At 42.7% G+C, this 144179-nt stretch overlaps 3 protein-coding genes and 1 pseudogene across 7 annotated transcripts in view; all 4 read right to left on the reverse strand.

Moving 5' to 3' along the window:
* Window positions 1-12761: 12761 nt before the first annotated feature.
* LOC138767605 (acetylserotonin O-methyltransferase-like) lies at window positions 12762-61260 on the reverse strand. Of its 4 annotated transcripts, none has more exons than XM_069945219.1 (8): window positions 61141-61260; window positions 29907-30081; window positions 27415-27544; window positions 21900-21968; window positions 17744-17862; window positions 16697-16837; window positions 15227-15349; window positions 12762-13252 (listed from the first exon to the last, which is right to left on the reverse strand). In XM_069945219.1, exons 1-8 carry the CDS (start codon window positions 61159-61161, stop codon window positions 13041-13043), a joined length of 990 nt encoding a protein of 329 aa, XP_069801320.1. In that variant the 5' UTR covers window positions 61162-61260; the 3' UTR covers window positions 12762-13040. The 4 variants fall into 4 exon arrangements, with proteins under 4 accessions (XP_069801320.1, XP_069801322.1, XP_069801321.1 ...); XM_069945221.1 differs by lacking the exon at window positions 61141-61260 and adding an exon at window positions 47387-47439; XM_069945220.1 differs by lacking the exon at window positions 61141-61260 and adding an exon at window positions 36043-36164.
* Window positions 17596-17731, reverse strand: LOC138768240 (U2 spliceosomal RNA; annotated as a pseudogene).
* A 21475-nt stretch (window positions 61261-82735) lies between the features above and the next one.
* LOC138767606 (acetylserotonin O-methyltransferase-like) lies at window positions 82736-103818 on the reverse strand. Of its 2 annotated transcripts, XM_069945223.1 has the most exons (8): window positions 103660-103818; window positions 102743-102917; window positions 100698-100827; window positions 96164-96232; window positions 87491-87609; window positions 86420-86560; window positions 84775-84897; window positions 82736-84571 (listed from the first exon to the last, which is right to left on the reverse strand). In XM_069945223.1, exons 1-8 carry the CDS (start codon window positions 103729-103731, stop codon window positions 84360-84362), a joined length of 1041 nt encoding a protein of 346 aa, XP_069801324.1. In that variant the 5' UTR covers window positions 103732-103818; the 3' UTR covers window positions 82736-84359. The 2 variants fall into 2 exon arrangements, with proteins under 2 accessions (XP_069801324.1, XP_069801325.1); XM_069945224.1 differs by lacking the exon at window positions 100698-100827 and having other exon boundaries at window positions 96157-96232.
* Window positions 103819-141250: 37432 nt separating this feature from the next.
* Window positions 141251-144179, reverse strand: part of LOC138767381 (acetylserotonin O-methyltransferase-like) — an 11692-nt gene continuing 8763 nt past the window's right edge. Inside the window, exons 6-8 of the mRNA XM_069944883.1 lie at window positions 144123-144179; window positions 141713-141835; window positions 141251-141574 (exon numbers count right to left, since the gene is read on the reverse strand). The exon at window positions 144123-144179 is cut by the window's right edge and continues 84 nt beyond it. Of these exons, the coding sequence (XP_069800984.1) occupies window positions 141363-141574; window positions 141713-141835; window positions 144123-144179 (392 nt within the window). The 3' untranslated portion in view covers window positions 141251-141362. The remainder of the gene's footprint in view (window positions 141575-141712; window positions 141836-144122) is intronic.

Genomic DNA, 144179 nt, shown 5'->3' on the forward strand with positions numbered 1-144179 from the left:
GCTATAGAAGAGTTAGATGGCAATACACTATTTCTGACCTTGAAATGTAAATATTTAAAGCAGCCTGTTTCATCTCAGATCTAATCTGATGAATCAAATCTTACAGCAAAGAATGTGCTATTTTTTTGTCTTTATATTACCAGCCTTAGTAAATCAAACGCTTAGATTAACCTGTTCCTAAATTACATTTGCTGCAGTGCTGCAGATGAGATTTCTGGTGCCTTTGCCAGTGACATGAATAGTTTCTATTGTATCACCTCTGCCGGTGTGAGTTAGAAGAATATATAGTTGTATGTGTTTAATGCAAATGTACCATTAGTATAGCTTATTAATAGAACGGCGTCGGCGTGGGGAAGCCGATGCCAAGATCCCTTTCTTGAACCTCGTCCTGGTTCCTGCGCACAGCGCTGGTCTGTTCCCGAGCACTGCCTAGGCTGAAGCACTGGAGGCGGGCCGGCCCTCCCCCAGTGGAAGGAAACCCCCGCCCTTCTGTGACGTGGCTCCATTAGAATCAGTGGAGCCGCATCACAGAGGGGCAGGGTTTCCTCCCACTGCCTAGTAATAGACCGGAGCCGTGTGCGGGAATAAGGCCCGGTTTTAAAAGAAGGGCTGCGGCACCGGCTTCCCCGCGACAGTGCTGTTTTATTGATATGCTACACTTAAAGGGAATGTACCTAATGGTACATTTGCTTTAATTGCTTCCTGCTATAAAAGAAAATGACAGAAGACTAATTCGTCATCTAAACATTAAAAAAAAAAAATAGTGTGTTCCTTCCACAGAAATCAGTCCAAAGCAAATCTGATATTTCTGTAAGGCAAATGAGAATGCACTGGGCTGGATTCTTGTTTTGGAAGTTCAAATATGAAAACAAATGACTCAACTATTTTATAGGTACTATTCTAACACAAAATTCTAAGAAAAATTCTTGACCTCTATATACTGTAAGTCAAATATATTAAAAATAATGTTGGTATGTACACCATGGGGGCATATATCAAGTGGCACACAGGGCATTTTCTGGTGCAGAGAGCCCACTCGTACATAAATGTATTTGCAAACGCTTGTTTTGTGAATAATGTATTTGCAAGAGGGCTCTCTGCGCCACTTGCGCCAGAGGGGGGGGGGGGAGAGGGCGTAACCGGGGGTGTGGCAGCATGCAGAGGGGGCAGTTTGCACAGGATTTATGTAGAGGCAGTGGACCTCTACATACATCTACAGAGCTCCGGCGCTGCAGGGACATCTTTAACGTTTCAATATTATTTATTGACAGGTTTTTTCAAATATTTTACAAACAGGTTGATGCAAGATAATAATGAGCAATAAGCATGGGTCACAGTAGCAATATCATTACAGCAACACAACAAAGATGCATTACGTAGTTTCAAATCCTGTAGTCGCTGGTATATAATAATAGAAAACATATGCTTGTCCAAAGTGGTATGTTATGGAAAGTCAAACCACTCAGAACAAAGACACAAACAAATGGACAGACAAATAATAACACAACATATGGGTTATGGCCTCTGAGCTGCATACTAAAGGGTGAAAAGCTGTTGTCAAGGTACAGTATATGCAATGCTGAGTAGACAGCATGTAATAAAGTAGAGAGATAGTAAAATCCAAGATACAATAACAAACAAATACTGAATCATGACTCCAGCCAGGAAGTTTGCCCAAAATATAATACCAATGTAGTATGAAAATACGTTGGCTCTAGAGGCAAAGTTTATAGAGAGGGAAAATGTAAGAAGTTACAGAGTCGCGTCTACAGCGCTAAAATTCAAATGTAACGATAAGCTGCGGGTGGTACATCATGCTGACCACCCCGCTATATATACTAGCAATGAGGGCATTTAGTCCAGTTTAGACTGAGGATGAAAGGTTGTGCATGTGAAAGCTAAAGTCCACCGAGATAAGTCTGCACAGTCTGCATTCAAAAGCAAAGTCCACGGGTGGAAGAAGATTAATAAGCCATTACGCCATTTCGGGGTGGCAGCATATCACCAAAGTTATTGTGCGGGATCTGGGCAATGTCCCAATTCTGTAGGAGCTGAAAGTCAGCTTCTACATCAGGAAGTGTAACCGATCTGGAGCCGTCCAGTGCGGTTGTCCTCCCCCATCTGTACGAAATGCCTTGTTTCCTCAGAGCTGAGGTGACCGGGGCGAAAGACCTTCGAGCATTCAGCGTAGTCGTTGAGAGATCGGGGAAGACTGAAATTTTTGCATACATAGGGGAGGTTGCACAACGCTGTCTGGTAGCTGTAAGAAAGGCTCTCTTCACATGTAAATGTCGGAACCGTATTATGGTGTCCCTGGGAGTGTCCGGTGAGATATGGGCAGGTTTGGGTAGGCGGCGTGCCCAGTCTATGCTAATCTCTTCTTGATGGAGATCTGGCACCATTTCCTTAACGAAGCCTTAGGTGAAATGGGGTAGATCCGAGAGGAGAACTGTCTCGGGGACGCCTCGTAATTTGAGGTTGTGACCCCAGGAGCGGTCATCAACTGCTGCTAAAGTAAACTTTAATCGCCATACTTCTTGCTCTAGCTGTCGGTGGGAGGCCAGTAAGGTATTATGCTCGGTAATGACTGTAAACATTGAGTTCTCCAAACGCTGCGCTCTAGCTATGACTGTGTCCACCGATCCTTGAATAGCAGAAATAATGCGATGCAATTCAGCCCATATAGAGTCTCTAAGGGGAAGTAACATTTTTCTGAGTAGCAGCAAAGTGAGGGGAGAGTCAGCATTAAGTTGGTCATCTAAGGAGTCTTGAATGGCAGAGAGTGGCAGTTTCACATCTGGAGGAATTTGAGTGGAGTGGGACGACTGCATGGCTTCAGATGAGATAGCTTCAGAAGGAGAATCCAGTGCAGGGTCAGAGGGAACGGATATGCCATCAGAAAATAGCTCAGGAAGGCGCAGGTCTGAACAGGAGCGCTGGATCAGAGAGGAGAGGAGGGCGAGAGAACTGGGGAGGGAACAGCCGAGGAGGAAAGAGAATGCTGCTGTTCCTCCGTGCTGGCCGACGGGGGCTTGTGGTAGCGTTCCTGCTCCTCCGGTTCCTCCTTTTTGCCGATTGAGAGAGCTGCTGCTCACCTGCAGAGCTCTCCTGCTGCCGTGCTGCTGAGCAGGATGCCAGGGGGGCCTCCCACGCCTCCCCGACATCGAAGAAGAGACGGTTCAGACAGTACTCACTGAGGGAGCAAGCGCCATCTTGATTTGACTTAGCCGAGGGGAAAGCGAACTGTGTCCTTCTCCATGCAGCTGCAGATGCCTTCTTTGAGGTGGTCCACATCTCGGGAGAACGACTGAAGCAGTAGGAGACCCCAAAGTACAATATGAATAAAATCTGAACAGTGGAAAAGCTGAAAAGTCGCTGGGTATGCAGGAGATCGGTTGATGTGCGTCTTGTCTCCTCAGTAGCAAACCACGCCCCCCTCAGGGACATTTTTAAGCTCAGTGCAAAAAATGCCAGACCTAAAGCGATAGTGTAATCACTATCTAACTCCCCCAAATCGCCTGTACAGTCAGATAGCTGCTTTTAATCCAAAATCTGTCCTGGGGTCTGTTCGGCAGGTAATGCAGTTATTGTCCTAAAAAAACTTTTAAACTTGCAGCCCTGGGTCAAATTGGCGTGGCCTAGAGTACCCATGCCCTAGGATTGCAAAGCCCATCAATGCCTCCTCCCTACCCTCTTCATCATTTCTCCTATTCATCACCTGTGTGAACATGGCACATGAGCTGCATCGATAAGTCCAAACTACGGAAATCACATGGATAACTAGCAGCGGATTCTGTCGTTCATCTCTGTCATAGAGCTCTGTTAGAGCTCTGTCATAACTCCATTTAAAATGGCACCATTAAAACACTATCCTTCTTTCCCTTAAATTTGCCAAAAATAAAGAACATGTTTAATTTAGCGGCTGAAATTATGGTAGTTATTTTACCATTTTGATGGTTTTCTATGCATTACTTTATGAAAACCAATTTATTATCTGTAAACATGTCATTTTATGGTTTAAGGCTACGTTCACACAGAGCAAAAGGAGCGGATTACGCAAGGAAATATTTCCGCCTGAAATCAACTCACGCTGAATTCCGAGCAGAATATAAGCAGAATGTAAGCAGAATCCCTGCGTATTCTGCTAGGAAAGTGTTCAGCTCGTAATCAGCTCTTGACAAATTCAGCGCGGAATACTCGAGGAATCCGCGCTGAATCCGCATGCATTCAGCGCTGAAATTCAGCGAGTATTTGGCGAGTAAACTAGACTATACCAGAACATATACTAGAATCCTCCTCCCCCCCCTTTTCCCCATTTCCGCGCTGATTCAGCGAGTAATTTCCGCTTGTATTACGCTTGTATTCCGCGCTGAATCCGCGCTGAATCCGCGCTGAAACAGAAAATCAGAGCCCCATTGATTTGTATAGGCTTCCGCTAGCGGAAGAATGAACATGTTCATTCTTCTGGCAGAAAGCGGATTAGTTCAGTGTGGAAATTCCACTGTGTGAACTGCAGAGCAGAATTTCCATTCAACACAATGGAAGTTAGCTCTGCACCTATTTTAACGGCTGAAATTTCAGCGCTGATTCAGCGCAGAAATTCAGCTGCTTTTGCTCAGTGGGAACGAGCCCTAAAAAAGGCCAATTTTAATTTGTGTGAACATGATCTTACCGACCAATCAGAAGCCAGCTTTTATGAGCAGGTTAGTTAAATCAGTGATCTGATTATTTGCTGTGATTAACAGTGATATTTTATATTACAATGGGTTATATGTGAATTCCATTGCTTTTGATACTGCACACAGCAGCTGCTGTAAAGCTGTAGGCACAGATAGCAAGCGTCTGATAAGAAGACATCACACACTTTATTTCCTATTTATCTAATTAAATTATTTTTTCTTTGAAATAGTCTAAAATGAATCTGGTAGTAAATATTTATCACCATTATCTGTCTCTTTTTGTGTCGCTTTCAATCAACAGCAGAGCATGCTGGAATCGGAAAAGTGGAAGTGAGCTTACTTGACAGGTGACAGAGGAAAATGTCACAGCTGATACATTTTATTTATAGTACACAGTTCATTGCTTTAGTATTTTCAGGCGTACAATGTATAGCAACTGCACTTATTTTTCTGGTTGCTATTGGAAACATTGGAAATTCCTAGAGCGTGTAAACTTAGAATAGACAGTCCGAGAAGGCACTAAATTTTAAAGCGGCTCAGGCTATTTGATATATCTGGCACAGCTTTAGATTGTCTAGTCTAAGGTTATACTGACTAATGGTTGACTTAAAGGGAATGTATCACCTTTTTTTTTTCTGGTAAAAGCTGCATCCAGTCCAGGGAAACTTCTCCCAGTTTCCCAGTACTGGATCTATCTTTTCCCAGAAGTTGTTGAGGAGCGACATGGAGCGGAGCAGACTTTAAAGCCTGCAGCCTGATGAGCAGAATGCAGATAGTAATGAAGTGCTTTGCTTCTTTCCTACTGTAAATTCGCTCATTTCTACTTGGCATTGTTCTTGGGAAAGCACGCCCAGGGGTACCTGCGGTGGCTCATTACAACTGTGTGAAAGACTAAAGGCTCTATTCCACAGAACGATTATCGGCCGTTACGGCCAATTATCGGCCCGTGGAATAGAAGGCAACGATCAGCCGACATATTGTTGCCGGCTGATCGTTGCAGTCGGTTGTTTTTCAACATGTTGAAAAACAAGCGACTGATATAGCAGTGATCTGCTGTCGTCGCTCTGTGGAATAGGAGCGGCGGCAGCAGCAGCAGACTGCCATTATCCTCTATGGGCTATGGTACTTTCAAGTAGCCCAATACTCGCTAGTAAACAACCTATCAGTTCTGCGATAGTCCTGGTCGGGTTAGATGGCCAAGGCCATAACAGTTTAGCTCTTATGATCATGGGGGGGCTCTGCACTTAACCCCTTGCGATCCATAAACAGGGTCCCGGCTCATTCTCCTGATTGATGTGGTCAATCGGGTTACCTTTGTCAAAAGTTGTTTTTATGATAGAGGCCATTTAATTTTTGGCTCAAAAGTTCTCATTTTTACAAGGAATGTAAGGGGATAAGCACTAGGCTTGATCAAACATCAGGAAAAGCTAGGTTCGATCGAACTCGAACCTAGCCGGACCTTCCGCACTTGATTGCTGATGTCTTCATGGTTCGTGCAGAAGGAGGAGACATCCCGGGGACCGCTTGGAATCCTGGGATTCAGCCTAGGTAATAGGCTGTATCCCGGGATTCCACGCCGCCCCCAGAATGTCTCCTCCTTCCACACGGACAATGAGGGTATCAGCAATTAAATGTGGAAGGTCCGGCTAGGTTCGAGTTCGATCAAACCTAGCTATTCCCAATGTTTGATCAAGCCTAATAAGCACCCCAACATTTGTTAGAGAATTCCATCTGAGTATGGCAGCACAACATGAGGTCCTAAACTGCTGTCTAACCATCTCTCTCTCCCTCTCTCTCTCTCAGCATTCACAACGTTATTGATCACCGACTGTGTAGTAAATCTGGGCAGAGAGACTGTTTATGATAAATTGCAGAAAAAAACTCATAATTTGACCTTTTCATGGCACAATAAATGTGCTCCGGCTAATGACATGTTTCCTAACAATAATAGGACTTGTCACATAACGCAGAGTCATAAGACTTTAATGTCATAACTGTCAGACTTCTTTGAGATAAATAGAATAACTTTTCAATTTAGAAGGATGTTTAGACTGTAATTTGAGATGATTGTATAATGTGTTCGAGAAAATCACTGTAAGCAGGACAAGAATAACAAAAGAAGAAACATTGTGATAATAAATTCTCCTAATCACTCAGATTAAAGGCTTTCACTGGGATCACACTTAAGCACTGTCTATATATATAATATTTTATATTATTTTACAGGATATTTTATCAGGTTATGACATCCTCTGTTATTCCTCCTGGAAATATACTTAGTTTGACAACTTGGTGTCACTATTCTCCTTGTTTGTAAACAATCTGACATTGTTAGCGCTGATTTGGCAATGTAAGTGTGTCAAGGGAAAATGGGAAAATGGTATTTCATAGTTGTCAAATTATTAATTTTTTTCCCCAGCAACGGGGTTATTACAAAAACAATCTGACAGTTTCAGAATTGTGTGGGTGAACTGGACCAGGTCAATGCTCAATATACAGCAAGGAAAATGTTTCAGTATAGGTAGTTGACCGTAAGCACAACAAGCTCTCAAAGTTGTCAGCTGAATGTGATAGACAAAGGATTAAAGCTGTGTTTACACTACGTTTTTTGCAATCTGTTTTTTTTTATCTGCGTTTTTGCAAAAAATGGATGAAGAACGGGTAAAAAAAAAACGAATGCCTTTGTGTGCATCCATTCTTCCATTGACTACCATTATAAAAAAACGGACACAAAAAATGAGGTAGACTACGTTTTTGTGTATGTTAAAAAACCGGATGCGTTTTTTTTTTTTTTTAACAATGAAAGTCAATGAAAAAAATGGATCAAAACGGATGCACACAAATGCATCAGTTTTTTTATGTTTTTTATCCGTTTTTTTTTTTTTTTTTTGCAAAAATGGATGAAAAAAATGGATTGCAAAAACGTAGTGTAAACCCAGTCTAACAAATTGTCAATGGGACCCATAGGGAGATCATTATCATATGTGATATGGCTCATATGTGAGATAGTGAAACAACCAGAAAGATGTACAGTAACTGTGTATAATAGTATGATATGCTGTATGGTTTTAAACTGACATTCTGCACGGTACGGTATATGGGGGATAGTGTCAGTTCATTAGAGGCATGGTGACACAGTATATCGGGGTACAGTGGCACAGTTCATTAGGGCACAGTAGCACAGCTTTATGGAACAGCAGCAGACTTGATGAGGGAAAAGTGGAAAAGTTCAAGAAGAACAAAAAGGGGGGATTAACTACAGATGGAGCAGGGGCGTAGCTAGGGGTTAAGCCTAGGGGGGGCGAGTGAGTCTCAGTGGGCCCCCAACCAATTATGTTACCCATAGGGAACCTCAGTAGATGACAATGCTTTCCGAATAATAAAGGGTATTTTCTACTACATTATTCATAGTGCACAGGGACTGAGAACAGTGGAAAATACTTTCTACATTTCACATACTGTATATAACCATGTAAAAATTTAAGGGGTTATCCAGCATTGCAAAAACATAGCAGCCTTTTTCCAGAAACAGTGCCACTCTCCCCCAAAGCTTGGATGTGGTAGTGCAGCTCAGTTCCAGTAAAAGAGAATGGAACCAAGTTGTAATACCACAAACAACATAGAGGAAGTTATGGCGCTGTATCCGTTTTCTAATTGACCATCCATCCATTCTTCTATCTCTTTATCTCATATCTATCTTTATCAGGCAATCCCCCTGGACTGTACCTCCAAATTAGGTACCCCTATTCAGTTAGGCAGCACATCCCATACCCCAACCCCTATAGATAACATCCTTCCCAGGAGTTAGCCATCCATCCACATAGGTCTCCTCCTCTATAACTAAGGAAACAAAAGCCATACTTACCTGCTGTGCGGTTGCAGTACTGTAGTCTTTTCATGTCAACTCTCTCCCCACTCTGTGAGCGCATGAGTGACATCACTCATGTCCAAAAGCTCTAAGGGAGGGAACAGCCTCTTGTGGCCACAACAGTGATTGGCAGGGTGGAGAGCCTATTCAATCACTGTGCCACATTCAACCGTATGTTCTCGCATCAAGCACAGCATTTGCTAGCCATGTAGAAGCACGTAGTGCTGGCCAGGGGCCACCTACAGCCAATAGACATTTGTTAAGTCTGTTAACTGGTGAAATCTTCAGTGGGCCCCCTGCCTGTGTGGGCCCGGGAGCATCCGCCCCCTCTGCCCCCACCAAATTACGCTACTGAGATGGAGGCATTATGAGAGTTTGTAGAGTGGAGAGTTTACATACAGATAGGGTAGGTGCTGGAAAAATAAAGTGCCTAAAGGTGCCCCATATACTTTTAATAACAGTAATCTCTCCTGCCCATCACCCCATAAACAGGAATGTTCAGCACAGACAAACGTTCCTGTGCTCTCTATGGGGAGGGGAGAGGTTACCTGCAGCGGAGTCAGATGGTAATTTTCCATAACACCTGACCCCTATCATCACCAACATTATCTGTGGGTGGTTGCTCGGGAAAGTCCCATACACCATAGGTTGACCGCCAAATCTCCCAAGAGTGGTGGGTTCAGCCAACAAAAGTATAAGGTGTATGGGGTCCAGCAGATTCTGCAGAGATGAGTCATGGCCTGTGACAGATAAACCATGGATTGCTCCTGGCTGTGGTCAGCAATGGAAGGTTATAGAATCAATACAATGTGATAGCACTTTTTATACAGAGGTTATTGTCTAAACACCTTTAGGGCAGTATTTCTCAACTGCATTTCTCAAGTAACCCCAACAAGCCATGTTTTCAGGATTTACTTAGTATTTCACAGGTGCTATTAATATAGTCAGTGCATTAGATATTCTTGGTAGAGGATTTCCTCAAATTATAACCAAAAGCGAAAAACATAATACTGAACAAAACACGATGTATGAACAAAACCTTACAATGCAGCTCTTCTGGTTTGTAGCTTTAACATCTAAAATATTGCGATTTAATGTCATCCCCCTGTTTCAAGGACAGACATCTTTGCTGGCTCAACATTCTGACACATATGAAACGCCCAATCTGGGATGTCTGTAGGTCATTCAGGTAAAAAGCGCCCAGGAGGTAGATGGGCATTTGGGAATTAATTTAAATTGTGAGGATGAATGAAAAGCAATATAGAATTAATTTGCATAAAGATGGATCTGGGGGTGGACGAATACAAGTAATGGAAATTGTCCTTGTAAATGAGTCCAAACTGGTTAAAGTCAATGTGCCTAATGTGGTTAAACTTACTGCATCCACACAAATATAGAAGAGAAGAAATCAGTGTTTTCCATTAATACAAAGAACCATGTAGAAACAATGAGATTAGTATTTTATAAATGGATTCCAGGTCACGAACAACAGAAGACACGAACAACAGAAGATCAATTCCATGACTGTTTTTGGAACAACTCACCTCAAACCCATGGATAGTAATTGGCGCATGGGGCTCTAATATGAAGGACACCTCTCAAATTTTCCCTGTTTTAGAGGTCGTGAAGCAATGAAGTGAAAAAATAGCAGGAGTGGTAAGCTCACCTGTAATGTGAATGGTACATGGCAATACAATATGGGGAGGCAAAGTGGTACAGTATATTGTGAATAGAAAAATCTTTTTAAAAACACATTGATCTATATATGTTTTCATGATGTAAACCTCCATAACTTTTCTTATTCTTGCCTCAACTTGATACTTTTTTTTTCAAAAGGGGGCCTGTCACTATGGAAATGCTATCTAATCTATTGGCATCTTGTTATAGAGCAGGAAGAATTGAGCAGATTGATATATATTGTTGTGGTACACGTACAGTACACCTACTAACCTGGCTCATTTAGAGTTAAAGGGTGTCTACAGACAGCACTTCCGGAAGAATTCCGTCTCCGGCACATGCCTGAACTGACAGCATACAGGCAGGATTTTTACAGCATACCCTGCTGCCAGCATGAAATGATCGGTACCCTTTAACCCTTTGAGGACCAGGCCCAAAATGACCCAGTGGACCGCGCAAATTTTGATCTTAGTGTTTTCGTTTTTCCCTCCTCCCCTTCTAAGAGCTCTAGCACTCTCAGTTTTCTATCTACAAGGCCATGTAATGGCTTATTTGTTACAGGAATAGTTGTACTGTGTAATGGCGTCATTCATTTTACCATAACATGTATGATGGAATTCCAAATATATTATTTATGAAGATATAAAATAGGTGAAATCGTAAAAAAGAATGCAATATGGTGTTTGGGGGGTTCCTGTGTCTACGTAATGCACTATATGGTAACAGCGACATGACACTATTATTCTATAGGTCAGTCCAAACACAACCATATGCAGGTTACACAGATTCTCTAATGTTATATATGTATTTTTTTTATGAAATCCTTTTTTTTTTGGCAATTAAATATTAATAAAATGGGCCTATTGTGACGCTTATAACGGTTTTATTTTTTCACCTACGGGGCTGTATGGGGTGTCATTTTTTCCGCTATGATCTCTAGTTTTTATTAATACCATATTTGTGAAGATCGGACGTTTTGATCACTTTTTATTGATTTTTTTAAATATATAATGTAACATAAAATCGATAATCTACGCACTTTTTCCCCTCTTTTCGTGTACGCCGTTTACCGATCACAATGACGCTTGTTATGTTTTAATATATCGGACAATTACGCACGCTATGGTATATTATATGTTTATCTATTTATTTATTTTTATATGTTTTATTTATATAATGGGAAAGGGGGGTGATTTCAACTTTTATTGGGGGAGGGGGTTTGGGGTAGTTTGTTAGTGTTTTTAACTTTTTTTTTTTTACACTTTTGAAGTCCCTTTGGGGGACTTCTACATACACTACTCTGATTTCTACACTGATGATTGCTATGCCATAGGCACAGCATTGATCAGTGTTATCGGCGATCTGCTCATTGAGCCTGACTGTGCAGGCTTAGTGTAGCAGATCGCCGATCGGACCGCACGGAGGCAGGTGAGAGACCTCCGGCAGTCCGTTTTACCGATCGGGACCCCCGCAGTCACACTGCGGGGGTCCCGATCGGTAAGTGACAGGGGACTCCCCCTGTCACTTACACTTAAACTCCGCGGTCGCATCGCGATCCCGGCGTTTAAGGGGTTAATGACACACGGCAGCGCGATTGCTGCAGCGTGTCATTACCGGTGAGGTCCCGGCTGCTGATTGCAGCCGGCCCCCACCTCCTATGAAGCGCGCTCCGGAGCGCGCTTCATCGTCTGGGGACAGACTTCCATGACGTAACCCTACGTCCAGGGTCGTCTAGGGGTTAAGGAGATATGAGATATGATCACTCAGTCTCAGCGGACCCCTAAAACATGTAATTTCAATTAATAAATGACAAGTTATGCTAGATTTTTCCAGACAAAAAAGTATATATCTGCTCCATTCCTGCTCTGTAACACGACGCCAATAAATTAGATAGCATTTCCATGGTGACAGGTGATGCTTTTTCAGTGCAGTTTAGCAGTTTTCAGTGCATTTGCAGTTTTTTGTTTTAATTGTGTTTTTCCATGATAGATTTCTACAGGGGGGGGTAAAATTTTTTTTTTTTTTTTTATCATGTCTGTATGCAGCTCTATGTTTTTCCACTAATTTTGACGGAAACTCTGTCGCGGAGTTCTCAGCTCTCCGCCCGTGTCATAGACTCCATTCTATGCACAGGCAGATTCCGCCTTCCGTCCAAAGAATGAACTTGATCATTCTTTGGATGGATGAAAGAATCCGCCTGTGCATAGAATGGAGTCTATGACACGGGCGGAGAGCTGAGAATTTCCGTCAAAATTACTCAGTGTGCACATACCCTTCTTTTGTAGAAATCATATGATAAAGAAATCACATGAAAAAAACAACAACAACAAAGAGAATAAAATAGAGGAAAAAAATACACCTATAGTAATTTAAATCAAAATAAGAAAATGCAAGAAAAGCAGCAAAAAAAAACTGCTGGCAGTTTTTGGGGCATCTTTTTTTGTGGGAACCCTTATGGATAAAAAAAAAAATAATAAAAAAAAAACAAAAAACAAAAAAAAACACTTATAAACAATTCTTTCAGAATGCACATTTATTGAGAGATAATATCAACACAATTTAGCATACATGTGCTAACAGATTCTAGGCCTACAGTAATGGTTATTGGTTATTGTGACATGTACCAAACAATATCTTCTGTAAATGTACATTTGTTTTATTGCTATACACGCTACAATGTCTAATATGTATTTCTAAGGCTTAAACATGAGGAGGAATAAAATGTTACAACTTGTAATATTCATGGAGCATTAGCACAATAAACCTCTCATCTGTAATAAACTGCAGTCAGTTCCATAAGAAAATTACACTTGACCCTACTTCCTTCCCATTACTGCATCGTATATCTTTCCCGTTACTTTGCATTCTATGTCCCTGAAGCCAGAGTCTGTAAGGAGCTTGGTGTATTCGGATGGGGTCCGTTCCTTGCCTTCTGCCAAGACCAACATTTTCAGTGACCATATCTGGGAGCTCAGCGGACCGCTTTTGTCTTCATTCAAAAGGACTTCAACTAACAGCACTCCCCCTCCTTAGCATTACCAAGAGAAAGACAGTGTCAGGTCTAAGAAATCTGTGGCATTCGTGATTACACTATCAGTTTCAATGTATCAATCTGTATATGCATACATGTATTCTAAACAGCTGAAGTTGATGGTACAGTACAGCTACCAAAAAAAAAATAATAATAATAATTTGAGGCATTATGGGGGAATTTATTAAAGGGGTACTAAATTGAAAATATTTTTCTTTCAAATCAACTGGTTTTAGTAAGATAAATAGATTTGTAATTTACTTCTATTTAAAAATCTCAAGTCTTCACATATGTATCAGCTGCTGTATGTCCTGCAGGAAATGTTGTTTTCTTTTCAGTCTCACACAGTGCTCTTTGCTGCCACCTCTGTCACAGGCAGGAACTGTCCATATAAAATTCCCATAGAAAACTTCTCCTGTTCTGAACAGTTCCTGTCTCGGACAGAAATGTCAGCGGAGAGCACGGTGTCAGTCTAATGGGAAGACTGGAGATTAAATAGAAGTAAATGACAAATCTTTATAACTTTCTGAAACCAGTTGATTTGGAAGAAAAAGATTTTCGCTGAATAACCCCTTCAAGACTGGTATTTTATATGCCACTCTTATCTAAAATTTCCCCATCATACTCCACTGGATAGATTAAGAGGCACATGCCATGAAGCTATGCCTACCCTCACACAATGTAGTGCCCCCTACCCATTAAGTTGGCAAGTGGAGTACAAACTAGTGAAAAGTCACTTAGGCTAGGTTGCCACTGTGTTTTTGCAATCAGTTTTTTTTCATCCATTTTTTTTTTTTAAACGGATGCATTTGTGTGCATCCGTTTTGATCAGTTTTTCCATTGACTTCCATTGTAAAAAAAAACGGATCTGTTTTTTTTTGATGGGCACAAAAACGTAGCCGACACTACTTTTGTGTCCGTCAAAAAAAACGGATCCGTTTTTTTTTTTTTTTACAGTGGAAGTCAATGGAACAACGGATCAAAACGGATGCATTTTGTTTTTGTTTTTTTTCATCCATTTTTCATCATTTTTTGCAAAAAACGGATGAGAAAAACGGATTGCAAAAACGCAGTGTGAACCCAGCCTAAGTCTGCCTTGTGTGTTTTGAAGAGGCTTTTTTTTGTTGTTGCTAATAGATAATGTGGTGTAGGGGACAGAGAGACGGCTCACAGTTTACTACACTCTGGCCGAATGTGGCTTAATGGCTGAGACCAGGCCGAGTCTCTCAGGTAATGCCTTCAATGTAATAATGCTCTCCATTGGAAATCCTCTCTCAATGGGAAATTGGCCTGCAATAAATACACCATGTAGAATAACCATTGTAATTGATCATGTCAAAATATTGAATATGCTCATTAAAAAAATATACGGGCCATGTAAAGAGACATGGGAGGAGATTTATTAAACTGGTGTGAAGTAGAGCTGGCTCAGTTTCCCCTAGCAACCAATTAGATTCCACTTTTCTTACCTCACAGATTCTTTGGAAAATGAAAGGTGGAATCTGATTGGTTGCTAGGGGCAACTGAGCCAATTCTACTTTACACCATTTTGATAAATCTCCCCCTATGTGTTTCATTTTCCTACACATATACAAGCTGAGGAATTCAGGCTCTTTGCGATAGTCCACACTGTCCCCCAGAGATTCCACACTGTACCTAAAGAGTAAATCAAGGCTTTTCTCTTACATCTTACCACCTGTACAGTCCTAGGCTGCTGTCTCCTGCTGTGTTACTACTTGTGTTTCTTCTATGTTCCCCATACCATCTCCTGAGTGTAATCCCTTTTCTTCCCATTCTTTTAGTCATCATTATCCTCAGCAGCAATACATTGCTATGATCAGGCAATTCTACTTTACACCAGTTTGATAAATCTCCCCCATGGACTGTATACCTGTGGATTGTATACCTGTATGTCTTTTTGTAACTATTTCACAAAGATTTGTATTCCGATATACTGTATTATAAGCTCACCAGGTCTACAAGACTGGTAAATCTTCCTCAGCAGGCCAAGGCATTTTTCTTCTGTCCAGTCATGAATAATCCTGGCCATAATATACAGGTCGGCCTCAGGAATTGGATCATTGAAGAAGTCTCCTTTAATACAAAAGCAAAGACACGGTCAATCTAAAAAAAAAAAAACAAAAAAAAAAACATAGACAATTCCACTAAGTAAAAACCTGCTTCCTTCACATGCTTAGGTAAAGGGGCAATGTTTGGGCACCAGTGTCAGAGAAACATCACTACCTGTTTGCTGTTTTTATATAGCAAATAAACAAAATGAAGGAATAAATTGTGTGAGCGATATTTCTGCTCCTACTGCATCCAAGTCACCAAAATCAGCAAAAATGTGCAGCGCATTCTACAGAATCTGATCTTATATTACTGTATATCTCCGCTACTTTTCTTTTTATGCATATACAGGGCTAGTAAAATGAAAAATTAAAGAGAATTTGAAGTCTAAGCATTTTATGTGCCCACATTATAGCCTTCACAGATGCATGGGCGATCAGCCGGTATTTCTTAAAGGGGTTATCCAGCGCTACAAAAACATGGCCACTTTTCCCCTACTCTTGTCTCCAGGTCAGGTGTGGTTTGCAATTACGCTCCATTTACTTCAATGGAACTGAGTTTTCAAACCCCACCCAAACTGGAGACAGGAGTGGGCCAAAAGTGGCCATGTTTTTGTAGCGCTGGATAACCCCTTTAATAGCATGGCCTCTTCACTCTCCCAATCTCACCATTTTTGGTTATGGGGTTTCTTGAAGCACACAGACCAGATTTTGAATGTAAAAATGCACTCCATTGAAGTTAGTTCAGTGCACACACAGTATAGAATAGCGTTTTTAATTGATTACGACAATAATTTTTGATTGATCATATCAAAATAATGAACATACTTATTATTTAGGACCTGCTTATGCAAAAAAAAGCTGTCTTTTTAACATGTTCACACATTGTTTTATTTTTGGCCAAAATTACGACTATTTTTTTTTTTAGCCATTAGGTCCTGCAAAGTTGCTTTTTAGAGCCCAATAATTTCTATTGGGCCTTTCACACATCCAAGTTTTTGAAGATCCACAATTTGTTCTGCTAAAAAATAGGACATTTCCTAGTGCGAAGCGTGATTGTGGCACTGATTCACTAATAGAAGTCTATGGGATCAATTATTTCTGTGACAAAACACAAATGTGATGTTCTATCTAAGCTAGTTCTATATTGTTGTAAACAATTTAGCTTTACTATAAATAGCACTGTACAATTTTGAATGAAAAAAAAAAAAAGGATCGCAGAGCTAGATAGCAGAGAACCCGCGGAGCTTAAAATATCACGGGTGATCATGAATGTGTAAATGAGGCCTTAATGTAGTAATAGTAAAAAATTTACACACATTAAATATTCCTTGCAGATGTTTCTTTTAAAACTGAGTTTTATATACTGCACCTTCAAGGAAGTGTATCTTTTGCTCCGTATCTTTTACGAAATGTTTCTTTGCTGTTTGCACAACCTTTGGCAGGTCCATAATGGTGACTGTAGACTCCTTATATGTAGATACTAATTGTTTTGCAAGATTCCCCGAGCATCCTACAAGAGAAAAAGATTTGTTCTTCTGTGTAAAGTGCTGGAGAAATATGAATAATAGAATTTTTTTTTTCACACATTCACATTGGCCACGTTCACATTACATATTTTTACATTAAACAACGTCTGCTGTTGCATGTTGCGACAATGGCCGTTGTTCAATGACTGTGTACAATTACATTACACTGTATGGAATCACGGACGTAGTGTATACACTCTGTGTACACTACGACCATGGTTCTCTGCGTCCTCAAAAAATAATTGACAGGGCTATTTTGTGCGGCCAATATTCAGTGAATAGCGTCTGCCAAGATAACCTGTACTCACAATGTAAAGTACGGCGCCTGGCTATACTTTACATTGTTCTCTATGGCAAATTGGAGTGTGGGCGCACCCGAATGTGCCAACATTCCGATTAAAACAAAGTGATGTTCACCCGGTTGATACTGCAGTATCGGCAGGGTAAACATCTGAGACATCGGCCATTGTTTGACACGTCAAACACCGGCTGTGTCAAACAATGACCGGTGTTCATACAGTATGTGAACATGTCCTTAATCTGTCATTATAACTTTTACAATCTACTGTCAAACTGTTGACTTAGATTTTGAAAGTTACAGTATAACGACAGGTACACTTTAAACCTATTTTGTGATGCTTACACATTACAGCAAATTTCTACAGCTGAATCACAATCTGAAGTGTCAAAGGGCAAATTATATTGACCTATCTTATAAAAATATTATACATATATATGTATTTTTTTGTGCACTGAACCTGGAAGCACTGCAATACCAGGTCAATGCCTAGAGAGGACAGAGCAAGCTCTTTTTCCATCTCCCTATTCTAAAAATACAGATACTACACTTGATCTTAGCCAAAAAGCAATATAAAGATTGTTTCTATTACCTCCAAGATCGCAGACTGTGTGGAACATTGAAAGATCAAAAGCTCGGATCACATCTTTTCCACATATGTTCCATATTGAATCCATATAATTAATAAAAGCCAAAAGCGACTCCTCTGATCTAATATCATACAATAACAAACACAATGGTTACATGAAAAAATGTAAGAAAAAGGAAGTTTCTTATACCTCACAATATAAATAGAGATGAGCGAACCGGCCGAGTTTCGGGTTCATATGAACCTGAACCCTCGGCTTCTGATTTCCGCTGTCTGCCCACTCCGTGGAGAGGGTGGATACAGCCTGAGGACCACCTGGAAAACTGGGATACAGGCCATGGCTATGGCTGTATCCCAGTTTCCCAGACAGCCTTCCGGCTGTATCCACCCTCTCCACGAAGGCTGCAGACAGCGGGAATCAGAAGCCGAAAGTTCAGGTTCATAAGAACCCGAACCTCAGCCGGTTCGCTCATCTCTAAATTTAAACAGGAAATACGCATAGGATAAGTTCAGACTATGTAAAAAATGATGTCTGCCTTTCATAACAGAGGCCGTCAGCGCAAATATCGGCCCTCATTTTTAAATAACAGACGTTATTTGCACACCAACGGCCGTTGTTACGAAAGACAGCAGTCGTTTTTACATAGGGCAAATGTCAAAGCTCAGTTGACAATATATTCCTCTCACTGAGCTTTAACATTTGTGATTGCACTGGATGTACTGTGACCAGTAAGGTGGTTGCCATTTTCAAAGTTCCATAAAATGTACAGTATATGCATATTTTAAAGCTAGTTCTAACCAGACTGAGAATCTGTTGTTTCCAGGCAGATCTGTCTGTGTAACTGGGCTGGTCTGGGTGATTGTAAAAGGGACATAGCAAATACAAAGGCCAACTCAGTTGCTAGCCATGACTCCATGACTTCTTAAAGGGAACTGGTCACATTCCTGGTGGGGTATAAAAAACTCCAAGGCAGCTCTTCCAGGAGTGTGAACCAGTCCCAGTACCTCAGTGCCCTATTACATGGAGTGATAATCTATCGAATCAGGCTGAAGAATATCTCTCCATATAATAAAGACAACGATCAGCCAATTAAATGATTTCAACAACAATGTGTGGCTGAAACACTGTATACATACCTGTCTACTCTCCCTAATATTCTGCTAGTTCCTATCCGCTCCCTGCAGCCACCACTGGAGCATGTGAGCCGGTCTCTGAAGTGATAGGCCACTTGGCCAATCACTGGCTGCAGTACAGTCCTGACTCAAAAGGAAGTAGGCAGAAGCGAGAAGAACACTGGGGAGGGTGGACAGGTATGGGTTAGTATGTTTGGGTAAGTATGTAACAAGTTTATTTTACACTTAAAGCAACGGCTGCATTGACATCGTGTAATAGGCTCAGTAAGTGAGCACTGATCTAGAAGATCAGCTCTCGCTTACAGTATTGATCGGGCCATGTAGTATGGCCCTTATAGCTGCTGCGCACAGCTCTCCAACACTGTGACCGACAGTGACAGGCTATGTTCACATTACGTATCAGACCGGCCGTTCCGTGACCCCACCGGTGTAATATACTTGGATCTTGATCATCACCTCAAGTAATATGTATGATTTTATTAATGATAATTATTTTAATTTTGGGTTGTATACTTTTTGTTTAGACAATAACACCATGAATTAATTGTACTGAGATGTAGGGTCAAAGATGAATTACAATGTACAGAAGTGATGGTAAAAACAATTGTGGGTTCTATTGGACTATTACGAATTACCACGTTTACTATGTATGAGGGAGAATACATGAAATGTCTGTCTGCATAATGGTCCATTCACACTACTGAATCAGAGTTAAAATTCCATGCGGAACCTCCGCCTGCTGAATCGGTGCCGAATCCTGCCTGCTATGTGTGTGCAATAGGAGGACTCGCGTGCCTCTGCTTTCCACTCAAAGAAGTGACATTTCAATTCTTGAAGCAGAGAGGCGCAGAGAGCGGAGGTGTGTGAGACATCCCATTGAAACACATAGCAGGAAGAATTTAGTGCTGATTCCGCGGGCGGGTTTCTACAAGGAATTTTGGTACCGATTCTGTAGTGTGAACAGACCCTTACATTTTAGTGGTAAAACAGGCAACCATAGTATGTATTCAATCCACAGTCTCATACAGTGGCCCTCTTCCCATTTTCCTTTGTCTCTTACCTCCTCCATGGCTTTACCTGTTCATTTGTTGCAAAATACTTATATCACATTTTCAGTCATTTTGTTACATTTATATCTACTGAATTTGTATTAAAATGTATGAAATAATAAATGGCAATAAAAAATGATATAAAAAAAATCTAATAATCCAGAAGGCTTTTCATGTGATCCCCCATACATATTTTATTTAGTTACTTTATGCAATATACTGTATATGATAGAAAGATATGAAAAGTCTGTCTACGTCAATAACTGCATCACCTGCCGAACGGACCCCAGGACAGATCTTGGATTAAAAGCAGCTATCTGCAGGTACAAGCAGTTTAGGGGGGGTCAGATTGTGGGTACAGAGTCACTTTAAGTCCCTGAGAATAAAAACACTGGTTCAAGAACGGCCAGCTTCAACTCCTTAGTATACAATGTGTTAATGATTACAACCTTTTCTCTCCCATCCTAAGCATGACTGACAACACAGATATAATTAACCTATTCAAGACCAGGCTAATTTTGGCCTTAAACGGAACCTGTCAGACCCCGGACCTTACAGGAGGTGCTGACAGTGTGCATTAAGTGTCAGTTCCCTAGTTAGAAGGTTACCTTTGCCTAATGTGTCAGTGGAAGTGATGCTGCACCATATAAATGTGCAGCCATTTCTGTCTTTTTGGCTTGTCCATATAAATTCTCCTACTGTAATGAAGAGTAAAAGAGGAGTTGTGGAGTCACTCTGCCATGCCTCATTACACCTTCCTCCTCCCTCTTCTCCATGAATATTATTTTTAGTTGTTAACACACTTTTTTTTTAATAGTCCTTTCACTATCTTTGCTATTAAATTTTATGGACCTTCAAAAAAGAACATCATTTGGTACTCAAAACAAAATGATGGACATCATTTTAAAAAATAAAAAGCATAAAAAACCCTCATGTGAATGTAAAAGATGGACCAGTACCAAGGAGGTGAATCCACTGGATCACTAAGGAGTGCTATGACAACCTTGGCTTTCACAAGAGCCCACCATAAGGCGGGATGGGCTTCACTGTGTGAAACTCCCTGCTTGCTACCCTCAGAGAAGGTCCCTGGTGACCAACGACTGTGTGGTAGTGAAGAAATACAGGAGCCCTGAACTAGATGTTCTTCTTCTGGGGTCACACTTCAAAATATGAGAAGGCGCTGTTCATACCGGAGATGAGCCAAGAATTACAAATGGAACAAGATCCAATGGCTAGAAGGATGCTAGGAAGCGAGAAAGTGGCAAATAGCCAGAGAGCAACGTCATAGTTTGCTGACTGGAACACATCAACAACTTAGCAGAGAGGTGTGAAATGGCTACATATACCCTCAGCTAAACAGCCTAAAATTCTCCAGAACCTGTTGGCTGAGTTATAAACAGAGGTGAACAGGCGCATGCCTGCCACTAGAGTGAGCCCAATTCTCCAGGAGGCCAGCTCAGAACAGGAGAAGCTGCAGGTATAGGCATGCTAAGGAAAAGCAGATGACCACAGGACAGAGCGACCTGCAGCAGATAGGGGATAACAAACATGACCGTGTGCTGTTACAGTCAACATAGCCTTTCACTGATAGACATAGCAGATCAGACTCTGCCTTAGGGGTTGTCAAAGCTACCATCCCCCTGGCTGCCATAACAACTGCTTGATCTCTTATGCTGGCCACTATTGGTGGATGTCAGTTGCAGATCAGAACCTGAGTCTGCTCCATACTTACCTGTACTTCACATTTTTGGAAGTGGTTAATAATGTATTTACTTTTTTTAAAAAAAATTTACTATTGTTTTAAGCTTCTATTGTACATTTTAAAATGTTATAGATATTTATATAGCAAAACCATGTTTTTTCTGCGTCTATGCCCTAGGCAATATTGAGACATATAGAATGGGCATAGACCTTCATATTATTGGCATAATCTTATTGTGAACAGTGATTGTTGTAGAGATATGTGCACAGTTTACCTGTACATCGTCTCAAATATTCCTTTTGAAGGTATCCCCAAAGCTCTTTCATACTGACATTTTCCTTCTCTGAAATATGAAAAGGATTATTTGGTGAGATTTATTTTTACCAAACATTATATATATTTTTTTTATATTTTTTCACATCATTTGGAATGTTCATTTACAAATCACTTTCTTCATTGTGGGTAAAAGTTATTTCTTGATAATGTAGTTTCAAACATCAAAGTTGTTTTTATTCTTACTACTCCCATTTTTATAGCGACTCTGTACCCACAATCTGACCTCCCCAAATCTCTTGTACCTTCAGATAGCTGCTTTTAATCCAAGATCTGTCCTGTGGTCTGCTCGGCAGGTGATGCAGTTATTGTCCTAAAAAACAACTTTTAAACTGGCAGCTTAGGCTGGCACAACCTCTCTGTCCCTCCTCCCTGCCCTCCTCATCATTAGGAATGCTCCAGGCGTATTGTCTCCTATTCATCAGCTGTGTGAATACTGAACATGTACTGGATCGTTAAGGCACTTGTGCAATGCTCAGACAGGAAAAAAATGTTCCAGTGGCATTCCTAATGATGAAGAGGATGGGGAGGAGGGAAGGAGGGGTGGTGCAAAGTTAGGGCACAGATACTCTAAGCCCAGGCCGTTGGGCATGGGGCTGCAAGTTCAAAAGTAGTTTTTTAAGGTCAATAACTGCATCACCTGCCGAACAGACCCCAGGACAGATCTTGGATTAAAAGCAGCTATCCGAAGGTACAAGTAGTTTGAGGGAGGGGGTCAGATTGTGGGTACAGAGTCACTTTAACTCCCATAGATGGATTTTAACACCATATAGGGATCTCTGATCAAAAAAGATAATAGGTTGTAAAATGTGGTGGAATATGTTTGTGCTACAGTATACACCGTATTTTCCGGGGTATAAGACGACCCCCCAACTTTTCCAGTTAAAATATAGAGTTTGGGATATACTCACTGTATAAGACTACCCCTCTTCCAACGCACACCAAATAAAAAATAATAAACATCAGACAGCAGTGAGATCTGAGAGGCAGAGAAGCAGGCACACTAATACCGGTAGGATACAAGGGTGGGCCAGACCCTCAACGCCACTCTACCGTAACTCTTTTTTTCCATACCCTGGACACCTGCTGCTTGCTCTGCCCTTCATATGGTTACTGCATATAGCGGGGATGCGGCTGTTTTTGAGCTCTCCCCACCATATGCGTCGAACGCAGATTCTCCAGTACGGTTTCAAAGTTTTTCAGCACCCACCCAATAGGACGACACCTGGCGTATAAGATGACCCCTGACTTCTGAGAAGATTTTCCTGGGTTAAGGAGTAGTCTTATACGCAGGAAAATACTGTAAATAATTTTGTTTGTCATTACATTGTCTCTAGGGCAGTGGCACGGGTTAGGCCCGGGGTATGGCAAGAGTCTGCAGTAATAGTAAATAGTGAAAGGCATTCAGAGAATTTTAATAATCCAATGTACACTTAGGGGGACATTTATTAAGTCTGGCGTTTTTTACGCCGGACTTATAAATGTCCCCGCATCTCTGGCGCTACGGGGATTTATGTAGAGGCGGACTGCCTCTACATAAATCCTGTGCGCTCTGGTGCGCACCGCCGAAAACCTACGCCAGCTGAGGACTGGAGTAGGTTTTCGGCGTATCTTTTGGCGGAACGGATGGTGAATCGCGCGGACTCCGAGTCCGCGCCCTCCGTTCCGCCCCCTTCACACCCCCTCCCCGCCCCCCGGCGTACTCGGCGTAAAGTGCCGATTTGCGAATATTTTATTCGCAAATCGGCCATTTGCGAATAAAAAAATACGCAAATCGTCACTTTCCGCCGAAAATCATCTGTACGCCGGATGATACATGTCGCCCTTAGTGTATGAGCTTTATCTTTAGCAAGCCTCCACCCCACCGCTAAAATATACTTGGATCTTGATCATCACCTCAAGTAGTATGTATAATTTTAATAATGATAATTATTTTAATTTTGGGTAGTATATTTTTTGTTTCGAGAATGACTCTATAAATTAAAGGGGTATTCCCCCCAAAAATATTTTTGCATTAATACGTTGCTCACCCATAGCTTTCCATCTTTCCAATATAAAGTTATTATGGATTCTGCACAGTTTTGCTGTTATCTAGATGTATTCACCCCCACTGAACCACATGGAATCATGAAATCTCAGTCCAACCCGACACCACTCCCTGCTCCTTGCCCCCACCCTCGGAGTCGGGATCATGTGTCCTCCCTCTCTTCAATAGGCTGGGTAAGCGCTTCTAACCCGACTCCGACGGGACGTGAAGGAGGACAATAAAGACAGTGACAGCTGCTGCTGATCACTGTCTCCCTCTAAAAGCAGCCCCCTTCACAGTGTGCTCCCCCTCGGTGGGCCACGGCACCCCCCCCCCACCCCCCGCACATTAGCTGCTGCCCGGCCGCCCGAGTCACTATCCCCCCAGTTTCCCCACGCATATCAGCTGCTGCCCAGCTGTCCACCCCCCCACCACACATCATCTGCTGCCCGGTCGCCTGCGGCACCCACCCCTGTACATCAGCTGCTGCCCGCGCACTAACCCCCCCATGCACATCTGCTGCTGTCCGGCCCGCGGCACAACCCCCGCACATCAGCTGCTGCCCGGTCACCCGCGGCACTAGCTCCCCCCACGCACATCAGCTGCTACCCGGCCACCCGTGGCACTATTCTCCCACACACATCAGCTGCTGCCCGGCCACCCACGGCACCCCCCCTCCCGCACATGAGCTGCTGCCCGGCCGCCCGCGGCACTAGTACCCCCAAACCACGCCACCTCCCCGCACATCAGCTGCTGCCCATGTGCCACCAGCATCCCTCGATCTCCCCCTCTCCATCACTGGCTACCATCATCCCCCCCCTTCGGTCACCAGCATGGGCTCTGCTACAACATCATCAGCTCTGCTACAACATCAGCTCATCAGGGAGAAGTAATGCATGATGGGAAATGTGGTTTCCCTTCCAGCACCTTTAGAAAAACTTTAACTCAGGAAGAAACTTTAACTCAGCTAGAAAGACGGGAGGTGGTTTAAAATACTCAGGGGGACTTGGAGAGTGAGACCAGCTAGGTTTGGGGGCATATTATTTTTTTAGCTCTTGGGGGGAATATCCCTTTAAATGTACAGAGATGTAGGGTTTAAGTTGAATTTCAATGTACAAAAGTGATGGTAAAAACAATTGTGGATCCTATTGGACTATTATGAATTACCATGTTTACTATGTATGAGGTAGAATACATTAAAAATGTCTGTCTGCATAAGGGTCCGTTCACATTACTGAATCAGTGTCAAAATTCCGTGCGGAACCTCCACCCGCTGAATCGGCACTTAATCCTGCCAGCTGTGTGTGTGCAATGGGAGGTCTCGCGTGCCTCCGCTTTCCACTCAAAGAATTGACATTTTAATTCTTAAAGTGATGAGGTGTGGAGAGTGGAGGTGCGTGAGACCTCAAATTGAAACACATAACAGGCAGAATTTGGCGCTGATTCCACGGGCAGGGGTTCCACACGGAATTTTGGTGCCGATTCTGTAGTGTGAACAGACCCTTACATTTTAGTAGTAGAGCAGGCCCATCCTGAAATTCATTATAATACATGCTGTGGCTCCCTAATTTATTATAAAATACACAATGTCCCTTAATATAAATTACATAGTCACATGTAAAATTGTGCTATGTATACTGCCCCCTTTTGTACCTCATGTAAATCTGTGTCAATAAAAGGAGTACTCTCAATGAATAGGGACCAATATACAATGCTTCCACATCACAGGCAGCAATAGCCATTTACCTTCAAGAACAGATGGTAGCTCCCAGGGAGTCATGATGTAGGCTTGATCAAACAGTGGAAAAAGCTAGGTTAGATCGAACTCAAACCTAGCCTAACCTTCTGCATTTGATTCCTGATGCAGTCACAGTCCGTGTGGAAAGAGGAGACATCCCGGGGACCGCTTGGAATTCCAGGATTCAGACTAGGTAATAGGCTGTATCCCGGAATTCCAGGCGGTCCCCGGGATGTCTCCTCCTTCCTCACGGACCGTGAAGGCATCAGGAATCAAATGCGGAAGGTCAGACTAGGTTTGAGTTCGATCGAACCTCGCTTTTTCTGCTGTTCGATCAAGCCTAGTCAGGAGCAAGGAGGGCAGAGTCTGGGAGACTTGGAGGCTGTGCTGCCATTCAGAGCTACGGTGGCCCCATCCAGCCCATGTCTTTGCAGGGGAGCATGAGGAGAAGTAGGTGGAGACAACAGTGCCACCTCTACTTCCTGGCCGAGCAGTATGACACCCCAAGCTGGCTGACATGATGGCATCATCCCATCACACCAGTCAGGCTAGGCTGCTGATCAGAAGATCCCTGTGGCCTATGCTGGGAATAATGGTATGCAAAGAGGGAACCTATTGTGCTTCCATGCAAACACCAAATACATACAAGCTGGTCATGATATGCTGGACACACAGTGAGCTTTACATCCTTACATCCTTACTTTTGCACCTGGGGGGACCACCCGCATGTAGCCTTGGATCCTTCAAAGGCCTTATTCCAGCAATGGAGGGGGTAAATAAAAACAACATTAACGTTTTTCTTTATTGATCACAGGGCCTCTTTAAAGGGGTCTCCACAAAAGAGATGTGGATAAGATATGAGTATCTGGTTGGTATGTTTGTTTGTATATATGTATGTATGCATGCATGCATGCATGTATGTATGTATGTATGTATGTGTGTGTGTGTGTGTGGTAGTGGTGGTGGGGGGTCTAATGTCTTAGGCTTATAGATATGAGAAAAGGGGTCCAGTATTGGTGCACAGAGCAGTGATCAGTCATACATGCTGCTACTCCATTTAATTCTGTGGGCTGAAAGACAATAGCCAAGTACAGAGCTAGGCTATCTTCATGTGGACAATAAAGTTGAATGAAGTGCGCATGTCCAACTGATGATCCTTTTAACCATAGAAGATTTTGGATTTCCATTGTCAAGATGAGTGAGGGTACCAGTGGTTAGATCCTAACTGATCAGATGGTCATCCCCTCTCCTTCAAATAGGAGAGTGTATTTTATGGGCAAACCCCTTTAACATGGCTATCCTGTGGCCTAATTTGCAATAGATCAATGGATCGATAAATCGAAAGGGTTATATGGGTTAAATATATAAATAAAGTGGCTGGTCTGGGGTCTGCATAAATGACAAGTTTGGGGTCTGGAAATTCGGACATCTGTTCTGAGGTCTATAGAAGCTGATGGGCCTGATCTGGGGTCTGTATGATTTGGGGTTGTTATAAGTGCAGGACAATATTTATTTAAGGCATCAAAGTCTATATCTGATCCGTATTTATTTAGCATGTGTGGAGTCGAATTATTATTATTTGTATAGATGCATTTGATTTTCCGTGGAGTTTACGTAAACCAACAAAGGAACATTATGACTCCTGTGCTTTTTTTTTTTTAATTATCTCCTATACATATGAACACACAGTACCTTACAGCTTGTGGTAAGAAGTAACAGCACATATACATCACATTAGAGTGGAACATCATTGTGTGATACAGCGTCCTAGGGCTGGATTTAACCAAGTACAGAGAGGAAACTTCAGTATTGGAATAATAACCTAAAAAGAAATAAAATATCCAGAGGACAATATATATATATATATATATGTATATATCAATTTTGACAATTATTAGATCACATTTTAAAAATAAAGATGTATTCTTAATTAGAACCCAATTCACAGTACAGAATTTTTTCTACTGACAGAATGTAGGATTAAAGATTTGATGTGTAACTTAAAGTTCTATTCCATAAAATAAAAAAATGAATAGGAATTAAATTCTGGAGTAATACATACCATTATCCCAAAACTATCCATGCAAAAAACAGCTGATCTCTTAGAATTGATTGCAGACAGAATATGTGGATGTGTGAATGAAGCCTAAAGGCCGTAATACATGGGAAGATAATGAGGGGGAAGCGAGCACCAACCTGTCCGTTCAGCACTCGATTCCCGCTTGTTCCCTGCTCACTGCTTGTGCTATTAAACACACAGACAGTAAGTGAGGAGCAGGCCATACAATCCTTAGATTGTTTGGGCTGCCCATTGAAGTCAGTGGTTATCTACTGCTACTGCTCATGTTGCACAGGGTGATGAGCAGCAGACCGTTGCTGTTATGATTGTGCTGTTTCAACATGTTTAAAGACCATGATCAGCTGAAATTGTGCATGTTGGCTGATGATGGTCATGACCTATTACAACAAACGATCATAGGGCCATAATGGCCGGTAATCAGCCAAGTGCGGCTGATAATAGTTTTGTGCAATAGGGCCTTTACTCATGGCTAAAAATGCTTTGTCACATTCTAATTCTACATGCCTTCTGGGTTTGACTCCTACCCCTCTTTATTTACACAGATGTGAAACACATATCAAAATCATTACCATAATCTACATCTATTGTAACGACATCTCAATAATGTAGTATTAAAGCTGTTCACCCTCTTCACCCTCCATGTAATTTCAGTCTCACCATGTCCTTGGTGTACATTACGAAAGTGTCTAGACACATTAGAAATATTTACGTTGATATTTTTAGCATCTGATGGATTCTTTTCTATAGTTTGTGTTGGGTACCAACAATATACAATAAATTACACTTTTTACAATCAATATGGGTAACCACATGTTTGAATTACAATTTAAGAAATCTCTGACATGAGCTTTATTATTTATTTTATCCATTACATGGTCTCTTCTGATATTTTTTTCTAATAATTTTTTTTTGTTTACCTTATTGAGAAAATGCACTTTGTCTAACGTTGGAGCTTTTTAGTAGAAAATTTGCACCGGTATCCTAATATAACCTTCAAATCCACAACCAAATGTAGGAGGTAAGTCTTTCTTACACTTAAGCTGTTATAAGATAGGTGACACTCTCCTATTGATGTTTTCTTAAGGCCCTATTACATGGACCATTTATTTCCTAAATCAGGGAGATACCACCCCATGTGACAGGGACAGCCGATCAACAAGAAAATGCTTGATTATTGGCTGATGGCTCACTCTACCATCGGCCACACATCTTCCTGTGTAATAAGAGATGTGCAGCTAACATCAGATTAATGTTAGGGCCAAATTAACAATATAGTGTTTGTTTGTGTGGCCATGGTCGCATGATTATGGAACCATATAAAAAGTTCTGTAAACAAGCGCTGATCACCCTATGTGTCCTCCATAGTCATAGTGAAACCTTGGATTTGGTTTGGGAGTGTTTTGCAAGACAAGCTAATAGTTTTAGAAAACTGTTACTTGGTAAACCAGCGAGATTTGGACCTCTGTAACGCTACTGATCTCCATATTGGGCTCCGACTTCTGTGCAATGAATAGAGCCATGGGTACGGCACGTGATCTATATAACTCTGATCCATACTGAAATTTCTTCAACCCTTGTTAATACTCCCACCTGTTTGTGCAGTGTATAGTGGGTGACACGATTTTGCTGATAATATTGTATTGCCTACACTTGATTTACAATAATTCCTGGTAATAATTGCATAAGTCTACTCCTCTATCCACACAAAGACTCTGTCTACACAAATACACGCATTTTCTTATTGTTACTGACTAGTGTTAAGCGAGCATAGAACTTGATCGAGCATTGGGGTGCTTAGTCAAGCTCAATGCTCAACCGTAAACCTTTAATAACTGGCAGCTGAACAATTGTTTGGCCATCAGTTATATTTCTCACCCACCGCAGCAAGGTATTTCATTTTTTCTTTGTCATTTTTGTATATTTTGTTAAAAATTTTAACAAAAAAGTAGGAACATCTGGTCCAAGGCACCACTGTATATGTCAACAGTGTCTGATTATGGTCTAGTTGTGGAACACGGAACAATGGAATGTTCTACTTGTAATCATAATAAGTTCAACTACTTGTGTCCTATATTATAAACATTTTAGTTCTTGGAATTGTTACCTTCATTGTTTTTCATGTCAACTTTCAAAAGCCCCAGTCCAACACAGACGCCAAGGAGCGACGCCATTCCATCTACATTGGTATTCAAGCGAGAAGCGATTGTTGCTGTTGATATTGGTTCCTGTACTTCATGTAGTAAGTCAAAGACTCCCAAGTCACATGCTGTAAACATGGCCTGCAAGGAAAAAGTGAAAAACTACTTAGAATCTTTACCATTTGATAGTACCAGCATTACTATAACATATTAGGATTTGTCATTACTTTATGTTGGTGGGCATGTGACCACAACCAATAGTGGATACTTTTGCTGTGTCCCCTTAACCCCTTAAGGACAGAGCCCAAAATGGCCTTAAGGAGCAGGACAATATTAAATTTTGCATTAACTGTTTTATTTTTTCAGCTACTGGGCCCTGTAAGGACTTGTTTTATCAGGAACAGTTTCACTTTCAGTTTTCTTGTCGGCACTTCTCAATCTACTATAACATGTATGATGGAACCCCCCAAATATTATTTATGGGGGGAAATTGGGGAAAAATACAATTCTGCAAATTTTGGGAGGGTTCCATGTTTACGTAATGCACTTTACAGTAAAACTGAATTGATTTCTTTATTCTATAGGTCAGTCTGAATACAGGGATATGCAGTTTATATAGCTTTTCTAATGTTTTACTATTTTTTTTTATAGTATATACTTTTTTTTGCAAAAAGGTATGATTACAATGGCCCTATTGTGACTCTGATCTCTAGTTTTTATTATTATCAGATTTGTGTACATTAGATGTATTGATCAATTTTGATCAATCTTGGCATTTTAACTGCTTTTTGTTTACACGGTTCACTGTGCAGGGACAATATTGTTTTACTTTAATAGATCGGACAATTACACACACAATGGTAAATATTATGTTTATTTTTTTTATTTGTATGTGTTTTATTTATAAAATGGGAAAGTTGAGTGATTTAAATTTTATTGGGGGAGGGGCTGTCATATTTTTTAAAACTTTTTTTTTTTTATGTATTTTACACCTGTTCAGTGCCCCTACATTTTTAAATTAGATCAGTAACACTGATCATTGCTATGCCATAGCATAGCATTGATCAGTGTGATCTGCAATCATTGCATAGAGCCTGCCTATGGCAGACTCTATGCACTGATCACCAATCTGACTGCTGGGAGGAAGGTAAGGGACCTTTGGAAGTCAGTTACAAAGATTAGAACCCCCTGCAGTCACACTGCAGAGGTCCTGATCGGAGAGTGACAGGAACTCAGTGGTGGCCAGTCATTAACAGTGAGAACCCGTCTGCTGAAAATTTTTTGTTGTTCCAAAGATTATAAAATTAAACATTACCCAACTTTGCAAATAGATGTCCTGTACTGCTGTGTGTCTAGTATCTGCTCCCTACAGTACAGTGTGATACTACATGTCCTGTACTGCTGTGTGTTTAGTATCTCCTCCCTACAGTACAGTGTGATACTACATGTCCTGTACTGCTGTGTGTTTAGTATCTCCTCCCTACAGTACAGTGTGATAATACATGTCCTGTACTGCTGTGTGTTTAGTATCTCCTCTCTATAGTGTGATACTACATGTCCTATACTGCTGTGTGTTTAGTATCTCCTCTCTACAGTACAGTGTGATACTAGTACTACATGTCCTATACTGCTGTGTGTTTAGTATCTCCTCCCTACAGTACAGTGTGATACTAGATGTCCTGTACTGCTGTGTGTCTAGTATCTTCTCCCTACAGTACAGTGTGATACTACATGTCCTGTACTGCTGTGTGTCTAGTATCTGCTCCCTACAGTACAGTGTGATACTACATGTCCTGTACTGCTGTGTGTTTAGTATCTCCTCCCTACAGTACAGTGTGATACTACATGTCCTGTATTGCTGTGTGTTTAGTATCTCCTCCCTACAGTACAGTGTGATAAAACATGTCCTGTACTGCTGTGTGTTTAGTATCTCCTCTCTACAGTGTGATACTACATGTCCTGTACTGCTGTGTGTTTAGTATCTCCTCTCTACAGTACAGTGTAATACTAGTACTACATGTCCTATACTGCTGTGTGTGTTTAGTATCTCCTCCCTACAGTACAGTGTGATACTACATGTCCTGTATTGCTGTGTGTCTAGCAGTAGCGGATTATAATAGGTTCTTTTAGGGCCCATAGCCACACAAGGAGACTTATACGGCCCTATTTTGTGATACCATGTCCTGTACTGCTGTGTGTGTCTAGTATCTCCTTTCTACAGTACAGTGTGATACTACATGTCCTGTACTGCTGTGTGTGTCTAGTATTTCCTCCCTACAGTATATTGTGAAACTACATGTCCTGTACTGCTGTGTGTGTAGTTTCTCCTCTCTACAGTACAGTGTGATACACAGCAGTACAGGACATGTAGTATGTCTAGTATCTCCTTTCTACGGTACAGCGTGATACTACACGTCCTGTACTGCTGTGTGTGTGTGTAGTATCTCCTCCCTACAGTACATTGTGATATTACATGTCCTGCACTGCTGTGTGTGTAGTATCTCCTCTCTACAGTACAGTGTGATACTACATGTCCTGTACAGCTGTGTGTCTGGTATCTCTTCTCTACAGTACAGTGTGATACTACATGTCCTGTACTGCTGTGTGTCTGGTATCTCCGCCCTACAGTACAGTGTGATACTACATGTCCTGTACTGCTGTGTGTCTGGTATCTCCGCCCTACAGTACAGTGTGATACTACATGTCCTGTACTGCTGTGTGTCTGGTTCTCCGCCCTACAGTACAGTGTGATACTACATGTCCTGTGCGTCTCTCTCTCTCTCTCTCTCTCTCTCTCTCTGTGCCAGGAGGAGTTGCAACTTTGGGCACCAGGTGAGTGTGGCTCATTTTATATTTCTAGGACCCTGTGTGATTTGTACAGGACCCTGAAAATGCTCCAGTCCTCTACACAGAAAGTAATTTACAGTTTCCAGTAGTTAATCCAGACTGTTGTATGTAAGGACTTGCTTTATCTATTTTAGTTATCTGCTTATTTTTCTTTATATTTAATTTCTTTTTCTCATTTTGGCATGATATTATGGGGGCTTCAGAACCAAATACCAGTTTTCCATAGAGTTTTGGTCTCAACATACAATGGTCGTATTAGAGCCAATTAATGTATATATATATATATATATATATATATATATATATATATATATATTTAATTTTTTTAAAATGTTAATAAAACTTCTATTTCTATGCTATTTGACAATGACAGGCTTCATTTATACCCTTATCCCACAAAGCAATGCATTAGTGTTGCATTAATGGATGTTGTTTTAAAATATCGGTCATTATTTTCCATTAAATAACGGCCATCCACTTAATTTCAACAGTGAGTGAACATAGCCTTTCTGTGGTTTCAATCCACTCCCAGGTTTTGGTTGCAAAATACTGAGCAAAGATACAGTGTGGGAACATAGCCTAAAAGTGTCCAAAGACAAATGCTTAAAATTGTTGTTGCTTGAAATTAAATAATTTACATTTGTAAAAATGCAATTGAATTCTTACCTTTGAAATTAAAAATCCATCAGAATAGTCAAGAAGTTTCTGTGGATATTCAAGTTCTTCTGAGGAGCTCATATTGGTGTGATATGCTATAGGACAGTCACTTTCCAACTAAGGATGACTTATTCCAGAGAAGTTAACAAGGTTCAAACATACTGTATGCTTTGTCATCTGACCTATTTAGGAGGTAACTAGGAGGAATTTATATACTTTTATGGCTTAAAAATCCCACCCCTTAGAGGGTGCTTACCTTAAAAGGCTATGTTCACACAAACACAGAAACTGTTCAGATCTTTCCATTATAATTTTACCCTGTCAGTTCCACTCCTGATTTTGGTTGAAAAAAGACTGACCAAAATACCGGGAGGACCGCCTGGAAAAATGGTCCAGCGGGAGGACCAGCGGGAGGACCGCCTGGAAAAATGGGATACAGCCATAGCCATAGGCTGTATCCTATTTTTCCAGACGGTCTTCCTGCTGGATCCGCCCGCTGCACGGAGCGAGCAGACAGCGGGAATCCGATGCCGAGCGTTTGGGTTCATCCGAACCCAAACCTCGGCGGGTTCGGACCATCCCTAGCGCCCAATTTATCATTTGCGACTTTTTAAAAAGGCGCAGGCTTAGGTCTGGTCAGTACCAGTTGAATAAAACTGCGCCATTTTTTCATAGTTGCGCCTTTTTTGCACCTTTTTAATTAGATACATTTACTATGGCAGTGCTACATTTTTATGAATCTCCATTAGAATAGTTGCACATATTAGAGTCCTTAGTAAATGTCCCCCATGTGTTTCATTTTCCTACACATATGCAAGCTGAGACAGTCAGGCTCCTCTCGAGAGTACACACTTTGCCCCAGAGAGTCTGCACTGTACCTAAAGGGTAAATCAAGGCTTTCCTCTTATATCTTACCACCTATACAATCCTAGGCTGCTGTCTTCTGCTTGTGTTTCTTCAATGTACACCATGCCATCTCCTGAGTGTAATCCCTTCTCTTCCCATTTTTTAGTGATCATTATCATCATCAGCAATTTATTGCTATGATCAGGACAGCTTTTGTGATTCTTTCTGCTCACACAGCACCTATGATCCTTTCTGCTCACATGATCCTTATGATCCTTTCTGCCCACATAGCAATTTGCCAGGGCATCAACATACGCCACTCATTGCAGTCTTTTGTCTTTCAACATTGTTGAAAGACAAACGACTCATACAGCAACGATCTGCTGCCGTCGCTCCGTGGAATAGGTGCTCTTACTCACTAAGTCCCTGAGTATTTTGAGCTGTCTCCTGTCTTTCTAGCTGCTGCCATCCCTGAGTTACGAGTTTTTCTAAATGCCGATCTATAACCAAGATAGGAAACTACATTTCCCATCATGCATCTCCCTGTTTAATCCATTTGTGTACTCTCCCCCTTAGCCTTTTTTCCTTCCCACTGCGGTCATTATTATTGGGGCCCGTTCACACTAAGGAATCCACGTGGATAACCTCCAGTGGATTCCGTTCACTCGTGTCCTTCCCGCGCTCCAGTTTAAAGATCTGGCTGTCCCATAGGCTCCATTCTATTCAGGCAGATGCTGCCGTCTGCCCAAAAAAGAATTGACATGTCAATTCTTTGGGCAGACGGCGGAATCTACCGGGACATAGAATGAAGCCTATGGGACGACCAGGTGTTCAAGCAGGAGCGCACACGCAATCCGCTGGAGGTTATCCATGCAGATTCCATAGTGTGAACGGCCCCTTGCACAATAAACACAGGACTGTTTTTTTTTCCAGATTTTGCATCATATCACCCCAATATGTATGTGGCGGGTATAGCGTAGGTTTAAATCTCTGTTTGCTGACTCTGGAAACACTCTAGTTCCATCAAGATTCTAAGAACACACAGAGCTGAGACACAAAGACAGGTACATGTGCCTGCATTCACTAACAGCTAGAAGAGATAGAATTATAACTTTTCATATTACAGAAACCTAGGCTCAGGGACACATGTAAGTCTATGGAAGCAGCACAGGTGCATGGAGATGATGCAGAAAATGTCTCCTGGGGGTCGGGTTACCAAGTCAATAGACAGCTAACTCGTCCCCCAGAGAGGAAGTCACATGTCCTATGACTACAAAAGGAGGGGGGGGGGGGGGAGAGGGAGGTGAGCACAGTCAGAGCGGACCCAGAGTAGAAGATTTTATATATCAAGAGTGGATAAGAATGAGAAATAAAAAACAGGCAAAGGGTGCAAGACAGGTTATACTATACTATATATACTATATTATACTATATTAGACATAGAGTGGTATTGGAAATGGGAATTGTTTAGAATATTGTTTTTGTTACCTGGATAACCCCTTTAACTCTATGGGAGGAATTGGTCTTAAATAAATCCCCACTCCTATGCCCCACATAGGATTTACAAAAAAGGAACATACACAGCAGGCAAAAAAATCTACGACTGCACCTGAGCAAAAGTAGATTTCTGCTTTCAATCAGTCCTTAAGGGGTTAACACAGCAAAGACATTGTTAATTTCAAAATACCAACAAAATAGTTCTAAACAATTTATGACAAAAGGAGTTATCTCGGAATAAAAAAAAAGTCTGACCTGCTCTTTTCCCCAGTATTCACTTCAATTATCGTCCCATCTTAGCCGTATACCTTCTGAGAGAGAGGGGGTGAGTGCCTGTGGCAATCATCCCATGCTCCATTCAGCCCTGCTGTGGCTAAACACTACACGTACCAAGTAAATTTTAATTTTGTCGGTTAGTAATAAATCATTTTGTTATATGGAAACTTCATTGCAAAATGGGTGAAATGCCAGGATCAGGGGGTGGTGTAATTAGAAGCTTCATAAGTCCACCCCCCGTACATGATTCATGCCCCCTCAGGCTTCTACTTACATCCTCCTGTGCCTGGCATTCACATCCTAATTGACAGTAAACTTTACTTTGCTCTATAGACTATTCAGTAAAACATATCAGAGACAAACACATAGTAAAAGCCCTTTATCTTGGGAACGCGAGTGGGAGAGATATGCTTTTCAAAGCTATTTAAAATGGGTTATCCATTTTTTTTAAACTTTTTTTATTTTTTTACTTTTCTTTACATCATTTAAGCCCCTCTATGGGACTATTACAAGCAATCATCAATTCTAAGGGATAAGTATTAGACCTCTGCCAGTCAGGGATTGAGACCCACGCAGTGCGACCATTCATTCTGATCAGTCAGGGACAGGTGGCAGCATTTAAGGGGTTAATGGTGGGCATGTTGCCCTCCATTGACTATGAGTACTTGGCTGCTAAAAGCAGCCTGTCCTCACCTGCTATGCAGCCACCTCCGTCCCTGAACTCGCTTCATAGAGCTGCTGTGCATTATAGTGTGCCAGTATAACATGATGTGGGAAATCCCTGCCTATCATGGCGTACCAGCATGTCATATGTCATTAAAGGGTTAAAATGTATAGGACACACTGTCCAAAATTATCCACAGTGTGAATAGAATATTTTTCTGTTTGACACCTTCTACAACTACCTAATACTACTCGTAGTACTCTCAACCCTACTGCTACTACTACTCCCAACCCTACTACTACCCTCAGCCTTACTGCTACCACTACAGTACAGTTTTTTTCTATAGGGTCCCATGGATCCTAGTTTCACCCCTGATATAGGGATTTACTATTTGGTTACTATCTGTACTTTTTGTTAAATAGTCTGATAGTAACTGCACTGCAAAATGGGTGGAATGCCAGCATCACCAGGGGGCAGGGGCATTGGGATTAGGCACTTCATAAGCACACAACATGATTCATGTCCCCACAGGCCCCTACTCACATCCTCCTGTGTCTGACATTCACATCCTCCTGGGTCTGACATTCACATCCCATTTGGCAATAAATTCACTTTGTTCTATTGACTATTCAATGAAAAGTATACATAGAAAAACACATAGTAAAATCTCTGTATCTTGGGAACTGGGGTGGGGGTGTTTTAGAATTGGGACATACAAGTCCACAGAAAATTACTCCCAGTTTCCTGCTTATCATCACAGCCAGGAATACATTGAATGGTAACACCAGTAAATAGATAAGATGGGATCAGGTAATTCACAATAGGTAATGGACATAGCTCCCCTCCCTCCTCTCCGTGCACACAGGGTATCACAGAGCATGCTTAGAAACCTAAATAAAAATAATTGGGCCTCTTTTAGCCTAGGCAAGAGGGCCACTCCTATTATATTGTACTTAAAATTAAAACGTAAAGTTAAAAGATTTATAAATAATATAGAAACTGAATATGTGATGGTCAACTGGGTGATGTTAGTACTGGTGGTTGTGTCAGCTCAGTCGAAGGTGTTATGTTGTGATGCCAGTGCTTGTCCAGCACACTGGTGTGATGTTGGTATCTGTTTTTTGTATGGCTAGTGGTGTTCTCCAAAAGGTTGGTAACCTGCCGGATTGTAGTGTGTCCCTTGGGCTCTTGTCAAGGTAGTCCTGAGTGGCAACGGACCCACCCAGACTATCGGTACAACCAACCAACCAAAGAAAGGGGAAAATAAACCAAGTTGTGCAGTGCTGTGTGTATAGGTGCTGGTGCATACAAAACATATTTGCCCCAGTGATGTAAATATATATAGAATATATATGTCCCAGTGATGTAAATAGACCAGCTTTACTGTCAAGTTCTTCAATATAACACTTTCACAGAACAGATACATTTTCACATAAACTTTAGTGCTTGACTTTGTTGTGCTTAAGGAGGTACTTGAGAGTAAAGGAAAGGTAGTTGTATCAATGCTTGAAAAGTAGAGGAGAGGATTGAGTCAAAGGAGCCCCAACCCAATGCAGCTGTGTTTACTTGTAGTTGTGTTTAGACTTTGGTCTGACCACCTATTGCCCTACAGTCTCGAGCTACTCATCCTGTTAGGGTACTACAAGTCCCAGTTGTGGTTATTTGGGCCTAGCAAAGTGTCCGGGGGTGTCTCAGTTACCTGCACTGTGCAATAGGATACATAGACTTTTTTTACGGTAACTTTGTCCTATAGAGGCTAGTTCCTCTTGCTTCTGGATACTGCCCTGCTCCTTTTAGACATGTTCTCGGCGTGGGTTAGGGTGTTCCTCGGTGACCTCTCCCTTTAAAGTGCTTAGCACTGCATAGTAGATAGAGTAGCAATCGTGAAAGAACTGTTGGTCTCTTGCTGCATCTATACACTTAGAAGACTAGACTCAACTAACTGACTTACTTCCTCCGACACGGAGCTAACTAACTCCTATTTCCCCCCTCCGTGATGCGCCATCCTCAGCCTGCACTGGCACACCTCCTATTTTAATTGCGCTCAAGTCCCGGCGTGAGTACGCTGTGGCCGAGCAGGAGACAGGAGGCGGGGCTCTGCAGCAGGTGTTCCTGTATTAGAATAACAGTCGTGCCAGTGTAGGCTGAGGACAACGCATCAAGGAGGGGGGGGGGGGGGGGGGGCGGAGAGAAACTTGAATCTCAACAAAGCAAAGTCCACAACAGCAAAAACCAAAAATAGAATAGGGCGGGTTCCCGTCTCACCACTCCAGCCCGGGGGTGGCAGCAAGATCCAAAAATGAGATGAGAGACAGCACGTCCAAAGAATAAAGTGGTATTTTAATGACACACCAGTGCGCGAAATTTTGGCTATATAAGCCGAGAAAGGCTTACATAGCCGTAACGTCGCGCACTGGTGTGTCATTAAAATACCACTTTATTCTTTGGACGTGCTGTCTCTCATCTCGTTTTTGAAACTTGAATCTCAGGAGCCGGGCCGGCCCCCAGTTCTGCAACACGGCTACTTAGCATATCAATAGATTGGCGAATATAAAGGGAACTGGGCGGCAGATTGGGAGAAGCTCCACAGGACAGCACTGTACACTACAGCGCAGACAGGGCTAAATGTATACAGTAGCTCATTATTATTCTACTGATGGTACATTCTCTTTAAGCCCCTATTACACAGGGCAACTGAGGGTCCTATTCCACTGCTCGATCAATAATGTAAACTTGTACCTTCAGATAGCTGCTTTTAATCCAAGATCAGTCCTGCGGTCTGCTCAGCAGGCGATGCAGTTATTTTCCTAAAAAGTTAATTTTAAAATTGCAGCCCCGTGCCCTACGGGCGTATCTGTGGCCTAACTTTGCACCACCCCTCTGTCCCTCCTCCCCGCCCTCCTCATCATTAGGAATGCTCTAGGCAGATTGCCTCCTATTCACCACCTGTGTTACCACAGCACATGGGCTGGATCATTAAGACACCTGTGCAATGTTCAAACAGAAGTAAATGTTCCAGTGGCATTCCTAATGATGAAGAGGGTGGGGAGGAGGGACGGAGGGGGTGGTGCAAAGTTAGGGCACAGATACGCCCATAGGGCACGGGGCTGCAATTTTAAGATTAATTTTTTATGACAATAACTGCATCACCTGCCAAACGGACCGCAGGACAGATCTTGGATTAAAAGCAGCTATCCGAAGGTACAAGTGGTTTGGAGGGGTAAGATTGTGGGTACAGAGTCGCTTTAAATCGTCGGTCGCCCGCAGCACACTGATATTCCACATAGCGATGCGCGGTCGGTGCCCGATGATTTTACGTTTGCACCTAAATGAACGATCTGCCGATGACACGATCATCAGCTGATCGTTGTCTCTATTCCACAGAGCGATAATTGGCCGAATCAGGCCGATTATGGCTCCATGGAATAGGCCCCTGAGAGTGGCAAATGAGCGCTGTCAGAGCTCGCTTGCTCCTTGTTCCCCGCTTGCTGCCACCACTATTGCACGCGTTGGCAGCGAGCGGGTGAGTACACTTATATGATATGACCAGCAATTTGGCATTTGGTATTATTTTTTCGTTTACTCAAATCACCTTGTGGGATTAGTAACATTTTATTTTAACCCCTACCCCTACAGTAAGGGTAAGGGGGTATAGACAGGTCTCATAACTTTAACCCCCTCTGTTGCTGATGGTCGGGGCTAATAGTCAGAATAGAGCGATCTCTGTTGCTGGCTACTATAACTGTTTAATGCCTGTCAGAGGTTGTTCAGTGGCTGGATCAGCTTCCTGTAATGTGATCATGGGAAGCCAATCCATTGTAAAGGCAGCCTGAGGCAGGCTGTAATAATCGAGTGTAGATTCAATGGATCAATGTAGTACAGTGATCTCTACAAGAAATCAAGGTATAGAACATAGAAGTTACCTACTGGGACTACAAAAGTAAAATATTTTTTTAAAACATATTTGGTATTGCTGTATGCAGAATCACCCGACCTAATAAATTATCACATTCCTGATCTCACAGATTAGGTGGCATAAGCGTAAAAACATGCCAAAGTGCAAAATAGCTGATTTTTGGTCACATCACATCCCACAAAATACAATAAAAAGTTATCAAAAAGTCACATATACACAAATGTGGTACAGACAACTACATATAATGGCACAAAAAATGAACTCTCAGATAGCGCTACAGACTGGAAGATAAAAAAGTTATAGGAATAGGACTAGAGTAGGGATGGTCCGAACCTGCCGGAGTTAGGGTTTGTACGAACCCGGACTCTCGGCAATGATCCCCGCTGTCTTAAACCTCCGTGCAGATGGTGGATACAGCGGGAGGACCGCCTGGAAAACCAGGATGCAGCCATAGCCATAGGCTGTATCCCAGCTTTCCAGGCGGTCCTCCCGCTTTATCCACTCTCTCCACGGAGGTTTAAGACAGCGGGAATCATTGCCGAGAGTCCGGGTTCTTACGAACCTGAACCTTGGCAGGTTCGGACCATCCCTAGACTAGAGCAATTTTAAGTACATTTATTTATTTTTTAAATGTTTAAAACATTTTTGGAATAGTAAATTAAAATAAAAATTGTATAAATTACATTATGTATTAATGTAATTATTCTCACTTGAGGAATATAGAAAACATGTCAGATTCCCCAAATGGTGAACGGTGTAAACTTGAAATTCAAAAAAATTCCCCCCCCCCCCCCCCCCCCTAAATTGCACCTCCCAAATATATTTTTTTAAGTGTCAGGTACAATTTGTGTTGGAAAAATAAATAAAAAAAACAGATAAAAAACAACCTAATATGGGTCTCTAGATGGGGGGAGAGTTATAGCTTTTTAAACAGAGGGAGGAAAAAATAAAGGGGTTAACATTTTAGACAGTTATGCACATGCTGATACCATACAGTATATGTTTGTGTCGATACTGCAGTGGAGAGGTCTTTGCATGTCCCAGTGCACATTAAGTAGTGACACAACCATTTTGTGTGAGAAATTATAATACCTAGGTAGATTAACAGAGCAACAGTACCTGGAGCTCTACGAATAGACTCTCCTGAATTGTTAAAGTGTCACTGTCGTTTATTTTATTTTTCCAGAAATCAATAGCACAGTTGATTTTAAGAAACTTTGTAATTGGGTTTATTAGCTGAAAAATGCATTTTTAGGCTATGTTCACACTGCGTATGTTTCCGGCCGTAGTGCGAACCGCATTATACACACATAGTTTTGAGGTTGATGCGTTCGCTTGAAAGTATACGATATACACCCCCGCACAATGCACACTACGTATGAGCTTACGGCCGGATCGTATACGGCGCCGTGAAAAATGAACAAGACCATTGTTTGAGGACGGAAATGTTGAAACTCACGGCCGTGGATTTCCATGCGGTCCCATACGAAGTACTTATTTCAGCCAATCTGAACTTGATTTTTTGATCCAAAGGGTTCTGTGAGTTTTATTGGGCTGGGCGAAGATTTCCAAGTAAATGACCTGTTTTAGATCGCTACGAAACAAGCTAGGAAGCATAACTGTACTACGGGCGTATGTTCGCGGTTTGTACGCATCCGGCTGCATGTCGATTTTTCCCACGCCCGTAGTTTAAGCCGCACATGTACGGAGGCATACGAACTATGGCCGGACTCATACGCATTGTGAACATAGCCTTATCATGAAAAAGCAGTTTGAAGCTCTTCCCCCCTGTTTTCATGGTTGTCTAAGGAGAGGGGAGGGGTGGAGGGAGATGAGGCACCAAAACAGGACAACAAAAAGTTAATTTACGGGTACAAACCCACTTGACGTATTTGCTGCGTGAATCAGTCTTAAAAACAAGCAGGCAAAACGCAGGTTGGCTTTATACAATTGTTCTGCGTTAAAATACGCAATTGCGTATTTTTGAAGCGTGAAGCTACATGAGTTTTTCGCACAGGTTGTTAACAACTAATGCTTTGCTAACAACAAGCTTCACGCTTCAAAAATACGCAATTGCGTATTTTAACGCAGAACAATCGTATAAAGCCAACCTGCGTTTTGCCTGCTTATTTTTAAGACTGATTCACGCAGCAAATACGTCAAGTGGGTTTGTACCCTACAGCTAAATCACCGTCTCTCTCCTCTGAAGTCAGTACTGTACCCTATGATCTCTGAATACCGGCTTTCATGCAGCTCCCGCTGTGTAATCCTTTGTTCTCTGCTCTCTGCTGCAACTAATCTCCCCCCTCCCCTCTCCCCTCTTTATAGAACAGACAGAGCCCGACTGATGTAAAACAGTTGAGATTTCCTGATAATGAGCAGTGGATGAGAGAGGTGGGAGGGGGGGACCTGGGGAAAGGCTTTTTGAATGCAGATAATGTCATACCTGCCTAATAAACCCAATTACAAAGTTTCTTAAAATCGTCTGTACTACTGATTTCTGCAAAAAAACAAAACAAAAAAACAAACAAACAAATGACAGTGAATTAAAGTTTTGTTAAAATTCTTGCCATGTCTTTACCTTGATCACTAAGGGTGTAAGAAGGGGGCACGGCTATGGACAGAGTAACTGCGAGTTAGTGTACAGTTCACTGAAAGTACATGAGCAGATCAGATATGCCTGGATTTATGTAACCGCCGCCTATGCACTAGCAGGTATAACACGTCGATCCCCTCCTGTAATAAATTGTAATACCAGATTCATCCAAGGCATGATGTTGAACCTGGGTTCCAAGGCTCCATCAATCAGATGATTGGTGGGGGTGGTGAGACTTAGACCCCCTACAATCTAATATTAATGGCTAATAGGATAAGCCCTTTAAAATCCGGAAAACCTCTTTTTCGCCTTTGCCATGTACTGTACTTTAGGGTATAAACCCACACACCGTATATGCAGCGTATTTACTGCTGCGATACGCAGCAAACTCGCAGCAAATTTGCAGCAGATTAGATCTAAATAACTGAACACAGCATCAAATCTGTACCAACAAATCTGCTGCGTATTTGTTGCGTATCTGCTGCATATACGGCGTGTGGGTTTATACCCTTAAACTCACAAAGTAGCAAAAACAACAAAATAATAAAGACAAAAATAGCTCTTAAAATGTGTATCCACTATGTCTTTCATTTACGTATGTGCAGATTGGAAATGAAGTATATTAAATTAAGTTTAGATGAAAATGTCTGTGTAATTTGATTTCCTATGGGACCCACAAAGCAGATGCTTGCTGCTAAATGAAAGATTTAAAAATGGAAAAAAATCAAATATGATGATCAAATGCTTTTTTTTTTTTTTTTTTTTTTGCTAAACGTGTTATTAAATGCAAGACTTATTTAATGGAATTTAATCTGGGTTTAATTAGTTTTATTTTTATCCTCTCAGGCTGTACTGTACGGTGTATAAAATGTGTTCACACAGCACAGTTTGGTGCATTTGTGGGTCCTTCAGCCCTTATCAGGAGTGTAACCCAGAGAAGAGTACAAATTAAGGGTATAAACACACACCGTATACGCAGCGTATTTACTGCTGCAATACGCAGCAAATACGCAGTAGATTAGATCGAAATAACTGAACACAGCATCAAATCTGCACCATCAAATCTGCTGCAGATCTGCTGCGTATTTTCTGCGTATCTGCTGCATATACGGTGTGTGTTTGTTTGTACCCTTAGACATCAAACCTCTGTTTTTTTTCATTGATTTTGTATTCTGATTTAGCCAAACAAATCGCAAATGAATTGTAAGTTTGGCTGAAATTTTACATTGTGTCTAATACAAGGTTTTTCCTGAAATACTTATTTAGGATGCGTTCACACGTACAGGATCTGCAGCAGATTTGATGGCACAGATTTGAAGCTCAAGATTAAAAGCAAAGCATAGCTTCAAACCAGCGCCATCAAATCTAAAAGTGTATGTGTCAGGACCAGTCACACCAAACACACAGAGACAGTGAGCCCTGAGCTCAGCCCCTCCCACTGTCCCTACCTAATTGCCGCAATCTGCCCTAAAATGGCAGCGGACAACTTGGCGGCGATCCCTGGCCTGGATACGTGAAACAATAGACAAGACAAAACGAACAAACACAATAAGAATAGTCAGCAATCCGGGTCACAACAGTCTGGCAGCAAAAGTACAAAATCGGATCCAAAAGCGTAGTCAGAAAACAGGCAATATGATCAGGGGCAGGCAGCAAGCAAGGGAGGTCAGAGATACAAAGCAGGAATCAGGAAAAGCACAGAAACAGAACCACAAGCAGGCAGAGACAAGTCAATAACCGGCAAGGCACAGGCAGAAGCTGCAATCTTAAATAGGAGACCAGGAACCAAGTCCAGAAGATGATAGGGGGGACCAGCTGTCAATCACTGAGGCAAAGGCAGGTTAACTGTTACATGACCAGAGCAAACTGAGAAGCACAGACACGGGTGGGGCAGGGAAAACAATTAGCAGACCAGAAGGAATAAGACACAGTTCAGACAGGGTAAAAACAAAGGCAAACACAACACAGAATAAATGGAATATTATGGCCAAAATCGCAGTCTTTGGCGCAGAGGTCTAATCTTCACAGCAGAGAGTGGCACTGATGCCTTTTCAGGCGCGATCATGACAGTATGGCATTCTTATTTTTTACGGACCTCACGGATGTGACATCTGTGACGTTCGTAAAAGACACAGATCAAATCTATGCAAACTTGAACTGTTCCCATTTTAAGGAAACAGATGCAATTACGGATGCAAATATAGATGATTTTTCACAGATCACAGAAAAAAATAGAGGGAGACTTGGCGGACCTGAAAAAACACTGAACATGTGAATGAGGCCTTAAAGGGAACCTGTCACAGGGGACGCGGGCACAGAGCCCGCCCGACCCCCCGGTGCAGCCCCCGGATACTTACCCTTTCCGATGAGTCCCGTTCCTCGAGCGGCTCCCGGGACGAAGATATCAGCACCCCAAGCCGTGCGCCCGCCACTGAGGTGAGTCCGACGCCCATAGAGAATCAATGGAGCCGTCATTCTCTATGGCCATCGGACACATCTCAGCGGCGCGCGCACATGGCTTCCGGTGCTGATATCTTCGTCCCGGGACCGTCTCCAGGAACGGAAAGGGTAAGTATCCGGGGGGTCGGGCGGGCTCTGTGCCTGCGTCCCCGGTGACAGGGGTAAGAGGTAATCCAGGGCCCTAAAACGGATGGCCTATTATTATCAGGATAGGCCACCAATACTGGATTGTAGGGGACTGTCTCTAGGCACCCTTGCCAAAGAAAATTATGTCCTGATTGACCCCTTTAAGCAAACTGTCAAGTTATTGAGAGGTCCATGTAAAATATATATTTGCTTAAAATGTTAATGCACACTGACATCTATTTCTTGAATAAAGCTATGTTGCTTATTTAGAAACACATTCTAATACGTGTGCTCTAATGCTTATCTGTCTTCACAGTGATTTCATTACCATAAAATGTGATGGCAAATTGATTTCTTTTAAACAGGTGAGTGGAAGGGAAAGTCAGCTGTCACTTCAAGGTCAAAGTTTGAGATTGTGTGTATTTTCATGAAATTCTATTTCAGTCATGGTTTTAGCTAAATGATGAGGTGGGGAGTATCAGTCCTGGAAATTGGTGACTGTGACAAGCAGGTTTGTTTAATAAAGTGGTACAGATTGGATGTTACCTGCAGCAACCAATGAGATAGGAGCTTTGCATGCCCGGGGGAATATACTTAATTGCATCATTTATATGCTGTGATATGGATCACTATTTACTGATTAAGAACGATGTACAGTAAAAATATAGCGTAGTATTGTGTATCCAGAAAAACCTTTGTGTCATAAAAAAAAGCAAGTGGTATAGGAGCAGTACCTTCCTTGACTAACCAGAAGGAATCTTTTTGCAATTTTTTAAATGTACAGAAAGACGTGATTGTTTAAAGTAAACGTACAGATACAGTGAAATGAATAGAAAAACGCAGTGCGCGACTATCTCTCGGCCGTGTTTGTTAAAATTTATATGAAAACTCTAATAAAAATTTTAAATAAAAAAGAAAAATGTCTATGGAAACAACGGCCATTAGTTCACACAATGCATTGAATAACAGCTGCTGTTCGCAGCGACCGTCAAATTGAATGTTCAGGACATTTATTCGCATCACTATTTAGCAAACAGTGGGACTGTTATTTTACGTTGTTCACACATAGAGTTTTTTTCACCATCCTTTCACCGTCTTATCAATTAAAGAAAAAATAATATTCTAAGCTATCCTCCTTCCCAATACCACCCTATGTTTAATATGCATGTATAACCTATCTTGCATCCTTTCCCTGGGAGGGGCAAAGAGGGAGTTGAGCGTGGTCAGAGTGGACCCAGAGTAGAGGATTTTAGATATCCAAACAATGGGAAAAATTAGCCCCACTTAAAAGGGCCATCATTCAACTTAAACCCATAACAATGGCAATCATTGCAATGACAGTTGCCAAAGTATGGTATACCATGCCAGTTAATTGATACTCAAAACAATGACAGTTGAACCTTAGCCTTAAAGGGATACTCCGACAAAAATCTTTTCCCCAATAATTACAAAGTTATATAACTTTGCAATATGCTTCAATCACCTATATGCCCCTATGCCCCCCTTCCCTAATCCCCCCCCCTCAACCCCCTTCCAGGAAGTGAAGTAAACTCATTCTTACCTAATGACTGTTAACCCCAGGCTGCTCTGTGGCAGCCATTTTGTGACAATGACATCATCAAGAGGGAAACTGGTCTAAGCCCTGTTAGGCCAGCCTCCCTTTGTCAGATGACTCAGGTTGCTCAGCTCTGATTGGCTAGGCAAGCTGTAAGCCATCTAACAGTTCTACAGAGTCAGTTAGACATCACAGGAGACAAAGTGTATCTTGGGAAACCCCAAACCAGGAAGTGAAGAAAAAATGAAGACACCAGCTCTGTGGCTATGTTCCTTGACTTGTAATATAGGTTCTGAGTCCGTCCAGTGAACTATCTGAAAGATAGGAATGGGGCAATTCATACTTAATACAGCCAGTTAAGGAAGTACCCAGACTTCAGGAATGCTTTCAGATCACTTAACAAGCTGCTGCTGCTCATTCAAGATTACATCAAAGGTTTGAATACATGCTTTCACCAATGTGTATCTCCAGAGAAACGGCTTGTGATATATGTGAGGTATAGACTGCTTTCAGCAAAAATAGATCTATAAGATGAAACGTGGAAATGAGTAAAGAAATGCTTCAGCACAACATCACTTTAAGACTCGGAGTTCTAGAATAATAGTAGCAATTTAAAGTCAATCATAAGCAATCAGGCCGCCAAAAACATGAGTGCCTGTGAAATAGCCAGTACTTCCAGATGGTATCAGAGGCTATTCAAAATTTTCAGCATGAAAGCAATGACATTGCCTGCTGCTGTTTTGCGTTTGTTTCTGAGGGAAGTGAACAAAGGAATAAAGGGTGGAAATTAAAGAAAATTATATCATTGTTTGTTTACAAGTGTGAATACACTTTGGAATGGTAAAATCCTTTTAGTTCTTTTCCCCCTCCCTTTGAGATATAGTATGCATTGTGTGCTTCTGCTTCAATTATCTATCTAAGCAACCATAAGCATATTTTAATTTTTAATGTTCTTTTAAGTTTTATCCAACTATGTGTTTTTTTTATTTCAGATTTTGAACAGTCATTTGTAAAATCAACAATACTAAATCGTCAATTGTTATGAGATTCATTTATAGGTTATTTAACACCATTATAAGGGATTTTGGAATATGCTAAAACTTCTCGATCTGTAAGAAAGGACTCCTAGATCCAAAATCCCCAGGAAAGGGGGGGCTAAAGGCCCTATTACATGAGCCGATCTGGAGGAGCAAGTGAGCGATCAGTGTTAGTTTGCTCCTCATTCCCCGCTCGCTGCTGGCGGTTTAAGACGCGTTGACAGCAAGCAGGTAAGAGTGGAGGGACCACAGGGAGCTATGGCAGGGGCTCCCCAGGCTCTTTTTTTTTAGATCCTATAGGAGATGATGGTGGTCTGCCACCGCCACTCTTATTGCCAGCAGACTGCCAATATCGTTCTAAAGGAGAATCAGCTGACATAATTCATGTCAGCTTATCGTTGCCTTTTAACAGGAGCTATTATATCAAGCAATTATCAGCTGATAATCATCCAAGATTGTCCGATAATCACTTGGTGTAATAGGGCCTTTAGTGCTTTTTGGGTGTAATAGGACCTTCAGTGATTTTTGGGTGTGGCATGTCTTTCACAATTATTCTCTGCATAGTGTCAATCCTTTACTGTCCATCTCAATGGAGATCAAAATCCTACCAATCCTAAGGCTGCATTCCCACGTTCCGTGATCCTGATGGATCACGGACGTGGAATGCATGTACCAGAGTCCCCCTGCGCCCGGACAGCATCTGTAATTAGATGCTGGGAGCGGCGGAGATTGTATTCATAAGCGCCGCGCTGTAATGAATCAGCCGTGTGGTGCTGTTACTACAGCGCGGCGCTTATGAATACAGTCTCCCCCGCTCTCAGCATCTAATTACAGATGCTGTCCGGGCGCGGGGAGACTCCGGTACATGCATTCCACATCCGTGATCCGTCAGGATCATGGAACGTGGGAATGCAGCCTGATACTATGGCATATAATTAATGTGCATGAGCATCTGTACTCAGTGGCTTAGCTATAGCAATCGCAAGGATCACGACTTTTTACCAAGCCACCAAATCAGGGGGCCAGAGACCTCTCACTACATTAAAGTTCACTGCTTATGCCTGACCTGCTAAACTCATCTTCAATGCTTAAAGCGACTCTGTACCCACAATCTGCCCACCCCAAACCACTTGTACCTTCAGATAGCTGTTTTTAATCCAAGATCTGTCCTGGGGTCCGTTCAGCAGGTGATGCAGTTATTGTCCTAAAAACAACTTTTAAACTTGTAGCCCTGTGCCAAATGGCCTAGATTGTGTATGCATTAGGCTGGCACAACCTCTCTGTCCCTCCTCCCCGCCCTTTTCATCATTAGGAATGCTCAAGCCAGGTATTCTCCTATTCATCACCTGTGAGAATACTGCACATGGGCTGGATTGTTAAGGCACCTGTGCAGTGTTCACTGCAGAGTTATAGATAAAATCCTGCCAGTGGCATTCCTAATGATGAAGAGGGTGGGGAGGAGGGATGGAGGGTGTGGTGCAAAGTTAGGGCACAGATACTCTAGCCACGGCCATTGGGCACAGGGCTGCTAGTTTAAAAGTTGTTTTTTAGGACAATAGCTGCATAACCTGCCGAACGGACCCCAGGACAGATCTTGGATTAAAAGCAGCTATCCGAAGGTACAAGTGATTTGGGGTGGGCAGATTGTGGGTACAGAGTTGCTTTAACAGTATATGGAGCTCTTTGCAACAGCACTGATTCAAAGAGGAATGAGGAGTGTAGATCCTCTCATTCCAATTCGTCATGATACAATATGTGGCTTCCACCTATCTACCTATCTGCCTATGTGTCCAACAAAACAATAATAAATTTTTAATTCTGCAAGTTGCACATAATAAACGTGTCTGAATATTCACTGCAATTAAATCATGAACTCTTTTATACTGATCCCAAACTTCTTTGTCAGAAGAGGTGCAAAATTGATTAAAATATGGAATACTGAGCTGGTCTGTTAACTAGAGGTATAACCAGTAGGAAGAGGGAGATTGTGATCCCGCTGTATAGAGCTCTGGTGAGGCCACTTCTGGAATATTGTGTCCAGTTCTGGAGACCTCATCTACAAAAGGATATTGATAAAATAGAACAGGTCCAAAGACGGGCTAGAAAAATGCTGGCAGGTGGTGGGTGTCAGGCATAAAACATATCAGAAAAGACTTAAGGATATAAATCTGTATAGTCTAGAGGAAAAAAGGGAAAAGGGGGACATAATGAAAAGACATCCAAACACCTCCCCAGTTCCAGTGGCGGGTCCCGCATTGTGGCGCTCCGGTGCCGTTCCCGGCCCCTTCCGGGTGTCTGACGCGGGCCCGAGACGATACGTCTCAGGTCCGCTCAGCCACTCAGTGACAGAGGAGGGATCTGAGCGGACTTGAAACGGATCTTGCTTCCTTCACTGAGTGGCTGAGCGGACCTGAGACGTCACGTCTCGGGCCCGCGTCAGACACTCGGAAGGTGACTCAGCCGCTGGAACTGGGGAGGTGAGTGGACGTATTTTCCCTCGGCCACCTCCTCTCCGGTCCTAGCAAAATAGTGCCCCCCCGCTGGAGTACCCCTTTAAGGATTTATATATGCAATGCTCTGATTGCATATACTAATCTATGCTATGCCATAGCATAGCATTCATCAGTATTATTGGCGATCTGTAAATAGAGTCTGACTAAGAGCAGACTCTACAGATCGGAGATCTGACAGGACCGAGGTAAGTGGCTTACCCTCGGCCTGCCAGTACAAGTGATCAGGACCATGCTGCAGGGGTCCCGATCAGTCAGTGACATGTGCTTGTCCTGTCACTTACTACCTTAAATACTGCAATTACCATGCATTGCAGCATTTAAGGGGTTTAATGACAGGCAGATGCATGACTGTGGCTGCCTGTCATTGGCTACGGCGCCGGTCGCACTGCTGCATGCGGAACCTCTCACATTGGAGCGGTCCAACACACATTTAAAGCCCCATTCAGTACAGGAACGTATATATACATTCCTACTGCACGGAGCATGTGCGGTAGGAATGTGTATATATATATATATATATATATATATATATATATATATATATATATATATGTGTTTTGTGGACATGAAGGGGTTAAGGACTATGAGCCATTTTTGTGTGTACATTTAGCTGGGGTAAATTGTGTTCTCCAGAGAATAGAAATGTGTCCGTGTGGCTGATGACTAAAATTTTGAGATATGTTTCCATCATCATCGAAAACTAGTTCAACGTCTTCTCCGAGCAGCCAAACTGGATATAATACTGCTGTAGTTAGGCAACAGTGCTAGAGGTTACATCTCAATAAATAAAATATAGAGAGATTTAAAACAGATGCCTCTAGATGGGGGTGAAGTCCTCTGATACTTGTTTCAATTGTCAATCTGATGTTGGGACTTTCCTCCACGCTGTGTGGGACTGCTCAAAGTTCAGCCCTTCTGACGCTCAGTCCTCCAATTCCTGTCCGACCCCTTTGATTTCCCATATTTTTTATACCCCTTCTGTTTGCTTGCTATGTATTATAAATGAGGTTACACACCACACATTACAGATTATTTATAAGATTCCTTTTATTCTGCCCCGAAAAAATTATTGCAATTGAATGGAAATGTACAGAAATACCTCCACTGGAAACAGCTTGTCAATAAATACGTCCCCCTGTACCAGGTCCTTTATGAAAACCGTAACTGCCCTCAAAAATGTAAGAAAATTTTGACACATTGGCTCATGCTTGAGGAAATGGAAGATGCTTGATTTAATCTGGGGTTCGGGAGGGGGGGGGGGGGGGGTACTGCTACGCCTCTGTGTGTGAATGTCAATGTTGTTTGTCTTGTCTCTGTGACCCACCCCTTTAACTTGCATACTGAAGTCTGCAACTCTCTTCCTCGGACCACTCCTGTTGTTACGCATTCTGAGGCTTATATTGTTTATTTTGGCTCCTGTCTTTATTATTTATGCTTGGGGTTGGGTCCTCTTTTTATTTTCTCGGGCGTATTGTGCCTGTTCTTTATTATGTTTGTATCTCATGCAAAAAAAGTTTAAATAAATTCTTTAAAAAAAAACAAAAAAAAAAACAAGATGCCTCTAGGCTTGTTTGCTCACAAGCCAGACTTTATGGGTGGGTCCACACTGTGTCGGAGGCTCTCCATTTGGAGGCAATAATAATAAAAGGTTTAGATACTCCATTACTGTAAACTGGAATTAAAATGTCACTTATGTCTCCATAAATGTGGAGACATATGTGACCACAAATTAAATATATTGCATGTGTAAAACTGCAATCTTCTGTGGGAAAAAATACATTGTTGTTATATGGTTCCCTGCACACTAAAAAAAAGATCACATACTCACCTTCAGTAATCCCCCCCCCCCACACACAATTTCTCTGTCTTGTCACTTTTTCCCACTGTGTGTCCTTTTCCTCCTTCTTCTGACAACATTTTGTGCTGTTAAAAACTGCTTGCACAGCCCAGTGATTGGCCGGTCGGGTGTGAAATATCATCTGAAGGGGATAGAAGAGGATGCCTTTGGTTATGACCCACCTTTGGTCATCCAGTAAGGCGGGTTACTTAGCGCTACCATCAGTCTTGTCTCATGCCAACTGTAAAGCATCCTGAAACCATTCATGTGTGGGGTTGCTTCTCAGCCAAGGGGAATCGGCTCTCTCACAGTCTTGCCTAAAAACACAGCCATGATTAAAGAATGGTACCAGAATATTCTCCAAGAGCAACTTCTCTCAACTGTCCAAAAGCAGTTTGGCGATCAACAATGCCTTTTCCAGCATGATGGAGCACCTTGCGATAAAGCAAAGGTGATAACTAAATGGCTCAGGGAACAAAACATAGAGATTTTGGTTCCATGGCCTGGAAACTCACCATATCTTAATCCCATTGAGAACTTGTGGTAAATCATCAAGAGACGGGTGGACAAACAAAAACCAACAAATTCTGACAAAATGCAAGCATTCATTGTGCAAAAATGGACTGCTATCAGTCAGGATTCGGTCCAGAAGTTGATTGAGAGCATGCCAGAGAGAATTGCAGAGGTCCTGAAGAAGAAGGGTCAACACTGCAAATATTGACTTGCTGCATTAACTCATTCTGTCAATATAAGCTTTTGTTACTCATAATATCATTGCAATTATATTTCTCTATGTGATAAAAACATCTGACAAACACACATGAAAAACAGAGGGCATCAGATCATGTGAAAATATAATATTTGTGTCATTCTCAAAACTTTTGGCCATGACTGTATAAGTAAAATCCAAAGAACAGTACGCAAATCCCTACCACATATTTAACATTTCCTGTTGTACAAATGAGTGCAGCAGTATGGCAGTGAAGTGTAAACACAGGGAGAATGCAATATGGGTAGACGGCACAAAGTAAAAAAAAAAAACTCTATAAGATGGATGAGGATAAAGACAAGACGTGATAGTAAATGGTGAAAAAAAATAAATAAACAAAAAACAGGGTACTTCTTACTCAGCGCTGCCAAGGAAGACATCCAAGAGTTGCCAGATAGAATAAAGTTGCAATTTATTCATGAAAAGCACAGAAATTGACGCGTTTCGGGAACAAGCAGGTCCCCTTTCTCAAAAGAAGGTGCATAGCATTGACAATAAAAGAGCAGGTATAAATACACATAAAAAGGGCGCCAGTCCCGACACCTAATTAGCATATTTATCTATAAAACATGATAGAATATAAAAACACATAGAATATAACAGTACCGATAATAATAAATGTAAATGAAAGAATTCTCATATGATTCAAATGAGAATTGGCATTTAGAAAGTCTATGGACAATGTAAACAAAAATGACAGCTGCAAGGAGGAATCCCCATCATGCTGTGGTGTAGTACAGCCAGTGTTAGGAGATGCAGGAAGAGCCGTGCTGCTGTTTACAAGGCTCAGGAGTCACAGAGGATGGCATCTGTTTACATGTATTTTCTATGTTTTGTAAGTTAAGATGTTCTTATGTGAAACTATGTTATGTATTCTCTAGACCAGTGTAACTGGCAGCCCGCAAATGGGTTACATTGCCTCACAATACACACGACACTACAACAGTGACACCCTCAGTCTTAAGTGGGAACTGCTTTAGGAAGTGTAGAAGTTTCCAGCTATTTCTAGAACCTGCTAGAAGGTGGGTGGTGTATGCCAATATGGTCCACATAAAAGGCCTGCAGATACAGGAATTAGCTGAGACAAGTTGAGGAGCTGTCCATGAGACTAGACAAGCTAAAAACAAGCAGAGAAGCTGTCAATACACTAGAGAAGAAAAGCCGCTGAAAGAGGGAACAAAGAGTTAACAGCTGGAGTACAAGCTGATGAGCAGTTAGAAAGGGGCCCTTGGCTTAACATGAAACTGTAACAAGTCAGTGAGTAAGGCTGCGACGCACCTCAAGGCCCAGCCATCCCGCATATAACAGCATCACTCTCACTCTACATCATCCTGTCCCCTAACCCTCTCACTCTCTTTCACACCCTGTCTTGCTGCACTAGAGCTACATCTAACCACTGCAGCTGGGGGGGGGGGGGTCAAATGCCCAGCGTTCCAGTTTGAAACACATCGCCTAACCCAAACAGACTCTCCGCTCAACACTCAACACCTAAAGTGTCCATTTGCTGTCTACGGTAGTGAATCCTAGTATCCTTGTATTGCATCTGTATTAATAAACAGCATTACAAATTATGACAAAGTTCTCCTTCTCACTTCAAGGACAAGAACATGAATAAATACAATAAAAATTGCTTATATTGAAAAGTCTCCCTGTAGGGATTTCTACATAAACAGATTCCTTTATCATTTCAATGCTTTTTGGGACAATTTAAAAATAAGTGTTTAAGAGTAACTGCTTAACGCCAGCTTCCTGCTAGGGTGAATTGCATAGGATTCAATGTTAAAAACACCAGACAATATCAGAACACAGCAATAAGCTAGAACAGTGAGTATGTGCTACAGAAGATGTATTTTTGCTCTTCTCTATTCTTATTCACCAATTACCTCCCCTATAAATTAATCACCTGTGCTGACATTCCCTGTTGGAGCCTTTGCATGTTTCCATAGTGTGTGCTCCCAGCTCTCTGTGATTACTGCCCGTGGTTTCTGCTATTCCTGGTTACAGATATGCACGCTTCCTGCCTGTGACTGCCAACCTGGTTCCTGCCAGGAGTCCTGCTTTGTTCCATCATGCCTGTTTTGGAGTTACGCCTCGCCTGCCACCACTAGCAAGCCAAGCCAAGGGTACGACCTGGGGATCGCCTGCCGCAGCAAGTCTCTCCTGCCTGGCAGTGGCCACTGGTGAAGACCAGCGGCCCCTTAGACTTCGCTCCCTGGAGTGGCTTACGTCATCGCTAGTGGTGATACAGCGGATAACATATAGGCGCTTGAGACTCAAACTGCACATTTGTCAAAAAGTTTTTAACACCTGGTTTAAGTCACTCATTAAAGCGTAACTGTCATTTCAGGGTCATTTTTCTGAAAACATTAAATATCAACAGTACAAGCGATTTTAAGAAACTCTGTAATAGGTTTTATGTACTAAAAGAGTTTCCTTCTGTACTAAAAAAGCAATCTCCCAGCCTCCCCCCTCACATCAAATGAAGCAGGATTTCTGTCTCCATTATGTGGCTATGGAGAGGGGAGGGGCTGTTAGGAGTGACTGAGCACGGAGCAGTCCTGCAAAGCACAACACCCTGCAATCTTCTCTCAGTAAGTTCATAGATAAGCACTGACCTTTCTGACCCCAGAATCCTGCGGTTTAGGTGCCCAGAGAGTCTACAAACAGCTGACCTTCATGTCACCTCTTCCTGCTCCCTCATCTCCCTCAGCCCCTCCCCCTTCATAGGCTTACAATGGAGAGAGCAGAGCCCGTCTTCACTGGCTTCTCTGTAATGAAGATGTGTTTGCATGATAATGCACAGATAAGAAGTCAGGGGGGGGGGGGGGGGCTGGGAGATTGCTTCTTGAGTACAGAAGGAGGCTTTTTTGGCTGATGAAACCTATTACAGAGTTTCTTAAAATCGCTTATACTGCTGATTTCTGCAATAAAAAAAAAACATGACAGTTACGCTTTAACCCAAGAGCAGATTGTACAAAGCTAACAGCGTAGATACAAGTTTTATTGATAAAGTCTTAGGTGTAAGGTGCCTATACACCTAGAATACCTGATGACCAAACAATTCTTAGGCCGAAAGTTGTCTCTTCTGTCCTTCCCATACACATAAGTACTGTATAGGTATACAACAGTTCCAGTGGATTGCAATTGGATTTAATTGTAACTCAAAGGTATATGACTGTGCTTAAATATTTAGTCCACCCAATATATCACACAAAGCGATCTATCTAAAGCAGGGGTGTCAAACTCAAATACACAGTGGGCCAAAATTAAAGAATTGGACAAAGTCGTGGGCCAACCTTGATAATTATTGAAGCGCGAATGCGGCGGTCCTGGCAGTGACGTGTGCATTTCCCTCCACTGTGCACTATGATAAATTACATGATAAATTGCTATGATATGATTAAACCCCAACCCATGAAATAGCCAACCTCCCCCAATATTGCCCTATGGTGTAGCCAACCCAACCAAAATTGCTCAACATAGTAGCCAGCCCTCCCAGTAGTGCCCAAATAGAAGCCAGCCCCTCAAGTGTCCTATATAGTAGCCAGCCCCTCAAGTGTCCTATATAGTAGCCAGCCCCTCAAGTGTCCTATATAGTAGCCAGACCCCCAAGTGTCCCATATAGTAGCCAGCCTCCCAAAATAGTCTCCTATAGTAGCCAGCCCTCTCCCATAGTCTTATATAGTAGCCAGCCCTCCCCTGTAGTCTCATATAGTAGCCAGCCCTTCCCAATAGTCTCATATAGTAGTCATCCCTCCCCCATAGTCTCTTATATAGTAGCCAGCTCTCCCCAGTAGTCTCTTATATAGTAGCCAGTCCCCCCATAGTCTCTTATATAGTAGCCAGCCCTCCAAATAGTGTCTTATAGAGTAGCCAGCCCTCCGCCATAGTCTTGTATATAGTAGCCAGCCCTCCCCCATAGTTTCTTATATAGTAGCCATGGCGGGCCAGATGTATTTCAAACTCTGAATTGCCTGGCGGGCCAAAAATAATGGCACCGCAGGCCAGAGTTCGAAATGACAGATCTAAAGCGTTTACACCAACAGAATTCCCAGATCATGGCCAAAAATTATATACAATATACACTTTTATTGAAATCCATAAAATACATAAAACCCGAAGGAAAAAGTTCTCCAGTACTGAATCGTATAACTTGTGTTATGGGTATACTGTATATATCAGACATGTATCATCAATATTGCTAAATTTTATACGGAGCACTAAGTAATCAATTATAGCAAAGAGAAGGGGGATATATGTATATCGCAGAGGGAAAAGCACCTATCATAAAAACAGTATAAGGTTTAATATCAGTATCCTGTATATGTGCTATTTCCATTTTGTAAACGCAGGAGACCCCAACGCACGTTTCATACCTTCATCAGGGGGCGCTGTCTGTATACCTAATGAGGGCTCTTTTTATATGGTGAGATCTGTCATAGCTTCTCCCAACCTCCGTAACGCCTGCGCATGGGCCATGCGGGAATCACATCTGACCCCCTATGGCTGCTAGCTGAGGCACATCCTCCAGTCAGAAGACAATCCTCTGTTCATGCACACACAGCGCAAAGCGCCGAGAGGGAGAGATGCCCATTCTCACACAACGCACATGCACACTCCAAAAGCGAGGACGAAAACAGGTGTTGGACATTTTATAACAGAACAAACGGATGGATTGGATATCTCTCTATATTATTATAGGGTAAAAGTCCTGACTTGCTTAGATTATAATCAAAGTACGTTATATAAGATAAGCTGACTAAAGTGACGGTGCCATAACATCAGCACGGCTGTAGGGGTCCCGATCACTCGGTGACAGATGCTTGTCACTGAGTACCTTAAACGCCGCGATTGCTGTTGATCGCGGCTTTTAAGGGGTTAATGAGAGTTGGGTGCGGGATGAAAGCGGGATCGGTATCCCTGCAGCGCTCCCGTTCTTATCAATAACTCTGTCAGTAACAGGAACGTATATATATTATATATACATTCCTACTGCACAGGGTATGTGCAGTAGGAACGTACTGTATATATACATGTTACTGATGCGAAGGGGTTAATCATGGACTATGGTCTTGGAAAATCATGATAGGAATTAAAGAGTAGGAAGGAAGGGGGAAAAAAGAAGAAAAGAAAAAAAATTAAGTTTTTTTTTGTTTTTTGTGCGTTTTGCATGCGTTTATTTTTTTAAACAATGATTGCATTATGGTGGTAATTATACAAGTGTTAATCACCTGCATTAATCATATGGCACTTTAGCACTTTATTTGATTCAATTTAATTTTTGATATATTGTAAAATTCATCATTATATGTTATTAATATTTTGCACCACCTTTATGAAATGTAAATATATATAATTTTTGTCACTTAAGCACCTTAACTGATCTTATGGCACCGTCACTTTAGTCAGCTTATCTTATATAATGCACTTTAATTATAAGCAACCTAATTATAACCTAAGCAAGTCAGGACTTTTACCTTATAACAATATAAAGACATCCATTCCATATCTTTTGAACATTGAACGGAATGTTTGTTTTGTAATAAAATGTCAAACCCCTGTTTTCGTCCTCGCTTTTGGAGTGTGCATGTGCGTTGTGTGAGTGTGGGCGTCTCTCCCTCTTGGCGCTTTGTGCTGTGTGTGCATGAACGGAGGATTGTCTTCCGACTGGGGGATGTGCCTCAGCTAGCAGCCATAGGGGTCAGATGTGATTCCTGCATGCGCAGGCGTTACGGAGGTTGGGAGACGCTATGACAGATCTCACCAGATAAAAAGAGCCCTAAATAGGTATACAGACAGCACCCCTAGAGGAACATACGAAAGGTACGTTGGGGTCTCTCGCATTTACAAAATGGGTATGGTGCAATACTGAGCATATTGGATGTGAGTTGCTATTGGTTAGTAGCAGGGCCGATTCTGGGGTCCGTGCCGCCTGAGGCAAATCTCAGGCCGCCGTGGGTCTTAGCGCTGTTCACTGATACAAGTCGATTAATGATGAACAGAAATTATGCCCACAAACCATGTTAGTGCACTATGCATCAGCCACTTTGTCACCAGACAAGCCTGTGGTGGTGGTGTCACAGTGTGGGCAGCAGTGGTGGATTAAATGTATCCTGGGCCCCGGGCTGTCCGCCCAACCTGCCCCCCCCCCTTCCGCTCCGTGCACAACCGACCCCAACTAGAAGAAAAATACACAAATTTCTTTATAGTAAACTATTAACTTTTATTGTCATCCAAGTAAGTGCTGCTATACTGTGCCCACATGTCCTGCTCCTTCCTTCATGCTCCCTGCAGTCTCTGTCCGCCCTTGTGTTTCCCATCCTCTCCATTACTGTACAGTAACTTATATTATCACATATTCTGCTGTTTCTGAATGTTTCATCTCTTCTACATGTTATTCAGAATAATAAATCATTATTTTAGGGGTGTGGAGCCAATTGTCTATCATTTCTATGATTTCTTATGGGAAAATTCGCTTTGGTTTAAGAGTGGATTTGTATTACAAGCATGGTCCTGAAACGAATTATGCTTGTAATCCAAGGCACCACTGTATATATGGCTGTTGCCCTCCCCCCCTCCCATACACATATACACTGGTCCCTTGCTGTTGCCCTACTCTCCCCCCCATACACATATATCCTGGTCCCATGCTGTTGCCCTACTCTCCCTCCCATACACATATACACTGGTCCCTTGCTGTTGCCCTACTCTCCCTCCCATACACATATACACTGGTCCCTTGCTGTTGCCCTACTCTCCCCTCCCATACACATATTACCTGGTCCCTTGCTGTTGCCCTACTCCACCCCCCCATACACATATACACTGGTCCCTTGCTGTTGCCCTACTCTCCCCTCCCATACACATATTACCTGGTCCCTTGCTGTTGCCCTACTCCACCCCCCCATACACATATACACTGGTCCCTTGCTGTTGCCCTACTCTCCCCTCCCATACACATATTACCTGGTCCCTTGCTGTTGCCCTACTCCCCCCCCCCCCATACACATATTACCTGGTCCCTTGCTGTTGCCCTACTCCACCCCCCCCCCCATACACATATTACCTGGTCCCTTGCTGTTGCCCTACTCCCCCCCCCCCATACACATATTACCTGGTCCCTTGCTGTTGCCCTACTCCCCTCCCATACACATATTACCTGGTCCCTTGCTGTTGCCCTACTCTCCCTCCCATACACATATACACTGGTCCCTTGCTGTTGCCCTACTCCCCCCCCATACACATATTACCTGGTCCCTTGCTGTTGCCCTACTCTCCTCTCCCATATACATATTACCTGGTCCCTTGCTGTTGCCCTACTCCCCCCCCCCCATACACATATTGCCTGGTCCCTTGCTGTTGCCCTACTCTCCCCTCCCATACACATATTACCTGGTCCCTTGCTGTTGCCCTACTCCCCCCACATACACATATTACCTGGTCCCTTGCTGTTGCCCTCCCCTCCTCCCCCTCCCATACACATATTACCTGGTCCCTTGCTGCCTGTTGTCCGATCCCACTGACAGCCCCCTCTCCTCCCAGCCCTTAATGGTCCATGCTCAGGTCCCGGACTCCCGGTATACCCATTGCTTTAGAAAACTTACATGTCTCACAGGACAAGACATGTCTCCTCTGGACCGGAGGCGGCCGCTGCTGCTGTTGCTGTGTTCTGGGCAGCCGCGACGGAGGGGGAGTAAAAAGGACCTGCTGACATCTGCTGACTGTAAAAGGACCTGCTGACATCTCAAGGTCACATGACTTCCTCAAGTCACGTGACTGTACAGCAGGCGTGGCTTATTCAGTTTAGCCTGTAGTTCAGCCACCAAGGAATCTGGGAGGCCGACTCCAGGGACAGCACGCCACAACAGCACATCACTCAGGGGCCCCCTGGGCCCCGAAAGTGATGTTCTGCTATGTAACATGATGCATACTAATATTGTGGGCGGCAGCTGCATTGGCCCCGGGCGGCCGCCCAGACCGCCCACATTATACTCCGCCACTGGTGGGCAGGTGTGTCTAGTCAATACAGAACTGCCCTACACTTTCTGAATGGTACAATGACAAGCCTATACTTAAAGAGAACAGACCCGGCACTATTCATTGTGAAACAGTTGGCAAGAAGGACTGCAGTATGGACAACAGCACGTCCAGCTGATGTTGCAGTCAGGTTCCAGAGCCAGTTAGAGTAGTACAATTCCATGTAGTAGAGTAGTACAATTCCATGTAGTAGAGTAGTACAATTCCATGTAGTAGAGTAGTACAATTCCATGTAGTAGAGTAGTACAATTCCATGGCCGTGTAAGGCACTTGTGGTCCTGTGCACAGAGCAGCAGTGTTAATGGGGGGGGGGGGGGAGCACAAGCTGTGAATTTGGTCCTGCGTAAACGTGTCAGCAAGGCTGCATGTGGGCTACTAGCATATTATGTAAGTAAGATAAAGGGGTAAAATACTACTTAGGGTGATCTCAACTTACACAGTTTTAAATGTTCACAAACAATTCTTAGAAGCACACTTTTTTTTCAAGTTGGCATTTGTTTTACTTTATCCTTGGAAAAACCTCAAATGATGATTTCCTGGAAATGATGGTGGGCAAAAAAACAAACAAAAAGAAAGCAAATTGTATAACAGTGTAAGTAGGATATGAGGCCAACAATGTAAGGAATCAAACATATTTTACTGATCATAAACCATTAGAAACATGTGGACAGAACTGGTTGTAAAGGATTTATAATCTGGTTGTAAAGGATGATTCTGTTTTGACACAAATAATATGAGCTAATGTAGTGAACTTGAGCTTATTACTAATTATAATTATTTTAATGTTGATGTTTTTTAGGCTTTATCCTTGAAAGACCTCAAAAGAAGACTGAACTAATTTAACTTCTTTTTCTTAAAATGTAGCATTCAAAAGTATTTCTTAATATGCATTGCCATGTTTTGCAATATATTTGATCCCGTTGTAATTGTGAAGAGAACCAGCAAACTAAAAAAAAAATGCAATTTAAATGCAGACTGTTATAGTGTTAGAGCATCAGACTAGAATATCTACTCTAGATGGTTTTCTTTTTCAAGCAAACGTAGCAAACAAATTTTTGTTCAATGCTCACAACCCTGGAAAGTAGTGATGAGCGAATACAATTCGATCGAATAGATATTTGATCGAATAGTAAGGTATTCCATCTATTGAATATAGATGGAATACCTGGACAGCGCCCCTGCAGCTCCCCCTGCACTTACTCGCTCGCTGCTGATACGTCTAATAGCGCCGGGAAATGAGGAACATATGAGCGCTGACAGAACTTGTTTGCTCCTCTCCATCGCCCCATGTAATAGAGCCTTTAGTGTGCATACACTGCTTTTCAGGATAATGTTGACCTCTTTAACCCCTTAAGGACCGGGCCTAAAATGGCCTTAAGGACCGGAGCAAATTTTATGAATATGACCTGTGTCACTTTATTCATTAATAACTTCGGGATGCTTTTACCTATCCAGCTGATTCTGAGATTGTTTTCTCGTGACATATTGTACTTCACATTTCTTGTAAATTGGAGTCGATACTTATAACGAATCTTTATGAAAAAAACCAAAATAACGTGAAATTGTAAAAAAATGCATTTTTCCAACTTTAAACCTTTTCTGCTTATACAGAAAATGGTTATGCCACATAAATGATATATTAAATAGCATTAGCAACATGTCTACTTTATTGTGGCGGCATTTATTAAACTATATTTCATTTTTTTTAGACAATAAAAAGCGTAAAACATTAGCAGCAAATTTCCAAATTTTCAGTAAAATTTCAAAATCAGATATTTTTAGGGACCTGTTCAGGTATAAAAGTGTATTTGAGGGGCCTGTATGTTAGAAAGCCCCACAAAGCACCCCATTTCAGAAACTGCACCCCCCAATCTCTGCAAAAGCAGATCCAGAAAGTTCTTTAACCCTTTAGGGGAGTCACAGAAATAAAAGCTAAGTGTGTAAGAAATTTGAAAATTTTAATTTTCTGTGCAGAGATTTTATTGTAATCCAATATTTTTCATAATTATAAACTTATTACCAGAGAAATGCACCCCAATATTTATTGCCCCGTTTCTGCAGTTTATAGAAATACCCCATATGTGACCCTATTGCGCTATTTGACGCAACCACAAGCCTCAGATATAAGGGAGCGCCTAGTGCATTTCAATGGCTCCGTTATATTTGGTCATTTCTGACTGTATCACTTCAGCTTGGCAGAGGCTCTGGGGTGCCAAAACCTAAAAAACACCACTAAAGGGACACCATTCAGAAAACTACACCCCTCAAGGAATGTAACAAGGGGTGCGGTGAGCATTTGGACCCCACAGGTGCTTCACAGATTTTCCCAACAATATGGCGTGAAAAAAGACAAAAGTATTTTTTACAATAAAACGTTGTTCTAGACTTCAATTTTTCATTTTCACAAAGGGATAAAAGGAAAAAAAAAACACAAAACATGTAGCGCAGTTTCTCCCGAGTACGGAAATACCCCACATGTGGACATAAAGTGCCAAGCGGGCGCACGACGAGCCTCCAAAGGGAAGGAGCGCCAATTGGCTTTTGGAAGCTGGATTTCACTGGAATGGATTTCAAGGGCCACGTCGCATTTACAGAGCCCACGTGCTGCCAAAACACTGGAAACCCCCCACAAGTGACCCCATTCTGTAAACTACATCCCTCAAGGAATCTAACAAGGGGTGCAGTGAGCATATGGACCCCACTGGTGACGGGCACAAATGTGGAACAATGTGACGTGAAAGTGAAAAATTTCATTTTTTCACTTTCACGGCAAAAATGTGCCCGTCATCAAGGGGTCCATATCCTCACTACACCCCTTGTTAGATTCCTTGAGGGGTGTAGTTTCCAGAATGGGGTCACTTGTGGGGGGTTTCCACTGTCTTGGCAGCACAAGGGCTCTATAAATGCGACATGGCCTTCATCATCCATTCTAGCCAAATCCAACCTCCAAAATCCAAATGGCGCTCCTTCCCTTCGGAGGCTTGCCCTGCGCCCACATGGCGCTTTATGTCCACATGTGGGGTATTTACGGACTCGGGGGAAATTGCTCTAAACATTTTGTGTGTTTTTTTCTCTTTTAACCCCTTGTGAAAATAATAAATTCAAGGCTAGACCAACATTATAGTGTAAAAAATGTAATATTTCATTTTCACACCACATTGTTCCATATTTGTGCCCGTCACCAGTGGGGTCCATATGCTTACTACACCCCTTGTTACATTCCTTGAGGGGTGTAGTTTCCATAATGGGGTCACTTGTGGGGGGTTTCAACTGTCTTGGCAACACAGGGGCCTTTTAAATGCAACATGGCCCCTCGAAATTCATTCCAGCCAAATCCAGCCTCAAAAAACCAAATGGCGCTCCTTCCCTTTGGAGGCTTACCCTGCACCCGCATGGCGCTTTATGTCCACATGTGGGGTATTTCCGTACTCAGGGGAAATTGCTCTACAAATTTTGTGTTTTTTTTATTTTTTAGCCCCTTGTGAAAATGAAAAAATCAAGACAAGATTAATGATTTAGAGTAAAAATTTAAAACAAATTACACCAAATGTTGGTCTAGCCTTGATTTTTTTCCATTTCCACAAGGGGTTAAAAAAGAAAATAAACGCAAAGCGTGTAGGGTAATTTCCCCTGACTACGAAAATACCCCACATGTGGACATAATGTGCCATATGGGCACAGGGCAAGCCACCAAAGGGACAGAGCGCCATTTAGAGGCTGGAATGGAGGATGGAGGCCATGTCGCAATTACAAAGCTCCTGTGCTGCCAGGACAGTAGAAACCCCCCACAAGTGACCCCATTCTGGAAACTACACCCCATAAGGAATCTAACAAGGGGTATAGTGAGCATATGGACCCCACTGGTAACAGGCACATATGTAGAACATGTGCCGTGAAAATAAAAAATACAATTTTTTTCATTTTCACGTCCCAAATGTGGCCGTCACCGGGGGCCATATCCCCGCTGCCCCCCTTGTTAGATTCCTTATGGGGTGTAGTTTCCAGAATGGGGTCACTTGTGGGGGGTTTCTACTGCCCTGGCCGCACAGAGGCTCTGTAATTGCATCATGGCATCCTCTAATGGGAATGGCGGCCATACCTATTTAGCTGGGGAAAAGGGACAATTCTAATTTATTTGGGGGTATTAGGCCAATTATTAGTTTATAAGGTTGAAAATGACAGGTGTCCATCAAATTCAACCTGTGTTGATCCAGAGGAAGGCAAAAAACCCTCGTAAGGCAGACGACAGTAGCCTCATCACAGGGAAAAAATTCCTTCCTGACTCCATAATGGCGATCAGAATAATCCCTGGATCAACGTGACCCCTGAAATAGGAATAAGGGACAGAATTTAGATAATGTAGAACCCCAATGACGTGTGGTACGCCTTGAAGCGATCCAGTATGCAGAAGCCGGGGTGATCAGGACAGGTGTCACACTGGTAAATGTTGTCCTTCCTGATCCCCCTGTTACCCCACACTCTGCACTTCTTCTGGGGTCTCCTGTTTTCCAGTATGGGGGACGTCACCTTGAAAATGTTGTCCTGGTGCGCTACGGGGTCCTTTATATCCAGAAGCGCTGGGCCCGCTCCATGGCTGCTAAATATTAGGGCTCTATTACTACTTCTGATATGTTCGGATCGTGCCGCAAGCTACAGGGCAGCGAGGGACCGGAAGAGGGGGCGCTGGTATAAAAGTTATCCCTATACAGGTGGTAACCTTTATCCAGCAGTGGGAAGATCAGTTCCCGGACGATCTCCCCACTAACTCAGAGGATGGGGGGGGGGCATCTGGGGCTGGATTCGGGTGTCCCTTCCTTCATACACTCTAAGTGCACGTGCACACTGCGGAATGGCGAAGGATAACCCTTTGTGCATTCCGCAGCTGGCACCCACCGGCAGACTGATGCGGGCGCGCGTCTCCGTCCGTGTCATAGACTCCATTCTATGCACGGGCGGATTCCGCTCTCCGTCAAATGTGTTCATTCTTTGGACGGACGATGGAATCCGCCCAAGCATAACATGGAGTCTATGACACGGGTGGAAAGGCGCGCCTGCATCAGTCCGCCGGCGGGTGCCAGCTGCGGAATGCACAAAGGGTTATCCTTCGCCATTCCGCAGTGTGCACGTACCCTAAATCTGTAAGTGTACCCTGAGGTACTCTCACAGAGTTTGTAGAATTTCACGCCATACCGTGATCTCTTATTGGGACGGTACTGGCGGAAAAGACGTGTCTGGGGGGCAGCGTACGCTACGCTACCCCCAGATACGTCATTGGATGATGAGGATGAGGATGAATGGAGGAACAAAGGACCCCCCCATTCATCCTCACTGGCTGTTTCGGTGTCGGAGGCAATAATAGCGTATGCGTCCGACACCGAAAACACCCTGGGGGTCATCTTTATACGGGGATTGGTATATGGGGTATGTAGTGGTGTAGTGTAAAACTTTATTCCGTGTAGTGTAATGGTGTTTTTTACATGTTTTTTTAACATTAAGTATAAAAAAAAAAACTGCGCCAAGAAAGGAGTTGCTGATAAATGCCGCACTTATGTGCGGCACTTATAAGCAGACCGTGGCTGTAGGATAAAGGAAAAAAACACTCTACGCCAAAAAGGAGGAGTTGCTGATCAGCGGCGCACTTACGTGCGATGCTGATCAGCACTCAGCGGCGATAGGGTGCGGAAAATAGCAAAAAAAAAAATTGGGAAAAAAGAAAAAAAAAAAAAAAAATTTCTTCAACCCTATAGCTACTGATATGTGTATTATATACACTTATCAGCCGCTAGGGGGCAGTAGAACGCCAATTCCGGAAAAAGCCGAAGTTTGACGACGCTGGAGCCGATGATTACCGATGGGGACCGCCGGAAAAAGACGAAGACGCCGACGAAGACGATGACGCATTCGGAACCCGGAAGTCACATTTGGAACCCGGAAGACGCGATCGGGACGCTGGATCCGGTGAGTATGGGTCAATACCTGCTCTGGACACCTCAGCTACCTAGCTGAGGTGTCCACAGCAGGTATTTAACCCTTTCATGGGGTACTTATATCGCCGTGAGCGGCCGGCCGGTCCCGGCGATCGGGACGTGGCACCGTGGCCACCGTTACTTTTAACAGTAATGGCGGTCGGTGTCGTCCTCGGACAGCACTGACCGCCATTGCTTTCCGGGCCATCGGGTCACCGGTGACCCGGAAAGCTGCAGATCGCCGCCATATGCTGATCTGAATTGATCAGCCAATAGCGGCGATCGTCAGCACGGGAGGGGTTAATCACCCCCCGTGCCGACAAGCAGGGATGGCCTGCTATACATTATAGCAGGCCATCTTCCTCGATCGCTGCGTGTGTACACGCAGCGATCGGGGAAACCGCGGGCGTAAATGTACGCCCGTTTGCGTTAAGGCACGGGTTTTGGGGGCGTACACTTACGCCCGCGGTCGTTAAGGGGTTAAACGAACCTCTTAGTTAAAAAAAAAAACAAAAAAACTAACCCTTGACATGTTAAGCATGTCAAAAGTTTTAATTGGTCAGAGTCTGAATGTTCATACCTCCATTGATTGCTACAATGAGAGGCTTGGGGCTTAGTGCCTTTAACTAAGACTTATAGTACATTGAAATTCCATTTAGATTACATGGCACATAGCCAGGAGAGACTCTTGCTTCTGGCTTTTAACCCCCCGATCAAAACATTTTTTTTTTTTGTCGCATGGCCCATTTAACTACATTGTACAGTAGATTGATGGCCCGACATTTGAATTTTATTCCTAGAAATTTGAACATACTGTATGTTCTCATCCTGGTGTTTGAAAACATAAGGTCAGCAGATCAGCCCATACTATCTGCAGTTCATAGCTAAAACAAACAAAGCCTTTAAGTGTAACCTAATTGTAAAAGAACTTCAAACATGTCATCGTAACATAGAAGTTGGGATTTGTAGAGTCCAGGTCCGAAGTCCACCACTGAGTTCTTGAACAAAGTGGCCAAAGCAATTTGTAGACTGCAGCGACTTTTTGATTAGGCTCCATTCTTTGGAAACCAATTCCTTTGTGTAAGGATTCACTGAAAGTGTATGAGACACTGTCCATGCACAACACACTCACCTTATTACGATATTACAGCGTACAGTATGCTGTTAGAATTCAAGAAACATTATCAGCACATATCTGAGAGAACAAACTTAGGCCAGTCATGTCTCTCTTCCCGAAAATATCTCCAAAACTAAAAAACACAACTCCTATAACAACAAACAACTGTTCTGCGCCCAGGGAGCTTTACAGATACTTTATTATATAGGTATGCCTAGGTATCACATACGCTTCTATCCAAGTGTAGGGCAGTCTTTTCTAATAAAGTCATCCATCCTGTCCATGTCTCATTTTTATTTATTTTTTTGCTTTAAATATTTTTATTGATAGCTACAGAACTAAGCGCAAAGGTTTGGCACGCAGACCCATAGAATACTAATATTTAATCAACAAACCAATTATAGTTTTTTTTTTAACGTCCAAGTAATCAGAAAATATATCTAGCATAGCTAAAGGGGAACTCCAGGTAGAGGTTAAAAAAATGAAACTTCTGCAGAAGCATATAGCATTACTTACCTGTCTATCCCAGTTTTGAAACTACCAAAAATCCATTTGTTTGGGGGGTTTTGGTCTGTTTTGTGTTTCTGTCCTTCCTGGTTTAGCATTTTCCAGAATGCAATGCTTTCCCTCATGTGATCATCACAGACCCTCATGTGACCCATTACAATTAGTAAAATTAGTGCAGCAGCTGCTACTGGCTGGAAAGAGATGGTGAATCACTCAGGGGATTGGGGGATCCAGCCAAGCCCCCTGTGACATCACACCCTGCTCCCTGTCTGCATCATCAGCAAACACACACAATGTGAGACAGAGGCATGGAAGATTTGTCTCCTAGGGGGGGAGAGCAGAAGGAGCAGGAGACAATGTGAATTGGCACGGAGGCCATTTTTTTTCCCACTTACTGAATTTCTGTCAGCTACCAGTGTGGCAGAACTGTACAGATACAGTAATACATTGTATAGACACATCTATATAACTTTTAATGTACTTTTAATTGAAAACAAGTTTTTCTTATCCGTTCCCTTTTAAAGCATCTGACATGCAAAAATGGTAGCACAATGGCTATGTTCACACAACGTTTTTTTCAGCTCCGTTTAAAATGACGTCTGTTATTTTGAGTCTAAAATAACGGACATTATTTAGCTGTCTGGTCTCCCCTTAAATCGCAGCAAAAATGGACATTATTTTAAATTTTAAAATCGTCCGCCTTTTCTTTTTGAAACAAACAAAAAAATAAAGTAATAAGGCAAAGCGCCTCAAAGGGTGATAAGCTTCAATACCCCACAAAGGTAATATTCCAAGAGACTGCTCACCTGGGTAGGTTGTGTGTAGCCACAACAACCATTAATAGCATAAATCCGTAGTAACCAGACGCAGCAGAAGTATGACACCGCACACTACTCGAGGGTCCGGGATAAATAGCCAAAAGGATGGAGAAAGAAAGGGTCCTTCTGCGCAGGCCGTTATTTATGCACACTTTATTGGTCATTACAAATAACACATTTCAAAGTCATCAGACTTCTTCTTCAGATTAATAGGACAGCATACACACTCAAAAAATTCCCAACATTAAAAAGAGCTGGCCCAGGAAGCTTTTACCCCACCCCCGCTCCATCAAATAACATAAGAGATAACAATGACCAGACCTTTCAGAACAAGGTTACACAAATATTTTCATTGAAAAAGTTAAATTTTTTAATTAACTTAGCTTTATTGTGTCTTTGTTGTTTGTTTGTTTGTGATGACCTATGTGATTTTTTTAACCCCCTGCCCATTCCCCAAATTTTATTTTATTTTTTGTTTATGAGTTCTTACTCCTCCCATTATGAGTTCTTACTCATGCCATTGTTTGTTTCTTGCAGGACAGGTTTTACTTTTGATTGTTACGCTTCATTTTACCATATCATGTATTAAAAAATTAAAAGAGAAAAAAAATCCAATTTAGTTGACTGTATGGTAAAACTTACATCAACATTAGGCCATGTTAACAAAGTGATTTTGTATGGCCGTGGTTTTATACTCAAAATAACAGATGTTGTTTTGAGTACCGAGCAACAGCCGTGGCTTAGCATGTATCAACGGCTGTCAATGCAATAACGGCCGATGAAACATTATTCAGGTTCAAAGTCAAAGATGGTCTTTTTGACTGAGTCTTTAATTAAACGGTCCATTGATTTTAATACAAAAGCCTGTGAAAAAAACAGTACTATGTGAGAACAACTTAAAATAGTGTTCGCTGCCCACGTGATAATGGACGTAAATTAATAACACTAACACTGGCCATTATTTTAAATACTGTGTGAACCATTAGCCGTTGTATCCATAGACTTCAATGAAAATCATAGAAAAATGAAAACAATGGCTGTTTTAAATTCAAATGACGGCCTTTGCAGGTCACTTATACTATGAATATAACTATACCAAATTTGTATAGTTTTTGTTTTACTATTTAAAAAAAATATATATATTTTTGCATCACCATATTCTTACAACTATGTCTTTTTTTCCCCCTTCCCATAGGGCTGAGTGGAATCCGTAATCCTCCTCATTCCCTGCTCACTGTCTATGCTATTACATGTACAGACATGGAGCGGTGAGGAGTTGGGGGCACAGGGGGCTGCGGAAGAGGCAATTTAGCAGTCAGTGCTGTAAATAACATCTCTGTTGCCTTTGTCGATGACATTGATAATTTCTATCACATCCACTCTGTCCGTATGAGTTTCAGGAATACATTACATACAAATTCTTCAACTTAATGTGTTCCTTCCACAGAAATCAGTCGAAAGCAAATCTGACATTTCTGTAAGGCAAATGAGAGTGCACTGGGCTGGATTCCTGTTTCAGAAGTTCAACTATGATAGCAAATATCACTCGACTATTTTATAGGTAATATTCTAAAACAGTCTTATGACATTCTTGACATCTATACAAGTGAAATAATTTAAAACATTATTTGGTATGCACACAATGTGACTGCTGTGGCCAATAGCTGGCTTCACTAGTATGGGATGTTATCACAAGGTTATAACACAACAAACCATTAAAAGAGAAATATCAAACAATAAAACCTGCTGATATCCCCCAGCAGCTGCATACATGATGTTTTTCATTCCCTTTTCTGTCGGTCCCGCTGTTTTTGTGCAGTTTGATTAAGAACCAATATGCAAATCTGCTGGTTAGGAGCAGTGGGGGCGTTCCTTGCCCCCGCAGAGCCCCCCCCCCCCTCGGCCCACCCACCACCTGTTTCAATGACGCCTACTATGCATACTTATACGCATAATCATGGCGGTCTTTGACGCACTTCCGGGGCATGCACGTCACAGACCAGCAATATAAATATTATTTTGTGCTTTCTAGGCTAATGGTGAAGGGAAGGCTGCACTTTAGGACCCAGTTCATACACTGTACGTCACGGAATGGCCGGTCTCATTAAAAATCATCCTGGCCAGTACTGCAGTACTGGCCGGATAATCTTTAGGGCCACAGAGTTCTGGTGCAGGCGCATTCGTGAGTGCCCGCATCAGAACTCCCCACAGCACATTATGGAGCGTACGGCCGGAGCTGCTCGCTCAGCAGTGTGCACCGACAGGGTTTTTTAGCAGCTGCTAGACTGCAAAACATCCCGGCTAGAGCGTATACCATATGTATACGCTCCGGCCGAGATTCCATAGAAAGCAAAGCCACATATAGTTTCGTAAAAAGTACGGCCGTTGATGATTGCAACAAAGGCCGTACTTTTACGAAAATGTATGCTGTGTGAACATAGCCTAGGACAGTAAAAGATGGTGACAAATCAGCTTTGATAGTTACCTAAAATAAGAATATATTTATTTCATTGGTTAGTTTTCAAATTACTTTTTATGTTGCTGCACATACTGATATTTCTAAGTCTTTATGAGCAATAAATATTGACAAATATTGCAAAATATTTTTTATAAAGAAAAAGTTACTTTTTTTAGGCCAAATGTATACAGCAGGGGATGTCACATGGCTCCTAAGTACTTATTTCTATTACTGTACAGCTGTTACAGGCGTAAATCATGATACAAATCTACACCTGCTGAAGGCGCAGGCCCGGGCGCAGAGGGTTTACTAAGAGACATGCGCCTGTTAGTGAATCCAGACGGGAAATGTCCCCCATAGTCTCTAAGTGCAATTGACATTTTTGTAGTGCCCATGTTCCTCTTTCTGTATGGATGCAGAATCCTATGCATGCCCGCCAATGTTGCCATATGTGTATATATAGCAACAATGCACATATAGCAACATTGGCAAGCATGCATAGGATATCTGCCTCCATACAGAAAGAGGAACATAGGCACTACAAAAATGGCACAGGAGTATCTGTGTTGGCTCATTGCAGCTGTAATAAAGCTTGGAAGATATTGCAGAAGCTCTTTGTACTTCAGATGGCTGCAGGTATAGGATTTCAGACGGCTATTGGTTGCCTTGTCAATCATGTCTTAGAAAGCATGTTTACAGGCATTACAGACCCTGAGATCTGCTCACATGGCTAGTTTCCCATCAATAGCATACAGTGTATTTAGGCTACCTACTTATATGCTTTATTTTTGGTAAAAGCTCAGTTTTTACACTGCATTTCAAACGAATGATTATCGTTTAGATTCAAACTATTTAACGATAATCTGAACGATAATCGTCCGGTGGAATAGGGCCCTTATGCCCCTTTCACACCTCTGGACCCACAGACAGTCACAGACACATGCGGACCTATTCATTTCAGTAGCCCCATATTACATCCATATGGCCTTAAGCTGTGTGTTTCTCTCCCTTGTGGATGGGGAAAAATAGGTATTTTAAAAAAGTTGTCCAGGTTTGAAAAACATTAATGCTTTCTATCAAAAACAGTGCTACACCTTTTCACAGGTGGTATGTGATACTGCAGCTCAGTCCCATTCATTTCAATGAAGGTGAGTTGCAATACAATGCAAAACATGTGGACAGGTGTGAAGCTGTTTTTGGAAGACAACTGCCATGTTTTTCAAATCCAGTTTTACTGGAAGCATAATTCCCGGTCATTTTATTCTGTAACTAATCAGTTTTCTGGACCGTGTAGTAAATATAGGCAGACTGTTGATGATAAATGCCACAAAAAAACCCATAATTTGACCTTTTCATGGCACAATAAATGTGCATCGGCCATTGACATGTTTTATAACAGTAATAGGACTTGTCATATAATGCAGTGAGTAAGAAGACTTTAAGGTCATTACTGTCAGACTTCTTTGAGATACAAAAATAATAGTAACTTTTCAATTTAGAGAAATGTTTAGACTGTAATTTGAGATGATTGTAAAATGTGTTTGAGAGAATCACTGTAAACAGGACTAGGATGAGAAAAGAATATTATGATTGGAAATGCTTGTAATCAGCTGGATTAAAGGCTTTCACTGTGATCACACTGCAGTACTTTCTATTTATATTGTATTTTATATTATTTACAGTTTATTTTATAGAATTAGGACATAACCTTCTGTTATTCCTTCTGGAAATATGACAACTTGGCGTCTCTATTCTGCTTGTCACTCTTAGCAGTGATTTGACACATTACTATAGATACATATCACAACAACAAAGATTCAAACTGCAGTCTGGTCTACCAACATCATGTTATAGAGCAAGAGGAGCTGAGTGTATATATATATATATATATATATATATATATATATATATATATATATATATATATTAGAAAATGCACTACCCAGGTGTAAAGTGTCAGTGTGTTAATTAGATTTGTTTCAAGGGTAAAAAAGATGAGAGTCTTTATAGACCACCCATAGATTGGCTAGAAAGATTAGGAAAAAAAAATACCAACAGTTTTTTAATTTTCTTACAAGACATTTTACGTCTGTTTCCCTCAAAAATACTGGAGATTGAAAAATCCAGGATCCATTAAACAAATAAATCTTTACGTTTTTTAGCAGGTCTCAAGAGGGGGCTGTGCTCCTTAGTCCCCTAAGCATATGGTCTTTATCAGTACTGCTCGTGACGGGCTGCTCAGAAGTAATGGGCCTCCTTGAGTGAAAAAGTCAAACACTTTCCTAAGGAAGATTTTCAACATTCTGAACACAGGTGTGGCTTCTCTCCTTTTGTAGACTGACTGCCAACAGCAGTATATGAAGAGTCTTATCACTTGTCAAGCACTTTCATAAGAAATGTTTTCAATATTCTGAACACCTGTGTGGCTTCTCCCCTTTATGAATTCTCCTTTTGCAGACTAAGTGCCACCAACAGTATATGAGGCATCTTAACACTTTTCTAGGGGTTTCATAAGAAATGTTTTCATCATTCTGAAAAAAAGAAGAGGTTTCTCTCTTTTAACTGAAATCTGCCAGCAGTATATGAGGCATCTTATCACTTATCCAGTGTTTTCAGAGGAAACATTTTCAACATTCTGAACACAAGTGTGTCTTCTCTCCTGTATGAATTCTCCTTTGGATTTGCTTTGGATTGACTGGATGGAGAGGGGATGTGACTGTTATTATGTATGCTTTTTTGGACATAGAAGAAGGTTGCTCAAAATTAAAAGGAATTAAAATGGGGCCTCAATGGACTGGGATATGGTTTCCTTGTCCCCTCCGGCCAGGTCCAGGGTAGTCTACTTGAAAATGGTTTTGATGTGTAATTTGCTGGATGACACCTGGTGCTGGCTGGTTGGGAAAAGCATATTTTAAGTGTATCCGGGGAGGGGGAGTAGGGAAGGATGCTTAGGATAGAGATCCCTGTATTAGATTTAGGGGTTATTTGGGGGTGGTCAGGAGGAAGGTTTCTTTTCTTTTTTTTTTTTCTCTCTCTCTCTTTCCATTAAATGGTATGGGTGTTTACATGGAGTGTAAGAGGCTTGGGTGACCGCCTTAAGAGACTCAGCGTCTTTAACTATATTAACAACTACATGCCAGCCATAGTCTGTCTGGTGGAGACACATCTTACCAAGCAAACGGCACAAAGTGTTAGCAGACGCTGGGCCTCACAGGCTTCTCATTCTTTTGGTTCTGGTTACTCTGCTGGAGTGTCTGTTTTGGTTCACAATAAGATAGATCTGGTGGTGAAGAAAGTTATAGCTGATCCAAGAGGGCGATATGTGTTTATTTGGGGAGATTTGGAGGGCACTAGCTCGCATTTGTGTATATTCCCCCTCCCTTCTCTGCAGAGATACTGATAGAATTACTGAGATTTACCAGAGAAAGGGATTATACAAATATCTTTGTGACTGGAGATTTTAATTGTACTATGGAACCCAGAGATCGGAGATCCTCCGGACCTGGCACACCTGGAAGAAATTCGCCACTTAAAAAGTTCTGTGAGGAAGGAGGATGGGTAGATGCTTGGAGAGTTATGCACCAATTGTTTTTCATGTTTCAGCACATCCTATAATGCAGCCTCACGAATAGATCTTCTCTTGTGCAACCAGTCGGGATTGAGAGGGTTAGTGAAGATCAACTACGCCCCTAGGGCAATGTCGGATCATACCCCGCTGATCTGGGAGACTAGGAATGCACGAGGAGGCAGTGTTGTTCGATCATTTAGGCTCAATCCCCACTGGTTGCAATTATTGAGGAACGAGGAAAAAATGGTAGAGGAAATTATTTTTTTTTCAAAGTAATATTGGTTCAGTGTCAATCCAGACTGTTTGGGACGCCTTTAAAGCCTACATAAGGGGAATATATATTAAAGAGATATCTAATAAAAAGAAAGCTTATAGGTTAAAGGGGAAAGCCTAATACATGATATAGAGGTAGCACGGTCAGAGTACTCTGTAAATTCCGATGCAACAATGTTTGAGAAATTGAGAGTAGCGGAGGATGAATATTCCACCTTTCTGAAAGAAAAAGTGTATAATAAGATCTCCTTCTTTGACCAAAGAAGGTTCTGCGAGGGAAATAGGCCAGGGAAGATTTTAGCAGACATTGTTCGCAGTCAGAACGATATTACGGAAATAAAAGTGCTCAAGGGTGCGCATGGGAAATTAATAAACTCACAAGATCAGATTCAGAAGGAGTTTGTTAATTTCTATGCCTCATTATACTCATCCTCAGAACCAGATCTGAGGAGACTGGATGAAGGTAGATTTTTTTGACCATATTAAGCTCCCCTCATTGTCCGCAGAACAGAAAGAACAACTTGACGAGCCCATTACGATATCTGAGTTGGAGGAAGCTCTTTCCTCTATTAAAGGTAATACAGCCCCTGGTCCCGACGGATTGCCTTACGAATTCTACCGGAAATACGCTAAGACGCTGCTGCCTTATTTTGCAAAGGTTCTAGATGAATCCTGTAGAGAGGGGAAGTTTCCAATGTCTATGGAAGAAGGGAACATCGTTCTTATCCGTAAGAAGGGGAAAGATGGTACTGAGATGGAGGCTTACAGCCCCATCTCTTTACTAAACACTGACTATAAAATATTTGCAAAACTACTAGCTAAGAGGTTAGGGAAAGTTATGGAAACATTGGTTTCAACAGATCAGTGCGGATTCATGCCTGGTAGAACGGTATTTCACAATATTATACGAGCATATTTGAACATGCAGATTGAATGTGAAGAGCCCAGAGCCCTAGTGGCTCTGGACGCGACAAAAGCATTTGACCGTGTTGAATGGCCTTATTTGTGGAAGGCGTTAGAAACCTTCAATTTTGGGAATAATTTTGAAGAATTATCCAACTACTGTATACTAACCCTAGAGCATTAGTCATGGTGAACGGTTCCCCTTCTTCTTCCTTTAGAATCTGGAGAGGAACCAGACAGGTCTGTCCCCTCTCGCCTATGCTATTTTGTTTGTATATAGAGCCTGTTGCTGAATGGGTTAGGCAATGCTGCTCCTTTAAGGGGTTCGGAGTGCGAGGAGACAGAGAAAAAATTTTGCCATGACCTGCTTCTTTTTGTCTCAAGCCCCGAGGATAATCTGTCTGGTGTTATAGTTGACTTTCAGAAATTGGGGTCTTTTACGGGGCTGGGGATAAATTGGACCAAGCCATCAATGGTACTACCGTTGGACGGGAAACTCTCTGTCCCCTGGAGTAACTTGAAAATCCTATCAAATAATGAAGGACTAGAATATCTGGGGGTGAAGCTGACAGATTCCCCACGACAATATGTGCAATGTAACTTGAAGCCAGTACTGCTTCCTTCGAGGAGGGAGGGGTTTGGGGATATATGATGTTGTGAAACTTTTTAACCATAACTTATGTGTAATATGGCTTTGTCACTTTGATTATTACTGAGATGTACAATATTTTACTCTATTATATGGGATTTATATTTAAATAATAAAGAAAGGAAAAAAAAAAGATTTGTTTCAAGGGTACCTAGGAGGCCAATCTATGACCTTGTTTTATTTTTGTTAGTGTTATATACAGCCTGGTTATATACATCTGCAGTGTTATATACAGCCTGGTTATATACAACATTGGCAGTGTGATATACAGCCTGGTTATATACAACAGTGGCAGTGTTATATACAACATTGGTAGTGTTATATACAGCCTGGTTACATACAACATTGGCAGTGTTATTGCCAGGTTTATAGACATAAAGATTTTTACCTGATCCAATTCTGGAGCAGCATTCTACAATTGTCCATGCGGAAAACATGCAGAATCCAGATTTATGCCACCACCTGCAATGATCTGCCTTGGGCCTTGTTTATTTTCATTGCAAATAATAGTTAATGGGAAACTAATCATTTAAAAGATATTGTTTCATCTGTGGAATTTGTGGAATAAAAAAGTAAAATTAGCCAGCCACCCCTACCAACCAATCAGATTCAAGCTCCCATTGAAAATGAAAGTACTAATCATATTGGTTGCTAAGGCTTCAGTATACCTTCTCAACTACCATTAGTGTGTGTGTGTGTGTGTGTGTGTGTAGGGGGTGTGGTCAGACACTGACATCATCTTTGTGAGTTAAAATCTGATCTTCTACCATTTATTTCTATGGGTCTGTTTTTCCCCAACCCTCTCTAGATGGACAGCTCAAAATATTGGATCTTAAATAAAATGATGTTAAAATATAAATACTTTAAATGTACAACATTTACATATACAAAATTTACACATGAATCTCACAATGTAAATTAAATATATACCTCTCTGTGTTGTATACAGAGAACCACCGAGCAGACAAGTAGTGTTCATGCACTATAAGGTGGATATACTCTTTGTGGCATGATAACCAAAGCGGGTAATGGTGCTGAATCTTTAAAGAGGACCTGTCACCCCCCGTGCTGGGGTGACAGGCTCCCGACCACCCGCTAGAGCACCTTATACGTACCTGATCACGCCGGGTCCCACTTCTTGACATGGTCGGGTGACAGAGATTTCAGCACCCGCACCCCGGCGTGCGCGCTCCTGGGATGAGTCCAACTCTCATAGAGAATGACTGGTGAGTTCGGCGCAATCAAGTACGTATAGAATGCTCTAGCGGGGGGTGGGGAGCCTGTCACCCCGGCATCGGGGGTGACAGGTTCCCTTTAACACCTTAAAACACACCAAACCACTGACAGATAGTATTGAAAAATGAATGCTGTATATAAAAATGAACGCATGAAAGAATGAAAGTGGGCCTATAAATTTGGGGCATATACTATATATGGCAAATAATGGTGATACTAATACATTTATGTTGCAAAATATGAGGGTGACATTCATATCTGCCCTATATAAACATCATCATGTGCATAACTACAAAGTGAAACATGTACAAATAGAGCTGCTGAAGTGGAAAAGAAGTATACCTGTAGTGAGTACGAAGAATACAATCTAGACATGGCCCCTGCACCGACACATGTTTCAGCCTTTATCAAAGGGTCAGTGTAGTTGAATGCAGATGGCATTAAAGATGAAAAGGACTCTTCAACACAGGTAACTGAATGCAGCTCTGCTCTATTTGGCTATATGTCTAGGGCTGGCTTGACTATGAGACATGTATCAAGCAGGTGCTGGTTTGTAATTGACAACACTTGTTTTATCTGAGCAATGACCATTATTGGTTTGCTAAGTCGTTACATATCCTTGTATGCCAATGCCATGGTCCTGGCTGGTGCACATTGGTGTTGAGGCAGCTGGGGGACCCTGTCACGGTGGGCAGGCGTGGCAATACCCACCCAGCACTGCGCATGAAAAATAGGACAGTTGTGTTGTGTGAGGGTGCAGGAGCGGTACAAGGAAGGTCACAGAGTCCAGCACTTAACCAGTAGTTGATACTCTGCTTGTTTAAAACTCAGTAAAATAAAAAGATATACTGTACAGTAGGGAACTGCTCGAAGGTGGTAGTGCAAAAAATAATACAACTCTTGAGGTAGACTTTTGGTAGAGGTGAAGAAGTAGAGAAAGACTTCGTCTAGTGGGGGTGTGTAGGCGCCGTGTAGGGGCCCTTGTCTAATTAGTGCAGTACTCTGCCGAGATATACTCAAGTTTATATGGACACTGCATATATACCCGCCTTCTGCCCCACCAGTTCAGAGTCCACCAGGTAGGGTAGTACGAGTCCTAGGTCTCTATCTCCAGGTCAAGCTCCCACTGAAGATTCCCCCAAGTGGAGAGTGTTGTCAGCAAGATATTTTGCCACTTATCAACTTTGTCTTACTGGGGATCAGTCCCTCTTCCTCTCCTTTAGGAAGTGACATTTAAGAAGGATCCCAGGCATAGACAAGGGTTTAGCCAACTCATGGTTACCCCACTTCTAAAGCTTAGCACTGCATACTAGTAGTGTCAGTCTCTCGCACAAAACTAAGGCTCCTCTCACTATCCTGACTGGAACAGATCAAACTAAACTCGAAACTTCTTATCCTGTATAAGGTTGTGTGACAGGAAGAGAGAAGGATAGAGAGAGGATAGTGTAGAGCATCTGAACCTGTGATTGGACAACATATAACAGTTAGGCTAAACCTTTTACATACTACAGCTGTGCATAAGGGGAGAAAGTGAGACACCTAGTGGCTGTAGAGGAAATCACAGCTCCTAGTACTCGGTGTGTCACCTGAAAGAGATAATTTACCATGGTGGTCAAAAGCTTAGTAAATCACCTGTACTGGGACACAACACCAATATCTCTTTGCTTGGATGCATGACAGTTCTTTTTCATCATATGTTCTTTTCAGCATAATGTTGGAAACATTATATTTTGTGTTGTATTTTAAGATCCCCTTATGTGAGGCTTAACTAAAAGATTGCACATACAGGGGGGCATTTATGAAAACTGCCCCCCTTCTCCCTGGCTTACACAAGCCGTATCCTCACTTGCCCAATAGACAGGTGGGCGACAAGTTGGGGGGGGGGGGGGAGGCGTGGTGAATTGGGGACAGAGCCTATGCCGGTCTTCATAAATACCCCCTATAGTGTAAAATGTAAAGTGTTTGGAGCTCTTATACTTAAATCCACTGCTATGTCCCATGCTGACATGTGTTCAGAGGGGTCAGAAATGTTTCTATTTACTAGGTGGGTGCCATTGATTGATTTCTTTCGATTTTTTGAGGCTCCATTAAGATGCATGTGACAGATAACAATATAAATATGGATTTCTCCTGGTTGTATTCAACCATGCAAGTATCAGTAGAATGTGGTGGAACTCTTTATGCAGAGGCTACTCTGTGAGCACCTATACATTGCAGCTATTCCAGTTCATACCATTTACAGCTATAGCAATTCAATGTCCTCCTGTTTCAAGGACAGACATCTTTGCTAATACATATGAAAGCCCCAATCTGTGATGTCTGTAGGTCATTCAAGAAGAAAGCGCCAGGAGGTAGATGGTCATTTAGGATTTCATTTAATTTGTGAATATTGATGTAAAGCAATATAGAATTCATTTGCATAAAATGGATCTGGGGTGAAGTAACAGAAGTAATGGAAATTGTCCTTGTAAATGAGACCAAACTGGTTAAAATTAATATGTCTAACCCTGTTAAAATGACTGCATCCACACAGAGATAGAAGAGAAGAAATCAGTGTCATCCATTAATACAAAGAACCATGTAGACACAATGAAATCAATATTTTATACATAGCTAAAATAAATAGTCAACACATCAGTTCCAGGACCAGAGGATCCTCCGGTGGGCCCCCAGCTTTAGAACCTGCACAAACACTGACTGACATGTTGGTTCTCACTGGTTCTTTTTTGGTGGGCCCCCAGGATCATTTCCTAGGGTGGGCCCCAGATACCCCAGTCCGACACTGATCAGTTCCATGGTTGCTTTGGGAACAGCTCAGTCCAAATCTACAGACAGTAATGATGAGTAATGAGTAGATTTACCTGACAGATTTTTGAAGCCAAAGCCAGGAATGGATTTTAAAAGAGGAGAAATCTCGGTCTTTCCTTTATGACCCGTTCCCTGTTTATAGTCTGTTCCTGACTTAGGCTTAAACATTTGTTAGATAAATCTCATTCACCATTAGACTTTTCATTGATCGCATTACAACTTTTACCACATACTGCAGCTCACTGGTATAATATGAACAAACTACTAGTAATAAACATACAGTATAACTGGGTTCACACTACGTATATTTCAGTCAGTATTGTGGTCCTCATATAGCAACCAAAACCAAGAGTGAATTGAAAACACAGAAAGGCTCTGTTCACACAATGGTGAAATTGAGTGGATGGCCGCCATTTAATGGCAAATATTTGCTGTTATTTTAAAACAACGGCTGTTATATTGAAATAATGTCAGTTATTTACCGTTATATGGCGGTAAATAACTCAATTTCACCATTGTGTGAACAGATCCTTTCTGTGTTTTTAATCCACTCCTGGTTTTGATTGCAATATGAGGCCCACAATACTGACTGAAATATACGTAGTGTGAACCCAGCCTCAAGAGAGAAGACAGAAAAACTCAAAAAAGGGTACCACTAGTGTAGTATGTATAGAAGGAACCTGGCACTCACCAGATGAATATGAGCTTATTTATTCAGTGCAAGATGCATCACATTATATCAAGTACGCGTTTCAGCCAGGCATGGCCTTCACTAGCAAGTTGATGAAGGCCATGCCTGGCCGAAAGGCGTGCTTGATGTGAAGTGATGCATATTGCACTGAATAAATAAGCTCATATTCATCTGGTGAGTGCCAGGTTCCTTCTATACATACTACTGGATTGCTTCACTTTGTGAACCACCGACTAGCAGAGTGCCGCCATCCTACTCTCTACTAGTATAATATAGTTAAATCCACTTGTGAAGAGAATGACTTCCAAAACATAGTCTGAATAAAGACTAACCTGGTTGAGTTGTGCTAAATTGCAGGCACAACTCTAAAGATGGCTTGTCAATAGTTAACATACATCCGCTGCCAGGTCAGGGCAAAGATCACTAATGTCACTGTCAACTCTGATTGACCTCAGCGCAGGATATTCCTGGAATGCTCCAGAGCTGTCAATGGATACAAGCAAAGAGTCTTTCCTGAGCTAATACAGTGCAGCAAGCTGTAACACTTCCTTACTCCCCCTCTCATGCCTGAATCTGCTTGAGACTCAGCTTAAGCTGGGTTGACACTATGGGGGATATTTACTAACCAATCTAAAAACAAAATTTTGTCAAAGATGTTTTGGCATAATTTCCAATCTAATGTGTTTAGTCAAATTTATGTAAATTGTGTAATAGTATAGTAAATGTGTCTTAAAAATAATGGTCTTTTAATTAGTCTAATAAATTCACCTGGTTCGGAGAAGACGTAGCGATGCGCCAATATCTGCAACTTTTTAAAAAATTGCGTAGTTAATAAATTTAGCTAAAAAAGAATTCTGGCGCACTTCCGATCTAATTAACAACAAAAAATCTATTTCAAAAAGTCGCATCTAATTTGGATAGTCTTGTCTAAAAAAGCTTCATAAATTCATATTAGATTTATTTTGAGCGCAAACTAGATATATTAGACTAAAAACAGGCGCAGTTAGTTTGATAAATGTCCCCCAATGTTTTTTTCATCATTTTTATTTTTTCTTTTGCAAAAAATGGATGCATGTGTGTGCATCCGTTCTGATCCATTTTTCTTTTTTTTTTTTTACGTACACAAAAACGTAGTTGATCTCATTTTTGTATTCGTTAAAAAACGGATCCGTTTTGATCCATTTTTTTTATAATGGAATTCAAAACGGATGCACACACATGCATCCATTTTTTCCACTACAGATTGCAAAAACGTACTGTAAACCTAGTCTTACAGGTGTAATTCAAGCAGGAAAAGGGGAGAGAGGAGACATTCCAGATTGTAGCTTTGTACCAGAAAATAAAAAGATTTTTCTACATTCTGGAAGCACAGCTGTATATATGAAAGGTACTATGGGGGACATTTATGAAACATACTGTATGCCCCAGGCATACACCAGGGAGAAGGTGCAGAGTCGCCCCCGTACGCCCTGCTTGCCAGATGGGCGGGCTGGCGGAGCTTGCAGGGGCATGATAAGGTGGGGAGGAGGCGTGGCCTCCTCACGCACCTCATTTATCATGATCATGATCAAATTCTACACCTGCGTGGAATCAGGTGTAGATTTCGTATGCCGGGCACAGGTTCAGGTGTCCGGACGGCCGGATTCACTAAGAGGCGTGCACCTCTATGTGAATCCTGACGAGAAAAATAATAAAATGCAACTACTTCTAATATTCGTGAAGCCTTAACAAAATAAAAGACATCTGTAATGAACTGCAGTCAGTCAGTTCCATAAGAAAACTACACTTGGCCCTACTTCCTTCCCAGTATTGCATCGTATAGCTTTCCAGTTACTTTGCATTCAATGTCCCTGAAGCCAGCGTCTGTAAGGAGCTTGGTGTACTCTGATGGCATCCGTTCTTTGCCTTCTGTCTGGACCAACATTTTTAGTGAGAAAAGCTGGGAATGCACTGGGCCACTTCTGTCTTCATTTAAAAGGGCTTCAACTATCAGCACTCCACCTCCTTAGTATTACCAAGAGAAATACAGTGTCAGGTATAAGAAATATGTGACATTTCAGATTAAGCTATGTATGTATACAGTCTATGTAATCTCAACAAGGTGATGATACACACGGTGTGGGCAGTATACTCCATGAGGCCTTACATATACAGTATTTTAATAACTATTTTATTAAGTATCATATTCCTGTAAATGATAAGCTCACCAGGTCTACAAGATTGGTAAATCTTCCTCAGCAGGCTAAGGCATTTTTCTTCTGTCCAGTCATGAATAATCCTGGCCATAATATACAGGTCGGCCTCAGGAATTGGATCATTGAAGAAGTCCCCTTTAATGCAAAAGCAAAAACAATGTCAAAGTATAGGGAAACTAGCCATACAATAATGATAAATGTCAAAGTTAAACAATGTCTAAGGGAGGCATTTATTAAGTCCGGCGTTTTTTACGCCGGACGTAAAAATGCCCCCGCAGCTCCGGCACTACGGAGATTTATGTAGAGGCGGACTGCCTCTACATAAATCCCGTGCGCGCCGTTGCGCACCGCCGAAAACCTACGCCAGCTGAGGACTGGAGTAGGTTTTCGGCGTACATTTTGGCGGAACGGATGATAAATTGCGCGGACTCTGAGTCCGCGCCCTCCGTTCCGCCCACTCTCCGCCCCTTTTCCGCCCCCTTTCCGCCCCCTGGCGTACTCGGCGGAAAGTGCCGATTTGCGAATATTTTATTCGCAAATCCGCCATTTTTGCTTAAAAAAGACGCAAATCGGCACTTTCCGCCGAAAATCATCCATTCGCCGGATGATACATGTGGCCCTAAGAGTAATGCATTCAAACAGTTCATGGTTTAATAAATCCTAGACTTTTCCACTAGCTCTGGAAAAGAAAATATCTAATTCTTAATGGGCTTCCTATTTTATGACTGGGTATAAAAGCAATATCTGGGCACCAATGTCAGAGTAACATTCATTTTTTTTTTTTATAAAGCCCATGAAGTAATAAACATAGTAGCATAATGCTACCTCAGTAGCTGGTCACCATGACTTAGGGTATTGCAGAGTCTGGCTATTCTTAACCCTTTCTTAATAACCCTCACGTTTTTCTCTCTCTCCCACCAATCTTCCTCTCTTTCCCCATTTTTCAAACTATCCCCACAAACTCTAAGGACACTAGGATAATATTGGAAAAATTGGCCGTAACAACCGCTTTAAACATAACAGGATATAAATAACATAACAATAAATACCATGTTAAAGCCACATCTAGGGAGGCCTGGTAGGGCGCCATCCAGAGGCACCATGCTGAATCGAGAGATGACAACTCTGTCACCTGGCACTACAATTCCATTCTCCAAGTCCTACCCCAGTGAAAATCACACCATTGCTCAACCATTAACACCACCAAAAGCAGTAGGGGAGAACCATCCCCCTGATGGGTCCCCCTCAGAACAACTCCACTGTCATGACAATTCAAAAGCCAACACTTAGACACCAATAAAGTCAAAATATTCTTCAACGGGATAGGTGGCTAAAGCTGGTCCAGTAGGAAACTGATGCTCCACCACTTCTTATAGACCTTTAGCTCCACCCTGGTAAGTGACCTCACCTAGCCATTTCAAGCTTTCCTTATCAGTATACTAAATATTAAGTCAGTGAGGCTGGCAGAATTCCGAGCGGAGTCCACGTTGGCAATTCCGCTCTGAATTTCTGCCTGTTTTCCGCAGTGGGAAAGGGCCCCTATAGTTGAGATGGGAATACCCTTTTACAGCAGTTCCATATTGACTACCTCAGTATACACTTGGAATGTAGAATTGGGAAGACAATACACAGATTTTATAATTTTTATTTACTGCACCTTCAAGGAAATGTATCTGTTGCTCTGATTCTGTTATAAAATGTTTCTTTGCTGTTTGCACAACCTTTGGCATGTCCATAATGGTGACTGTAGACTCCTTATATGTAGATACAAACTGTTTAGCAAGACCTCCTGAACATCCTAAAAGAGAAAAAGATTTGCTTTCCTCTGTAAACTACTGGAAACTTTTTGCACAGTTCAAAACGGGTTTGGGAAGATGGCGGCCTCACATGAAAAAAATTGAGAGTTTTCTCACCTGTCCACACTCACCCATTGTCGTCCCCTGGGTCTTCTGAGTCAGCCCATTTAGTCAATCACTAGTGATTGGATGAGCAGGCTGTCACTCAATGACTGTGGAGCTGTCCCATCCCTGCAGTGCTGTCCTGTGTCAGTTCGTCAGTGATTAGCCGAGCAGGGACAGTGACAGCCCGCTCAGCCAATCACTGACTAACTTGGATGGGACAGCACCGTGGCCAGTGATTGGCTGAGTGGGTTGTCCCTCTGGAGACAAGAGTGACAGCCTGCTCAGTTAATAACTGGCCTCTTTGCTGATCTATCCAAGTAAGCCAGTGATTGGCTGAGCAGGCTGTGACTCCTGAGACAAGGGTTACAGCCCACTCAGCCAATCACTGGCTGTGGTGCTGTCCATCCCAGTCAGCCAGTGTTTCGCTGAGCGGGCTGTCACTCTCGTTTCAGGAGTGACAGCCCAGTCAGCCAATCACTGTCTGGCTGGGATATGGGCTGTCACCAAGGAAGGGATAGGAGAATAAGGACACCAGGGGAAGTACGGAAAGGTAAGTATAAATAAGAAAACTTTGAACCACATTAAAAAAACTAAACACCTTTAATTTCTTTTCCCGTTTTAGTGCGGTTCATTAAAAATTTGGTTCAGACTACCTGAACGTTACATTAAAGTTCGGGAAACCTGACGAACCAAACTTTTGAAAAGCTCACTCATCTCTGCCAATAACATATTCAAAACAATGTCAATGTAAAAGTTCTATTGATCTGTCTTACAAAATTAATTTTATATTTGTTGAAGTAGTTAGAAAAAAATATTTTTCTCATTACCTCCAAGATCATAGACTGTGTGGAATATAGAAAAGTCAAAAGCTTGGATAACGTCTTTTCCACAAATATTCCATATTGAATCCATAAAATGAATAAAAGTCAACATCTCCTCCTCTGACCTAATGTCATACAATTAGAAACACATTGGTTACATGAAGTCTTCTGTAACTTCAATTAAAAACAGGATTTTGTAATTTACAATTTACTGTTAATTTGATGGTGTGGTCACCAATGTACTTTTCACACAGTGATTGAACCAACACCCATTGTAGTCCTTAAAAATGTGAAGTTTATGTAAGTACACACTGAAAGACACCAAGCCCTCAAAATATATACAAAAAGTCAACTTTATTTCGAGCATTCATTGAATAATAACCTGCATTGCTTTATCTGTGTGTTAACTAATGGCCCTATTACTTGTTTGTCAGCCAATTAAATGTTTCGCGCAGCCATATAAATTATGGCTATTGGCTGCAAATCTTCCTGTCTCAACAAAGTATTTAAATAGCTGCATGAGTGATCCAGCAATTAAGCCTTGTAAAGACTTGAGCTACGATCTCTCTGATATACTTGTAGTGTTTCAATATTACAATATAAACATTGAATGACACAGGTAGCAACATACCACAAAATACATAATATGTGTTAAAAGAATTAGTCAAATGTATTTACATCGATATTAAATATTTAATGTGGTACATTGTGTTGACCACAAGCAAGCACCATCCGTATGTACAAACTATATAGTAAACAAATCACTGATCTCAGGGGAACCAGCTGATAAACCACTGTCAGCTGCTAGACAAAAGCACTCAATACAGTGAAGTCCTGAGTGCATTGCCCCCTGGGATATATAAGTATTCAAAAAGAGTCAGTAGAGCCTCATTTAGGAGTCTCGAACCATGGGACTAGCCAGATATCCCTCCAGGGAAGATCTTAGCCAAGGGGTGGCTCCTGTGAGAAGACCACCAAAGCCACCATATTAAGGGTACTATTACACGGAACGATAATCGACCGAATTGGCCCGATTCGGCCTATTATCGCTCCGTGTAATAAATGCAACGATCAGCCGATGACAACGATCATCAGCTGATCGTTGATATAGTTTAGACCCTATTTTTGTCGGGTGCCGACAGCGCACCGCTGCGTGTAATAGCGGTGCGTGGCCGGCGACTAACGATATACATTACCCATCCACGTTCCAGGGCTGCTCCTGCCGTCCGCTTCTCCCGGGGTCCCGCGCGCGCTCTAGCTTCACAGAGGCCTGTCAGCTGATAGGCCGCTCAGCCAATCACAGGCCGCGGCGGTCCCGGCCTGTGATTGGCTGAGCGGCCTACCAGCTGACAGGCCGCTGTGAAGCTAGAGAGCGCGCGGGACCTCGGGAGAAGCATACAGCAGGAGCAGCCCTGGAACGTGGATGGGTAATGTATAACAGTTTAGCAAGGGCTGCAAGGACATCGTTAACGATGTCCTTGCAGCTCTTGTCAAACGATTATCGGGCCGTGTAATAGGCCCAGTAAACGAGCAACGATCTAGCAGATCGCTGCTCGTTTACAGGTATTATCAGGCCCTGCTCGGCCCGTGTAATACCACCCTAAGTGGCCCTTTCAATCAATATTCAGCATAGTTTGCTTTAGCTGATCTCCCTAAGATCAGTGATCTGTTTACCACAATGGTCTACTAGGCATTGCTCCCTAGCCAGAATCCTACTCCACATTGATGAGGGGCAACACCCCAAAACAACTGTCTGTGAATGGATACCTGGCTTTATCTTTTTCCCATGTCATGTACTTGGACTAATAAACTGAGTTGGATATTGACTGAAAGGGCCACTTAAAATTGTGGTTTTGGTGGTCTTCTTACAGGTCGGCACTCGTTTACAGGTATTATCTGGCCCCTATCGGCCCGTGTAATACCACCCTAACTCTCCCTGCTATACAGTCTGTCCCTCTCTAGCTCCAACCAGTAAGTGACACGAATCTAAAATACCCTATTCTTATATTCAGAAGGTGGCATAGTTTAGCCAGCCAATCACAGTTAGGATATTACAACATAAACATGTCCTGCACTTAAGGTTACATTCCAGCATTATAAAACTAAGACTTTAGAAGTGCTCTACTCTCAAAAAAATCAGAATAGAAAAATTTGCTAATGTAATAATCCCAAACAGTCCCAAAAGGCAACTTTAAGTGCGGGAGACGTTCTTGTTGTACTGACATACTGTAGCTTGTTTCTAGAGCCTCATTTAAGACTCTCAAAACACATAACTGGCCAGATATTCCTCCAGGGAAGGGCCCAGACAAGATTTTGCCTTATCCTCTAACTATATTGCTGCTCTCTGTGCACCGGACTCTGGCTAGTTATCTGACTGCGCTTTTGTATAAACCTCCGAACACATTGCTGCTACCTGTGTATGGACTTCTGGCTGACTGCTGACCCCGCTTGTCTAAACCACTTCACCGCAAACTGTGTACCGACCTCTAACTGACCACTGACCAAGGTTAGTCTCTTGTACTTTTGTCTACATCCAGTGTTGTTATTGCTATTGGGCTCCAACCCAGACAAGACCGTTACAGTTAGCTTTTAGGTGAAGTTAGTTAGGAAGGGAACCCCAAAAGGCCTTGTTAGGGCTAAATGTATAAAAAAACATATATTTAGAAGTTGTTGTGAAACAGGCAGTGTGTTTAAACATCTACTGATAGTGTTTACGGCTGTATACTGTGATTGCGGGATAATACCTGTTATCTTGCTACTACTGATACGTACGCAAGTACGTACCGCTAGACTGAAACGTTTGCTTCTACTTTACGTTCGTAATTTGTTCAAGAATGTTTGGTGAAAACGAATCCGGGATCCGAACCAAACATTGGGATGTTCGCTCATCACTAGTATTAGATACACCCAGGCATGCTTCCCTTGCTGTCCCATATGAGTTCCAGAGGTGTTGACACCATTTCCTGAGGTGTCATAGTGCACTTGGTGACCTCTGAGTGGTCGAATATTGATTTCCAGGTCCCAAGTATTTTTCTCCCGTAGACTATAATGGGATTTGATACCAGTTCGAATATACGAATACCGAGAGGTATTCAAATCGAATTTCGAACTATCCAATATTTCACTATTCGCTCATCTCTATTAATAATGCATATGAATCGTATACATAATAAAAATACAGCACTGTTATCATTTCTAGGTATTGAAGTTAATAAAGTCCATTTAGGCACCGATCGATTGCAGTTGTGGATGTGACAAGCCCATTGGGGTTTAATCATAGGAACAAATTTAATGTGTTTAAGGCACCTTGGCACTTTGGAGCTTTCCTTTCCAGCACTTCTTTAAAGGGGTTATCCAGCGCTACAAAAACATGGCCACTTTCTTCCAGAGACAGCACCGCTCTTGTCTCCAGCTTGGGTGGGGTTTTACTGCTCAGTTCCATTGAAGTGAAAGAAGCTTAATTGCAAACTGCACCTGAACTGGAGAGTCGTGTTGTCTCTGAAAAAAAGTGGCTATGTTTTTGTAGCACTGGATAACCCCTTTAACCCCTTAGTGACCGCCATGCTGACTTTTAACGGCGGCCACTAATGGGCTTTATTCCGATGCGTACGCCTTTTAACGGCGGGCGCATCGGAATAAATTACCACCCGGCGGCGGCTGCAGGATGGGGGATCAGCGGTCAGTGTGACAGCTGACCCCCTCCTGTAACTGCCCGGAGTGGAGGATTCTCCTCTCTGGGCAGTTTAACCCGTTAAATGCCGCTGTCAAAGCATGACAGCGGCATCTAACGGGTTCCGGTTTGTACCGGACGGCGCCGCAGGTCCACTTACGCGATCGGAGGTCCCGCGTCCTCGTCCAGTCCCTCCAACGTCTCCATGGTAACTCCGGGGGCCTAATGAAGGCCCCTGGGCTTACCATGGATAAGCCATCCTGCTGACAGGGGTGGCTGTGCTACTGCCTGTCAGCAGGATGGTCACATGACATAATACACTGTACTGCAGAAGCAGTACAGTGTATTGTATACTGTGATCTAAGTCTTACACTAGAGTAAAAAAGTTAAAAAAAGTGCATCAAACACAATCCCCCCAGCCCCCCCCCCATAATAAAAATGCATTACATTCCCCATACACTATAAAACATTACATAAAAGTGATCAAAAACACAAATCCTATACATATTTGGTATCGCTACGTCCGTAACGACCCAATCTATAAAACGATATTAATAATTATATCGCACGACACACGCTGTAAAAAAATAAATAAAAAAACAGTACCAGAATAGCAGTATTTTATCAATCTGCTTTAGAAAATACGTCATAAAAGAGATCAAAAAGTCATATACATATAAAACTTGGTATCAATAGAAACTACAGATCTTCCCACAAAAAATAAGCCCAAAATCAGCTCTGTCGCACAAAAGATAAGATTGCTATGGATCTTGCAATGTGGCGACAGTTTTTGTGGGTTTTTGCTAGGAAGATAGTTTCTATTGCGCCAAAGTGGCAATAGTTAAAAAAACCTACACAAATGTGGTATTGCCGTAACCGTAGTGATCCAGAGAATACATGTATTATGTTATTAGTGACCGCCGCTACGGATTTTTACGGCGATCACTAATGGGCTCTATTCTGCTGCCATCAGCTCTTTATGGCGATGGTGCAGAATAGTGCAGCAGCGCCGGTAATGCCCGCAGCCCCCTCCTCTCAGCTACCGGAGGTCGCTGAGAAGTTGGGGCAGAGTGTGGGCTCAGTCCCGGCCACCCCGCACCGACGATCGCCGTTATTACCAGTATAACGGCAGCCACCGGTAACGGGCACTGCATGCTTTCATCTCCTCTCACCGTTAATCCACAGTGAGAGGAGATGAATGCCCCCCCCCCGTCCCCCCCGGAATAACCTTAGTGTTCACAGTGAGTAATTCCTTAGGGTACAAACACTCTTGCCGTATCCGCAGCGAGTTTCTCGCTGCGTATTCACAGCGAGACTCGCTGAGGATCCCGGCCCTGTGTACTCAATGGCAGACAAAGTCGCGAGTTTGTCCAAAGGCCGACCTGTTAACCCCCCGGCCGACGGAGACTTTACATCACATAGTCCCGACTATACATCACCTGGTCCTTCGCTGATTCCAGGCACGTCCCGCTCAGCCAATCAGTGCGCTGCCCCACCGCAGCACTGATTGCCTGAATGGGCAGTGAAGACGTTGGGAGCCCCATAGCCGGGATCAGGTGACGTATAGTCTCTGGCGGCCGGGGAGTTAACGGGGCGAGCTGCGGACAAACTCGCAGCAGGGATGTACATCCCTGCTGCGAGTTTGTCTGCCATTGAGTACACATGGCTGGGATCCTCAGCGAGTCTCACTGCGAATACGCAGCCAGAAACTCGCTGCGGATACGGCAAGTGTGTTTATACCCTTAAAAAAAAGATCAAACTCTCATTCTCTCCACCACCAGAGGTGGCGGAGAGCATGGGGCAATGATCAGGGACTAGCCGATGTGGTCCTGGCACAAGTGATCAGCGGTATATACTATATACCACTGATCACTTGTTCCAAATGCTTCCGGCACTTTTTGTCCCGTCACCAAAAATCATTGGTAACAGGATAAAAAGTCAAGTGCCCTGGATTACCTGTAACCACCTCGCATTACCTGTAACCACCTTGCATTACCTGTAACCACCTCGCATTACCTGTAACCACCCCAGATTACCTGTAACCACTCCGCATTACCTGTAACCACTCCGCATTACCTGTAACCACCCCAGATTACCTGTAACCACCCCAGATTATTCATAACCACTCCAGTTTACCTGTAACTGCTCAGATTACCCGTAACCACCCCAGATAGCCAGTAAACACCCCCAGATTGCCTTTAACCACCCCAGATTGCCACAGGCTACCCATAATCACTACAGATTACCACAGATTGCCCGTAACCACCGCAGATTGCCCGTACTCACCCCAGAATGCCTGTCACTCCTCCCCCAGATTGCCCATCACCACCCCAGTTTGCCTGTGACCCCCCCCCCCCCCAGATTGCCCGTCACCATACCAGATAGCCGGTAAACACCCCCAGATTGTCCGTTACCACCCCATATAGCCAGTACACCCCCCCAGATTGTCCGTTACCACCCCATATAGCCAGTAAACACCCCCAGATAGCCGGTAAACACCCCCAGATAGCCAGTAAACACCCCCAGATAGCCAGTAAACACCCCTAGATAGCCAGTAAACACCCCCAGATTGCCCATAAACACCCCAGATTGCCACAGACTGCTCGTACCACCCCAGATTGCCCATAAACACCCCAGATAGCAAGTAAACACTCCCAGGTTGCCCGTCACTACCCCAGATTACCTGTAATCTCATTTAAAAAAATATATTTTAGCACCTGCGTTATTCTAATAACCGATACTAGCTGCGGTTTTGCACCAGCAAAATGATGCTCCTTCCCTTCTGAGACCTGCTGCATGCCCACACAGTGGTTTATGCCCACATATGGGGTACCGTTGTACTCAGGAGAACATGCTTTACAAATTTTGCAGTGCATTTTCTCTCCTGTTTCTCGTGAAATTGAGAAATTTCAAACTAAACAAACATATTATTTCTAATTTTGAATCCTTTCCTCTAATACCTGTGGGGTCAAAATGCTCACTGCACCCCAAGATGACTTCTTTGAGGGGTGCCCTTTCCAAAATGGGGTGACTTTTGGGGGGTTTCTCTTCTGCAGACAATACAGGGGCTCTGCAAACGCACCTGGCACTCAGAAACTTCTTCAGAAAAATCTGTACTGCAAATGCTAATTGGCGCTCCTTCCCTTCTGAGCCCCGCTGTGTGCCCATACAGTGGTTTATGCTCACATATAGGGTACCGTTGTACTCAGGAGAACCTGCGTTACAGATTTTGGGGTGCGCTTTCTCTCCCTTTCCTTGTAAAGTTGAGAAATTTAAAACTAAACAAACATATTATTGGAAAAATTCTAGTTTTTCATTTTTACTGTCTAATTTTGAATACTTTCCTCTAATACCTGTTGGGTCAAAATGCTCACTGCACCCCAAGATGACTTCTTTGAGGGGTGCCCTTTCCAAAATGGGGTGACTTTTGGGGGGGGGGTTCTCTTCTGCGGACACTACAGGGGCACTGCAAACGCACCTGGCGGTTGGAAACTTGTTCAGCAAAATCTGCACTGAAAATGCTAATTGGCGCTCCTTCCCTTCTGAGGCCCGCTGTGTGCCCATACAGTGGTTTATGCCCACATATGAGGTACCGTTGTACTAAGGAGAACATGCGTTACAGATTTTGGGGTGCTTTTTCTCTCCTTTTCCTTGTGAAGTTGAGAAATTTCAAACTAAAGGAACATTTTATTGGAAAAATTTGAGTTTTTCATTTTTACTGTCTAATTTTGAATACTTTCCTCTAATACCTGTGGGGTCAAAATGCTCACCGCACACCAAGATGTATTCTTTGAGGGGTGCACTTTCCAAAATGGGGTGACTTATGGGGGGTTTCACTCTGCTGACACTACAGGGGCTCTGCAACCGCACCTGGCGCTCAGAAACTTCTACAGCAAAATCTGCACTGAAAATGCTAATTGGCGCTCCCTTCCTTCTGAGCCCGGCTGTGTGCCCATACAGTGGTTTATGCCCATATATGGGGTATCGTTGTACTCAGAAGAACCTGTGTTACAGATTTTGGGGTGTCTTTTCTCTCCTGTTCCTTGTGAAATTGAGAAATTTCAAACTAAACATACATATTATTGGAAAAATTTTAGTTTTTCATTTTTACTGTCTAATTTTAAATACTTTCCTCTAATACCTGTGGGGTCAAAATGCTCACCACACCCCAAGATGTATTCTTTGAGGGGTTATCTTTCCAAAATGGGGTGACATTTGGGGAAGTTTCACTTCCCTGGCACTACAGTGGCTCTGCAAAGGCACCTGGCGCCTGAAAACTTGTACAGCAAAATCTGCACTGAAAATGCTAATTGGCGCTCCTTCCCTTCTGAGCCCCGCTGTGTGCCCATACAGTGGTTTATGCCCCCATATGGGTTACCATTGTACTCAGGAGAATCTGCGTTACAAATTTGGGGTGCTTTTTCTCTCCTGTTGCTTGTGAAAATGAGATACTTTAATCTGAACGAACATATTATTTGAAAATTTCTATTTTCCATTTTTTTCCGCCCTAATTGTGAATACTTTCCTCCAGCCCCTGTAGGGTTAAAATGCTCATTATACCCCTAGATTAATTCTTTAAGGTGTATAGTTTCCAAAATGGGGTCATTTATGGGGGTTTCAAGTATACAAGCCTCCTAAACACACTTCAAAAAAGAACTGGTCCCTAAAAAAATTAGTTTTGGAAATTTCATGAAAAATTGGTAATTTGCTGATACATTTCTAAGCCCCGTAACACCGAAGAAAAGTAAAATATGTTTTGAAAAATGAGCCTGGTCATTAAGGCTCAAATAGGCTTGGTCCCTAAGGGGTTAATGACTTATTTGTATATATATATATATATATATATATATATATATATATATATATATATCTGTATATATATTTTACTATGAGTTCAATAGTCTCCAGAATTATTCAAAATTTTTAAAATAATATAGAAGACCCTTGGTTAATATGCAAAACCTTACTCTAAACAGTTATTGTTGCAAGCTGCTATGCGTACAATTTACCTGTACAACGCTTCAAATGATTCTTTTGTAGATAAACCAAGAGCCCTTTCATACTGACTTTTTCCTTCCCTAAAATAAAAAGGGCACAGTATTAGGTTAGATGTATAGTTGCCAGACATTTTATTACTCACATTTTAAGTCCAATAATCTGGCATTTCCTTTTCTGTACAAACATCGTCACATTTTATTGTATATTCAAGCATGAAAGTTAAATCTCCAATATAAAAAAATGTCAATTTGGCATTTTAGAAAATTTCTGCTAAAATCAAAACTTATTGCTTTTCACTTATTTTATCAATTTTTTAAAGGTGCACTTATTGATTTGTAGATTAAAATTAATAGCCCCCCCCAGCTCTGCCCGAGGAAACAGGGGGGCATAGAACAAATGTTAAATGTGTGTGTGTGTATATAGCTGTCGATCTGCCCCGATGCCCAAACTATGCAGCTCACGCAGTCAGTGGGTGATGAGAGTGGGGACTTGCAAGGGGGGTTGGAAGAGATGTCTTATGATGACAATGAGACACAGTTGTCAGACAGTGAGGTTGTTGTCATGGATGTAACTCAAAGTGAAGTGGGGGGCAGAGTGAGGAATCGGAGGAAGAGCTGGTAGACGAGGACGAGGTGACTGACCCGAGCTGGGTGGATAAGCCCAGTGACAGTGCTTCTGAGGAGGAGGCAAGTTAACCTGCAGGACCAGTTGGAAGAGGAAGAGGGGTAGGCAGAGGGAGAAACAGGGGCAGAGCGAGTAGATCAGCAACTGTTTCACGGAGTCAAACTTCCGTGGCCAGGCCTAGATGTTCCCAAGTCTGGAGGTTTTTTTTAAAGAAAGTGCGGATGACCGACGGACTGTAGTGTGAAACTTGTGCCACACCAGGATCAGCAGGGGAGCCACCACTACCAGCCTAACCACTACCAGCATGCGCAGGCATATGAGTGCTAAACACCCCACTCAATGGAACCAAGGCCATTCAGTGAGTGCAAGTCGCACCCCTGCTCCTTCCCCTGTGTCACATGCTGGCTCTGTCAGTCCCCCTGCCCAGGCCCCAGGCACGAGTGCCTCCCGCCCGACACGCACCTCTTCACCTCCACTATGCTCCACACCCTCCAGCAAGGTGTCCAAGCGCAGCGTTCAACTGTCCCTGCAGCAGACCTTTGAACGGAAGCGCAAATACACTGCCACTCACCCGCATGCACAAGCCCCAAATGTGCACATAGGCAAACTGCTGAGCTTGGAGATGCTGCCCTATCGGCTGGTAGAGACAGAGGCTTTTAGGAACCTCATGGCGGTTGCTGGCCCTCGGTACTCTGTCCCCAGCTGCCACTACTTTTCACGTGCCGTCCCAGCCCTACACCAACACATGTTGGATAACATCATCCGTGCCCTGACCAACGCGGTCAGTGACGAGGTCCACCTAACCACGGACACGTTGACAAGTGCTGGCAGGCATGGACACTATATCTTCCTGACAGCACATTGGGTCAACTTGGTGGAGGCTGGGACAGCTCAGGTGCTGCCCACACCGAGGATTGCGGGGCCTACCTCGGTCGAGGTCTCTCATGAGTTGTATACCTCTTTCTCCCTCTCTTCATTCTAATCCTTCTCTATTACCCTCCACGAGCACGTCGCCTCCATTTCGTAGCGCTAGCTGCATCAGCACTGCTGTGGGTAACCGCCAACAGGCAGTGTTGATACTGCTGAGCTTAGGCGACAAGAGGCACACGGACCAGGAGCTGTTGCAGGGCATCACGGCGCAGACAGATCTTTGGCTCGCGCCACGGAGCCTCAAACCAGAAGCCTCAAACCAGGCATGGTTGTGTGTGACAACATGCGGAACCTGGTGGCGGTTCTGCAACTCGGCAGCCTCACACATGTACCATGCCTGGCCCACATGTTCAACCTAGTGGTGCAGCGGTTCCTTAAGACCTACCCCAATTTGGCTGACTTGCTCACCAAGGTAGTCAGGTCAGTCAGCTACCTCAAATCTACAATGAGGAGAGGACGTGGATGTCTGCTATCTGTCAGGTACTGGGCCACTTTGAGGAGTCAACACAGATGGTCAGCAGTGACGCCGCCATCATCAGCCTCACCATCCCGCTGCTGTGTCTGCTTCAAACCTCCCTGCTTAGCCTGAAGTCTGAGGCTTTGCCTTCGTCTCAGGAGACGGGTGAAGAACATTCGCCGCTAGATAGCCAGACCACCCTGACATCAGTTTCTCACCACGGAGTAGAGGATGAGGAGGATAAAGAAGAGGAGCAGACTGCTGCCGCGACTAAAGAGGGTACTAATGCTCAATCCTTAGTTGTTGAGCGTGTATGGCCTGAAGAGGAGGAATTGGTGGAGGTGGAGGAGGAAATTGAGCCTATTGAGGAGAGGGGGTTCTTGCGTGTTTGGACCCTGGCGCACATAGCTGACTTTATGTTAGGCTGTCTTTCCCGTGACCCTTGGGTTAAATTTTTTTTGGACAAGACCGATTACTGGGTGTTCACCCTCCTGGACCCTCGGTACAAACATAACTTTTCCACTCTCATTCCTGCCGAGGAACGCAGTATAAGAGTCAATCAATATCAACAGGCCCTGGTGCAGAAGCTGAAAATGTACTTCCCATCTGACACCACTAGCGCCAGAGGAGGTAGTTCTGTGGTCCAAAGAGTGGAGTAGAGGAGGGGTGGAGCAGGCAGCTTGTCAAGGGGCAGGGGAACACTCTCCAAGGCCTTTGACAGTTTCATGGCACCCCAGCAAGACTATGTCAACCGTCCCCAGTCTAGACAGAGTAGGTGGGAGGCCTTCAGAAAGATGGCGAGGGAGTACCTTGCTGACCATACCAACGTCCTTCCCGATCACTCTGCTACATACAACCCAAACTGGCCCAAACTGGCGCTTTACGCCTTGGAGGTGCTGGGCTGCCCTGCCGCTAGCGTGTTGCAGAGCGGGTCTTAAGTGCAGCTGGTGCGTGCAGCTGGTGCCATCACTGATAAACGCACCTGCCTGTCAACTGGCATCGCTGACAAAGCCTGGATTTCAACTGAATTCAACTGTCCACCCGGGGAAAGCAGCTCAACATGAAGATTCTTGGTATCTCCTCTCCTCCTCCTCTTCCTCCTCCACCTTCAATTCTCAGCCAACAGCCAAGTCTTCTTCGGCCATGCTGTGTCTGGCCTAATTTTTGGGAGACTGACTTGCCTACTCACTCACTTTTAGTGGTTCTCTGTGTGCTCACTGCCATGCTGTGTCTGGCCTAATTTTTGGGAGGCTCACGTACTTCCTCACTCACTTTTAATGGTTTTCTGTGTGCTCACTGCCCAGCTGTGTCTGATCTAATTTTTGGGAGGCTCACTTGCTTCCTCACTCACTTTTAATGGTTCTCTGTGTCCTCATTGCCATGCTGAGTTTAGCCTAATTTTTGGGAGGCTCACTTGCTACCTCACTCACTTTTGATGGTTCTCTGTGTCCTCACTGCCATGCTCTGACGTCACTACGTTTGCGGAGGAGCGGGACTTGTTGCTGGGGGCCCACTGATCGCTTCCCCGGCAACCAGACAGCTGTGTTATCTTTTTTTTTTTTGTGTAGCCGTGGCCAAGGCCTCACCCCCCCGGTCGATCAGCATCCTTAAGGGTGACTGACAGCCGTCAGCACCTGCGTTCCTGTTCACTATAAATCTTAGCCCCTGGTCTCACTCCAATTTTTTGGGAGACTCACTTGCTTCCTCACTCACTTTTAATGGTTCTCTGTGCTTACTGCAATGCTGTGTCAGGCCTAATTTTTGGGAGGCTCACTGGCTACTGCTTCTACCTTTTTCACTCTGACCTCGCCGCCATGCTGTGTCAGGCTTAATTTTGGGGTGGTTCATATGCTACCTCTGTTTAAATGGTTTCCTGTGTTCTCAACGCAATGCTGTGCTAGGCTAAATATTGGGGTCGTTCATATGCTACCTCTGTTTTTAATGGTTCTCTGTGTCCTCACCGCCATGCTGTGTCAGGCTAAGTTTTTGGGTGGTTCATCATGTACTACCTCTGTTTCAATGGTGCCCTGTTTTCTCACTGCTGTGCTGTGTCAGGCTGAGTTTTTGGGTGATTCATATGCCTCTGTTTTAACCAGGCTGTTGCCCATGATTTGGCATAATGGTGCGATTAGGCAGCCTAAGAGGCATTCATACATGCTGCCCCTGCTGTTTCCTGTCCGTTTCCATTGTGTTTCCATCATTTTCTGAGGTTGACAGGTTTTCACACGACCTTCCCTCTACCAAACTTGGGTCCCCTGCAAAAATGCTCGAGTTTCCCATTGACTTCAATGGGGTTTGTTACTCAAAACGGGCACTCGAGTATCTGGAGATATTTGTCTTGAGTAAGGAGCACCCGAGCATTTTAATACTCGTTAATCACTAACCTTATCTTGTCCAAGTATGGTGTAGAGTATGCAATCGACTGAAACCTCTCTCAAATGTATGAGTGTATCTCATTTACATATACCAGCAACAAAGGAAAGTTTTTATAGTGTGCAGTTTTACTATTTCTTATATATTTGAACACACAGTACCTTACAGCTTGCGGTAAGAACTGAAAGTACAGATATAGGGAATTAGAGTAGTACATTATCATGTAATACAGTGTCCTAGGGCTTGACTTCACCATGTATAGAGTGGAAACATCAGTATTAGAATAATAGCCTGAAATAAAATAAAATATCAGTACGACAGCTGTCTTTCACACAACAGCATCAAACATTGTATGTACCATGTGAGTATCCATTTTGTCAATTAATATTCGATCATATTATTTGAAATAAAGACATATTCTTATTCAGGATAAAAATCACAAGGTGACCCCACTCTGTACCGCACCACTTGGAGACCATTAATCAAAGCAGGCACTAACCAATCAACCTTACCAGCTGTTTAGCCATTTAGATGCCTCTGTCAAAACAGATAGCGACGTCAAAATGTTGTTAAAAAATCTTTTATTGGTTGTCCGGTGGGGGAGGGGCAGCTTCCTAGGAGGCTTTCATTGTAATTGTACTGAGTTGGGGAAGCTAGATAACATGTCAGTTCTACCACAGGGCGAATTGCAGTAAGACGAAACAACATTTTTCATTTTCATAATCATTTTTTGCGTCATGATCCGTACTTTCTATTATTACCCTGATTGCGCATATGCGACTTTTTGATCGCTTTTTATTACAATTTTTCTGGATTTGATGCGACCAAAAATGCGCAATTTTGCACTTCGGAATTGTTTTGCGCTTATGCCGTTTACCATGAGGGATCATGAATTAAATAAATTAATATTTCAGGTGATTACACATGCAGCGATACCGAACATGTTTATTTATTTATTTTTATTTATAAAATGGGAAAAGGGGGGAGATTTGGACTTTTATTAGGGAAGGGGATTTTTTATTAATAAAAACACTTAATTCTTTTTTTACATACAGTAATTAGAAGCCCTCAGGGGGACTTCTATATCAACAGCAATGATCTCCCATTGAGATCAATGCTGTGTATATAACAGAGCCCCGATCCATCAGATCGGTGCCCTATTATAATGGTCTGCTTCAGACCATCTACATAGATTGCCGAGCCGGGATCAGAATAATTTGAATAGTTAATTAGCCGGCCGCGGCGGCTAATACCCGTGGTCCCTGGCTGCACATAGCAACCGGGGACCGTGGGCTACAGAGAGGGCTCACGCGCGGAGCCCTCTCTGTTCCCTCTTAATGGCCGCATGACGGGTATACCCGTCATGCGTCGTTAAGGGGTTAAAGGCATTATCCTGCATTAAAAAGAAATGCAGCTACTTTCTTATAAAAACAGACCCACACCTGTTTGTGTGTGGTATTGCAGGACTGCTGCATTCATTGCAACAGAACAGATCTGCAAAAAGCACACCCAAACTGAAGACATAAGTGGTGCTGCTTCTGGAAGAAAGGCTGGATAACACCTTTCGCCTGTGCTGGCTATTTAACCATTTAGATGCCACTGTCAAAACTGACAGCAGCATTTAAAAGGCACTGCCAAGTCGCTGGTGATGAAGTGGTTTGGATTAGCTTCCTGCAATGATATCACAGGGAGCCAAGGCTGCCCCCTGACTCTGAACCACACTGAACCTAAGGAGCACAAAGATAATGAATTAATGCAGTACATCGGTACTGCATTGTTCATTATGAGCAGTCAAGTTATTGCTTATAAAGCTTTGCAAAATAGAAATAAATTAATCCCATATTAAAATTTAAAATTGCCCCCCCCCCCTTCTTATTTTTCAAATAAAAAAAAAAAAATGTATATGTATTGTCACATGTGGAATTGCCTGAACTGTTAAATTATCACATTCCCGATCATGGCACAAAAATAAGAATAGATAATGTGTAATATTTTAACACACAGGAATCATGTAAACCCCCTCCAATTTTTTTTTTTTTTAATTATTTTACGTTATCTTAAAGATGGGTTTCATATTCAGTATCACAAAGTTTCATGGAAAAATCAAGTGTGTGATTACAAAGTACGATAAGTCTTGCAAAAATAAGCCCTCGTATGCTTCTGTAAATGGAGAAACATTGACTACAATGTAAGAAGGTTGAGTTACCTTCACTGGTTTTCAAGTCAACTTTTAAGAGCTCCAGTCCAACACAAGCATCAAGCAGTCGCTCCATTCCATCTACACTGGTACTCAAGCGGGAAGCTATTGCAACTGCCGATATTGGTTCCTGTACTTCATGTAGTAAATCAAATACTCCCAGCTCACATGCTGTAAAGATAGTCTACAAGGAAAGAAGCAAAAAAAACTGTACTACCTACAAGTACTAGAATCATGTAAAAGTATGTCACATGGTGAAAAATCACTAGGGTAATTTATTACTTTATGACTGGTGGGGGTGTGACCTCTTTGACCCAAGCCAATATTGGTTATAAAGGGGTCTGCATTTGTTCCCTTTACCATTTTTTACCTGCACAGTGACATTTCTGCCCACTCATCTGTGTAGGGAAATATAGACAACCCTATTATTTTGAATGGGGCTGTGTTGCAGTTCCCTACACAGAATGGGGATTGGGGGTCTTTGTGCAGGGAGGGAAAAAACAGTAAAGGAGACCCAAAGTAAGACTTGTGCCATGTCCTTTTTCTTCTAATGATTTTTTGGGTCCCAGGGGTATCCCTCAAACAATAAAACAAAGGTATATGCTAGTGATATGCTCTTACATCATAAGATAGGCCCTGTCTTTGAGCCCTGAGGGCATATAAGCATTGTAGGGGATTCCCTGCCTCTAAAAACCCAGAGAGTGGCTGCTATTTTAGTGGATTTGAACCATCATCTGAATGGCCACCATGTGATACTGCAGGGGAAATGACTGGCTGGCCACAACCTTCCCCAAAATACTGTGATGCAAACAGTAAGACTGGATATAAAAAGCTTCTAGAGGTTAAAGAGTCTGCATACAAATGCACACAGCTGTTAATGTTCTACGAAAGAATTTACAATTGTAAAGAAGCTCATAAATTCTTACCTTTGAAACTGCAAATCCATCCATATAGTCAAGAAGTTTTCGTGGATATTCCATTTTTTCCAAGGAGCTCATGTTGGTGATGGCAGAGTCAGTCAGCTTTCCAACTAGATGTGTTATTCCAGAGAAGAACTAGTATCAGGCTGGTTCTTTTTAACTGTTTATGAAGACCTTAGCTCCACTTCTGGTCTTGGATCAAAGATAACGCCATGGGGGCGTTCTTCCCCCTTCAGTTATTGAATATCTAAAAGCCAGGAGCAGGCTAGTTGGTGATTATTTGTTTTCCTCTGTTATTCACCTTTGGACAGGACATAATATACTGTATTTTATGTAGTATTGTGCAAGCTCTGCTCTGTCTGTGTTTTATGCTCCTATGTTTTGGAGCTTTTTTTGTAATTCCTATTTATTTATTTCTTTTAAACTGTGATAAGAAGATTGAAGAATAAAAACCAAGAGCAATTCCTGACATTGCATACAATTATTGCAATTAAAAACCTAAACATGTGAACACACATCTGGCATATGGAATATACAGTGGTTTGCAATAAATTAGAATATCAATATCAATATCATTTTTTTTCCTGTAATTCAATTCAAAAAGTGACCTCATATATTATATAGAGTCATTACATACAGAGTAAACTTTTTCAAGCATTTATTTCTGTTAATGTTAATGATTATGGATAAGTAAAACCCAAAAGTCAGTATTTCAGACAATTAGAATATTATATAAAACCAACTGAAAAAAAAAATGTTTTTAACACAGAAATGTCGACCAAATGAAAAGTCTGTACAGTAAATGCCCTCAATACTTGGTCAGGGCACCTTTTGCATGAATGACGGCATCAATGAGGCGTGGCATGGAGGCGATCAGCTGATGGCACTGCAGATGTGTTCTTGATGCCCAGGTTGCTTTGATAGCAGCCTTCAGCTCGTCTGCATTGTTGAGTCTGGTGTCTTTCATCTTCCTCTTGACAATACTCCATAAATTCTCTATGGGGTTAAGGTCTGGCGAGTTTGCTGGCCAATCAAGCACAGTGATGCTGTGGTCAGTAAACCAGGTCTTGGTACTTTTGGCAGTGTGGATAGGTGCCAAATCCTGCTGGAAGATGAAAATTCCATCTCCAAAAATCTATTCAGCACAGGGAAGCATGAAGTGCTCTAAGATGTCCTGTTAGACGGCAGCGTTGACTTTGGTGTTGATGAAACACAGTGAACCTACACCAGCAGATGACATGGCTCCCCAAACCATCACTGATTGTGGAAACTTCACACTAGACGTCAAGCAGCTTGGATTGTGGCCTCTCCACTCTTTCTCCAGACTCTGGGACCTTGATTTCCAAATGAAATGCAAAATTTACTTTCATCTGAAATCAGCACCTTGGACCACTGATTAACAGTCCAGTTCTTATTTTCCTTGGCCCAGATAAGACGCTTCTGGTGTTGTTTATTGGTCAGGAGTGGCTTGACACATGGAATGCAACACTTGTAGCCCATGTCCTGCAGACGTCTGTACAGTATGTGGTGGCTTTTGAAGCACTGACTCCAGCAGCAGTCCACTCTTTGTGAATCTCTCCCAAATTTTTGAATGTCATTTTGTTACAATCCTAAGACTGAGGTTCTCCTGGTTGCTTGTGCACCTTTTTCTACCCCACGTTTTCCTTCCACACTTTTTCCTTCCACTCAACTTTCCATTCATATGCTTTGATACAGCACTCTGAGAAGAGCCAGCTTCTTTAGCAATAAACTTTTGTGGCTTACCCTCCTTGTGGAGTGTGGGAATGACTGCATTCTGGACATCTGTCAAGTCAGCAGTCTTCACCATGATTGTGTTGCATACTGAACCAGACTAAGGGACATTTAAAAAAAAACAAAAAACACTTAGTTCACCCTAAGGCTGGTTTAACACTGCCTCAAACTTTAGCAAAAACTCCAGCGGCCAGATAGCTATTAAGCTAGAAGGAAGTATAATACATAGGGAGTATAATCTGTTAACATTGCACTTATGTCTTGTTATGTTTGACACTTTGTTATCCAATCCTTGGTCGGGTTACCTCATAAACTTCCACCTATCACACACCAAGGTTGTGTCCGTTCCAGAAAGTTTCCCACCAATGGAATATTAGTCCCCTCCTCTTTTTTAAAGCTCCCTGATGGTTCCTGGTGGGTGTCTTCCAGTCTAGTGGTGGATATAAAGAGGAGTTCTAGCTAGTTGGTGTTCTTTCTGTATTAGGCAGTGCTAAAGTCTGAGGTGGGGTAACTACCACTAAACAGATAAACCTTCATCTGTATGTCTGGGGTGACTATCCTTCCTTTCAAGTCAGGATGATCCAGCAACTAAAGGGTTCATCTGCATTGACGCTAAGTGCAATTACAGCCAAAGTATTCCATTGGTATTTGCTTGGTCAACTTGGGAAATCTTGAGTAGCTAGCTACGCCCGGTTGTGCAAGACACAGGGCCCAAGCTACCAGAAATGGCACTCTGTGATATCCCTGACAAGAGGCGGTAAACCATGAGTATTTCTTCTATCAAGTCTTCTACAGTCAAGCAGTAGAGTTCTGCTACTTCTTAGGCAAGGTCCCCTTGGTAGCCCCCTAGCCTTCCTTACAAGTCTACTATGAGCCTAACTTATCCTAACTTCACTTTAAAGTCAAGCCTAAGCCTACAAAGCTCATACATATATCTTTATATCGCAACACCAAAGTGATCTGTGTTGTGAAAGAGTACTATTTTTGCTACTGCACCTTATTGCCAAGTTTCTATAAGTATTTTTTTGTATTGCAGTGAATGAGTCAGTAAACTCTTCCCTTGTTTAAGTACTGGACTCAGTCGTGTATCAGTGTAACCAGGGGTGGGCACTACCACTCCTGGTCGCCATGGCAAGTGCCTAGTTAGTCGATACACCAACACCTAGAACCAGCTATTACCTACCCTGGTTTACTGCCTTCAAATTTACTGCTGTCAAATGATATGTTCTGCAACCGTTTTGTGTGAGAAACTGGCATAAGTGCTGGGCAATGAGAGTAGTCATATAATGGCATAAATCTTAATGCACAAAAGTATGTACATGTTCCTCTGCACATGAGTCATTGGCCATTATCCAAGTGGCATCTAACTATTGTAAATAAAAAGTAGACGGCATGACTGCATTAAGGGAAAATTAACAGCAGGGTGGCCCGCCCCTATCAATAAATATTTATCCAGCATTCTGCATTGATTAATGCTGATTAACGTATCTTCAGAGTGCTTTCCCAATATTCATTAGAACAGGGAGACCAGTGTAGTGTGGGTGGTAGTCCTACGCCCAGTGCACCAAATTGTCTTATTCTCACAGGTAAAAAGTACAAATTCCTTAAAACTGTGCTGAGGTTCAAGGTAAGAAAATTACCTTCATCCTGTGCACTAAAACTGTGTTTTTGCCATGAAAAAATAAGCATTTTTTTCATTGGTGCAGTAATGAACCCAGATTTTTCTGCTGAATTCTGTGAGCCTGCGGAACCAAACTTTAGAAAAGTTTGCTAATATCTGCAAGTGATGAATTTTAAAACTTTCAATGACACAAAGAAACTAGAGAAACTTTAACCCTGGGTGCCGTCCCTTTTGTCATGCAACTAAAAAGTACACTGCTCAAAAAAATAAAGGGAACACTCAACTAAAACATCTGAGATCTGAATGAATGAAATATTCTCATTAAATACTTTGTTCTGTACAAAGTTGAATATGCTGACAACAAAATCACACAAAAATCATCAATGGAAATCAAATTTGTTAACTAATGTAGGCCTGTATTCGGAATCACACACAAAATTAAAAAGGAAAGACATACTCCAGGCTGATCCAACTTTAATGTAATATCCTTAAAAAAAGTCAAAATGAGGCTGAGTATTGTGTGTGTCCTTCACACGCCTGTATGACCTCCCTACAACGCTTGGGCAAGCTCCTGATGAGGTGGTGGATGTTCTCCTGAGGGATCTCCTCCCAGCCCTGGACTAAAACATCCGCCAACTCCTGGACAGTATGTGGTGCAACGTGACGTTGGTGGATGAGCGAGATTTAATGTCCCAGATGTGCTCAATCGGATTCAGGTCTGGGGAACAGGTGGGTCAGTCCATAGCTTCAATGCAGTCATCTTGCAGGAACTGCTGACATACTCCGGACACATGAGGTCTAGCATTGTCTTGCATTGAAACCCAGGGCCAACCACACCAGCATATGGTCTCACAAGGGGTCTGAGGATCTCATCTCAGTACCTAATGGCAGTCAGGGTACCTCTGGTGAGCACATGGAGGGCTGTGCGGCCCTCTAAAGAAATGCCACCCCACACCATTCCTGACCCACTGACATGCTGAAGAATGTTGCAGGCAGCAGATCACTCTCCATGGTGTCTCCAGACTCTCACGTCTGTCACATGTGCTCAGTGTGAACCTTCTGTCATCTGTGAAGAGCACGGGGTGCCATTGGCGAATCTGCCAATCCCTGTGTTCTCTGGCAAATGCCAAGCCTCCTGCACAGTGTTGTGCTGTGAGCACAACTCCCATCTGTGGACATCAGGCCCTCAAACCATCCTCATGGAGTCGGTTTCTTACTGTTTGCAGACACATGCACATTTGTGGCCTTCTGGAGGTGATTTTGCAGGGTTCTGGCAGTGCTCCTCCTGTTCTTCCTTGCACACCGGCGGAGGTAGCGGTCCTGCTGCTGCAGTGTTGCCCTCCTACGGCCTCCTTCACGTCTCCTGGTGTACTGGCCTGTCTCCTGTTAGTGCCTCCAGTCTCTGGACACTACGATGATAGACACATCAAACCTTCTTGCCACCACTCGCTTTAAAGTGTTATCCTGGATGAGCTGCACTACCTGAGCCACTTGTGGGTTGTAGAATCCGTCTCATGCTACTACGAATGAGAAAACATCACCAACATTCAAAGTGACCAAAACATCAGCCAGAAAGCTTAGGTACTGAGAAGTGGTCTGTGGTCCCCACCCGCAGAATCACTCCTTCATTAAGTATGTTTTGCTAATTGCTAATAATTTCCACTATCAATCAGTGTTGCTTCCAAAGTGGACAGTTTAATTTCACAGAAATTTGATTTACTTGGAGATATATTGTGTTGTTTAAGTGTACATTTTGTTTTTTTTTTCATCAGTTTATATTCTAGCACATCATATCTAACTCAGAGTGCCACTGGGGCTCCAATTTGAAAGTTTTGAAGTTGTCTACCATGACGCACTCATCAGAAGCAGATAGCTTCTCAATTTGGTAGTGGTAATGGATAAGTAAATTATTTTTGAAATATGTTAATCTAAATTAATTTCCATGCTGTCAATCTGCACAGGTTTGACAACACATTCAAAACTGCTACCACTGTTAGATAGCTGTAAGGACAAGGAGACACATAGTACTTTTCATATTTGTCTGTGCTTCCAGAATATAAAAAATGCTTTTATTCTAAAGTACAAAAGTCAAAGAGGTATTTGCATGCTCCTAAAGGGCAACAAGCTGTAACACTTCCTTGATCCCCCTCCCATACCTGACCCTGCTTGGTACTCCATTTCTAGATGTCAATCATACAGGGAGGGGGAGAGAGAAAGCAATTTCAGATTGCAGCTTTTTATGGGCTTGGAAAAGCCTCTTTGACTCTTTGTACCAGAGAATTAAAACATTTTTCTAAATTCTGGAAGCACAGAAAGATATATAAAAGGTACCATTTGTTTATTTGACCTACCAGCTATCTTATAGTGTCAGCAGTTTGGACCATGAATTACAGCTGACAAACTGGTTGATGATAGCTTGCTTGTTTTTGTTGAGGAGCGGATCATGGCCACAATATGAATGCGTCATACCTACACTTCTGTGTATGGGGCCAGAGAAAACAATGGGTCCATATTCTGTCTGCAAATGTGGACAGAATAAGCAATTGTGTGAAAGGGGTCTAAGTCCTCATCTGCCACAAGACAATACTTATAGACAGATCCTTCTGAAAGTAGATTTATTGAAAGACACAGTATCATCACAATTTTAGCATATATGTGGTACTAGAAAATGTACCCAGCGCTGCCAGGGTATAAAGTGTCAGTGTGTTAATTAGATTTGTTCTAAGGTGCCCAGGAGGCCAAGCTAAAGGTATTGTTTCATCTGAGTTAATCAGTGGAATTAGAGTATACCTGTAGTGCATAGTTGGAGGGGTTCTGTATACCCACAATGTATAGTTTTTAGGGGTCTCGCATATCTGTAGTGCATAGTTGGGGGGGCTGTATACCTATAGTGTATAGTTGGGGGGGGGGTTCCTGTATACCTGTAGTGTGTATTTGGGGGGGCTGTATACCTGTAGTGTATAGTTGAGAGAGGTCCTGTATACCTGCAGTGTACAGTTGGTGAAGGTCCTGTATACCTGTACTGTATAGTTCGGGGGTCCTGTATACCTGTAGTATATAGTTGGTGCTGTATACCTGTAATGTATAGTTGGTGGAGGTCTTGTATACCTGTAGTTTATAGTTTGAGGGTCCTGGATACCTGTAGTGTATAATTGGTGGAGGTCTTGTATACCTCTAGTATATAGTTCGGGGGTCCTGTATACCTGTAGTAAATAGTTTGAGGGTCCTGTATAACTATAGTATAGAGTTGGTGGAGGTCCTGTATACCTGTAGTGTATAGTTTGGGGTCCTATATACCTGTAGTATATAGCTGGTGGAGTTCCTGTATACCTGTAGTATATTTGGGGTCCTGTATACTTGTAGTATAGAGTTGGTGAAGGTGCTGTATACCTGTATTATAGAGTTGGTGTAGGTCCTGTATACCTGTAGTGTATAGTTTTGAGGTCCTGTATACCTGTAGTGTATAGTTTGGGGTCCTATATACCTGTAGTATATAGTTGGTGGAGTTCCTGTATACCTGTAGTGTATAGTTTTGGGGTCCTTTATACCTGTAGTGTATAGTTTGGGGTCCTGTATACCTGTAGTATATAGTTGGTGGAGGTCCTGTATACCTGAAGTATATAGTTGGTGGAGGTCCTGTATACCTGTAGTATATAGTTTTGGGGTCCTGTATACCTGTAGTGTAAAGTTTGGGGTCCTGTATACCTGTAGTATATAGTTTTGAGGAGGTCCCGTGCACCTGTAGTGTATAGTTTTGGGGTCCTGTATACCTGTAGTGTCCTGTATACCTGCAGGGTTGTATGTACCCGTAGGGCAGTGTTATTCAGTCACAGTGGGTCGTTATTGGTCATGTCTGGTATGGCGGTGTTATCCAGTCACAGTATGGTGGTATTGGTCAGGTCTGGTGTGGCGGTGTTATCCAGTCACGGTATGGTGGTATTGGTCAGGTCTGGTATAGCGGTGTTATCCAGTCACAGTATGGCAGTATTGGTCAGGTCTGATATGATAGTGTTATCCAGTCACAGTATGGCGGTATTGGTCAGGTCTGGTGTGGCGGTGTTACCCAGTCAGTTTGCCGGTATTGGTCAGGTCTGGTATGGCAGTATTATCCAGTCACAGTATGGCGGTATTGGTCAGGTCTGGTATGACAGTGTTATCCAGCACAGTATGGCGGTATTGGTCAGGTCTGGTATGGCAGTGTTATCCAGTCACAGTATGGCGGTATTGGTCAGGTCTGGTATGACAGTGTTATCCAGCACAGTATAGCGGTATTGGTCAGGTCTGGTGTGGCGGTGTTATCAATTCACAGTATGGCGGTATTGGTCAGGTCTTATATGACAGTGTTATCCAGTCACAGTATGGCGGTATTGGTCAGGTCTGGTATGACAGTGTTATCCAGCACAGTATGGCGGTATTGGTCAGGTCTGGTGTGGCAGTGTTACCCAGTCACAGTTTGGTATACCTATTGTGCCCTGTGTATACATGTACTGTATGGATGGAGTAGGGGGCCCTGTATATACATGTACTGTATAGATGGAGTAGGGGGCCCTGTATATACATGTACTGTATAGATGGAGTAGGGGGTCCTGGATACATGTACTGTATAGATGGAGTAGGGGGTCCTGTATATACATGTACTGTATAGATGGAGTAGGGGGCCCTGTATATACATGTACTGTATAGATGGAGTAGGGGGTCCTGGATACATGTACTGTATAGATGGAGTAGGGGGCCCTGTATATACATGTACTGTATAGATGGAGTAGGGGGCCCTGTATATACATGTACTGTATAGATGGAGTAGGGGGTCCTGTATATACATGTACTGTATAGATGGAGTAGGGGGTCCTGTATATACATGTACTGTATAGATGGAGTAGGGGGTCCTGTATATACATGTACTGTATAGATGGAGTAGGGGGTCCTGTATATACATGTACTGTATAGATGGAGTAGGGGGCCCTGTATATACATGTACTGTATAGATGGAGTAGGGGGTCCTGTCTATACATGTACTGTATAGATGGAGTAGGGGGTCCTGTATATATATGTACTGTATAGATGGAGTAGGGGGTCCTGTATACATGTACTGTATAGATGGAGTAGGGGGCCCTGTATATACTTGTAGTGTATGGATGGAGTAGGGGGTCCTGTATATACATGTACTGTATAGATGGAGTAGGGGGCCCTGTATATACTTGTAGTGTATAGATGGAGTTAGGGGGTCCTGTATATACATGTACTGTATAGATGGAGTAGGGGGTCCTGTATATACATGTACTGTATAGATGGAGTAGGGGGCCCTGTATATACATGTACTGTATAGATGGAGTAGGGGGCCCTGTATATATATGTACTGTATAGATGGAGTAGGGGGTCCTGTATATATGTACTGTATAGATGGAGTAGGGGGTCCTATATATACATGTACTGTATAGATGGAGTAGGGGGTCCTGTATATACATGTACTGTATAGATGGAGTAGGGGGTCCTGTATATACATGTACCTTATAGATGGAGTAGGGGGTCTACCAGTTATTACTGTGGATGTTGTGAGGCAGCTTCCCTAGCAACCATTGCTCCCTGTGAAAATGAAAGCAGTAATCCTATTGGTTGCTAAGGCTCCAACTGCCGTGTCTGCTGCAGCTAATTATATCACCTGTGTTTGCAGTGAGGAGATTTTCCCATTCATCTCTATGGGGCGCCTCTCTTTCCCCTCCCCCTCCCCTCCTGTACATCTGGCGGGGACGGGACCTTCGCAATAACCTTCCTGGGCACCCAATGTATCTGTGTGCCAAATTTGGGGTCAAACGGTTCAGGCGTTTGGAAGTCTATAGAGGACAGACAGACAGACAGAAGGACAGACAGACAGACAGACAGACTTTGATTTTTATGATATAGACTAGTTTATTTCTAGCTGAGCAATAATATTTATTGGTTTTACTACATACATCTACCTGGTATTATCTTTTAAAACCTCTAAAGGGCGATCTTTCTTTTTTTTTTACCACAAAGACACAGGGGCAGATTTATTTAAACCGGTGTAAAGTAGAATCGGTCCAGTTGCCCCTAGCAACCAATCACATTCCACTTTTCATTTTTCAAAGAAAGGAATGAAAGGTGGAATCTGATTGGTTGCTAGGAGCAACTGAGACAATTCTACTTTGCACCAGTTTGATAAATCTCACCCACAATGTTTAAAATGTATTTTTAGGCTAAAACATAAGGAAGAATAAAATCGTATTACTTCTAATATTCTAATAATTAGGCACCAATGTCAGGAGCACTCCACCTCCTTAGCATTACCAAGAGAAATACAGTGTCAGGTATAATAAATGTGACATTTCTGTTTCACTGCTTAAGCTATGTATGTATACATTCTCAACAACCAAAGCTGATGATACACATGGCGTGGACTGTATACTGCATGTTTTTATAACTATTTCATTAAAGGGGTTGGCCACTTTATAGTAAAATAGGTCAGTGTACAGTATTAGTTACTGTACTCACTGTATATACTATCAGCAGCTCCCTGTGTACCTCATAGAGTTAATATCAGACTCCCCTCCTCCGGGCTGTGCTGCTCTGCTCTGTTTTGTTTCTGTCCAAAAGATGGCCGACATGGAGGAGCATGTGACCATGCCCCGCCCCCTGTGTCCTCCATAGACATTTACAGGCTCAGTGGTGGACACTGGGGGGCAGGGCATGGTCACATGCTCCTCCATGTCGGCCATCTTATGGACAGAAACACCACGGAGCAGGGCAGCACAGCCTGGAGGAGGGGAGTCTGATTTTAGTTCTATGGAGGTACACAGGGAGCTGCTGTCAGGAAGTGCAGTGAGTACACTAACTGTACACTGAACTATTTTACAATAAAGTGTCCAATCCCTTTAAGTATCATATTTCTATAAATCATATGCTCACCAGGTCTACAAGACTCGTAAATCTTCCTCAGCAGGCCAAGGCATTTTTCATTTGTCCAGTCATGAATAATCCTGGCCAAAATATACAGGTTGGCCTTAGGAATAGGATCATTGAAGAAGTCCCCTTTAATACAGAAGCAAAGACACTGTCAATGTCAAAATACGGACTAACTAGCCATTAGAGATGAGTGAATTGTTAAAAAAAATTTGTGTGCTAGTTTCACAAATTTTTGGTGTAAAATTTTTGGTGCAATACTTACCTGTCTGCACTCCCTCAATGTGCTCTTTTTGTGTCTCCAATGTCTTACATATCTTTGGTGTCCTCTTCTGTGCCACCTCCAGCCTGCTTAGCCAATTACTGACTGAGATGGGACAGCAGCGGCCAGTGATTGCCTGTGCGGGCTTTCACTCTCCAGACAAGAGTGACAGCCCAATTAGCCAAACAGAGACTGAGATGGGACAGTGCCAAGGCCAGTGATTGACTGAGCAGGCTGTCACTTATGTCTAGAGAGGGACAGCCCGATGAGTCAATTACTTGCTGCCGCTGTCCAGTCTCAGTCAGTACTTGGCTGAGTGGGCTGGAAGTGGCACAGAAGAGGACATCTGAGACAAAGAAGGCTCCGGAGATACAGAAGAAGGGCCCGGGGCAGCGTGGACAGGTGACCATAATGTTTTTTGGCAAATTTTAAAACGAAGTGTGAATTTGCTTATCGTTACTATACATACATAAGCCAGTTCACTGTTTCATAAGTTCTAGACTATTCTACTAGCTGTGGAAAAGGGTGTGTTTCATTCTCAATTGGCTATTTTCCTATTTTATGACTAGGTACACAGGGAATAATTAGGCACCAATGTCAGAGCAACATCATTACTGGTTTGCAGCAATTTTCCATTAAAGCCCATGAAGGAATAAAAGTAATAGAATGTAATAATCAGCAACCACATCATTTTAGATTATATTCTATAGGGAGAAAAGCAGAACTTCAAGGTTCCTGAATCATGTGGGTCCCTAACTTAAGAATGACAAAGCTCCATGCAGCAACCACCACCACAGCAACAGCACCAAAGTGGGGAGTGACACAGTTGCCCAGAAACCACAAAGCTGACAGACATAGCTGCCCCCCCAATCCCCCCACCCCCACACACAGACACTGCAATAATGGTCGTCGCATAGAACCGCACCACAAAGAGCAGAAGAAAAATCTCACCCTCTGCTTTCAGCCAAAGGACTAAGGGTCCTTTTACACATACAGATACATTACTAAGGCACTTGTTTAGCCAACTACAAGCAATAATTTTTTGTTTTAAATGATAGGCATTTAGACAAGAAGATAAATCGTAGGATGGAGGAGGAGTGCAGGACCACGTGCGGACTGTTAGGGACCCACACAAATCAGTGGTATGCACAGTGGCGTAGCTACAATGAAGGCAGGGAAGGCGACTGCTATGGGGCCCCTGCAGGAAGGGGGCCCGAGGAAGCCTGCCCTGCCTTCATGGTAGGTACCCGCTCCCCCAGGGGTCCAGAGAGGAAGAGGGACCCCCACTGCACTGTTCAGCCCCCTCACTGTAGTGCCGGGTGAGCGGGCTGAACAGAGGAGCAGGACCTGCCAGACGGCACAGGAGAGGGATGAAGGACCTTTGGGTCATGTCCTCAATACATCTATGTATGGGGGGGGGGGGGGGGCGTACAGGATTTATGGGGCCCCGTACAGTTTTTTGCTATGGGGCCCCATGAAACATAGCTACGCCCCTGGGTATGCAGGCTTATGCACTTTGATCAAATTGTAACTAACTCCTCATGTTAGTAGTATATAGTATTAAAAAGGAGAAGGATCAGTAATAACATTATGGATATGTGACCATGTCTGTTTTCCTCCCTATCGAGCATTCGGCATAGCTGAGCATGCTGAACCCGAGCATTCGGCATAGCGGGGCTGCTGAACTTGGATAAAGCCCTAAGGCTATGTGGAAAACATATCCATGTATTAATGTTTTCCAGACAGCTTAAGAGCTTTATCCAACTTCAGCAGCCCCCGCTATGCCGAGTGCTCGGGTTCAGATAGACTCGAGCATGCTCGAGGTTCGCTCATTTCTTTATGTGAGCTAGTTTTGTTTTTTATGCATATACTTTAGGGAATAGTGTTAACAGCAATCTATAGTGTACATTTTCAGGCTATGTTTACATAAGGTATTAACAACAGACATTATTTGTCACTCAAAACAATGGCCAGAAATAAATGTTCATTTTTTCTGTGAAAAACAACGGCTGTTGTTTGCTACATTGTATAAACAAATGGCCATTTTTTGTCTTTCAATGATAAAGTTAAAGATTGAAAACAACGGCTGTTGTAACCCTTAGACGACCCAGGGCGTATAGTTACGCCATGGAAGTCTGTCCCCAGATGACCTAGGGCGTAACTGTACGCCCTGGGTGTTTCTCCGGCTATGAAGCATGTTCCGGAGTGGAGCGCGCTTCATAGCAGGTGGGGGCCGGCTGCAATCAGCAGCCGGGACCTCACGGTAATGACACGCTGCAGCGATCGCGCTGCCGCGTGTCATTAACTCCTTAAACGCCGCGATCGCGGCGTTTAAGTGTAAGTGACAGGGAGAGTCCCCTGTCACTTACCGATCAGGACCCCCGCAGTGTGACTGCGGGGGTCCAGATCGGTAAAACGGACTGGCGGAGGTCTCTTACCTGCCTCCCTGCGGTCCGATCAGCGATCTGCTGCACTAAGCCTGCACAGGCAGGCTCAATGAGCAGATCGCCGATAACACTGATCAATGCTATGCCTATGGCATAGCAATGATCAGTGTAAAAATTAAAGTACTGGATGTAAAAGTCCCCCAAAGGGACTTCAAATGTGTGAAAAAAAAAAGTTAAAAACACTAACACACTACCCCAAAACCCCTCCCCCAATAAAAGTGGAAATCACCCCCTTTCCCATTATATAAATAAAACATATAAAAATAAATAAACAAATAAACATATAATATACCGTAGCGTGCGTAATTGTCCGATCTATTAAAATATAACAAGCGTCATTGTGAACGGTACACGAAAAGAGGGGAAAAAGTGCGCGGATTACTGATTTTATGTTACATAATATATAAAAATAATTAATAAAAAGTGATCAAAACGTCCGATCTTCACAAATATGGTATTAATAAAAACTAGAGATCGTGGCGGAAAATATTACACCCCATACAAACCCGTAGGTGAAAAAATAAAACTGTTATAAGCGTCACAATAGGCCCATTTTATTTATAATTAATTGCCAAAAAAAAGGATTTCATTTTAAAAAAATACATAACATTAGAGAATCTGTGTAAACCTGCATATGGTTGTGTTTGGGCTGACCTATAGAATAATTGTATCATTTCGCTTTTACCATATAGTGTATTACGTAGACACAGGAACCCCCCAAACGTTACCATATTGCATTCTATTTTACGATTTCACCTATTTATATCTTCATAAATAATATATTTGGGATTCCATCATACGTGTTATGGTAAAATGAAAGACGCCATTACAAAGTACAACTATTCCTGTAAAAAACAAGCACTTACATGGCGCTGTAGATAGAAAACTGAAAGTGTTAGAGCTCTTAGAAGGGGAGGAGGGAAAAACGAAAACACTAAGATCAAAATTTGCGCGGTCCACTGGGTCATTTTGGGCCTGGTCCTCAAAGGGTTAAAGTCACTGTCGTTAAATTTTTTTTTTTTGCAGAAATCAATATTCCAGGTGATTTTAAGAAACTTTGTAATTGGGTTTATTAGGCAAATATGCCATTATTTGCATGTAAAAAGCCTTTTCCCAGGTCCCCCCTCCCCTCCTTTCTGACATCCACTGCTCAGAATCAGGAAATCTCGACTGTTTTTCATCAGTCGGATCTGTCTAGTCTATGAAGGGGGGAGGGGGAAGGAGCAAGATTAGCGGGCAGCTGAGAGCCAAGAACAAAGGATTGCTCAGCGGGGGAGCTATTCACAGTGCTATTCAGAGGTCAGAGAGGTCAGTGATGACTGTCAGAGGAGAGAGCCCAGGATGTGAATGTAAATTAACTCTTTGTTGTCCTGTTTTGCTGCCTCTACTTTCTCTCTCCATAGGAAAACCATAAAGACAGAGGGAGAGCTTCAAACTGCTTTTTCATGATAAAAATTCATTTTTTGGCTAATAAAACCAATTACAAAGTTTCTTAAAATCGCCTGTACTATTGATTTCTGCAATAAAAATGTTATGGCTGCTCTTTTACAAAGAAGTATGTTGTGTGAACATGTAGAATTGGGAATATAATACACACATTTTATAATGATTATATACTGCACCTTCAAGGAAATGTATGTGTTGCTCTGTATCTGTTACAAAATGTTTCTTAGCCATTTGCACAACCTTTGGCAGGTCCATAATGGTGACTGTAGACTCCTTATATGTAGACACAAACTGTTTTGCAAGACTCCCTGAACATCCTATAAGATAAAAAGATTTTTTTTTATTGGCTGGCAAAATATTAATAAGAAAACAAAAAATAAATTTACTAAGTTATGTTTTGATGTTATAGGCCTTGTTGAAAATGTAGCAATGTAGCAATTGTTTGCAATTAGGCTCCATTCACTTCAATAAAACTGAGCAGCAAAACTCTGCCCAAGCTGGAGACAAGAGTGGGGCTGTCTCTGAAAGAAGGTGGCCATGTTTTTGTAGCGCTGGATAACCCCTTTAACCCCTTAACGACATCGGGCGTACACTTACGCCCCCGTTGCCTGGGCTTTAACGCAACAGGGCGTAAATGTACGCCTGCAATTTCCCCGATCGCTGTGTGTTCACACACAGCGATCGGGGAGGATGGCCTGCTATAAATCATAGCAGGCCATCTTAGCTTCTCGGCACGGAGGGTGGTTAACACCGGTGACCAGATGACCCGGAAAAAATGGCGGTCGGTGCTGTCCGAGGACGGCACCGACCGCCATTACTGTAAAAAGTAATGGTGGTCACGGTGACACCGGCCCGATCGCCGTTCACGGCCGGCCGGTACCGGCTGGCCGTTCACGGCGATCAAAGTACCCAAAAGTAATAAATACCTGCTCCGGACCCCTCAGCTACCTAGCTGAGGGGTCCAGAGCAGGTATTTGTACGTTACTCACCTGTCCTGGGGTCCTGATCGGCGTCTTCCGGGTTCGCTGCGTCCTCATCTTCTCGTCCGGTCTTTGGCTTCTTCCGTGATGTCCCGTTCGGCTTTTTTCGGCTCCAGCGTCGTCATTTTTCGGATTTTGCGCTCTGCTGCCCTCTAGCAGCTGATAAGTGTAATACACCTATCAGCAGCTATAGGGATGTTCAGAATGTAGTAAAAGTTTTTTTTTTTTTCCAATTTTTGTTTTTCTATTTTCCGCACCCTATCGCCGCTGAGTGTTGATCAGCATCGCACGAAAGTGCGCTGCTAATCAGCAACTCCTCCTTTTTGGCGTACGGTGTTTTTTTTCTATATCCTACTGCCACGGTCTGCTGATAAGTTTGACACTACACCACTACATACTACATATACCAATCCCCATATAAAAATGGCCCCCAGGGCGTTTTCGGTATCAGAAGCATACGTTATTATTGCCTCGGACACCGAAACAGCCAGTGAGGATGAATGGGGGGATCCTTTTTTCCTCCATTCATCCTCATGTTCATCATCCAGTGACGTGTCTGGGGGTAGCGTAGCGTACGCTGCCCCCCAGACACGTCTTTTCCACCAGTACCGTCCCAATAAGACATGACGGTATGGCGTGAAATTCTCCAACTCTGTGAGACTACCTCAGGGTACACTTACAGATTAAGGGTACGTGCACACTGCGCAATGGCGAAGGATAACCCTTTGTGCATTCCGCAGCTGGCATCCGCCAGCGTACTGATGTGGGCGCGTGTCTCCACCCGTGTCATAGACTCCATTCTATGCACGGGCGGATTCCATCGTCCATCCAAAGAATGAATACGTTGGACGGAGAGCGGAATCTGCCCGTGCATAGAATGAAGTCTATGACATGGGTGGAGACACGCGCCCGCATTAGTCGGCCGGTGGGTGCCAGCTGCGGAATGCACAAAGGGTTATCCTTCGCCATTCCGCAGTGTGCACGTACCCTTAGAGTGTATGTAGGAAGGTACACCCGAATCCAGTCCCCAGATGCCACCCCCCCCCCCCATCCTCAGAGTTAGTGGGAAGATCGTTGGGGAACTGATCTTCCCACTGCTGGGTAAAGGTTACCACCTGTACAGGGATGAATTTTATACAAGCACCCCTCTTCTGGTCCGTTGCTGCCCGAGCTACTGTAGCCTGCGGCACGATCCAAACATATCAGAAGCAGTAATAAAGCCCTTATATTTAGCAGCCATGGAGCGGACCCAGCACTTCTGGATATGAGGGACCCCGTATCGCACCAGGGCAACATTTTCCAGGTGACGTCCCCCACACTGGAAAACAGGAGACCCCAGAAGAAGTGCAGAGTGTGGCGTAACAGGGGGATCAGGAAGGACACCATTTTCCAGGGTGCCACCTGTCCTGATCACCCCGGCCTCTGCATACTGGATCGTTTCAAGGCGTACCACACGTCACTGGGGTTCTAGATTTTCTAAATTCCGTCCCTTATTCCTATTTCAGGGGTCACGTTGATCAAGGGATTACTCTGATTGCCATTATGGAGTCGGGAAGGAATTTTTTCCCAGTGATGAGGCTACTGTCTTCTGCCTCACAAGGTTTTTGTTTGCCTTTCTCTGGATCAACACAGGTTGAATTTGAAGGACACCTGTCATTTTCAACCTTATAAACTAATAGTTGGCCCAACACCCCCAAATAAAGTAGAATTGTCCCTTTTCCCCAGCTAAATAGGTATGGCCGCCATTCCCATTAGAGGATACCATGATGCAATTACAAAGCCTCTGTGTGTCCAGGACAGTAGAAACCCCCCACAAGTGACCCCATTCTGGAAACTACACCCCATAAGGAATCTAACAAGGGGGGCAGCCGGGATATGGCCCCCTGGTGACGGCTACATTTGGGCCGTGAAAATGAAAAAAAAAATATTTTTTATTTTCACGGCACATGTTCTACATATGTGCCAGTCACCAGTGGGGTCCATATGCTCACTGTACCCCTTGTTGGATTCCTTATGGGGTGTAGTTTCCGGAATGGCGTCACTTGTGGGGGGTTTCTACTGTCCTGGCAGCACAGGAGCTTTGTAATTGCGACATGGCCTCAATCCTCCATTCCAGCCTCTAAATGGCGCTCTGTCCCCTTGGTGGCTTGCCCGGTATTTTCGTACTCAGGGGAAATTACCCTACACGTTTTGCATTTATTTTCTTTTTTAACCCCTTGTGGAAATGGAAAAAATCAAGGCTAGACCAACATTTAGAGTAATTTTTTTAAAATTTTTACTCTAAATCATTGATCTTGTCATGATTTTTTCATTTTCACAAGGGGCTAAAAGATAAAAAAAAAACACAAGATGTGTAGAGAAATTTCCTCTAAGTACGGAAATACCCGACATGTGGACATAAAGCGCCGTGCGGGTGCAGGGTAAGCCTGCAAAGGGAAGGAGCACCATTTGGCTTTTGGAGACAGGATTTGGATGGAATGGATTTCGAGGGCCATGTTGCATTCAAAAGGCCCCTGTGTTGCCAAGAAAGTTGAAACCCCCCATAAATGACCCCATTATGGAAACTACACCCCTCAGTGAATGTAACAAGGGGTGTAGTGAGCATATGGACCCCACTGGTGACGTGCACAAATGTGGAACAATGTGGCGTGAAAAGGAAATATTACATTTTTTACACTATAATGTTGGTTTAGCCTTAAATTTTTCATTTTCACAAGAGGTAAAAAGAGAAAAAAACACACAAAATGTGTAGAGCAATTTCCCCCGAGTCCGTCAATACCCCACATGTGGACATAAAGCGCCATGTGGGTGCAGGGCAAGCCTCCGAAGGGAAGGAGCGCCATTTGGATTTTGGAGGTTGGATTTGGCTAGAATGGGTGATGAATGCCATGTCGCATTTACAGAGCCCTTGTGCTGCCAAGACAGTGGAAACCCCCCACAAGTGACCCCATTCTGGAAACTGCACCCCATAAGGAATCTAACAATGGGTGCAATGAGGATATGGACCCCTTGATGACGGGCACATTTGTGCCATGAAAGTGAAAAAATGAAAATTTTCACTTTCACGTCACATTATTCCACATTTGTACCCGTCATCAGTGGGGTCCATATGCTCACTGCCCCCCTTGTTAGATTCCTTGAGGGGTTTAGTTTCCAGAATGGGGTCACAAGTGGGGGGTTTCCAGTGTCTTGGCAGCACGAGGGCTCTGTAAATGCGACGTGGCCCTTGAAGAAATCCATTCCAGTGAGTAGTGAAACGTCAGTTTATTATGTCAATTAAAAAGTGAAAGGTGCCCCACCCCCTTTCCTCCTAAGCCCCGCCCCCATTTCCTGCCATCAACCCGCCCCCTCTAGCCCTAGTGACAGTTCCCCCGCCCCCTGTGCCACACCCCCGTTAGCCTATAAGCCCTGCCCCATTTCCTCTCATCAACCCACCCCCTCTAGCCCTAGTGACAGCCCCCCAGCCCCCTTTCCCATGCTGTTAACCCTGTCCCACATGCATGTGACGTATCTGGTATGACAGATACGTCTCCACCCCCTCCCATATCAAACCTATGAAACACCCCCCCAGATTATATCGTGCACCCTGCTTATTAGGGTAACCCTAATAAATGACTAACCTTTATCTCAAGTCCCAGTCATGGTTCTGTGTGTGTGTAGTTGTAGCAGATATAGTAGCAAGAGAGATGGAGAGATCCGTACAAGTCCCTGTCTTGAAGCGAAGTGTGTGTGAATTAGTTTACAGTCTTCTGAGAGGGGTCTGAGTACATGCCCATATCCTGATGTAATAGGGAGGCCCTGAAACATGCCAGGACATGTCCTCACATCCCATAGCCTATATATCCCACAGTGTATATATTTAGGCGTAAAAATCAAACAAGGCGATAAAAGTTTAAAAGCTTTATTGAATAAAAAGATGTATACAATATTCGTATAATAAGCAATGTTTTTTGTTCATAAAGTTACATTTGTAAAAGTTAAAATAAGCGATCAAAAGTACAAAAATGTAATGGCAATATTATCAAAGACATCACGTAATATACAAGATCTACAAGACGTCTGCATTTACAGAGTTAACCAGGCTGTTTGTAGTAAGGGTAAAGTCCTTTTTTTAGGTAGCAAACTACCCTGCGTAATCCCCAGCGGTGTGGTAGGCTGAATAGACAGGGGGCTGCGTTTAGGGGTGACAGTTCCAGAAGTATAGCTCTGTGTCGTCTTTAAGTTGTCTAGAATTTCTCTAGTAGAGGAATTCCCCACAACAGTAGAGGGTATATTTATTTCAGCCATGGCCTGCATAAATGTATCCCATCCTTGCGGCACTTTGCTTTTTAGTAGACCATGGCTTTGGGTGGTGCTACGAACCAAGTCCAGCATGTTAGAGCCAGGAACAACAACTCCTTTATAAAGAAATTCACCTTTATCATTCCATGCTGCAATCTCTTGGTTCTGTAGGAGTCTGTGCAGTAGAAGTTCTGCATTTTTCTTAAAGGAGAAGTCCGGCCAAAATTAATTTTTGATATGTTGTTACTTATGAAAAGTTATACAAATTTCTAATGTACATTAATTATGGGAAATGCACATATACTGCTATTTCCCTTAATTTAGTAGATCAGGAAGTGTTAGAAATATCTCTGAAGAAGTGACGTCACGACCCAGGGTGTAATTCCTATGGAGTGTCCAGCAGGGGGCGCTCTCTATATAGAAGTCTATGGGACTTTATTGTTTCTATGGGTTTCTATGTAATGTAATGTAATGTAGTGTACAGTGCTTTATTGAATGAATACATCTATGGAATACTTTGGGGAGCAAGTGTCCTTGCTCCCCAAAGTATTGCATAAATGTATTCATTCAATACATTCAATACACAGTAAGCCCGGCGATCCGCCGAATTTCCGCCGCATTCCCGCCGATCCGCCACACGCTGATCCGCCGCATTCCCGCCGATCCGGACCATATACATTGAACTACAGCTCCCATCATCTGCTTCTAGTATGAACAGGTGATGGGAGCTGTAGTTGGGTAATGGATATGACATGCCGCCGGGCGCAGGGGGGAGCCGCTCAGTACACAGGAGCGCTCCCCCCTCCTCCTCCTCCTTCCGGGATAACTTCCGCCTATATCAATGCTGACTCCCTGCCTGGCCGCCGCTCTCCGCTCACATATACCGTCTCCCGGCATCAGCGCGGACACCAGGATGCATCGGGAGCCGGTATGTATGGGGGGGAGAGCGGAGAGCGGCGGCCAGGCAGGGAGTCAGCATTGGTATAGGCGGAAGTTATCCCGGAAGGAGGAGGAGGAGGGGGGAGCGCTCCTGTGTACTGAGCGGCTCCCCCTGCGCCCGGCGGCATGTCATATCCATTACCCAACTACAGCTCCCATCACCTGTTCATACTAGAAGCAGATGATGGGAGCTGTAGTTCAATGTATATGGTCCGGATCGGCGGGAATGCGGCGGATCAGCGTGTGGCGGATCGGCGGGAATGCGGCGGAAATTCGGCGGATCGCCGGGCTTACTGTGTATTGAATGTATTGAATGAATACATTTATGCAATACTTTGGGGAGCAAGGACACTTGCTCCCCAAAGTATTCCATAGATGTATTCATTCAATAAAGCACTGTACACTACATTACATTACATTACATTACATAGAAACCCATAGAAACAATAAAGTCCCATAGACTTCTATATAGAGAGCGCCCCCTGCTGGACACTCCATAGGAATTACACCCTGGGTCGTGACGTCACTTCTTCAGAGATATTTCTAACACTTCCTGATCTACTAAATTAAGGGAAATAGCAGTATATGTGCATTTCCCATAATTAATGTACATTAGAAATTTGTATAACTTTTCATAAGTAACAACATATCAAAAATTAATTTTGGCCGGACTTCTCCTTTAAACCGCGGGTTAACATGAGTTACAATTTCACGTACATCATCACTTTTATCAGGGTTTGTATTTGGCGATTGTTGATGGCCAGAATTAGGAGGCGTGACAAGATTTAAAGTTGTTAGTTCACTGACGTCTTGTTTAGCAAGTACCAAGTATCTCTGCAGAATATCTGTGTATCTTTTAATTTTCACATCATCAGGCATGTCGTTTCCATGTAAAATGTCAGCAATTTCGCCATCGAGACGTAGTATCACACTCTGACGTATGTTGTTTGCGGGTGTGACGCCCTGACTTATTTTGTTGAGCTCATGTTTGGGTACCAAGTACATTTTCTCCGCATGATTCATTATTTGTTAAAGAGTAGACTGCTTATTAATGGAATTGCAAATCCCAGTAGTGGTCCTATGAACCCTCCAGACTGAATCACTAAGCGCTTCTTTTTCTTTATGGCCAATGTTTTATCGCTCAGCCTCCTTATAGCCTTACGCCACTTCTTTAGTATATTTTTCTGGCGATCTTTCAGAGGTATCTTTCCTTTTAAAATATTTAAAGCTATTTCAGCTATGGAAGCTATTAAATCAGAGCTCACATCGCGCAAAATAGATTTCTGACCGCCGGAGTGGATTTCACCAGCGTTTTTAAGAGAGTCCAATTACGGCGGATCCTTTCTGACATCTTGTCAGTACTTTGTACAACTGATAGAATGCTCGCCTCATTGTAAATTTCACTTTTTTGAACTATGTTTCTTCTGAATATACACAGCCGGTAAAGCTGGTGGGAAGAAACCTGATCTTAAACGAAGCTGCTCGGGGGTGTTGGCTCTTAAATCCACAAGCAGATGGCCATAAGCCTCTCGTGTTGCGTTCTCAAAAGCTTCTAAGAAAAAATGTATTTTCCCGGGGTACATTTGTCTCGCTAATGTTAAAATTTGCAATTTATCACGTGGGTTATTAAAGAGAATCATGTACTTGGTATTCAAATTGATCGTTCTGCTCTTTTTTCCCTGACAAAATATGTTTTGCACTAGATACAATATACTGAGGTTTCTGTGATGGACATACTTGGTAAATGCTTTCTCTATTTCACTATTTTCACTAGCGCTCTCCATGAGGTCATCAACAATAGTCAAATTCACCTTGTCAGGGGGAAATAGCTCATCGTCTATGAAAGTCTGAGGGAGTCCTTCAATAAACCTAATGTTGGGAAAAGAATGAGACAAGTCATCATACAGTTTTTGCCAACACGCATAAAACCAAACAATATTATCGGGTTTGTGTGATAAATGAGTCCCTGAATTCTGCAACAGCTGTTTTACAAAATAACTCTTGCCGGAGTTTGAAGGTCCGGCTAAAATGCACGAAAAAGGATGCTGTAAGCGGGTATCCATAATGTTAAAATTCCGTGTAATATGTGACGCCTACAAAAAGCTGTTTAGTGTCGCTCGCCGCTTGCTAGTCGTGCCTGTTAGGAGCGTCGGTTATCCGGAGCTTCTTTAAAAAGGCCGGCTAGGACTTCTGAAAAAGACGGTTGTAAGTGTGTGATAATTGACTTTAGAGACCAAATGGAAGGGTTGTAAAATCGTCTAACATAACCCTCTTTGTATAAACACAACGTTGCGTTTTGCACAGTGGCCACGTTTCAATGTTAAATTGCATTTTGTTTCTAACAATGCCGGACTGCTCAATGGTTATACATTTTTGAGTATCTGCTGCATTGTCTTGCCGATAGGCGAGAACTAAATCCTTCAGACTGTCAAAATTAATGGATTGTGCATTAGACACATTCAGCGTAATGCCCTTTATCTTTAAGACTGCTTTTCCAGTATTCAGTTTGTATCCGTAGGTTTTTGGACCCGCAGATACAAATTCTGTAATGTATGTGCCTGTGGGAATTTCACTGGTTAGCTCCCCCAAATAATCACCTAAAGGCGGATTCCAGTCTCCTTCCCGTTGTACAAAAATCACAGAATCAGTGTCGTGGTAAAGGCATCTGTCTTGCAGTCTGTCCAGAAGCGAGTAAAGTTCTAATCTGGCATAGGCGGTTGTGAAGCAGGCTATAAAAATGTTTGTATTTTTGTTCAATGTGTGGTGTCCTTTTGTGTATTTCCAATTGACAGCGGCTGTCTCGTCATCTATAAAATTTTATTCAGTAACCTCGTGGTAGGGGAGAAAGACATACTGAAAGAGCTCCTCTGGGTTATTCACAATGCTGGTACACGGTAAGTTTGATCTCTGAGCAAACTTTCCCCATAATGAATTAAGGAAAAGCTTGGAGATCTGTCTTTTGGCCGGATCAACGGCTATATTCTCGGCCTGTAATTGTACACCCTCTCTTTCAAGAAAAGCGTTGATGTATTGTTTTTTCTTGGTATCATCCGTGCACCAACTAGGGAAACCTAAGGCCTCTTGATTATCCCTGAGATGTAATTTAATGTACGGAGCAAACAGATTATCTGTGGTGTCGGGGAAATGCCATACTTCATAGACGTGTGCGATTCTGTACCCTTTTTCCAAGGCCATCTCGAGTTCTATCGTACACCATGTACCATATTTTATTCAATAAAGCTTTTAAACTTTTATCGCCTTGTTTGATTTTTACACCTAAATATATACACTGTGGGATATATAGGCTATGGGATGTGAGGACATGTCCTGGCATGTTTCAAGGCCTCCCTATTACATCAGGATATGGGCGTGTACTCAGACTCCTCTCAGAAGACTGTAAGCTAATTCACACACACTTCGCTTCAAGACAGGGACTTGTACGGATCTCTCCATCTCTCTTGCTACTATATCTGCTACAACTACACACACACAGAACCATGACTGGGACTTGAGATAAAGGTTAGTCATTTATTAGGGTTACCCAATATAGGCGATAAGCAGGGTGCACGATATAATCTGGGGGGGTGTTTCATAGGTTTGATATGGGAGGGGGTGGAGACGTATCTGTCATACCAGATACGTCACATGCATGTGGGACAGGGTTAACAGCGTGGGAAAGGGGGGGGGGGCTGTCACTAGGGCTAGAGGGGGTGGGTTGATGAGAGGAAATGGGGCAGGGCCTATAGGCTAAGGGGGTGTGGCACAGGGGGGGTGGGGGAACTGTCATTAGGGCTAGAGGGGGCGGGTTGATGACAGGAAATGGGGGCGGGACTTAGGGGAAAAGGGGGCAGGGCACCTGTCACTTGTAATTGACATAATAAACTGACGTTTCACTACTTAGGTTTATCCCAGGCATGTTTAAAGTCTGTTATTTTAGATTTGCCTATCACATCTGCTGGAAGTTTGTTCAAAGTACCTACTACTCTTTCAGTAAAGTAATACTTTCTAACATTGCGTGTGATCTTTCCTCCAGCTAAAATATCCCTGTGTCCTCTTTTTCTTGAGCTTAGTTTTACTTCTAAAAACACTTCCCTTCTGAACCTAATTTAGTCCTTTAACATATTTAAAGGTTTTAAATATGGCCCCTCTTTCTCTTCTTTCCTCCAGACTATACAGATTCAAATCCTTAAATCTTTCCTGATATGTTTTAATGCCTTACACATTCCAACCTTTTGTAGCCCATCCTTGGACCCATTCTACTTTATCAATATCCTTTTTTAGATGAGGTCTCTAGAACTGGACACATTATTCCAGATGTGGTCTCACTAAAGAGGCATAACAATCTCCCTCTTCCTACTAATTATACATCTAGCTATACAGCCCAGCAAACAATTTCCTTTCTCTACTGCCTGGTTGCACTGGTGACTCATTTTAAGGCTGTTGGAAATCACTACCCCTAAATCCTTCTCTTCTGAAGTCTTTGCTAACACAGAACTGCTGATATTCATATAGAGGATTCCTTCTTCCCAAGTGCATTTTTTTTATTATGGAAACATTGAACTGCAGTTTCTATTGTTTTGACCACATTTTTAGGAAAACTAAATCATTTTCCATAATACTGACACTTTCAGGAAAATCAACCCTATCACCAACCCCCTCTCCCCCCCCCCCCCCCCCCCCCCCCCGACCCGACCTGACTTGAATATTACCATTGACCCTATGGATGTTATACTTGGCCATTCTACCTGGAATTAATCCATTCTGGTCTGGATGAACAATTTCAGAAGTTACCTTCTTCAGCCTGTTTGCGAGAATCTTAGAATAAAGCTTAATATCAATTTTTAATAAGGAAATAGGCCTATAAGACTCCACCAAAGCCGGGTCTTTCCCTTTCTTAGGAGTTAGAACTATCGGTGCTTCTCTTATAGACTCAAGGAGCCGGCCCCCTTCTAGTGCCAACTGAAGAGTCCTGAACAAGGGGGAGAGCATGGCATCCCCAAACCTCTGTACAGGAAATCAATTCCTACCTGGCGCCAAATTCCCCTCACAAGACCTAAGAGCCTCCTTTAATTCATGAAATTTGAGCGGGGAGTCCAAGAACTCCTTCTGATCATCTGATATTCGGGGGAACTCAACCTGGTCAAGAAAGGATCCCAATGTTTTTTATAATCTAGGAAAGAGAGTCTACTCTTTGCCTTAGCCATTACATAGCCCTTATACTCACCCTGTGCTAGCTCCCATCTATCTTTATCATGCAATTTGCAACCTCAATATTAGTGTTTCTCTGCCTGTGCAACCTGTTTACTGAAACAATCTTCTTCCCTTCTAAATTATTTTTTTATTCCATTAATGTGCTGCATTAAGGTGCCCCTCAAAAAAACTTTCACTGAATCACAAACAATTATGTCAAAGGCAGTGCCCCAATTAAAATAAAAAAATTCCTTACAACCCCTTATAAGAAACTCAAATCAATGAGTATTTTTGAGACCTACTGTGCCTCTTATCACAAGCCCCCCTTAATCTTTACTAATACAGGAAAATGATCTGAATGATTTAAACTACGTGCTAACCCATATGTAACAGAAACCACCCTGTGAATCATCTTTTCACAATCCAAAACCAAATCAGTCATTGATAACGAATTTTGAGACCTATTCAGATAGGAGTAGACTCTCTTTTCGGGGTTTCTGACCCACCAAATATCCAACCACCCCAGTTTCATATAAAATTTAGCAAGCTAGGAAGAGCCCTGAGTCCCTGATCTTCCATTCGCCCTTAACCCCTATCCAATGACTCATCGAATACCAGATTAAAATCCCCAACAATCAGAACTGGGCAACCCCCCTCCCCCATTTCTTACAAGTATCAAACAAAACCTCAAGTACCTGGGAGGAAAAAGGGGGGATAATGTACCACCGCTAGGACACACTCGCTCCCCTCTAGAGTCCCATATAAAAAGATAAATCTGCCCTCTAAATCAATCATCACATCCCTCTCAACTTATTTAGTCTTCACATTAATCAGGACTGAGACACCCCTAGAATAGACCAAGTGGCAGGAATGGTACTGGTGATCCATCAAATGTGTCTCCAGAAGACAGACTATACCAGAAGAGCATTTTTTACCCGATCCATTACAGCTGCTCTTTTAGCTCGATCCCCCAACTCCTGTACATTTAAAACCACAAGCTTAGAATCCATTACCTCCTAATATCATCCAAGATCGAATCTCCCAAAAGGGGACAGAATCTCACTGCCAAACAAAAGGGAAAAGAAAAGGCTGGAGAAACCCACTCCTCCCACCACCCCAAATAATCTCCAGGATAGTCAGGAGAGAGGGACCAGTATTCTCATCTACTCCCTGAGCCCCTTTGACCTCATCCACTCTCACAACTTTCTGGGCCGAAACCTGCTTGTTGGACACTCCACTTTTTTTTCCACCCCCGATGGGGCAAGGAATTTATCCATTTTACCCGACCCCTTTAAGCTTTCTTTATTGAGGCTCACCACCATCTTTTTTGGCCCCATACTTCAGTACTATCTACAGAACAGTGTAGATAGTATCAGCTCAAAGAGGTACAACCCCCGATCAAACGGGTCTGTCTACCAAGGGCAATATACACAAGCACAGATCTCCTAGTCAAATCAACAAAGACTTCTCAGAATTATAGCAGGCATTCACAATATCTAGGTCACATTAACTGCATTCTTCCGAAGTCAAGTACGGAACCCAATCCATCTGTAGAGAAGTGTAATTCATGAGTGGTGAAAGACAAACACTTAGTTAATGAAAAGAAATGCCAGCTTAGGGCTCGTTCCCACTGAGGAAAGGTAGCGGAATTCCGCGACGGAATTGTCCGCCGCGGAATGCCGTTAGCCTCCCGCTCATAATGGGAGTCTATGGGAGGCGCGCGCTCCTGCCCTGTCCGCGCTGAAGAATGAACATGCATACGAGTTGCTGTCACTTATACTTTAATCTTAGTGTTAATCAGCCTAAAAGGGGTTGGATAAACTCCAAGGGGACCTTAGAGCATCAAACTCATTCATTTCTGCTGGAATTCTGCCTAGCTTATGATGAAATATCTAGGTAAACAAAAAAAAATAGTATCAATCTTCTGGGGGCAAGTCTATTTTTTGGGGGAAAATATAAGCCAATGTCAAATTCATGTGCAATTAGAAATTTCACCTGCTTCATTGTGCACTGGCTAATCTAATTTGAAAGCCATGAACCCATTTACTTCCAATGGCAACAATTTGCTGAGGTGTGCTGTTATCTGAGATCCCACTTTGTAGAAGAGTATGTTTGCTTCTTCAAAGACAAGGTGATTTAGACGAGGAGGAAGGAGGAGAAATGTGTGATGCTCAAAACATCTTGTCAAACTATAAGCTTACTGTCCATTGTTTTCAGAAGTTATTGTCTGCAAGGTCTTTTTCAAGTGATACTTACCTCTTCCAGTGCCCCTGCAGCCTCAGCAACATCAATCACGGTCACTGGTCTTTTGTATCTCCAGTTCCTGTCACGAGTTAAGGAAATCACCTTTTTTTGGGGGGGAGGGGGGATTTATAAATTTTATCTCAACTCAGCTCAGCTGGGGGCAGAAGACAGCAGCGACGGGGGAGCGCTTGTTAGGTGAGTTGTGTGTTTGTTTTTTTTAATCTGCTGTGCAGGGGGCAATCTATAAGGGGGAAATACAGGGCAGGGGAGCCATCTATAAGGGGGGATACAGGGGGGGAGCCATCTATAAGGGGGAATACAGGGGAGGGGAGCCATCTATAAGGGGGGATACAGGGGGGGAGCCATCTATAAGGGGGAATACAGGGGAGGGGAGCCATCTATAAAGGGAATACAGGGGAGGGAAGCCATCTATAAGGGGGGATACAGGGGGGGGAGCCATCTATAAGGGGGGAATACAGGGGAGGGGAGCCATCTATAAGGGGGGGATACAGGGGGGGAGCCATTTATAAGGGAGAAATACAGGGCAGGGGAGCAATCTATAAGGGGGGATACAGGGGGGGAGCCATCTATAAGGGGGAAATACAGGGGAGGGGAGCCATCTATAAGGGGGGATACAGGGGGGGAGCCATCTATAAGGGGGGGAATACAGGGGAGGGGAGCCATCTATAAGGGGGAAATACAGTGGAGGGGAGCCATCTATAAGGGGGGGATACAGGGGGGAGCCATCTATAAGGGGGAAATACAGGGGAGGGGAGCCATCTATAAGGGGGGATACAGGGGGGAGCCATCTATAAGGGGGAATACAGGGGGGAGCCATCTATAAGGGGGAAATACAGGTGGAGCCATCTATAAGGAGGGGATACAGAGGAGGGGAGCCATCTATAAGGGGGGATACAGGGGGGGAGCCATCTATAAGGTGAGATACAGGGGAGGGGAGCCATCTATAAGGGGGGATACAGGGTAGGAGCCATTTATAAGGGGGAATACAGGGGGGAGCCATCTATAAGGGGGAATACAGGGGGGAGCCATCTATAAGGGGGGAATACAGGTGGAGCCATCTATAAGGGGGGGATACAGGGGGGAGCCATCTATAAGGGGGGATACAGGGGGGGAGCCATCTATAAGGGGGGATACAGGGGGGGAGCCATCTATAAGGGGGAATACAGGGGGAGCCATCTATAAGGGGGTAATACAGGGGGGGGCATCTATAAAGGGGCAATACAGGGGGGGAGCCATCTATAAGAGTCAGCCTACCCACCAAACAAGGGTGTAAAGCTGCCAATACAGATGTGCAGTTTGTTAAGAGATGACAATGGTGTCAGTGTGAGGAACCTAATATGTCTGTCTGGCAGATTCTGTGGATTCGTGGCTTGGAGAAGTTCTCATAACGGCCCAGGACAGATGGAGAAGAAGATGAAAAGGGAAGAACTCCGATCAGAGAAGACGTCCCCTGTGAGTCACTAAATATATCTGCACTGTAATGTATATGGTGTATAGAACCTGTGTAGAGCAGGGGCTACCACTAAATGACTGGAAGAGGTGATATTGGTCTGTGTACAGTGCATTATTCAGTAGCAGCGGTGGGGTTAGTCAGTATGTGCTGGTATTAGTCGGTATGTGGTGGTATTAGTCAGTATGTGGTGGTGTTAGTCAGTAAGTAGTGGTGTTATTTGTTACTTGTAATCTGGTACAGTGTTTTATTGGATTTAGTATAGAGGATTTAGTCAGTAACAATATGATGGTAATGGTAGTGGCGATATTTCCCCCTTGTATACTGATATTATTGGTAAAACCATATATATATACCAGTAGCATGCGCTTGGTCGAGGAAGGGGGGCTCCAGGTTGACAGTCTGCAGCCCTGTCCAGTACAGTAGTACAATCCTCCGATAACTGCCGCTGTAGACAGATGTATTGCTGGAACTTCAGGGCTGATGGTTGTCACCCACAGGTTGCAGCCACCAGGAGAATCAAACTGAGGACAAGAGTGGTGCTGTCTGTGGAAGAAAGAAGCTATATTTTTCTAATCTTAAGCACGTTTCCTTTTTTTGTGGTTCTATATTCCAGATGTAGAAGCCTCTTACACTGCTCTTTATCCTTATTCACTATAAGAAATGTAGAAGAATATTCCCTTTATTATTCAAAAAAATCCTTGTCACCTGCTGGGGTTCCCTATGGGTAACGTTGGTTGGGGGCCCACTCAGACTCACTCGCCCTTCCTAGGCTGAACCCCTAGCTACGCCCCTGGTCTAGGTACTTTCACACAGTTTTAAAGAAACTTGATAGGGAGTTTGTTCCAAACACATCTTCTGTGTATGAAGGCTTGTTCGAGTCCTTCTGTCCTTCTTTATGTATTCCCATATAGACTTGATCATTCTGGGATCAGGGCTCTTTGGGGGCCATATCATCATTTCCAGAACTAATGGTTCTTCTTTAAAGGGGTTGACCAGGGAAAAAAAAAATCTTTCAAATCAACTGGTGTCAGAAACTTACATAGATTTGTAATTTACTTCTATTTAAAAATCTTAAGTCTTCCCATACTTATAAGCTACTATATATCCTGCCGGAAATGTTTTATTTACATTCAGACACAGTGCTCTCTGCTGACATCTCTGGCCGAGTCAAGAACTGTCCTGAGGAGGAGAGATTTTCTATGGGGATTTGCTACTACTCTGCACAGTTCCTGACTCGGCCAGAGATGTCAGCAGAGAACACTGTTTTTGAATGTAAACAACACTTCCTGCAGGACATACACCAGTTTACAAGTAGGGGAAGACTTGAGATTTTTAAATAGAAGTAAATTACAAATCTATATAACTTTCTGACACCAGTTGATTTGAAATAAAAAAAATTTCGTTGGATAACCCTTTTAAGCTGAAGATAGTTCTTAGTGATATTGGACACAACCACACAATGTCTTTTTCTTGCCGTTTGACCGTGTTCTTTAGACGCCGTCATGGTGCACCAAAATAACAGCTGTTGGTTTGAAGTAATGGCCGTTATTTGGGTGCAAAATGATGGCTGTCCAAATAAAGTCCATCAAACGGGTAAAAAGATGTTGTGTGGTCATAGCTATTTCATGTATATTTGGGGTTGTTGTCCTGTTTCGAAATAACTCAACTTCGATATGTCAATAAGACACTTCCCTGATGATTTCACATGATAGATAAGTATCTGCCTAAGTATCTTTTTGTATTATGGATACCATCTATTTAGATCAAATCCCCAATTCCATTTGCTGAAATGAAGCCCCAAACTTTTTATAATTCTCCACCATGCTTCACTGTTGCCTGCAGACATTATTAAACGGATCCTCATCCCTACCTTAAACATACTGCTTTCTGTTACAGCCATATATTTAAAATGTTGACTCATACATAAAAGGAATCTGTCAGCTCCCGGGCCCTACCTAAGATGCTGACAGTGTGCTGTAGCTGGCAGTCCCCTAGTGAGCATGGTGCCTTTTGGTAATTTGTCTGTGCAGTGGATTATGCACAATCCTACTGTAATAAAGTGTCAAAGACGAGTTGCTTGTGCCACACTCTGGCACGCCTCACCATTCCTTCCTCCTCTCTCTTCTTAATGAATAATCAATGCTGCCCGACCTCCTGCTTGCTCAGCTGTCAGCCAGTGTCTCTGATTGCAGATCAGTCTTCTTTAGTCAGTTCCCAAAGAAGTTGTGGCCTAGGGGTAGCTCTCCTATCTAGGGACCTTTCAGCAGCTCATCCTTTGGTTCAAATCCCGTGATGGAAATGAAACATTTTTTTTTCCCCTTGTTGTTGTATCCTTTTTAAGACTATGTTCACACACAGTATTTGTACTCAGTATTTTGGTCATTTTGAGTGGATGGCTGCCATTTAATGGCAAATAACCACCATTATTTCAAAACAACAGCCGTTGTTTTAAAACAACAGCAATTATTTACCGTTTAATGGCAGCCATCCACTCAATTTCAGCAGGGATTTGAACCAAAGAATGATTTACCCCTAGACCACAATTCCAACACATTTTGGTTCAAAGGTTCAATTATATCTGAGTGTTTCTTCCAGAAATAAACTGCCTACAGAGGACTGATTTTCAATCAGAGACACTTGCTGACAGCTGGGGCGGGGCAGCATTGATTATTTATGAAGGAGTGGTGAGGTGTTGCACAAACAACTCCTCTTTACACTTCATTACAGTAGGAGACCATAATCTACTGCATGGACAAATTACCAAACTCACAAGGGGACTGCCAACTACAGCACACTGTCAGCACCTTAGGTAGGGCCCAGGAGCTAACAGATTCCCTTTAAGTCGCCTAGCCTTGTAGTCACATGAAATTTATGACTTTTTGGGCACAATTTCTCAATTTCTGGCCAGACCTCTCTGAACAGTAGATGGGTGAACACTGGTGCCACTAGTTTCTGCCTGTCCTGACCTGATGAGACTGCTGGAAATTTTCTGATTTAGAAGATGTTTTCTTGTCTGATCCATGCGGTTTCCATCCTCAACAATTCCTATTTTTTGTGCTTCCTTAAAGGAGCTCGAACTGCACATCTCTTATAAAGAGAGTCCCAGTCTGCTTTGAAATTTTTACCTGGGAGAAACAATGGTGATTCTGTATAACTATCTTGTCTCATGTTGCTATGCTCATTTTTGCCATGACCTGTAACATGAAACGTCCACAACCTCACCTCTGTAGCAGACTTTGGCTGTTCCTCGCCCATTTGTAAGCCCCCTACACGGCTGTTTTTCTTTTATACAGTAGGTTGAATTTGTTTAAACTTATGCTGTGTTTACACAGAACGATTATCGTTTGAATTTTCACAATAACGATCGCATTTGAGCAATAATTGTTCCCCGTAAACACCGCAAACGATCAAGCAATGAGCGAGAAATTTTGATCTTTCAAATTTTTCTGAAATCGTTGTTCGTCGTTCGCTTAAAATGTGCAGATCGCTTCGTGTAAAGTCTTTAAAGATTCACCCTATGTGAAAGATGGGCTTAAGCGATCTTAAAAATTATCGCAATAACGAATCTTCTTACGAATTTTCTAACTATTTTTCTAACAATTTATTCGTCTAAATGCTAATCGTTACAAAAACCAAATCGTTACTTCAAAATCGTTAAACGATCGATTGGGCGAATTAGCGCTCCGTGTAAACGCAGCATTACATATAAAATGCTCATTATCACTTGTTTAATATATTAGGTGTATGATGGCACCTGACTACAATTTTACATAACCCCTGTTGTGCGAGTATACCTACAGGAATTTATGCTGTTTCATAGGCAGAGGGTGATCATACCTAATATTATTCTGATTCAGAATTCTCTTCTATTCATTCACTTTGTATTTTGGTATGCTCCACTCCACAGTAACTATATACTGTGCTTCAGGGAATCATATCAACACAATTATGCTGATTGATTCCCTTTAAGGATCAAGCAATAAAGTAAGGTGTCAGGTAAGTAAATAGTCTTACACTTACATGTTTCAGATATGTGATATGTCCTAATATGTGCACTGTAATACTGTGTCTTCAGGTTATTTAAAAATACTGCTTTTCTTCACTAAGCATAGCCCATATAATTTAGTCATGTAAGACACATATGAATTATGTTCTTGTATAAAAAAAAGATGCAAAGAGCACTCAAGTCAAGACTGAATATAAAAAAAAATCTTCCAGTGTCCATAGACAAATGCTTAAAACGATTTGTACTTAATGAAATTGAATTTAAATTTGTAAAAATGTATAACATATCTTACCTTTGAGACTATAAACCCATCCATATAGTCAATAAGTTTATGTGGATACCTAAGTTCTTTCAAGGAAGACATGTTGGATTCTATAGCAGTCAGCCTTTACGTGCTGCTTTCCAGCCAGAGATGTGTAATTCCAGAGAAGGTTCAGACAATCGATTCCTCATCTGACCTTCAGTATTTGTAGGGAATTCCATTAGAATGTTTAGGAGGAGTTTCACAGACAGTGGTTTTTGGAAAAATGCCTATGCAATATTTTTTTTTAACCAAAGCGAGGAGTGAATCATGTAGAAAGGTATGTAAATCTTTTCTTTGTTTCTCATTAAATTTAAGAGTTTGAGGATACAAAAAGCAAAGGGGGGAGGGGGTTACTGAGAGAAAGGCATTGAGCAATGTACATATAACACATGGACTAAAAGCATAACAAAATAGCAGTTACATTCCAAGGGAAAACATGTTTTAGCGTGTGTTCACACGTACAGAATCCGCAGCAGATCTGATGGCCCAGATTAGATTCTGCAACTTTAAATCTGCTGCGGATCCTGTACGTGTGAATGCACCCTTAGGCCATGTTCCCACTACCGTTGTAACAACGGCCGTGATTACTACGGAACTTATGCAGTGCTGCCATCTAAGGAATCCCTAGCCAGGGCCGTATTTACTATTAGGCACCCGTAGTGTCCGGTGCCTAGGGCAGCACCTTGCAGGGGGGAAGCACCAGGGAGCAGGGGGACAGAAAAAACTATTTTTTTTTTTTGTTTTTTATTTTTTTAGTTTCCCTCCTCCCGTTCAGACTTGCCAGTAAATCTGGTGTCTTTTCCAGGGGCGTGGGGGGTATGGTGGTATTGGTCAGGTCTGGTATTGCCAATAGGTGCGTGAAGATTGGGCGTCTTCAGGCTTAGTGCCTAGGGCAGCAGCAGCTGTTAATACAGCCCTGTCCCTAGCGGCCCCGCAAGAAACTGATATGTCAGTTTTCTGCAGCCGCTATTCAATCAATGGTAATGGCAATCCCTACATTAATACCACTAACTGTAATATTCTATATTCATTTAAAACAGCTAATATTGATATTTTTCATTTACAATATTCATTTATTTCAATAAAATATACTGTAAATAAATTAATAAATATTACCACTCCCTGTAATAGTGGTGTAATACTGCTTCCATGCGTTCCCAATTGCATTCCAGAGGTGTTGACATCATTTACTAAAGGTGTCATTATGCACTTGGTGAACTCCAAGTGGTCGAATTTAGGTTTCCAAGAAACAAGCATCTTTTCCCATTGACTTTAATAGGGTTCGATATTCGATTTAATAGTTGAGCGTCACAGTCTATTCAAATCGAATTTTGAGCTTTCAAATATTTTACCAATCGCTCATCTCTAGTGCCAGGATCACCTCCACATCTCCAACGTGCATTGTCAGATATTAAAGCGTAACTGTCATGTTTTTTATTGCAGAAATCAGCAGTATAAGCGATTTTAAGAAACTCTGTAATAGGTTTTATCAGCCAAAAAAGCCTCCTTCTGTACTCAAGAAGCAATCTCCCAGCCTCCCCCCCCCTGACTTCTTATCTGTGCATTATCAGGCAAACACGTCTTCAGTACAGAGAAGCCAGTGAAGACGGGCTCTGCTCTCTCCATTGTAAGCCTATGAAGGGGGGAGGGGCTGAGGGAGATGAGGGAGCAGGAAGAGGTGACATGAAGGTCAGCTGTTTGTAGACTCTCTGGGCACCTAAAACGCTAAATTCAGGTGTCAGAAAGGTCAGTGCTTATCTATGTACTTACTGAGAGAAGATTGCAGGGTGTTGTGCTGTGCAGGACTGCTCCGTGCTCAGTCACTCCTAACAGCCCCTCCCCTCTCCATAGCCACATAATGGAGACAGAAATCCTGCTTCATTTGATGTGAGGGGGGAGGCTGGGAGATTGCTTTTTTAGTACAGAAGGAAACTCTTTTAGTACATAAAACCTATTACAGAGTTTCTTAAAATCGCTTGTACTGTTGATATTTAATGTTTTCAGAAAAATGGCCCTGAAATGACAGTTACGCTTTAAAGTAATTTTGTAGAGCCAATCAGGTGTTCTATATCAACGCGTGAGATTCTCCTACACCCTCACACATCTGAAGAAGCCATGAGAATGAGTAAGTACAAAATTTCGCCACCTTAGACAATTTGATGCTCAGGTCATTCTCCCAGATGAGGGTATAGCTCGGTGTTTCCAGTGACGAGTTGTATAAAAGAGACTTAAATAGAGGACAATAATCCTTTGGGTAGTGAGAGTAATTTATCCAACCAGTTAAGGCTGGGTTGCAGGTAAGATAGGTTTCAGTTTTTTCAAGGCTTGGTGACAGTGCAATGATGTGACCAAATTAAGCTTGTGTTGTAATGTTGTTGGGAATAAAGTGGAAATGTCAGTTGAATCAGTATTATATCCCTCTAATAGGGTACGGTTCGAAAGGTCAAACCATATATCCTCATGAGCTCAGGTGAGGTCTATGTAAGAGGGGAGTTCATTTAGATGAGCTAATGGAGTGATCTGTCTCACAAGGAGAGAATGAATTGTCTGTAAACCACAGCTGTTCCCTTGGTGGTAGGGCTGAGATTTGCCAGTAGTAGTGGTTGGGAGTGAAGACCAAAGAGAATCACATTTGTCCCCTCTAAGTAAAGACCTCTCAGCTTGCACATCAGATCAGTTGAAAACAGTTTTGTCAGGCATATCCATGAATGAATTTTCCATGGTGTTAACCTGCACAAGTTTGTAAGCACATTCCAAACGGAGTGGGTAGAGAGAAAGCAATTGAGATTGCAGCTTTTAGGAGCTCGGAAAAGCGTCTTTGACGCTTTGTACTAGAGAATAAAAGCATTTTCCTACAACCTGGACGCACAGAGGGATATATAAAAAAGTGCCACATATTTATTTGACCTACCAGCTATCAAACAGTGTCAGCAGTTTGGAACATGAATTACGGATGACAAATGTGGGCCATATAATAGCTTGTCTGTTTTTATTGAGGTGCTGATCATGGCCACAATACAGATCTTTAACACCTACACTTCTGTGTACGGGGCCAGAGAAAACAATGGTTCTGTCTGCAAATGTGAACAGAATAAACAATTGTGTGAAAGGGATCTTAGTCCTTATCTGCCACAAGACAACACTTAGGGCACGTTCACAGTAAGGAAATCATTCCGAGCGGAACCCCTACCCATGTACTCCTGCTATCTCTTTCAATGGGATGCCTTACGCCTTTCAGCTCAAAGTATTGACATGTCAATTCTTTGAGTAGAGAGGCGTGTAGAGCAGAGGCGTGAGAGTCATCCCATTGAAACAGATAGCAAATGGAACCTCGAGCAGAGTCCGCAGGTGGGGGTTCTTCGCCTGATTTCCGTAGTGTGAACGGGCACTTTTAGACAAATGTTTCTGAATGTAGATTTATTGAAACACAGTGGGGGAGATTTATCAAACATGGTGTAAAGTGAAACTCGCTCAGTTGCCCCTAGCAACCAATCAGATTCCACTTTTCACTATCCAAAGAGTCTGTGAGGAATGAAAAGTGGAATCTGAGACAATTCTACTTTACACCATGTTTGATAAATCTCCCCCAGTGTCAACACAATTTTAGCATATATGTGGTACTAGATTAGTTCTAGGTAAGCAATAATGTTTATTTTGAAACTTCTAAAGGATAATCAATTCTTTTTTTTTTACCACAAAGACACTGTGTTTAAAATGTATTTTAAGACTGAAACATAAGGAAGAATAAAATGTTACTACTTCTAATATTCATGGAGAACACAATAAATGGCACATGGGTAATAATGTAAATTGCAGTCAGTTTCTTAAGATAATTACACTTGGCCCTACTTCCTTCCTATTATTGCATTATGTAGCTTTCCAGTTGCTTTGACTTCAATGTCCCTGAAGCCAGAGTCTGTAAGGAGCTTGGTATATTCTGATGGTGTCCGTTCTTTGCCTTCTGTCTGGACCAACATTTTTAGTGCGGAAAGCTGGGAATGCACTGGGCCACTTCTGTCTTCATTTAAAACAGCTTCAACTATCAGCACTCCACCTCCTTAGTATAACCAAGAGAAATACAGTGTCAGATATAAGAAATGTGCACATACACATGGTATGGACTGTATACTGTATGAGGCCATATATTTTTATAACTATTTCAAGACTATCATATTCTTATAAATTATAAGCTCACCAGGTCTACAAGACTGGTAAATCTTTCTCAGCAGGCCAAGGCATTTTTCTTCATTCCAGTCATGAATAACCCTGGCCATAATATACAGGTCGGCCTCAGGAATAGGATCTTCAAAGAAGTCTCCTTTAATACAGAAGAAAGGACATTGTCAACGTCAAAATACAGACAAACTAGCCATGAGAGATGAGCAAATTTTTTAAAATAATTCAGTTTGTCAGGTTCTCAAATTTTGGGTGTTGGTGCCAGGCTCGCAAACTTAAAGGGGTTATACAGCGCTACAAAAACATGGCCACTTTTCCCCCTACTGTTGTCTCCAGTTCAGGTGTGGTTTGCAATTAAGCTCCATTTACTTCAATGGAACTGAGTTTCAAAACCCCACCCAAACTGGAGACAACAGTAGGGGGAAAGTGGCCATATTTTTGTAGCTCTGGATAACCCCTTTGAGGACCGAACCTAATGAACCGCACTAAAAAGATAAAAAATTGCTTACCTGTTTTGGTGCAATACTTATCTGTCTCCGCTCCCCCGGTGTCCTCTTCTGAGTCTCCGGTGTCTTCTGTGTCTCTGGTGTCTCTAGCCACCTCCAGCCCACTCAGGCTCTTACTGATTATATGCTTGCCCTTATAGTGCCGATCTGCCCCCGGATTGGTGCTATGGGGCAGGCTGTGATCCTAACAGGTGCCCTAGTGCTCCTAACGGTTTCACCAAACCATGAAGCAAATGACTGACTGCACCGGAACTGCGCCAAGGAGAAAGGTAACAGACATCTCCCGTGCAATAGGGACAAATCAACTTGTTACATTTGTCTAACTTGCTGATAGTTCCTTCCTTTAAGGCTGTCAGAAATCATTATGCTTAGACCCTTTTCTTTTGCAGTCTTTGCTAATACAGAACTACTGATATGATACTAGGATAGAGGTTTCCTCCTCCCCAAGTGCATTATTTTACATTTGAAACCAATTCAGCTCAGTGCTAAGGTGATGGAGGTATATTTAGGATATTTTTGCCATCTGGACAGGAACAGAACAGGGATTACATGGCTTTTTTGAGTTCTTGAACTCAACTCACAAGCGAAATTTTCCAGGGAGTCTCTTCACTTCTTGGACACTCGGGTTTTCATAAATGGCAACAAACTCCACACTGACTTATACTCAAAGCCGACTGACCGTAACACACTGCTACACTTTGACAGTTTCTATCCTCGTTCGATGGTACAGTATAGTCAACTTCTCTGGGTTTAAATCATAGTTCAAGACCCACAAACATGTAAGACCCAACTGGACAGGATGTGCTGTTAATTCACAGAAAGAGGCTACCCCAGATGTTTAGTGGGTGACATGAAAAACACAGGTTGATAGAAATGTCTTACTTTCCCCCAAGGTACAACAACCAAAATCACGTGGGTAGCATTTGTCTCCACATATGGCACAGAAAGCAAAAAGATAGCCAATGTCATCCGTAGATCCTGCGGTATACTTAAATAGGCCTTTCCATTAGGTCCTAACAGAAGAACTTTCCCAACAAAGGAAGCTTTCCATAGACACCATTCTATAGCCAGGCCGAAGGCAGAATCTGCCCATGCATAGAATAGCGTCTATGGCACAGGCGGATATGAGCGGGTATGTGAGTGGGTACGAGCGATGGAATCCACCGGAACTTATCTGCGCGGATTCCGTAGTGTGAACCCACCGTTACCCCTACTAGGACTGAGTGAAGTTTACGTCTCACTACCTTAGCAGAAGCTAAATACCTGACCAACGTAAAGACTGGATTTTATGCCATGTTTTGTGTGACTTCAGCTAGTTGTAATGTAGAGACAGGTCCGTCTTCTGTTTAGTTAGTGCTGAACAAGCAGAGTTTATTCTGTGTTATTACTGATGCCGAGGCTGTTTATTTGTTTCTTCAGCCGGATAATCCTGCTTGTTGACTGCTGTTCACACTGCAATCCCGCACTTTACTGAGCAAATCTTCCCACATTACATAATCCATAAACTATTTAATCATGAGCTACTATGCAAATGAGAAACCTGTCCATGGCAAATAATAGCCAAGCATATTATCTATAGTCTTCTTCTTGCTGCTATATAACCTTGTGTAACGCTTATAATAAATGAGTTCTGCCTTGAAATGGTGTCAGAGTGTATATATACACTCTGACACCGGATATACCACAGTCTGGTACGGATTTAGTACCATCCACAACAAGTATATAGTGCTGAGAAGCAGATGGATCAGTGAAGTTTATGGATGTTTTTAGATTATACTGTATGTCATCTAGTTTTGTTTCTTTAATGCATATAGATTAGGGGACCATGTTACCAGTAATTCCATATTGACTATCTATAGTATACACTTGGAATGTAGAATTAGGAAAATAATACACCGATTTTATAATGTTTACATACTGCACCTTCAAGGAAATGTATGTGTTGCTCTGTATTTGTTATAAAATGTTTCTTAGCCATTT

Source organism: Dendropsophus ebraccatus, chromosome 11 (genome assembly GCF_027789765.1).
Source record: "Dendropsophus ebraccatus isolate aDenEbr1 chromosome 11, aDenEbr1.pat, whole genome shotgun sequence".
Taxonomy (NCBI): domain Eukaryota; kingdom Metazoa; phylum Chordata; class Amphibia; order Anura; family Hylidae; genus Dendropsophus; species Dendropsophus ebraccatus.

Excerpts from the sequence above, each read along its gene's own strand:
- LOC138767605 (XM_069945218.1), bottom strand. The coding sequence starts at position 33,525 with ATGAGCTCCTCAGAAGAACTTGAATATCCACAGAAACTTCTTGACTAT. Across the intron at positions 30,082-33,453 it reads ATGGATTTTTAATTTCAAAG|GCCATGTTTACAGCATGTGA; the intron begins GTAAGAATTCAA and ends TTTTCCTTGCAG. Across the intron at positions 17,863-21,899 it reads ATATTTGAGACGATGTACAG|ATCAGAGGAGTCGCTTTTGG; the intron begins GTAAACTGTGCA and ends GTATGATATTAG.
- LOC138767606 (XM_069945223.1), bottom strand. The coding sequence starts at position 103,731 with ATGAGCTCCTTGGAAAAAATGGAATATCCACGAAAACTTCTTGACTAT. Across the intron at positions 87,610-96,163 it reads TCATTTGAAGCGTTGTACAG|GTCAGAGGAGGAGATGTTGA; the intron begins GTAAATTGTACG and ends GTATGACATTAG. Across the intron at positions 84,572-84,774 it reads TTACCAATCTTGTAGACCTG|GAGGTGGAGTGCTGATAGTT; the intron begins GTGAGCTTATCA and ends GGTAATACTAAG.